The sequence below is a fragment of the Zeus faber genome (genome assembly GCF_960531495.2).
Source record: "Zeus faber genome assembly, chromosome: 2".
NCBI lineage: Eukaryota > Metazoa > Chordata > Actinopteri > Zeiformes > Zeidae > Zeus > Zeus faber.
The window spans coordinates 12780407-12924585 of NC_137189.1; the positions used below are offsets into that span (position 1 = coordinate 12780407).

Below are 144179 nucleotides of genomic sequence, written 5' to 3' on the forward strand. Positions count from 1 at the left end.
AGGCAAATGTTGACGATGCTTACACAGTGATTTTTTTTATTTTACATTTTTTTAGCTTGCAGATTGAGCGGCACCGTGTGTATTTCAGTATCCACATGGCGGCGAGGAAGGAGGGATGGATTCAGCGCGGTGGAGATCACCAAGAAAATGGAGGAGGAGTGAAGAAAAGCAGAGGAATGGGGAGAAGTGACTGAGTGTGATGTAGGGACAGAGGGAAGAGGGGGAGAGGGGGGAGACGAGACAAGACGAGGCGAGACGGAAGACACAAGGAAAGCGACGGAGGAGACGGCTGCGTTTGTCGGAGGGGGCAGATGAAGGTGGAGAGGTGGAGAGGTGGAGGCAGTGCAGAGCGAGAGAGAAGGGGGAGCAAGGGAGAATGAGACCCGGGAGGTAAACTAATCACCGAGCAGGCAATGCAATTTTCTGGCTTCGTGCCTTGCTCCAGTGTACCCCCCCCCCCCAACACACACACACACACACACACACACACACACACACACACACACACACACACACACACACACCCTCTCAGGGGCTCTCTTTTTACTATTCCACTCACACACCCCGTCTCTTCCTCCTCTATCTATTGGGCTGTACCACTTCACTTCGGCGTCTCTTGCATCCACCTCCTCCTCCTCCTCCTCCTCCTCCCTGGCCCAGTAAGCCCACCCCCACAACCAACCCCCCCCCCCCCCGCCCCTCTCAAAGTGGACCGAAGAAGAAGAAGGGAGAAAAAAAAAACACAATTAAGAGAGTTTTTTGCAAAAGGCGATGTTTTGAGGGATTTTCTGTGAGTACTGTAAAGGCCGGGACTTTGATCCTTCACGGTGTTCGCACGTTCTATGTTTTTGTGTTCTGTGTTTTGTGTTCTGTGTTTTGTGTTCTGAGTTTTGTGTTCTGTGTTTTTGTGTTCTGTGTTTTGTGTCAGCATGTGAAGGTGTAAGAGGAGCTGAGGACGGTGGAGACGGAATGAAATAGAACCGCGCTCAGCAAAACAGAGAGCAAGAAATAGACGGAAGGAAAGAGGAGCTATACGACGGCAGCTGTCTGTTTCGACGGCGCGTGTGTTTTTTTCCCGTCATGTGAGAGTTTCCCCCGAGGTGGAGGCGTTTAGGAAGCATTTGATAGCACCGCGCTAAAGGTTTGAGAGTGTGTTCAGTCTCTCTCTCTCTCTCTCCCAGGAGTGGCGGGGGCGGGGGTGGCGGCGGCGGCGGCAGCGGCTGGCTGCCTCGCTGCTTCCACGCTGCCTTCATGATGATGATAGATGTTCGCACCAGAAATGCAAATAAAGGAGGCTGCTCCCCTAAATCAGGACACACACACATGCTGCTGAGTACACGTTTGAGTACAATCAAGCCATCCATTGTTACATTTATCTGCCGCTTTGGGGAGTTTACCCTCGAGAGCTCACACACACGGTAGTTCAAAAGATGCCCTATTTTCTTATTCTTTTTTGTTTCAGACCAGAGGGGAGCATTATTCACACAACATGCTTATTTGGAGGAGGTTTGATATCCAAACGGCGGGAGCGTGTACATCAGAAAAGGGAGGCACGGGGGGTTGCTGGCACGCTATTGATGCGTAGCGTATGTTACTTCATCCATCATAATTGATACTGCTGTCACCACTGTGGACTGCCCCAGCCCCCCTATTCATTAGAGGATCCATACACACACCCATTATGTGACACAGTAAGGTTTTAACTAGATTTCTTGCACACACTGCGTAGAAATGTATATATAAAATCATACACAAACACACACACACACACACACACACACACACACACACACACACACACACACACACACACACACAGATGCATACGTACACTCACCGCCATGAATGGATTGTAGCGCAAGAAGGACTGATAAAGGAAATTGTAATACGCCTGAGAAGCGGGTTGTGACGTTTTATGAGAAAAATAGTGAAAGTACACCACAGATAAAAGCACTTGAACCCATGAACTCATGACTAACACACAATAGACGTTTCTGTCTCCTGAAGACACGTAGACACCAGGTATCGACGCTTACGTAGAGTACCTACGCCGTCAGACTATGAGCGACGGTGGGATCGCTAACCTGGGGGGGGGGGGGGTTCCACCGACACAAAGCATATGTGTGAGCTCCTGGTCGCCAGAACCGACAAGCCCGCTGAGCAAAACCTGTTGTGACAGATCAAAATATCAGCCTGACAGGGATGACGGAGTGTGGGAGAGACAGGCAGAGAGCAAAGAGGGAGCGAGAGAGAGAGAGAAAGAGTGAGTGTAGAGCGACTACCATAACGGTATAGTCAGAATGTAGGTACTTTAAGGTCACAGATGAAATTTGACTCATCATAATTTAACTGTACAACACGTAACACACACACACACACACACACACACACACACACACACACACACACACACACACACGCACACACACAAACACACACACACACACACACATATACTCACAGAAACACATTCATATTGCCATAATACACAGCCACAGTGAAATTTGGTATTCTGCTCATTCAAGCATTTTCAGGATGACCATTAACAGCTTCCGCCCATCACCCAAACACAAGGCGAGCCACACTAGCCTCTGTGACCAGTGACTCCTCTCCCCTCTGAGACCATATAGCTCCAAAGGGTCTGGGGGGATGGTTGGATGGTTGGACGGGGTGAGGAAGAGGGATGGAAGGATGGTTGGTGTGAGAGAGAATGGTTCAGATCGATAAATGAATCCTGGGAAGCCTTAAGGTCCTCTGTAAATCTGTGCCAGGAGGAACGAATGCTGACAGGGCGAGGCCTCTCCGGACATCGGATCCAGTCAGGAAACCAAGCCCCACCTTCCCTTCAGGGATTTCATAACGGGTGGGGGTGAACATTCGGCTGTTTTGAGAGACCAGTTATACCTGCCACAAGTGTCTGGCTATATCTCTCAGGATAATTTCAACCGTTTCAACGTGGATCCATGCAATGGATCAATGTTGATACTCACCATTATAGTGTAGCATACTCCCAGTAATACCATTGTAACATCATTGTGATAAAGATGATCAGGTGGTTGTCAAACAAATATCTCCTCAATGTCATAAAGCTTGTGTGTATGGTTACTGTGCGTATGCATGCCAAGTCAGACTCCAAACTCCAATCCTCCACCACTGCTGGTTGCCTGACGGGCTCCCTCGCTATACAGGGTCTCAGAAGTCACTAATCTTCTCATCCCTGGCACAGCAGTGGTGGAACAAGCTTCCACCTACTGTTGGGATGTCTGAATCGGTACCCATTTCTCGCCGCTAAATTAAAAACCTATCTCTACAGGACACACCTGGATCTGGACCCAACCCACACTGACCTCTCCACCTCCTCAGGATCCTCACCTCTTCATCAACACAAAGACGTTGACTTGACTAATGTTCCTTGTCCTTATTGAAGCCTTTGCTGGTAAAGCCAGCATGAATTTGCCAGCATGAATTTGTTGCACAAATGGATCTATCCCAGCGTTCTCTGTACAAGAAGACACACCATGTGACACGCTAAAACATAGAATGACCATTAAGGCTACCGAGTATCTGAGAGAGCAAGAGAGAGACTGTGAGTGTCTGTGTGGGTTTGTGTGGGTGTGTGTTTACTGAATATGTGTGTTCCTGTAAATGGTGAATAAGCAATTCACCAATGAGAAGAAGAAATAGGCAGAGAGGAAAGGGAGAGAGAGAGCGAGCAGACAACCCCTGGGAGTCGCTAAGTGATGGTAACTGGACACCAACGTGTTGCAGTCTGGGAGATCTCCTGATGAATAGGACAGGAGGGAAGGGGGGAATAGGAGGAGGGCTGGAAGAGGAAGAACATGGAGCGATGTAATGTCGGAGCAAGTTGCCAAGACGTCCATTTCATTCATGAAACCCCAGAGCATGTCCAACCTTGGGCTCCAACATCAATGCCTCCCTCCTTTTTTGTAAACTCATCTTGTCTTTTTCTTTTTTGCCTCTGTCTGGGTATTTGTCATGAGATAGACTTTAGCCCACATCTCTGGTAATGTAGCAATAATGTAGAAACAACCATACACACACACGACAGACACCCTACACACTACCACACGCAAGACAGAAGCCGAAAAAACACGGGAGCAGCCGGCGCTGGAGAGTGCACAGTGTAAAGGAAGTGTAGTGTCAAAGAATCCTGCATCAATATCCAATTTAATAAATTATTCTCCTTTGTTTAATCATAGACACCAAGGCACACACACACAAACACACACACACACACACACACACACACACACACACACACACAAACACACACACACACACACACACACACACACACACACACACACACACACACACACACACACATACACACACACACACACACACACACACATACATACAGTATAAACGCACACAGAGTGAACTAGAAGGCCTGACTCTGAAGGCCAGGGGCGGCGTTAGGGGCGGGTGTCCGTGGCTTCAGCCCAAATGTTTTATGAAAAGCTCCCGATCTAAAATAGCCCTGCAGGGTCAGCTCTGCGCCCTGATCGTGCTCGTCCCCCTGCCGACGGATGTTGGCCATTCCTTCTCTAACTGCAATTCTTAAGGCATTTTTAATTATACAGGTCTTTGCACCACTGAAAAAATAGAGTTAACATCAAGTGACGATGAACTTTTAGTCCTGCTTGAGATAAATAATAAGAGCGGGTAAAACGACCTGAAAAACTTGGGTACATCGGATTCTGAGAAGGAGGAGAGAACATGGAGCTGAAACTGGATCACGGCCACTTTAAGACAGACTTCAGGAAGGCCGTGGGACACTTTGTTGTCATTAAATTCAATGTCTTACTGGTTGTTGTTTTTTTTAATCCTTTTTGTCTTAAAGGTTGGTGTTGTGGGACGACCCATCTGCCATGTCACATATCAGAGGCAAAACTTTGGAAAAATCAACCTTTCCCCCAAGCAGCAGCGTGGATCCCGCTGGAGCCGCCGTGGGAAGTTGGACACTCAAGGTGGAAGAAGGAGGGGAATCAATGGGAAGGACACAGCATTGTGGAAGAGAGAAGGAGAGAGAGAGAGAGCGAGCGAGAGAGGGAGGCAGAGGTATCGGGAGGGAAAGTAGGACAGAGATGTGTGGGCTGTGCTCCGGAAAGACGCAGTGGCTCTAATCAGGACTGAGCAGCTGCTATTACTCGGGTGCTCTCTCGGGTAGGCCGGGAAAAACGCTACTCATGCTTTAAGATCAAGGGCAAAAATCTAAATCCCAGCCGCTCCTTGTGGTGAGAAGAGGCAGATAGCTGAGGGTTGGAGGGAGGGATGGAGCCCAGTTCTTCTACTAAGGTCTCGCAATGAGAGACGCTGATACTGAGTGCATCAAACCCAAATCTAGTCTCACAAAACACTGGTGTTACACTATACATACTGTAATAAGCCAGTTAACATAATAATAATTAATATTAATAATCGGTGACCATAGCAATGATTTATCCTGTGCATAGTATTGCTTTTTGTATATTCTGTATATTTTTTCTATATCTGACTATTTATGTTTTTTTATCAGTTTTTTAAATGTTTTATACTTATTCTTTCAGACTGACTGATTGTTTATTCTGCTTAATCTGTAGTGAACCGCACCAAACCTCACCAGAACCAATTCCAAGTATATGTAAATTTAAATGTATGTTAATCTAAAATATTAATTTCTATTTCTATAATTATGTATAAATATTTTTTTTGTAATATTTATTTATATTTGTATGTTTTATGTACATAGTATTGTGTAATTGTTTTCGTTTTTTATTTTATTTTACTTTACTTATTACATTGTTTACTGTTGTCCTGTAAGTATGAGGAGTCATTAAAAACTGGCGTCAAATTCCTTGTATGTGAAAGCGTACTTGGCCAATAAAGCCCGATTCTGATCCTGATATCGATATTATCGGCCAGCGCTGCCGTATCTATACTGACCGTGTTTTATTCTTCGCATATGACACATCCCTCACAGCTTTAGCCTCCCCATCTACGTCACACTCTTTGGGCCCTAAAATGTGCTGGAAACCAATTGATGGCTATGCATAGCGCCGAGGCAGAAAAGCCTTGTAAGAGACCCTGTAGCGATAGAAATCCCCCGGAACACCTCCAGCTGAAATATGAAAAAAGCAAATGGGAGGCGACAGTCCCTTTGAAACTCAGCACTTTGCGGGGGGAAAAAATCTGTCACCATCTGCACGTTGTCAGCACGGAGGAGGTGAAAGGGAGAGATACAGACAGACAGACAGACCGACAGGCAGACAGACAGACTGAGGCGCATACAAACACACACACACCTCCACACACACAGCAGCAGAAAGTTGGACCGCCAGCACTGGGATGTGTCTCCGTGTGTTTCTTTACGGTTTGAGAGTTTTATGTAGGTTTACATTAGACACCATCCGCACCATCACCATGACGACGCCAGTTTGGGAGTTTTTCCCTGCTTACATATCGTATCATATACGTATCATATGTATCTGCCCGTGTCAGTTTTATTTTAATGTCCTCAAAATAAAAGATTTCCAATGCTTTTTTTTTTTTTTTTTTTTTAACCAAAAGTTTTAAAGGCTTTACTATGATTGTAAATGCATGACGCCCACATGTGTGTACCGGGGACGGGGCTATTGGGAGATTCTCATACAGTCGCAGCTCTGTGGCTCTCTGAGCCTTCTTTAGTGTCCAGGTGATAAAAATTCAAAAAAGCTTATTAAATAATGTAGAAATAATGCCTAATGTGGCCAGGCTGCCTTCAAAGGAGGACTTGCTAAATGTTCTTTTGAAAGGAGCCAATGGACGTATTTTGTTTGTCCTAGAGGAAAACAAACACACACACACACAGGAGGACCCAGATGTGAGCAAATACGGTGCTATGTGATGTGATGTGTTCTCTGCTAAGTTCTGTCATCACGTGGCTGGCACAGTCCTGCGTGTCATCATACTCTGTCTCAACGGAGAATTCCCAAAACTAAGCATCTGGGAGAGGATAATTGGGCTTGCGTGTGCACGCCCGCGCGTGTGTGCGTGTGTGTGTGTGTGTGTGGGTGTGTGTGTGTGTGTGCTCATGCAAGTGTCAGCTCCCAAATTTGGATCAGCCCACATCAAACACCGCAGCGCAGCCTGTGACATCCTTTCATCAAAGGCCGTGCAGAGTAGACAGGCATTTTACATTTCTTTTTTAGAAGGACTCAATATGCCATGGTCGGTTTGATTTTCGTAACACTGGCCTGGACGTGCAGCGAGGAAATTTGCAAATTTACAATGCACCACACTTAATCACCAACCAAGGTACGCGCAAAGTTCCAATTTAATAAAGAAGTGAATTAGTGAAACCAAGTCTACTTGCAAGCTGAATTCAACCCATATATATATAACGAACATACTCTAATTACAATACATGACATCACATCATTTAACAGCTGCTTTGCCAGATGCCGAAGCAATTACAATATTTGTAATCCACAGTCCAACTGACTGTAAATTACAGCCGTATTGTCAGCAGGGCCTTCACTAAGAGCCTAGGAGCAGAGGAACTGACCATTCATTGAAAAAACAATATAAAATCGGTTAAGGAAAAGTAAAAGAAAATGAAAGACATTAAAAATACCCAGACCCATTTTGTAAACATTACAGGACCAACCTGATGCACGTCTGACGGGAGAGATCTGGCCCTGAGTCTGGTTGGGTTATTTTCCGTACAAATCCGATAAGCAAAATTGTTTTTTCTACCCTGTCATTGACCCCACCGCATTTAGAGTTTGCTTGTTTTCCCCTGTAATCTGGTTGGCAATAGTATGTGGACCCGTGAAGACCTCTAGTTCATACGTCATCAGCGGCCTACGCTGACACAGCCCTACTAATAAACACAGAGCTTCAAACAGTCCCATGGAGGATCACGTCTACCTTTGAAGCCCGAGAAGACTCTCACCCACCTCCTTGTACGGAGCATGCTCAGTGGCTCTCGGTCAATAAGTCATTTGCGTAGGCTCGAGAGGCCTACGCTAATGACTTGCTCACCTCGCGACCCTCTGCGGCGACCCCCGAGCTCAACCGCCGCTGCTATTCACCTGCCAACATTTTTTAAGTAATGCATTTTTCCCCTCGTCAAAACACAGGTTTAAAATATCGTAAAACCCCAATGAACACGAAAGCAGTCGGAGGTGCCGGGAAGCCTCGCAAGGTTACGGGGACGTTTAGTATTCCAGTCAGGGAGCGAAGGCACATTTTCCCCCGAATAGGTCAGGCCAACGAAACCTTTGGAAAGATCAACATCGCGCCTATGGACACAAATTTGTCTTGCTTGGCTTCCAGGAGTCCACAGAAGAAGCACTCGTCTGGGGGCGTCCTGGTGGCTGAACCAGCTCAGCACGTAGCATGTAGGCAAAACACCAACAGTTAGTCCTTCTCTCCATTCCTGTCTCTGCAGTTTCTTCACGGACAGTTGGTATTAATTAATAATTCCTTAATTCCTCTTTCTTTTATTCCGGACATTCTCAACGCTGGGTTCACGACCTCCCACATGATATGCACACAGGGGCCACGGGACATTTTTGATGAATCGATATTGTATTGATATATTTTTGATCATCTTTAATCATTTTTGATAGTTGGAATATCCAGACTTTGACCAATAATGCATTGTCACATTTTGAAGGTACCGTAAGAAATATTGGTATGTAGCCTCAACCACTGTGAATTGTGGTGTTACATAGATGTATAGATATATACAGTGCTTGAAGGGGGAAAAAACTACTCCCCTTATTCACGTGTTGGCAGGGGGAGACTTGATGTCACGGCAACATGATAACCCCGAGCCAGAGCTCGCAGCTGGTGTGTAATTTAAAAAAAAAAGTTTGATAGATAGATAGATAGACAGACAGACAGACAGACAGACAGACAGACGACAGACAGACAGACAGACAGATAGATAGATAGATAGATAGATAGATAGATAGATAGATAGATAGATAGATAGATAGATAGATAGATAGATATGGAGGCATGTTACAGCAGCAGCGCACATCAAAACATTAGGCAACAATAATATAGTAATAGGAATAAAATATAGAAAATAGAAAAAAAACAGAAAGAAGGAAAAAAAAAAAAGAAACAAAAAAAAAAAGAATAAAAACAGGAGGTACATTTGTCATCTATTATCACTGTTGTTGTGAGAATTTGGAGACCTAAAATGGGCCAGGAAAGGTTGAGAACCCCTGGTTTAGCCTGTGATGTGACCAGATTGGACAAGGACTGGGCATGTTTTCAATATTTTCCCATATCCAGGCAAGATTTACCGACTGGCAGTCGAAAGGAGTGGATAGTGAGAGACAGGGAAGAACAGAAGCAGAGAGAGAAACAAAGAGAGAGAGAGAGAGGGAGAGAGTGAGATGACGGAAGGGACTCCCCGACTTCCCCATCGTCTCCAGGATTCCACCCACGAGCGAGAGAAAAGTAGAGAGGGAGGGGCAGAGGTAAAGGGGGGGGGGGGGGGGGGGGGGGTTGAGTCACCACTATATGTGTGGAGCCGTGGAGACAAACACCATCTGGAGCCGTGGAACGTGCCGGCTCCGGTCCTGGTGTTTTTCCTCAACCTGAGACCGACCGCCACGCAAACTGTAATCAACACGATGCCACTGGAAGCAGACATTCCAACCGTGAAGGGAATCAATTAGCGATGGCCACCCCCCAACACGCACGCACACACACAAAATACTACGAAATCCCGGCCACGGGAATCCAACGCAATCAACGTGCTGAGAGTCCTCTAGGTATTTAAGGTGCCTGTGAAGTGAATTTGTTTCAAAACACACAAAACATACTAACTGTTTTTCACCATTTTCATGTTCCGGATTTTTTGGGCGGGGCAATATCATAACTCGATGACGTATAGCGTTCATACTCAGCATGCCCAGGGTTCAGCAGAACATTTAAACATGGAAGTTACTCCAATGTACATTTTTCTAATACAATTAATGCGATTGGGCGTGGTTTCAGCGTCTTAAGCAGACATTCCCCCCGTGTCTCAGAGCAGAGGTAACTGCCTTTTTTTTCACGATTTTGAAACCTAATTGTATATACTTGGCGATTTTCTTAATCGTGTGTGTGTGAGCGGGTAGGAGGCGGAGCGTTTTTCATTTGTCATCTTTCCTGCGTTCTTGCGGCTACAAGCCACCATAGAAGCAGTCCATCGCAGCCTGTTTAGTTGCCATGGTGATTTGATGTCAATCAAGGGGGACGGTCCCTCTTCATTAGGCTTTGATAATGCCCACGCATGTGCACACACACACATAGGGTTGCACTTCCCACGTGCAAAAAATAGAGAAATAATTGTTTTTAAAAACAAAACAAACCAACAAACCCAAACACGTGTAGGAGGAGTTCACCGAGCGCTGTTTCAAATAGATCCAGAGCTAATTCTATGATTCAATAATAACCGGAATATGGGAGATGGTTTCCCTGTAATTTAACTTCAAAGATGACGTTTTCATCCCGCGTTTTATTCACCTTTTTGTTTAATAACTTAACCTTTCCATTCCCTATTCTTTCCTTCCTTGTCTTGCACCTCGCTCCTCCACTGTGTTTCTTAACGTTTCCTCCATCTTTCCTCCATTCGTCTTCCTCTCATCAACCCCCCCCCCATGCTCCACCTCTGTCTCCCCCCCCCCCCCCCTTTCTCTACCTCCATCCTCGGTCCTCTGGCAGTAGCAGTGATGTCTCTGTGGAGCTGAGCGAAAGTGACCTCGCAATCGACTGCTAATACAACTGTCATCGCCTGGCCGCCTGGGCTCGCAAGGGAGAGGGAGACAGAGAGAGAGAGAGCGAGAGAGAGAGAGAGAGAGAGAGAGAGGAGGGGGGTTGAGGGGAGGGGAGGGGGGCTGGGGCAGGGAGAGACAGAGAAGGAGGGAGGGAGGCAAAGATAGAGAGATAGTAGGGGTAGGGAGGGAGCAAGAGAGGGGAGGAGACCAGGAAGGCGGGAGGGAGGGTGGGTGTGAGAGAGATGAGAAAGAGAGGAGACGGGGAGAGAGAGAGAGAGAGAGAGAGTGAGCGAGAGCGGGAGGGGGCAGGGAAGGAGGGAGGGAGTGAGAGAGGGGGAGACAGAGTAAGAGAGAGAGCTGGGGGAAGAGAGGGAAGGAGAGAGGGAGAGAGAGGGAATAGGGAGGGGGAGGGAAAGAGAAGTGGAGAGAGGTAGTGAGAGACGGAAGGAGATAGGGCGTGTGAGAGAGAGAGTGAGGGTGAGAGAAGGGGAGGGAAAGAGAGAGTGGGGGGAAAGAGTGAGAGAGAGAGCTGGGGGAGGGAGAGACAGGAAAGGAGGGAGGGAGGCAGAGATAGAGATAGGAGGGGTAGGGAGGGAGCAAGAGAGGGGAGGAGAGAAGGAAGGAGGGAGGGAGGGTGGGTGTGAGAGAGATGAGAAAGAGAGGAGACAGAGAGAGAGAGAGTGAGTGAAAGCAGGAGGGGGCAGGGAAGGGGGGAGGGAGTGAGACAGGGGGAGAGAGAGTAAGAGAGAGAGCTGGGGGAGAGAGGGAAGGAGGGAGGGAGAGAGTGAGAATAGGGAGGGGGAGGGAAAGAGAGGGGGAAAGAGAGAGGGAATGAGAGACAGGAAAGGAGGTAGGGACTGAGAGAGAGAGAGAGAGAGAGAGAGAGAGAGAGAGTGAGGGCGAGAGAGGGGGAGGGAGAGACAAGGAGGGAGGCAGAAATGGAGATAGGAGGGGTAGGGAAGGAGCAAGAGAGGGGAGGAGACAAGGAAGGAGGGAGGGAGGGTGGGTGTGAGAGAGATGAGAAAGAGAGGAGCAGGGAGAGAGAGAGAGAGAGAGTGAGCAAGAGCGGGAGGGGGCAGGGAAGGAGGGAGGGAGTGAGAGAGGGGGAGACAGAGTAAGAGAGAGCTGGGGGAAGAGAGGGAAGGGAGGGGGAGGGAAAGAGAAGTGGAATGAGAGAGGTAGTGAGAGACGGAAGGAGGTAGGGCGTGTGAGAGAGAGAGAGAGTGAGGGTGAGAGAGGGGGAGGGAGAGAGAGAGTGGGGAGAAAGAGAGAGAGAGAGAGAGAGCTGGGGGAGGGAGAGACAGGAAAGGAGGGAGGGAGGCAGAGATAGAGAGATATGAGGTGTAGAGAGGGAGCAAGAGAGAGGAGGAGACAAGGAAGGAGGGAGGGTGTTAGAGATATGAGAAAGAGAGAAGACAGAGAGTGACCGAGAGTGAGGGGGGACAGGGAAGGAGGGAGGGCGTGAGAGAGGGGGAAAGAGAGAGTAAAAGAGGGAGCTGGGGAGAGAGAGGAAAGGAAGTGCAAGAGAGATAGAATAGGGAGGGGGGAGGGAAAGAGAGGGGGAGAGAGAGGGGGCGCGAGAGACAGGGAAGGAGGTAGGGAGAGTGAGAGAGAGAGTGAGGGTGAGAGAGAAAGAGGGAGAGAGAGAGAGAGTGGCGAGAGATAGTGAGAGAGAAAGAGCTGGGGGAGGGAGAGAGGAAAATAGGGGGAGAGAGGGAGGGAGGAAGACAGAGAAATAAGAGGAGGGAGCAAGATAAGGGAGGAGACAAGGAAGGAGTGATGGAGGGTGGGTGTGAGAGAGATGAGAAAGAGAGTGGACGGAGAGAGAGAGAAAAGATAGAAAGAGGGAAAGAGAGGGGGGGAGAGAGGGAGCGAGGACAGGGAAGGAGGGAGGGAGTGTGAGAGAGAGAGAGTGGAGAGAGAGAGTGAGAGAGAGAGAGAGCTGTAGGAGGGAGAGAGGAAAATAGGTGGGAGAGAGGGAGGGAGGCATCAATAGAGAGAGGGGGGTTGGGTGACAGAGAAGGAGGTAGGGAGGGTGGGAGAGAGAGAAGGAGAGAGGGAAAATGATTAAATGGAAAAAGTGGGGGTCGAGGGAGGGAGCAAGAGACATGGAAGGAAGGGAAGGTGGGAAAGAGAGAGAGAGATAGGCGGAAAAAGAGATAGCAAGAGGGAGGGAGGGAGAGGGGGTGGGAGAAAGAGAGAGGGAAAGGGGGAGAGCGATAGAGAACGGGGAATGAGAAAGAGGGGGAGTGTGTGTTTGGGGAAAGATGTGTTGGAAAAACCACCTGGAAGCAGCAGCAACACGGAGAATGAGGGAGGAGGAGGAGGAGAAGAACCCCCGGGCCGAGGAAGAAGGAGGGAGGACAGATGGGCAGGCGAATGTCACGATGTGTATGTGTGTGTGTGTGTGTGTGTGTGTGTGTGTGTGTGGGGAGGGGGTGCTCAGACCGACGGCTGGTTGCTGAGGTGAGGTCGTCACGGCGACATGACTGCCTGCTCCAACATCAGGATCACCGGGTCAGGTGGGTGGCGGGGTGGAGGGGTGGAACGAGTTGTGGGTATCAGACAATGTTTACCAGCCCTCGGGACAGCTGTGTGTGTGTGTGTGTGTGTGTGTGTGTGTGTGTGTGTGTGTGTGTGTGTGTATGTGTGTATTTGTGCGTGTGTGTGTGTGTGTGTGCAGCAATAATCCATCCAGCCATTCTCGCACTCCTGCTCCCGGGGTCATGAAGGGTGAGAGTTTCCACCCTGTCTGAGCTGCAGACATATGACGCAATTAGACTAAATCTATATCTAGACGCCCATTGAAATTAAATGATTTCAAATGATAGAAAATAAATAAGATCAAATAAAATAAAATAAATTTAAAATAGAATGAGATGAGAAATAATACAAATAAAATAAGGCAAGGCAAGGTAAGTTTCGACAAAGTGCAAAGAAACACATTATAAAAGGACATAGAATGCATAAAGTTGAAAAAAAAATACATAGAATGCATAAAAGTTATAGTGCTGTGCAAGAAATTAATCAAATAAACCTTGTTTTACTCTTTGTTTCCAATTATTTAGCGTATTCCCAGAATAGCGTTTTACCTTGTTAAGGCAATATCCTCGCCCCTGAAAACCGGTCTGGGGATCTTTTCTTTGTTGACAACAACAACTCTTTCTTAACAAGAGCTGTTGTTTCTTTGTTTGGTAAAATGAAAGAAACACAGATGAATACTTTATTTACCACTAAATCACAACCAAATTAAACTCAACGTAATTCAATTCAATTAAGAGATTCTTTGTTTTCCCCTAACATCTACAGATGCTGCTCGGAGGAACCGGGGGATTCCACATCAAATGGATGGTTCTTTCTGGTCTTTTAAGCCCTGGTCAGTGGAAGCAAGGAGGGTTTATTTTGGGCCGGAAAGTGGGGGAATGATTATTTTTGTTCTTTTGATGTGTTTGTATAATTGGGTTGAGAAGGCCTTTTGAGACCCTTTGAGACACCAACTACAGAAATCTCTCTGGTGTAGAAGACAGTAGCTTATCCATCATTTTTTTTTTCTTCATTACATTTTTTCTAAACTTATTTCTAGGGAAGGGTTAGTTTGAGTTGTTCTGAAAAAATAGTACATTTTGATGCCAAATATAGCAACGGCACTTTGACACAGAGAGGCAAAAAGTGGGAGAAAATTTTGAAAAAAAAAAAAAAAAAAAAAAGTAGAAAAGCGTAAAGAGAAAATCAACGAATGAGAATGACAGTAAAAAAGAGAGAGAGAGTGAGAGAGCGGGGGAGAGAGAGGAGGGATTGTGCTTTGGGCTCTTTTTGGCTCCACGCATGGCTGGAGCTGAGTGTGTGCTTGGGAGCCGTGCAGCGCTGGTTGGGTGGGTCAGCGCCGTGGCTCCAGCACAAAACTAGGTCACAGTTGGCACCAGGGCATTCGCTCATTAACAATCTCCACACACACACACACACACACAAACACACATACACAGACATACTTTGATTTTACTGTACAAGAGGGCGTAGCGGGACGAGTACTACAGAGAACATATGTGAAGTTTTGTGACAGTTCTCTGATTCTACCAAGGAATCCAAGTCCAGGAATCCTGGATATGTGCAGTACAAAGCTTAAAAAATGGTTCCGATCATGGTTGTAGTTCTTACACGGCATTGTTTTAGTGTGAAGCCGTTTAAATGACAGCGGGGGAAAGTACTTGTGTTGTAAACGTTGTTGGGCGATTCCACCATTAGGGTGCCATTTGTGACCCACTGATATTAAATGTACAAAAATGCATGTAAAGTGAGTAAGAGTTTTTACACTAAGATAAGTTTTTACACTATATAAACTATATACACTATATACACTATATAACTATATATATTATATATACTTTATACACTATATATACACCATATATACTATATATACTATATATACTATTTAAATCTCATTTCCTCACTACAATAACGTTTGCAATGGCCACGCCCCCTTACCGTGAAATATCATGGTCCTCACTTATCGACCAGTTTGCTTCATGACCTGGTCCTAGGAACTGAACTTGGTTGTTAAGTGAGGAGTACCTGTATCAATGATTCTCAAATGGGGGTACTTGTACCCTTAGGGGTACTGCAGGAGTGCCGCAGGGGGTACTCCGAAAATTACAAACAATGTGTTAAAAAAGATTTTAAAAATTAATAAAAAAAAACCCACATATGACGCACATACAGTACATGATTTATGTTAAAAAAAAATTCTCCCAATGCCAGTGACGGGGAGGATAACGATCTTAGAAGGGTACGCCACTAAAAAAAAGTACGAGAACCACAGCTCTATATAACAACCTACATACAAGTTTCAGCGTTTCACAGCTTAAAAACATTAATAAAAACAATCAACACACTCGCCTGTCACAACCCACTAAAACTCAACCTTGAGATATAATCATTAAAATCCTTCAGCAATGTTATTATTTTGGCATTGCTGTGTGAATCCATTTCATGTCACATACTCTAATTTTTTTGTGTTCACTCAACCTTGTTACTGGAACACATTCACCCCTATGAAATATTTGGAATCTTCCACGAATCTTCACATGTTCAACAATAATATGCATCATCTGAATTCCTTGAAGGCCACGAGAAGAAGCAAAGTAAGTTTCCTCATTCTTTTTTTTCAGTATTTTCACTGATATTGTGATATTGACTGAGAAGCCCCCCACACCAAAATTATAGCTTGAAAGTAATTTATTTATAATGTTAAAATACATTTTAAGTAAATCATTAGAGTGTCCTTATTGTCCTCACATCATTGGATGGATAACATGGATGTTAGTTTTCCACATCTTCTATATAAACTAATTCTATGTTAAAAACTCAACCCTGCTACTCATTTAAGATTCCACCAGAGTTTCTTGCGAGGTCTTTACAGTCCCGATCGCGAGAGACGTGCTATATGGAGGGGCTCTGTCAGGGATTTTGGGCCCCATGAAACAATATCATCATAATCATTAAAAAATAAAGTAACATTTTTAAGAGTTACAAGGGTTAAATGGCACCCTAGCCCTGTTATTGTGGTTTTCCATATGAAGAGCAGAAGAACTGAGAAAATGTTCAGGGGGGACGTGATTTTGGGTCAGACGGGAGCCCAAACGTGTCCCCTGGACGACCCACGTGTATGTACACCAAGGCAATATGAGGTTTTTATTTCAAAGAGCAGAGAGAAGTGCAGCACCCAGTCAGGGGTGAAGGAGAGACGCTCCTTTGAAGAGGAGGAGCCTGGTGCCCCTGTTTGGAAAGACAGATAAAACGCTTTTTCCCTTACGTCTTTTGGACGTAAATGTATTTATTTTTGGGGGGAAGGGGATCTCAAAGACAAAAAATGTCTCCATTAAATCAATAAGAGACTCCACTGTGCTGTTTGATTTTTTTATTATTACTCTGAGGGAGCTTTCCCCTCAGTGCTGACACAAAAAAGGATTCCTGCACTTTGCCAGGCGACCAGATAAATGCTGAGCTTATTTCAAAAGAGTCGTGATTAAACACCCCGCTTATCTTGGCATGTTCCACATAAAACTCCACAAGGCATAAATCAATTTATTGTAAAAATGGGAGAAAGGGAGGGACCACATGTGGAGGGGCTGCCTTCATTCTTTCAGGTTAAAAAATGGAAAGAAACGATAGAATGGAAAGAAATGGAAAGAAACGATAAATGAGTCTCTTCTCGGCTGAGGGACAAGCAGGGAAGAGGAGTCCAAGAAAATAAACAAATTGGAGTGAAGCCCAATGGTAAAAAATTTAATAAAATAAAATAAAAAAATCGAATATAATTTAATAGACAGAGACCCATCGTAACTATGTTAAGTGAAAGAAATACCTCCATCTTTAGTTTTTAAATTGTATTTATTTCAAACTTGAGTCTCAGGGAGCCCAGGGAGCCCAGGGAGGCAAACTGTTATTCCCCTTAAAGGAATATTGGACTAATCCACTCAGATACGGTCGCCCAAAATATCCCACTGGCTCCACATCCTCCTGCAGCCGCTGCAGAGACCCACTGCAGAGAACAGAGAACTGAGGACGAGCTTGTCTCACATATACAAAGATATATGAACCCAACGTTGAAATTCATAATATTTTTTATTATTTTGTGTGTGTGTGTGTGTGTGGGGGGGGGGGGGGGGGGGGGGTTAATGACACAATGCTCTTTGTGTGTGTCCCCGAATCAATTATCATTAAAAATGAACTAGATATGAGCCGATATGTAAAATAGAAATAAATCTCGATGAAGTACCCTCAATTTAAACCACTTAAAGAAAAAAATTAAGTTCATTCATTTTGGAAGTATGCCACTGCTGAAAGAGAAAGACAATTTAATTTAATTCGATTATATTTCTGTGTATTTAATTTTATTTTAATTGTTTAACAAATTAACAAATTATGTAAAAAAACCCCGAATTGAGTCTTTCAAAAAGACATACATCAGTAAACAGAATACATGATTTCTTACAAAATAAAAAACTATAAATACGTGTATCACACACAGACACGACACACGCCAGAGAGATAGCTGGTATTATATTCAGTATGTGACACTTTTTGCTTGCGCAAGCGTGTATGTTAAGGTGTGTGTGTGTGTGTGTGTGTGTGTGTGTGTGTGTGTGTGTGTGTGTGTGTGTGCGTGTGTATGCGTGTGTGTGGGCTTGTGTGTGTGACAGAGTGGTCACAGGGCAGTGAATCAGTGAGCACTCTCTCTTAGTGCCTCTCCTCCCCGACACATTCTCTTCTCGTCCCTTCCTTCAGACACACACACACGCACACACACACACACACGCACACACACACACACACGCACGCGGACATAGGACAAACTGTCAGCATATTTTACTCCCTCTAAGCCCGAACCCCCCGGACTCTGCACAAAGCTGCAATCACCAGCCATTACTATGGCTTAAATTAGTCTCAAAACCCGTGAGCACACAGAACAGTAAAACCATCCTCCACGAGCGGAAAACCATCCTCCACGAGCGGAAAACTATCCTCCACGAGCGGAAAACCATCCTCCACGAGCGGAAAACTATCCTCCACGAGCGGAAAACCATCCTCCACGAGCGGAAAACTATCCTCCACGAGCGGAAAACCATCCTCCACGAGCGGAAAACCATCCTCCACGAGCGGAAAACTATCCTCCACGAGCGGAAAACCATCCTCCACGAGCGGAAAACCATCCTCCACGGGCGGAAAACTATCCTCCACGAGCGGAAAACTATCCTCCACGAGTGGAAAACCATCCTCCGCGATCGCATTTCGTATTCATTTCTGCGTGCACCAATGCAGTCCCATGAGCTTGGGGCTACGACGAGTGTGAGCTCGATGCTCCGTAAGCGCTCGCAAATGCTCAACACGCGCTCACTCGTAAAGCTGACTTTTGAGACTTTGGGGATGGAGACTGAATAGACAGTGTTTGATGTGTCCGCTCTTTGTTTGGTCACTTTGAATGCTGACCATGACATTTGATTGGTTGTTTGGTTTGATCACTGACACAGTCGAAGACTGAGAGAACAACTAAAGAACTTAACTACATGTCAACTACATGGATCAAATATGCCACTGCTGGCAACACGAATGGCCTATGTTACATTTTGGTTATATGCGTGATGTACTTGTGTTAAGAGCATTGTAGAGGTGGCTGATCCTCACTTTACCTCTTTTTTTCTCCAACATCTCCTTCTTGACGATTCTGCCGTGAAAAAGGGGTCAGAGACAGGCCGGAGACTGTGGGGGGTGAAAGTGACCAATCAAAGAGCGGAGACATCAGACACTGTCTATCCGTCCCGGCCTCTTAAGTCTCAAAAGTCAACTTGAGAGCGAGCGCGTGTTGAGCAGTTGCGAGAGCGTACGGGGGCTCAAGCCTGCGCTCGTCATAGCCCCATGCTCGCGAGACCGCATTTGTGCACGCGCAGCAGAAAAGCGCTCACAGTCCGGATACTGGTATGTGCGCTCACAAGTTTAGAGACTAATGCCATACATTACCATGCAATTCACACCAGAGCAGCCGATGCAGGGAGAGGGGGAACGTGGGAAAAGGAGGGGAAAAAAGATTTAAAAACAAAGATTAAAAGAGTGATACAAGAAAAGGATTCTGGGATTTAAAAATGGGCGGTCGCCAGGGCTTCATTTGTGCCAGATCATGTTCATGTTCTGGGACCTCCCAGATTGGGACCGGCACCTATTTGATTGGATCAAGTTGCGGAGATGAGGCTCCAGCTGTGAGCTCCGCATTCCCCGTTTCTCCATACAAAACAAATAGAGATAGCGTGTTTTTAGATTATTTTTTTTTAGGGCTGTAACCGACTCAGAATTTTGTCAGTCGAATTATGCGCAGAAAATAATCGTAACATGTCTCCCGGCCGTGCCGATTCACACGTATAAAATATATTTATGATTCCCCTTATTTGTAATTCCTCATTGAAATGTTATGCCTGTGCATTTTGTATCTGTTTTATCCTGTTATTGTAATGCACACCGACTGAAAAAAAAAAAAGAAAAAAAAAAAGACTACTCGACTTGAAGAATCTCAGTCGACTGACTGAATTCCGGCTGATTCCGTTTTATATATACGAAAACAGAAAAAGCCCTGCGTCCCATGCCGTGTCATGCATGGCAGCTTAAGCCGCCCCCCAGCATTGGTTATATTGTTCCGTGCATACATTCCGTGACTTTCTTTCTCCCCCCGACCCACCGGATCAGCAACCTCTCTGTGGTCCTTCACCTCCTGATTTACAAATTAAGCATTGGTGGTCGCAAATACAAACCAAAGCCAAAAAAGAGCCAAAAATGACTAAGTACAACTGACATTTTTACTTCATTAATAGTGTATTCATACTTGCTCTTAAATTGACTCATTTATTAAGTATTAAGTGTTGTTATATTTGCTCTCAGGCCCCTGAGTTTAGCTGCCACAGCCCTGCCTGTAATCATCAGACACAGTCAAAACCACATTTTTGTTTGGAAAATTGAGCAATAATAAAAAATGACTGCTGGTGTAGAGTGGAAAACGAAACAAGTCAGCAGATATTGGGTTTTAACTTTCTGAATGCCACACGCACACACACACACACTCACTCACTCACACACACACACACACACACACACACACACACACACACACACACACACACACACACACACACACACACACAAAGTGCAATGTAAGTTATTGTTTGACTGCATAAGCATTTTTCTCCTGAAATGGTGTTCCAGAGATTCATTGGGGACAACTGTGGGAAAAGGAAAAGTCATATTCATTTAATTATCATAAAACAATATTGAAATATTTCATAAGCTTAATATTGCAGCAGCTTTATGTCGGGAGGGACTCCACAGCATATTATGCTTTGTGTGGGTGTCTGTGTGTTCAAATAAATACAGTTTTGGCATTTTTGTTTAATATGTCAGGCTGCGCAGTGGGAAACAGGAAAAATCCTTAATCTCAGCCATCCTACCGTATCGTACCGTATCGTACCGTATCGTACCGTATCATGAGATTAGTTTAAAGACGAGGCTGAATTCCTGACACTGCCAGGACTTTGTCGGAACCTCGGACCTCGGACATCATTCAGGATGCAAGATTTCATCTTGGGCGACAAATTTTGGTCTGCGACTGCCTGAGTCTACTGCCAAAACTGTGTGACGTGTGTGGAGGCCTTAAAAGGGAATACCACGAATTTTGAGAATTAATTAAAATGGCACTATACCTCCCATGTTGTTATGTGGTCCATATAACCAATTCCTACACTTCTCTGTATCCAAGAACAGAGGGCAATCAGGCTGTTTGAGGGGTTTGGGCAGTGACGTACTGCCGATGTGCTATTTAGCCACGTCCCCTGAGAGAGCCTCATAGAGTTGAATGAATAATCTCAATTCCATTCGAAACAAGCGCAACTTGAATAGGAGATGAAATGTACGTTTGTTTGAGCTTTTCCAGGCAAATGTGCTTTATCAGACACTAGTGCTCGGCCTTTTAACAGCAAATATGATCGTAGGCTGTCGCAAACCACCTCGATTTAAAGCATGGGTCTCAAACTCGCGGCCCGCAGGCCAATTGAGGCCTGCGGGACGATAGTCGGTGGCCCCCTACTTGACATCAAATTTTAGTGTTAGTATGCGAACATTAGTCACTTGGTTGAAACGTGATTCCGGAGTGACACCAAGTGGAAGGAAAATATATCCTGTCACCCAGTGCAAGGTACAGAGGACTTAGGAAGTGGGCGGACTCAACAAGAGTAATCAGTGACCTAATTAAGACAGCAGGGCGTTGCAATAGGAAAGGGAAAATAATTACATGGATAGCAAATATCATGAGATGGGCGGCAAAAACAAAAGCCAAATGGTGGTTAGAACCTGAATATCATAAAGAAGAAGTTATAGATTATTATTACAAGAGAAATAAAGAGAAGGAAAAAGGACAAATATGTGTGATCGTAAAAGAAAACGAATTTCCCAAGAACAATTTCATCAAAAGGAGCAAGAAATTAAAAGATATAAAAAATGAGACAATGCACTTGATGTTAAGAATTAAGACAGGTGGAATAACATGGACATATCTGTGTGAAAAGCTCTTCTCCACCGTGAACTTTAATAAGTCAAAGTACAGGTCCAAACTTGCTGATGAGCATCTTCAAGACACACTGAGGGTCTCAATTGCTTCCTCCCTGAAGCCAAATGTGGCTCAGTTGTGTAAGAGGAAGCGCTGCCAGGTCTCTGGCAGCAAGGAGCAGGTAAGAGAAGCCTATGTTCTGAAGAACCGTTCATGTTCTGAACTGTTATTAATAAAGATTGAGAAGATTGGATCAGTTGTACTTTTTTTTGAATACTTGAAACCCTTTTTTTGTGGACTACTTGATACGGCCCAGCCTCACCCAGACTCTACCTCCAGCGGCCCCCGGGTAAGTTGAGTTTGAGACCCCCGATTTAAAGTGTCCTCAATCTAGGTGAGTAAAACACCAAACATCTCCCATTTTACGTGTCAGCTGTATTTGTAATTTAATTCTACATTCGCGAAAATGGGCTCTTCTCGAGACAGATCAGTTATTGTAGTGTGTGTCTGTGTAGTGTGGTGTGTGTGTGTGTGTGTGTGTGTGTGTGTGTGGGGAGGAGGATGGGCGGGGGGGCTGTCAAGAAACACACTGGAGACGTTTTCCCTCTTCTGGCATGCAGCGGCTCCCCGAGCAGGCTATCACCAAGCTAATACGGGAATAAGATGAAGCGACCGCACCTACTACACTGCCAGTGCGGCACGCCGTGAAAGAAAAAAAAATTAAAAAGGGGCCCTGTTTAATTATTTATGAGGTGAGATTGTCTGTTTATCAACTTGACGCCTGCAGCGTCAACTGTGATTAGGCTCAAACAATGGCGTCGCCTTTCTCTGGGCTCTGCTGATGCAGCTCCCAGGACCTATCTATGGATGGATACAACGCACAAATGCACTGGGAAGCATGTTTGTGTGTGTGTGTGTGTGTGTGTGTGTGTGTGTGTGTGTGTGTGTGTGTGTGTGTGTGTGTGTGTGTGTGCTGTTGTTTTTATTCTGATATCTCTAACAAATCACTAATGCAAATGAGTACATTTTTAGTTGGTTGATGACTCCCTGTGTGTCATTATTAGTAAAATATATCATAGATTTGAATATTGCCTCATAAAAGTCTGGATTGGAGTGAAATCACTGCAAATAATGCAACCTGGCAACCACCTCCTATATTGTACACACAGAACTTAATTCATAATACAATTGTGATTGTGTCATATTTGCCATCAAATATCATAACCCTTCCTCTTGCTTCGGATATTATACCCCTTTCTCTTCATGCAGCTGTTATGCTTCTGTGGATATTCATTTCCAAAGGCGGCAAAAAAGAAAACGAAAAGGCAGAGAGCCACTCAAAAAGGTACATGCCCAGGAGTTACTATTTCATAGTAAAAAGACAGAAAGTTGGAGAGAGAGAGTGAGAGAGAGAGAGAGAGAGAGAAAGAGAGAGAGAGAGAGAGAGACCATTAGTCTGACAGGTGGAAGGCGTAGGGTGAGATCAAGAACGAGAGATATTTGAACATAGGATAGGGTGGTTCAGGCATGGGAAGGACAGAAATGAAGGGCAGAGAGGCAGGCAGGAAGTGCGGGAGGGAAGGAAGGAGAGAGGGATTTGGGGATGGGGGAGAGAGGGCGAGCGTTGTAATGGGGCAGTAGTCAGATGCTCCAATTTCCTTGACAGAAATGGAGGTCAAGTGCAGCAGCTTTGTGTGAAGTTAGCCCTCGGAGAGAGAGGTGCAGAGAAAAGGGAAAGGGAAGAGAAGGGGAAGTAAAGGTACGGTGATGACTCCAACCAGCGTGAGGCGGTAATTCCACAGCGCAGCCTGCAAGGGGATGAGGCGGGATAGAGGGAACGTACGTACGGCTTGGCGTCCCCTTCCAGGAAGGAAGGGGGGATGGAGACGAATAAAACGGCTTAATGCCGAGCCTAAGAACATTAATAACTCTCACAGACAGGGAGGGTGAGGAGCAGGATAAAAGAACATATGGGTAACTTGTTAAAGAGGATGAATGTGAGCGCGGCGGCGGGGGTTGGAAGGGGGGATGGGGAGAGCAGGGTGGGGATGGAGGGAGAACACATGATGATCGTAAATATCACATCTGGGAAATTAGACCCCACCACCCAAACCATTAGTCCCCGGGATGACAGATGAAAAATAGCCTGTGAGCATCTTAACCACACCAACTGAATACGTCCAAATACTGAATTTCTTGGTGGGTTGTTTCCACTGTAATAAAATAAAACACACAAGATATTGAGAAGGCAAAGGTGGCATCAGGGGATATGAAGGATGGCTGGAGGATGGACGATGGAGGGAAAGGTTTGGTGGTGGGGGTGGGAGAGATGATGTGTGCTGGTCAAACAACGGGCCACAAAAATGATTTAAAAATAATGAAAATGAATCTTCAATATGAAAAGTCAAATACGCATTTCAAATGCGTCAGAGGACCATAAACTGCTTATATTGTTGTCCATTTTATATGATATTCCCAGGAATTGTATGGCTTTCTGGATGGTTTATTTGGTCTTTTTTGCATCAGATCATTATCACTCAATTATTAAATGATTACATATAGGCATTTAGTCAGTCTTGGCAACCAATGGCTGATGCATGTTTGCCAACTTGGCAACCACTTCTAAATTTGAAAAAATTACGTGATTAATCAGTTATTTACTTTTATCATTTATCAGACGACCATAACTTGAAAAGAAGATGACATTTGGCTCCAAAGTTATATGAGCAGAGCGGGGGGGCGGTCTAGAATAAGTGTGGGAGCAGGAGATGACCCTCATCATGACTCTCCCTACAGGAGAGCAGAGCCACGCGGCACAGGAGGAGTTCACAGTCCACTGGCTCCGATCTGAGCGCCTAAAGAAACAGGACAGGAGGAGAAGAGTGTAACAGAAAGCTACTCCGCCACTCCCCCGAGGTGTGTGTCTCTGTGTGTGTGTGTGTGTGTGTGTGTGCGTGCGTGCGTGTGTGGTAGTGTGACTGAGAGATAGAGAGAACGAGAGAGAGAGACACTGTGATGTGAGACTGAATATAAGGAGGTGTGTAACAAAGAGCTACTCTCGAGTCCCCCGGGGGGCTGTTTGTGTGTGTTTATGTATGTGTATGTGTGTGTGTCAGTGTGTGCACGTGTGATCAGCATACAAATTGACTAGACTGTCTGCCTGTTTGCTTAACATTACTGTACACCTGCCCGGCCGCCTGTCTGAGGAGCGGTGTTGTGTTTCCAGTTGTGTGAGACGGCAGCCTTGAGGCTGACTACACAGCGCTGTTTGCTCAGCGGGCGCGCCTGAGGCAGCTAAATCAAGCAGCATCATCGCGGGCGCTTTACGCTCCCCCATTCACCCTGCTCTGAACTTAAGATCCCCTGGCGGAAAATAAATAAATAAAAACAACAGTGCTTTTATTGCCAATTGTAAACATCAAGGGTTTCATTCATTCCTTTAATTCCTCTCTCATACACAAATAAACAGACAGATAGATAGATAGATAGATAGATAGATAGATAGATAGATAGATAGATAGATAGATAGATAGATAGATAGATAGACAGAGAGATAGACAGATAGATAGATAGATAGATAGATAGATAGATAGATAGATAGATAGATAGATAGATAGATAGATAGATAGATAGATAGATAGATAGATGGATAGATAGATAGATAGATAGATAGATAGATAGATAGATAGATAGATAGATAGATAGATAGATAGATAGATAGATAGATAGATAGATAGATAGATAGATAGATAGATAGATAGATAGATAGATAGATAGATAGATAGATAGATAGATAGATAGATCGATTCGAGTAATAGTTACAAACAATGGAATGAACATATAGTAATGAATTTAGGTAGTAAAACAGAATACTGACACCACGCAGTGAATAATCTGATTTCTCAGTTAAGAGAAATTAGAAAGCCGGCGAGAAACACAATAAACACTTAAGAGCATGTGTTTCCATAGGCAAGTGAGCCCTGGAACCTGGAGGAGTTCAACAGAGCACATCTTTAATCTTGAATTTGTGGCGATAATTATATAATTCTCACAAACAGTGTTTTTCTATCACTGTCAGATTTATGTCCTTAAAAAAAAAAACTAAAAAAAACACGCTGAATCAAAACATTGCCTTTTAGCTGCCAAATTGCTTCTAATTAAGTGTTCAAAGAAGACTTGGATCCCTGAATGCCAAACTGAATGTCATTTTTTTTTAGCTTCCTCGCTCCTTCTCCTCCCTTCATTTCCTTCATGAATGAATGAATAAATGAATGGATAGATGGATGAATTAATGAATTTACCTCCTGCCAGGATGTGTTCCCTGGAAACGCAGGCACTTCCAACATTTTGATAATGGCCTCTGTCTCATAATTGGGGGTTTCTTGCGATGCTAGCTGTGTTTAAGGGGGGTAGCTTGACTCATTATCCCTGCTAATAGAAGAATTACACCCGTGCCACGTGCATGTGTGTCTGTTTAGACCCTTCCCCAATCCACCTGCATAATCAAAAACACAACATCTACTGTATATAGTTTGGATGTACTCGTGTTAATTTGAAATGGAGATTGAAGTGTTTCCACAACATGTTTCTACAAATTAATTAACCCTGACCCTAACACCTAACCCCTAACCCTAACTTTTAGTTCCAAAAGTTGGATAAACCGTTCAATAGGAAAAGGAAACACATTAAGATGTTTCAAGATGCGTCCGGGGCTCATTTATTAGGTCAGTATTTGTATTCCATTTGGGGACGGGCCAACAGTACCCAGTAGACTCAATAGTCTAAACACTACTCTAATTATACTCCTGTAGAAAAGTGAAAGTAAAGTAACGTAAAGAGAAAAAAGTATTCATACAGAAACAGGTGTCGACCGTCACCAACTCAGCCAAGCCTCTTATATCTCTATCAGTCTGCCAGTCTGCCCGTCTGTCTGTCCGTTTCCTTCTCACTTTCTCTCTCCTCGTTTTTTTTTCTTTACAGGGCAGCCGCTTGCATTGCACAGCATTGATGTCTCGCTCCGTCGCGTATACAAACCTTTTTTGGCATCTCTCACCCAGCCAGCCAGCCAAGAGAGGCTTTCATCGACTTCTCTGCAGTCTGTATTAATATTTACCCGGCTGGGAAACACAGGCAGATGTCAACCGCAAACCGGTTTCCCCCCATGTTGCTCTGTGGTGAGCCCCGTGTTGTACGAGATTAGGTATAATCCAAACATTACATTTGCAGTGTTAAGTCATCAGGAACCGTCTTAAAGGGGAGCCCTAACGGCGCTGACTACGGCATCACTCAGCAACACCCAGGACTCTTCCTGGCTAAAACTTTAAGAACTTTGGGTGTAAATTTATATGGTTATCGTTTCATTTTTGTTTATTGATCAGGTATTATATTCATCTTTTATCCACTTAATAGATATGGGCACTCAAATCCAACAGGGTGATTCCAATTATAACAAAAGCACACATCTCAGGACTAGGGTGGATAACTTATCTTATGTTGGGCCATAGCAGCAGAAATTGTATTCCACACATTCCATTCCATTCCATTGGCTATCATGTGAGCAAAGAGGAGGTGGATGTGATCCCCATGGAGATGAGCAACGCTTCAAGGTTGCAGAAAGTCGAGCTACAAGGGCACACAAAACTGCCGTTAAAATCAAGAACACACACTGAACCCGATGCTGCACTTTCAGCACTGGACAGCTCCCGCCAAAGTGGCGATTCTTGAGTAACCACAGAACTTCAGAACTAGAAAAACTCTTGAGCTAAGTTGGCCTAATTTTTGAATGTTCCAGATAAATATTATCAGTCAATAGTCTCTGTAAAGCCAGGCTACAGGTCCTTTTCCCCATTCTGCACTGGAATGCTCCTAATTAGCATGGAGCCTGAAACCTTTCGAAAGTTCTGTTCTGTTCTGTAAGTGGCTGCCAGATGTAAAATGTTCTCACCCGACTTTAAGAAACAGCCCCGAACAAAGAGGCAAAGAAATGAGGAAGGAAGAGAACACCCCCCCACCCCCCCACCCCCCCACCCCTTCTACAGTCCTCTGGCGTTTTCCTTGAAATCAAAGGTCTTTCAAAACTTTCCAAAATGGATTTCCTCGGGGGTTGATGGATGCGGTTCCTGTTCACTCAGACACTGATTTGGGATTTTACTGATTAGGCTGTCTGTCGTAAGTCGGAGAGCCCCGCCGCGTTGGACCGTGCATGTGTCTTTGTGTGTGCAAGCACAGCAAGTGTGTGTGTATTTGCGTGTGTGTGTGTGTGTGTGTGTGTGTGTGTGTGTGTGTGTGTGTGTGTGTGTGTGTGTGTGTGTGCGCGTGTGTGTGCGCGTGTGTGTGTGTGTGAATTAAGTCTCTGAACCTCATGGAGACACCACCAGTCTTTCACAGATAGTAAACAAAGCAGAACGTGTTGTGGAGATTCGAAACAGAGAGGTTCAGGGACGTTCCGACAGGAGAGGAATCCCCCCCGCTACGATGACACGTGAAATGGAGCTGACGAAGAAACAGGCCTGAGCTCGTCGTCTCCTTCGTCTCTGCATACTGAGGTGCGCAGCCAGAAAAGCTGCTAATTGAATCTAGAACCGAAAATAGCATTGAGTTATGAGACAATGTTTGGACTGCTGCCAACATTATTATGTCTGTTTTATGAGTTTAATTAACACCAAACATTTTGCAGGGTGAAAGGGCTCTGTTTTGTACGATCTCAAAAATGAAAAAAATGAAAATGAAAGCTGCTTTTAAATTCTGTGGCTGAAATCAGCCACAAGATAAAAGTGAATTAAATAAATGTAATTGTGATATCACAAGTGGCAAAAGGAAATTGTGCAGTGCCTTTTTGAGCCTTGTAGGGCCTACCTAGTTTGCGAGATATTTGCCAAGCTGACAAATGTGTCTTATGACCCTGATGACCCCAAACAAGTCACCAGGTCCAAAGGGAGACAGTGTCCTAACAAAGATCTCTCCCCGTCCCCATCCAGTCCACCACCCGGTGTTTTCCCTCCAGGCGCACTGTAGCCTTCTTCAACAGCTTCTCTCAGTCCAGGTCTGACTTACATTGCATAAAGTGACATGATTATATGTCTACCATAATTGTGTCATCCTCCTATTATAGTCGTTGCGTGGTATCAACTCACTTCCGCTAAATTGGAAAAGGCAAATAAAAACAGATTCAGAGTATGAGCTTTAATCTTGCCCCATACCCTGATGCCCATCCTGGAGGTTTCCAATTTAAGTGTTAAGTGTAAAAACAGATCACTGAAGTGGTTGGCCATTTTGGAAATAAACAATGAAAATGATTTAATTTGTCCCTTCTTCATTGAAACATCACATTCCTCAACAGTATCTCTCATTTCATCCTAACAATCTAACTAAATCTTCTCGCAGGATTTTCCTTGTGTGTCAAAATCAGGAGTTTGAGCTATGGCTAGGTAGTTCAGTCATCCCCACAGACAGGGCCCTCAGTAGAGTCTCTACCTTTGCAGCCTTTTTTGAGCGGGTTTCGTTTCAAGTAACTACTATTGAGGCATTTATAGGTAACTAATCAATTTAGCCACACTGGAGTAAATAAACCTGGCCTAGACGGCAGCAGGGAGCAGTCAATATGACAGCCTTCAGGTGGGGCATAAACAACTCAATAAAGGTGGCGTGGACATGGATATTCTAGGAAAGGGAGGACGCACCAGTGAGCACTTACGGGTGCTCTTAACAAGTGTATTGAAAGGAATTATCAGGCCCCATGTATCCAACTGTACAGGGGGAGAAGACACCTGCAAACCTAACAGTCGCGTTAGATACGTACTACCGTTCTCCAAATTCTGTCCAACGTAGCACAAGTTACAATTTTTCAAGTTTTAAGAGCACTCAGAGATATTCATCTCTACCTGGACTTTCGTAACACTGGTTCATGATGTCACAAAGTGCCCTTCTTTTCAAAGTAATCAAGGTATGCCAACGTTCTTCAACTTACGGTAAATTTGCAACTGTTTATAACTATTTCCTGCTACAAATGTAGATTGGTGTGAATAAAAGATGGACCAAAACATGTCTGAAACGTCCCGGTTCCAATGAGATTATACTGGTCTATGCTAGTCTATGCTGGTCTATACTGGACTAAACTGGTCTATACTGGAACATATTCTCTCTTGCAATATAATCTCTTCCTGGAACATTATCTTGTATTCTACCAGACTTTTTCATATCCCGACAAAGATCCCAAAACATCGTCTAAGTAATTTTGTGTCCATGTGCAAAGGATTCTTGATCTTTTTTTTAAGAACTGCTGTTAAACTGATAGCTGCACACTGCTTGTTCCTGGAGTCTCCAAACTGTGAATCATCCTGATGAAGCCTCTTAACACTGAGACGTATGGGGAATCAACACCTATCTACTATCTGTCATCTACATACATTTTTTTCATAGATATAATTTCCATCTCTGTTTTTTTTTCTGATTTTCCTTTCAATTTCTGTTTCACAGGTTTTTTTTCCACCGTTTTTTCCTTTAGTATTTTCTTTTAGAACAGTAGGACTGACCTCTAAGGCTGGATGTTTGGACAATTGCTTCTTAATTGTCTTACACTTTCTGTTAGTTTTCAGCATCTGGAACAATAAGTAACACAAACTTTCCCATTATTTTACATGCCAGTAATAATAAATACATGTGATTTCACAACAATAATAAATAAATGTTAGTTTTTATTTGTACTTTATTGTTTTTTTTCTGTTTAGAATTTACAATTGTAAAATTCTGTTAAATAGATTACTTGTCTACGTAGATTGTAATGGAGACAACATTTATGGAACATTCACATTAATTTGGAATTTGACTTATAATGGAAGGATTTGTCACTACTTAACACCTTCTCCCTTTTCATTTCAGTCTGCCACGTTTAGCTTTAGGAAACTGCATGGACATAACGTTTGATGAAAGTTGACATTTGGTCTTGTGCGTGTCAATAATGACGTGTTTACGGAGGTTTACAAAGATAATCGAACCTAGGTAATTTTAGTGGTGACGTTATACAATGATGGTGACTTTCAGTGGATTACATTTCTGATAGGTTACGTTTCCATGAAATACGAAAAATGTTGGTGTATTTCTGATTGATTACAATTTCACGGGTTCTAGTTTTGTGACGCGTTCCCAGTACAAGAAAGCATCATTCATTCCCACAGTCGAGTGGACTCGACGTGATGACGGGTTTAATGGATTCATGTTTTTCGTGTTTTTTCATGGAATCCGGTAAAGTAATGGAGACCAAAGAAATAAAATATTAATGAACAGATCCACAGACGTCAACCAGGTAAGATAAATAGATAAAAGATACATAAACACACAGATACACAACTACTGTAGTTTGTCATCTCTAACCACTACATTAGCGATGGAATCTACACCGTGCGCCGCACCATGGTGAAAATTAACATTCAGAACCATAATCTGCACATTTATAGCAAATTAGATGATGACGTCACAAATGGCGTCTTACTCGAACACTCACCTCGTTCCATTTCGTTTTTGAACATTGGCGTGTCAGTGAAGGAGGAGCGTCTGGCTACTGTAAAGCAGATTTAGTCTGTTTTTTCCTAACTTTGGCTCCCTATGTGGATTGATTTGGATGAAACGTGAACCACAAGATGTTAGCAACACCTCAACCATGTTCGTAGCTTCTGCAGTTGTTCTGTTCCAGACAGTTTTAGCCCAAAATTACGAGTATAATAAAAATCCTAATGAGCCCTGCGGGCTGGACCCCTTATAATAATAATAATCATCATCATCATCACCATCATCATCATCATCATCATCATCACCATCAATCATTATTATTATTATTAGTAGTAATAGTAGTAGTAGTCGTCGTAGTAGTTTTATTATTATTCTCTTGTGCAATTTTGTGAAAGTCCCTTGAGTAAAGAGGCCCTTAAGAGTAAGAATACGTTGTGTAGATTAGAAAATCCATTTGACTGACTAGGAAAAGGCAGCCATCAATTGCAAATACTGGTTACAATGCCTGTTCCGAATCCCAACCAAGCCCCCCTCCTTCTCTCAGTCTCGCTCACACACAAACGCTCTCTCTCTCGCTCGCTCTGTCTCTCTGTCTCTCTCTCTCACACACACACACACACACACACAGACACAGACGCACACACACACACACACACACACACACACACACACACACACACACACACACGCACACACAAAATCACACATGAGTACACACATCTGTGTGGGAAAAGAAGAGATGCACTGAATGTAATGAGTTTCAACCACGTCTCATCACTACACACTATTTATTTTACACATTTTCTCCGAGCGGTGATGATGCTGAACAGGCCAAACATATTCCAATTCCTCGCCACAGTCACTGCGTCTGTCTGCACCAAAACAACTGAGAGGCTTTGGTTAAAAAAAAAAAAAAAAAAAATAGAACCTCCATGAACTGGATAGGGGATGTTGCTGCTGCAGGGGAACATTTGCGTGACGTGTCAGCCAACACACACATACACACACACATTACGCGCACGCAGACCTTGAGCAGGGCGTGCATACAGACACATACACATTTCTGTGGTAAAAAGCAGATTTTAAACATCAAACGTCGCAGAGGAATCGATGACATCATGTCTGTGTATGCGTGGGGGGGGGGGGTGGTCTGGCCTCTCTTTTTCACACACACACACACACACACACACACACACACACACACACACACACACACACACACACACACACAAACATAGACCTTTCCATCACTACCTGTCTGTCCCTTTTCAAACCCACACACACCTTCCCCCTCCACACGCTGCGCAATGGCGCACAGTGGGAAATAACAGCAGAGGTGCAGAAAACCCAATGCAACGCATTGGATGCAATGCAATGCGATGTTGCAAACCAAAAAGACAACTGGGAGAAAAAAATGGTGCATACTGCACCGTGCATGAGGGCATCAGTCCACGCTGCTTCTCACCCCGGTCATGCACACGGGCACAGGTTACACCAGGTGACGAGGAGGTGGAAAGCAGGGGCGAGTGGGTGGGGGGGGGGGGGGGGGGGCGGGCTGCAATGTCACTGTCTTGGATGTGGACCGTTGGAATTATCTTATAGACACTACATTAAGTCTTACCTCCACACCTGTCCCATCTGGAAGATGTGTATTATGGTCTGCCAGACCCACACGGACAGCAGGCAGCACCGGTCCCTCTGCAGGCTGGCCGCGGCGCGGCTGCTCAGCCCCTCCACGGAGCCCAGTCCGCCGCCCGTGTAATCCTGCACGAACCACCTGAAGCTCAGGATCTGGACCAACACCGAGGGCACCAGCACGAAGAACAGGGTCAGGCCAGACCACAGAAAGTTCCGCTTGTGGTAGTAGTCGACGGCGAGCCACAGGTCGGTGCCCACGTCCCAGAAGAAGACCAGGAGGGCCAGGACGATCCACAGGCAGTCCAGCCAGAGGCGCTCCTCCTCCCGGGGCGCTCTCCCCGGGTCTCTCCCCCCTTTCTCCCTGCCCTTCCCTCGCAGGTAGTGCAGGCAGGCGCTCCGGCAGCCCCAGTAGCAGGACGAGGTGTTGCAGCAGTGGCAGATGTGGAAGGAGCTGCTGCCCCGCGGGTCGTCCTCCTCCCCGGCGCCCACCACCTCGTCCAGGTTGCGCAGCTGGGCGAACCCGGTGACCACCCCCCCGCCGCGACCGTCGGACTTCGCTGCCATCTTCCCCTCCGATGTCCCCTGCACCTCCTCCTCCTCCTCCTCTGGCTTCTTCCGGGCTTCGTGACGACACTTCCCTGACACCTGTTTTCCGAGTGCACCCCGAACGTGGGAGCCATCTAAACCACGCGGGGTGTCGGTGCGGCGGCGTCCGTCCCCGCTCCGGCCCCGGATCGCGTCCCGGTGGCGTCAGGGACGCAGCGCATCTTGGTCTCCCCCTCTCTCTCTCCCCCCCCCCCCCCCCCCTCTCTCTCCCTCTCTCTCTCTCACCCCCCTCTCCCTCTCTTCACTGCAGAGCTATTCCCGACTGGCTGCCAGACGCTGTATCGTCTACAACTTCCCCAAATGTCATTCGCAAGTCATTGTCAAACGAGTTTTCTTCTCATAATTCCCTGGTACAACCATCATCACATGTCCCTCTTCTGTCTGTCTCTCTCAGCGCCCTGCTCCAGCGGCGGGATGGAGCGTCTGTCTCTCTCCGCTGTCCCGAGACGACGTAATTCACCCCCCCCCACCTCTGCTGTCTCACCCCCCCCCTCCTCCCTCCCTCCCTCCCTCCCCTATGTCTCTCTATAATAATAATTATTATTATAATAATTATAATAATAATAATAATGAAAAGTCTTTCCTTTATAGTGTTAATATATTTGTTTCTGTAAACATGCAAAACAAGACTGATGAGATCCTCTCTCCCTCTCCCCCACCCCCTCTTTCTCCCTCCCTTCTCTTTCTCGCACCCCTCTCTCTCTCTCTCTCTCTCTCTCTCTCTCTCTCCCCCCCTCTCGTGCCTACGTCAGCGGCGGTGAATTACAGTTTGTGGAATGACATAAAGACGTTGCACGTTTCAAGATCCCCTTTTAACAAGGCTTTTGGGACGTGGGAGCTACACCAACAACGTGGAAAGACGTTCATGACACGCGAGCAGTATCTGTCTCCTCGGCGTTTGACGGGAGGGGCACGACATTTACATAGGGGAGTGACATCCGTCAGACGCTCTTCTGCATTTGCTGCAGTGAGACGTATATTTCGCTGAAAACCGACGCTCCTCTCCAGCCTGGTAGTAGTAGTAGTAGTAATAGCAGTAGTAGTAGTAGCAGCAGTAAGGAGATTTTGATCAGACATAGACGCACATCTGGGCTCATTTGGTCTGACGTGAGATTAGATCCTATTGATATATTCCTGCTATTCGGTCACAATCCTGACACCGTATTTAACGGGAGCTGCCCGGGGCTGAAATGTGGCGAAAACAACGGGAACGACGTCATTCCCCTCCGTCTCTCACTCCCTCTGTCTCTCATTCCCTTTCTACACCCCCTTCTCTCTCTCTCTCTCTCTCTCTCTCTCTCTCTCACACGCACGCACGCACACACACGCACACACACAGCCACACACTGGGATCTATGTCATTTTACTGCAATAATAAAATCTTCTTCATTTAAGAGGCAATAGCTCTGGCTTACACGCTACTGAGGTGGATTTGACTTAACAACCCAAAAAGGGTCAAGTTGGTCTCCTCGAGAATAATAAAAAATATATCAATAATATTAAATATAGCTGCAGGCAGCAATACGCAGGGTCCAGTTTAGTCGTGTTAGATGCATATTACAGTTCTCTGGATTCTGAGTTTTTGTGTCCTACTGTTTTTCGTACTTTTCATTAATCAGGATGCGGACCAAAGAGATAAAATACATAGTTTGTAATGTTGATCCACTACAGAGCGACGGAGTCTATACTGCACACTGGACGCGGTCCGAATGAACATTTTGAATCAGAATGTGCACATTGATAGTAAATAGTATGATGACGTCATGAAGTGTTTTACTGTAAAGCTCATCTCGTTCATTTTGCTTACGAATAGTGGAAGGTCAGTCAAGCATGACCAGCTGAATATTTGGGGTCAAATTTGTTCGATTTTTCACTAATATCTGCTCCTTATGTGGATCGATTTATATGACATATCGGTTTAAACGACACCTTAACCCTGTTTGTAGCTTATTTCATTGTTGTGTTTCCGATACTTTCAGCCAGGTTTGGACATATTTTGGTGTTAAATGCATCGGACCGTGTTTGTGATATTGGTCAGATTTGATCGGTTTCTCACAAAATTCTTATTCGTATGTCCATCGATTTGGATGAAACTTCAAGCAAGAGATGTTTGTGACATATTTGTTCAAACAAGATGTAAAACCTGTTCGTAGCTTCTGCTGTTCTTCTGTTTCAAATAGTTTGGGATTACAAAATTCAGAGAATTTTCCCGGAACAAATAAGTGGTGGACCCCTAATAATAATAATAATAATAAGAAGAAGAAGAAGAAGAAGAAGAAGAAGAAGAAGAAGAAGAAGAAGAAGAATGAAAAGGCTTTCCTTTATGGTGTAATTATATTTGTTTCTCTGAACATACAAAACAAGACTGATAAAACACTTCATGGACCATCCTGTCATATTGCAAATACTAAAATACAACTAATCTTTTAAATACAAAATCAGCACCATTTCCCTTCACTTATCCTGGCAATACATGTGTGCACATCTGTCCCTGGTTGTGATAAAATTGATTTATAACATTCATCTGAAGTTGAGCAGCAAATCATCTTATGATCACAGCAAGACATAAGCTTATCAAATCAACAATGAAAAAAACCCAAAAACCTTGTTCAGACTACATTTTATGATACTTAAATGTTTTACTGTAATAGTTATCAAACAACTATATCACATGAATAATAGCTGCAAAAATGTTTTTTTCTCTCCATTGTATCAATAATTTTTGTGGCATAAAATGGGTGGGAGACTATTCTATTTACATAATCATTTTCATGCAATCTCTACTCTTTCAAGCATGAGCTCCAAATGATTAATGACTAGTCCAACAAGGGCAATGCACTGATATCATTGAGGACTCCATTTTATTTTAGGGGCGAGAACATTTCACAGAGATGTTTGATGAGAAGAATAAAATGCAGCATGCAGTCCTGCCTGCAGGCCACATTGTTGCAAAGCGATTCTTTAAATCAATTCTAATGCATGAAACAGCATGTGACTGTGTGCGAGGTTTCCAGCACATCGTAAAATCCATTTTGTCTGAGAGGCCCCAGTTTTCCTCTTCTTTCCAGGGATGTCGTGTCTCCACTTTGCCCTCTGAGCAAAGCATAATATCGCTATTCTTCTCAATTCTAACATTGACTGGAGATGGTTGGCAGCAGAGCTCCAAAAAGGGCCTGAACGCAACAACTGTAATCGAATCAAATCATTTCAATTCATGACAGATTTTTTTTTACAAGTTTGCCATATACTCATATACTAGAGAAAGAAAATAAACAACACAAAGATGTTCAATTCTCTGTGTAAACATTAGAGGGCCTTTGGGGGATAACACAAAACCAAGACAAAGACATAAAAGTAACTTCAAGTCAATAAAGAGCTTTCAATGATAATTTGCCAATGCACATTTATAACATTTTTCCGTAAGTGTAAGTGGTGTTTCAACCATCAACCCATGGTAGGAAAATAATTGCCGCCCTGCTTCCCGCAGAGGTTTCGGAGAGTACACAGGGTAGTATGTATGCACAAGAGTGCAATGCAACAGATTTTGCAATGTCATATTTTGTATTTAAAATGTTGAATTATCCAGTTGAAATTGATAGCATTTGACTCTGTGAGAATGTCCTGCAAATCAGACCAAAATAATTTTAAAATAATGTCCCCTTAACATATTTCCGGTTTCCTTCAAAACATCCTAGAAACAGTAATTCATTTGCTTATGCTCCTGTTATGCAAACGTTAGTTACACCAAACATTCAGTCTTGTATGTTAAAATCTCATCCATTAAAGGTCACCGATTATAAAAAAAACCCAACCTTTTTCAGTTTTTGTGCACATACATTTGGGTCTCTGAAGGGCCTTCTAACACACAAACTGTGAGATAAGACAGCCAGTCTGTTTTTTGTGAGCCGCCTATTTCAGAAAACACATGATTCAAAAAGCCGCTGAGATTAGCCTCCGCCTGCTACGTCAAGTTGGGGATCATTAGAATAATACCGCCCACCATCTGGTTGTCTCCACCCATGGCTGGAGAACTACCTTTGCAAGAGTACGCCATGCCAGCTTGCATTTTGTGGAAGCTAAGAGCTAAGCATGGGAAGTGCTCTGTTGTTGGCTGTACAGACCAGCACAAATTTTGACATGGCCCCCCAGCCTCAGAGGACAGAACAGCTGAGTGAATAAAGCTTATTTTTAAGGGCAACGTCTAAAACCGTGATAAAACTGCAGTCGAGGGAAATGTAATTATTTAAAAAAACATTGTGCTGTGTGTTTCTTTTGCCGTTTAGCACTAGCCAACGCTAATAGCTGAGGTAATATTTTGGATGTAATTTTTCTAAGAAGTTACTGCCGTTACTCGCTGCAGGATCCACTATCATATTTTTAGGGTATTAGTTTGTTAGTTGAATGTCTGTAAGATGAATTCCATCGTATCAACACTCTTAAATAATAGGAGAATGAGAGAATGGGTGGTGACGTCTCCAGAGAGTTTCTCGCCGCTGATTTTATATAGATTCACAAGAAGTTACTAACTTGCCGTGAATCACGGAGAACATTTCACCTCCGCCCCCATCCAGCAGGTAGGAGGAGTGGGGCGTGGGGAGCAGCAGCTCATTTGTGTTTAAAGCTACAGACACAGAAACAGCCCGTCTAGAAAAGGACTGGAACAGAGTGGTATAGAGGTTTGTTAGAATGGCTAGAATGCATAATCTGAGCGGTATTTTCAGCAAAATAAACTTCAAAGACATGTTTTTGGGACCTCAGAGACCTGTATTAACTTGTTATAAAGGAGTATTATATGTGACCTTTAATTCCAGGTATTTGCTTTGAAAGCTTTTTTTTCCACCCTTCAAACCATCATTTTTCACCAACTCCAAAAAGTAAAAACAAAGGTCAAAGTCTTTCCAGTAATTTGGTTTGTAAAGCGAGGCTCGGCTTCCACAGTGAGCAGAGCCCGGTCATCACCCGATACCATGTCGGCTGGAGAGGCTCCGCGCAAACCATCAATCCTGCAGGCCAGACAGTCTGCAACTGAAGCAAATACTGCGGCCATCTCTAATACATAAGACACACGTGCACACGCACACAAGCACACAAGCACACACGCACACACACACACATACACACACACACATACACGCGTAGAGGAAGAGGCCAGTTTGTTTGCAAACAAATGGGTGGAATCTTGGTTAAGCGGGAGACAACAGACACGAGTAGACCGTACACATCCGTGACAGTCCGTCCGTTCGTGTGATATCAATTCTCTCTGTTTGCTTAACCACATTTTCCGTAACCATGTGTCGGTGTCTATAACGATCCTTCAACTCCTTCCACAGGTCAAGCACACACCATCCATGTTTTTGAAATCTAGTTAGACCGTCTTATGGCTTTCGGATTTGCAATCGATTTTTTTTTTTTTTAATGACAGTAACATGCCAAGTGAGGTTAATGATTTTAATTTGTGCTTGGTGAGGCCAGTTCCAATACCAATGGCAATTGAAAGTTTACATTTCCCAACAAAATGCCAAACAAAAGTCTTTGCGCGTAGCTTTATGAGGCGATGAAGTGGTGATGAGCTTCCCTCAAATTTCGTTTAGTTTGAGAACTGCTTTAACGTGTCTAAGTGAAAGAGTAAAGGGCAGCTCTATCGAATATATTCTCCAATCTTACCACCAGTGGGGTTTTTTTTTCCTGTCTCAAAGAACAAAAAGGGTCCATCATTGGATTCACATTTTACCTCACACCTGGGACCAAATGCATTACTGTAAATACAATTGGAAATAATATTGTCAAATAAAGTTCAAATCAAGACATACAATATGCAGTGACAAAACATTTAAAATAAGATGCTTGCTTACACAATGTAATAATGAATAATGGCCTGCGCAGCTTTCCCTTTATCTTCTCTTCACTCTGCGGCTGATACAGATTTACAGACCCAGGGGGAATAGTCACCTTCATAAAAGTGACGCATTATCTCCACCTTGTGTTGGCTTTTGATATCGCTATTAGGATCTGACGCTATGAACTAAATAATAATAATAATAATAATAATAATAATAATAATAATAATAAATACAGCTGCAGGCAGCAATACACGGGTCCCAGCTTATTCGTTTTAGGTAACTATTACATTTGTTTTATGTGAAATGCATCACAATTTACCTAACGTATAAACATCAGACATTGTGGAGTTTCGTCCATAGAATATATATTTTTTTTAATTCTATGGCTGACCTTCAGACGGATCTGGACACGTCAACATAATGTAGTTACGTCCATGTAATTTCATGAATCTAATGTTTATGGCATTACGTATGAAGCATGTCCAGTTCAACCAGACGTTGATTCAACCAACATTGATGAAGTGTACGAAACAGGTCAGTTCTGTATAATTGTTCCAAATAGCTGAGTTTATAGTTTTGATGTTGTTTGTAAATTCAAAGTACATTAATCATTAAATTTGCACAATAAATGACAAAAAAAGTCAGTGGTTATTGAAAACAGCTGGACAAATATCACAGGATTTAATTAAACAAATATCACAGTATTTATAAATAATAAATACATGTCAAATAAACAATAAATGTTATTAAAATGGCAATTTTAATAAAATAAAATAAATGAAAAGTAGACAAATTGTATGAAATTGTCAAAGTAAACAGTGTTTATCAACATTGTGTTATATGTCTTTTTTAACTAATGAAACAATGTTTAGAAAGTGATTTTTTTTTTTTTATCAGGAGAGCTTGATATTTTGCATGTATCTGGTACATAAACTAATGCATCTTAAGAAATGTAAATAATGAAATTACTCACCTTTATTTTCTTTTTTTTTTTTTTTACTATTTTCTCTAACTTGGTTATGTCAGTCACCATATTGTTGTTGGTGTAGCTGACACAGAAGTAGCCACCTGTAGTAAACTGTCGTTGGATGGCCAAAATGTTTGTCGTCAAGTTGGTCATTTTGTATTTGACCGTTTTGATAATTGCACATGTATTACCGGAGATAGTTAATAAACATGCATTATCATTATTTAACAGTGATTTTTTTTAAGTGCTCTATGAATTGGCAAAGAGATATTATACAATGCAGAGTTATAGTGATGTACACCAATGCAGCCAGTATCAGATCTGCATATGTTATTTGGAATGTTGTATGAAACATCATTTGTCTTGTCGGCAATTCTGTTATTGTGATATAATCTCTTCCTGGAACATTATCATTTATTCTACCAGACTTTTTCATCTCCTGATAATGATGATTTGCTTTAGTCAAAACATCATCTAGGTCATTTTGTGTCCATGTGCACACATTCTGAATCTTGTTTTTCAGAATTGCTGTTAAACTCATAGCTGCACACTCTTTATTTCTGGAGTCTCCAAATTGTATATCATCCTGGTGAAATGAGCCTCTTAACACCGATACGTATGGGCAATTAACACTTACAAATACATTTAATTTTGAAAATATATAAATAAATGTTATTTGCAATTGCTACTTTATTGTGCTTTATAGCTTAGTAATGTACAACTGTAAAATTCAGTTGAATAGATGACTTGTCTATATTGTAATGCAGACAACATTTATGTAACTTTAACACTAGTTTGCAATTAGAATTTTTATGTAATAATTTGTCAAGATCACAAACATTTTCTGCCTTTTCATAACAGTTTAATAAGTTTAGGTGTAGGAAAATGTTTATACATGACGTCTATTACAAGAAAGTGCTTTAATTTTTTATTTTAGATTAAATTTATTTATATTATTTTTTGTTATAACTTACCTTGCTACATTGAAGTACATCCAGGGTCTCTGTGGCGGTAGATGGCATTGTGTCTCGTATATGTAAATGATGAAGTATTCATGTCGATTTACAATTGTGTTCTAATTTAGGTATTTTTTTTTCAAGGTTGAGTTGAGTTTCTTACTTGCTTTACATTTTCAGTAAGTTACATTTCCATGAAATACAAAAAATGTTGTGGTATTTCTCTGGGTCATTACCATTGCAAATCTTCTATTTTTCCGATGCCTCGCTGGATCTCGAATGCATTCATATTTAGATGAACACAGTCGCACATTTCGGTGTTTTCGAGGGACACACTGACAAATTTTTAAGGATTAGTTTTCTGTTTTTTTTTTCATTCATCCAGAGAAGTAATGTTGACCACAGATTTAAAATAGCAATCTAACAGATCTACTGATATCTACCAGGTAATAAGTTATGTAAATATACACGTAAATCGATAGTTTGGTAATTTCTTAAGACTACAGAGTGACCAAGTCCACAGCGCCCAATGGACACTATCCAACTGGATATTCTCAATCAAAATTTGTACATTGTAAATAATCTCATAACGTCATAAAGCTTATTACTGTAAATCTCATCTTGTTCAATTGAGAACAACGTGGCAGTTAATCAAGACCAACTGAATATTCTGGGTCAAAGTTGTTCGGTTTTTCATCAACATCTGCTCCGTATGTGGATCGATTTGGATGAAATTTTAACAATGAGATCCTTGTGACATAGCGATTTGAACCATCCCTCAACCGTGTTCTGTAGCTTATGCGCGCCAGATAGTTTTAGCCGGGTTGGACATATTTCGGCGTCAAATGTACTGGCTCGTCTGTGTAATATCGATCTAAATTTGGTCTGTTTTTCGCTAATAACTGCTCCGTATTTGGATCGATTTGGATTAATTCTGAGAAATGTTCCCCGAATCATAACAATAAGGGGCTGCTGCCTACGGGCTGGACCCCTAATAATAATAATAATAATAATAATAATTATTATTATTATTATTATTATTATTATTATTATTATTATTAGACATTTCACTGCATATATGTATGAAAGTATGTATATGTACGTGACGTATAAACCTATTGAATAATAATAATAATAATAATAATAATAATAATAATAATAATAATAATAATAATAATAATAATAATAATAATAATAATAATAGTTTTCATTGTACAGTGATGATCTGCTCTTGAGAGCAAGCTCTATGGGTGTCAGGAGGACACAAAAAAACTAGTTAAGCTGTTTTAGTTTTCTTTTAATTGTTAAACCGAGAGCAATTTCTTACACTGATCTGATTTAATTCCTAAGAACACATTCAATTCTCCACTCGCGGAACCTAAGCGGGACGTCGTTTTACAATGTGTTCCAGCCGGAACGTTTTTGCTGCCGTACCGGGGAGGCACTAAGCAACAACACGGAAGAAGCGGCCAGGTAGATGTCACTGCACAGCGTTTACCTTTAAACGAGCAGTTCAAACATTTTTAAGACGCCTTAATGCTATTTTCGAGAGAGACGTCCCCGGGCTTGTTTTCGTCGCGATAGGCCAGGGTCCGTTATATTTGAATGTGTTGGAAGCGTACACAGCCGACGTGAACTATAAAATAGCCTTAACGGTTCATTTGGCCTTGAAAACCACTTATTGGCAAACGAATGGAGGGGACAACATTCACACACGCTGTGTAAACCTGGAAAAAAAATACAAACAAAGAGATGCTACATTTTCCATAAATTCGTTTTCGCCTGTAAAAGCCCAGTGAATCACAATCAAAATATTTTTTGGAAAAACGGGAAGCTCTCATTAGACAGAATAACATATTGTTCACCTTAACGAAGGTTAGGCCTATAATTTATCATGACTACTTAAATGTAATCCATTTGACTGTAGCCATTCAGATTTGTTGAAAAGGCAACAGTGCAATTGTGACTCTCTTAATAATGCAACAAAAAAAAGAAAGCTGCGGTGACACTGTGGCAGTGCAGCACAGAGGAGCTTATGAAGAGGGGAAACACTGAAACCATCAACTGTTTTTTCACCTTCTCTTTACTCTAAGTCATGGAGTTTGCTGAGCTGATAAAGACCCCTCGGGTAGACGGGGTAGTCCTTCATCGGCCCTTCATGCCCACGGTGGAGGGAACCCTGTGTCTGACCGGCCATCACCTCATCCTCTCCTCTCGACAGGACAACACAGAGGAGCTCTGGCTGCTCCACTCCAACATTGACTCCATCGAGAAGAGGTGAGCCTCATTGATGGCTTTAGCTTACATCAAATGTCTATTTTAGAATGCTGTTCTGTGACCGCCTGTTTTGTGAGCATTTTCTCAATTTTGCTTGGTGATTGAATAGTTCCCCATTGTAACTCTCATTAACTGTCATTGTGACATTGAGTTATTCACTCTGCTATCAGCCTGAGACTTTTCTGCTTTGTCAATATGTGCACGAGTCTTTTGATTCTTCTGATGTGCTGATGACGCTCCCTGAACACCACTTCCCCTTTTGGAAAAAAATGCGCCACTATGACTTATTCAACATAGGCGGCCATATTGAACTGATCTGCTCTGAGAGCACAAGGTTTGATCTGACTCTTTGAATTTGAGTGGTTCGGTAGGATTAGCCATACAAAACCTATTAGGGTCATCTATTATTTCAAATTGGTTAATTCCCTCATTAAACACAGATCATTTATATGTGGAAAAACATTGTTTTAATACAATGGGCTATCCTGCAGGGGAAAAAAGTCAAATCTGGTTATTTTATCAGTGGTGAGATGTTTTGTCAACGTCATCATGCAGCTCTGAATGATTGTGACAATTTGCTCTAAGAATTACATTTGTGACATTTTATATATGGTAAAACCATAGTGAATGGTAAAGGAAGGAAATGGACAGAGGAAAATAAGAAAAACAAGTGTTGAAACATTATGTTCATTGTTCCAGCAGGGTGTATATGGTGCCAGTTTGCAGTTGGGATCATTGGACATTATCTTCATCATTCATCTGCTATAACAAAGTTATTGCTTAAACTTCTGCCAGCAAGCAGGTTTAAAAAGGCTGCTTGGATAACAAATAGTCCATTCCAAGATCACTTGATTCTCCAAAATGCTAACCTTATGTATCTGTGCTTTTTATCATGTAATCAGGTTTATCGGGTCTCTGGGAACCATCATAGTGAAATGTAAAGATCTAAGGATGATCCAGCTGGATATCCCCGGCATGGAGGAGTGTCTAAATATAGCAAGCTCTATCGAGGTAAGAGGTTGGCCATTTCGACTGCACTGCCATCAAGTTCTTAAATGTGACAAAAGGTTTGAGAAACTCTTGACTTGTGTTGGCTCTTTAGGCTCTGTCCACCCTGGATTCAGTTTCCCTGATGTACCCTTTCTTCTACCGGCCTATGTTTGAAGTCATAGAAGATGGCTGGAACTCTTTTCTTCCGGAAGACGGCTTCAAAGACTTGGAGTCCATGGTACGGACAAGGATAATATCGCCGCGCAGGCAATGTGTTGCGTTGGTTTGAAGCCTGTGCAAGACCTTCTCGTTACCCCAAATCATCCCTTCTTCCCCCAGACAGATGAGTGGAGACTGAGCGAGGTCAACAAGGACTTCAGCGTGTGCCCGTCGTACCCTCCTCTGGTGGCGGTGCCCAAGGACGTAGGCGATGACACGCTCAGGAAAGTAGCGAGCTTCCGTCACGGTGGCCGCTTCCCAGTTCTGAGCTACTACCACAAGAAGAACGGCATGGTGAGAGCATCATGGGAACTGTAATAGTTTATTAGTGCTGTCAAAAACACTAATTACGTCTTTATATGACATTAATCCCACAGGGGTCCTGAATTGCTGTGCCCTTTTTTATTGCACTGCAACCACCAATGGAAACCTTTCTCAAAAGCTCGATTTTAGTAATGGGACTAGCAGCATGGACTGTGAGGGGCTACTATTCAATCACACCCTGTGACACTCTCCAAATTACCTTTACGTCATTCAAAGTTCACATGATGTTGTTAACCATCTTATTCTGTACCTTACCACTGCAGCCATCACCCATTAACACCATTTAACACAGTGACATTCAAACATGCAATTAGATGTAAGGTTAACTACAATCAAAAATAAATCAGCCCTACCTATAATGTTTTGTCAGCCTATATGCTTTTTTATGATTTTAAATCACGCTATTATTATTGTGTATGAGGATCATATTCCTTGTTGTATAATTATTTCCATAAATAAATACCTCCACCCACAGGTGATGATGCGAGCAGGGCAGCCTCTAACTGGCACCAACGGACGGCGCTGCAAGGAGGATGAAAAGCTCATCAACGCCACCCTGCGGCCAGGGAAGCGCGGCTACGTTATCGATACACGCACCGTCAATGTTGCCCAGCAGGCCAAGGCACGCGGAGGAGGATTTGAGTCTGAGGCCAACTACCCACAGTGGAGGAGGATCCACAAGGCGATTGAAAGGTGAACATTTTATAAAGTTTGATTGCCCCCGACAATTTATCATAGCCACGGTATAAAGGATTGCTGTCTGGCATAAAAATTACCTAATATTGTGCACATCTGTTTTACTAACACAGTTGGAACCTTTTCAGCACAAAACCAACCTAGGGCAAGTTAAATTAGACATTCATGTTGACAGAATTGCAAATCCAACTCATCTCTACCATTTATTTACGTATGCAATTACATACAGTATAATAACTCCGCTCAGGGATAAGTATGATTAAATCATTCCACGTGAATATATATTAAATAACATGTCATATGTATATCAATTTAATCAAGCCTGTACTTTTTGCGATCACAATAGTGCACCAGGGTTTAATCTAAATTGTACCCTCCTCCTTTTTCTCCTGGGTTCAAAGAATAACCTAAAACCTCTGCATTTTAATCCAGATTAATTTAAAACGTAAAACCTCTGCATTCTGTCCTTTCTAGGTCCAACGTCCTGCAGGAGAGCCTGATTAAGCTGGTTGAGGCGTGCAATGACCAGTCTCACAACATGGACCGCTGGCTGAGCAAACTGGAGGCGTCCAACTGGCAGACGCACGTGAAGGAGATCCTTACCACCGCCTGCTTGGCCGCACAGTGCATTGACAGGTCGGCCGTGCACAGCTTCATTCAATTACACAAGGTCCAAACTTGGCAACCACTTGAAAGAAGCATGTGACCAATCCAACAGGTAGAATGTTTCAAATGATGTCGTTCCTTCCAAGTGTGCCTGTTCAGGTTTGGGATTACATTTTTACAGTGGTGTTGCTTTTCTCCGCAACGTTCACACCAGTGTTACCGGCTTTCTCCACTAAAGGGCGTCATAGGCGTCCTTTGAGTTGCATGTGCCCTGTTATACAAGGCAAGGGAGATTGCTTTTAAGAATGATGGTTCCCTGCTGCATTGTTTCTCATTTCTTCTCACAAACACATTGTTATACACTGTCATTAATCGGTGGTCAGCACAACATGACTTTGTATAATTTATTTTATTAATTTAACTCTACTTTGCTTGAAAATAATGGTATTGTAGATGTGCGGAAAATTAGCATAGGTGTTGACACTAGAACTGTATGCCACTGGTAACTGGCCTACTTAGTTAGCCGTTACAGTACAAAAAAAAAAGTCCAAAAAGAACTTGAGAGGTGTTTTACACACCCTGATAATCCAAGCAGGAGAGAATAAAAAAAGCGTGATTAGAAAGCATATGATTATGGCTTTATCAATAAAAAACCCAACATTTTTTTACCAAAACTAGAAAAATAAATACATATATTATTTGGAAAATGATAGAAAACGAATTAAAGGCAAATCCACACCCTAATAAAAATAAATATATTATATGCTCTCTGTTGGCGGTTACACTGTCTAGATGGTAGAACAGAATTTCTGTATTTATAAACACCGTAGCTTCTAATGTTGCGGCTGCTAACTGGTGCCTCTGTTGCAAAATGGCTAATCAAATCCATGAATATATTCCCGTAGCTTTATTAAAACAGACCAAATAACTTTTTAAGTGTCCTGCTCATACTCTGTGTGCCTGTGTTTTGGTCTTAGAGAGGGAGCGTCCGTGCTGGTCCACGGCACTGAGGGGTCAGACTCCACCCTGCAGGTTACCTCTCTGGCCCAGATCATCCTGGACCCAGCCTGCAGGACCATCAGGGGCTTCCAGGGGCTGGTGGAACGAGAGTGGCTCCAGGTTAGTCTCTGTAGTCCACAGTTCCATGTTTCATACCATGTTCTGATAAGGCAGGGTTGCAGACACAAGCCACCCCTTACCAAAAATAAACTGAGGCACATGACGTTTTTGCACTGAAGTTTACAGGAGCCTGTGGTCATGTGCAAAGACCATATCAGCCTCACTATATAGTTAAACATTTTTGGAAGATGCAGCTACCTTTATTCACATACCTGTCGACAGGTGACAATTTCAAAACATGAGGTGTGAGGCACATCTGACCTTTTTGAGCAGAACTCGTAAAGAAAACATTTTTAGGAAAGACCATACTATCGTATCACCACTGTAGTTTGACACGGCAGAACCATAAATGAAGCTTAACTAAGATTAGTTCAGATCCTAACTTCGCTCTGAGGGACACGGCTTTCCAAAACGTGCTGCGGCTCATAGAGTGAGACCGGTCCTGGTCTCTCACTTTCATGACCCCCTCCACCTCTGTGACCCCCGCCCACGCAGGCAGGCCACCCGTTCCAGCAGCGCTGTGCCCTGTCGGCCTACTCCAACAGCAAGCCTCGCCACGAGGCCCCCGTCTTCCTGCTCTTCCTGGACTGTGTGTGGCAAATCATGCGCCAGTTCCCCTGCTCCTTCCAATTCACCGAGAACTACCTGGTGCAGCTCTTCGAGCACGCCTACGCCTCCCAGTTTGGCACCTTTCTGGGCAACAGTGCGGCCGAGAGGTCAGCTTGAGTCTGTTCTGTCTATATGTTCATGTCCAGTTTCTGTCTCTATCTCCATCTATTTTTTATGATGTATTCTGGAGCATTGGCTCTGTTACCTCACAGCAAGAAGGTCTTGAGTTTGAACCCGACTGACCTTTCTATGTGGAGGTTGCATGCGTGTTCACGTGGGTATCCCCCCTGGTGCTCCGGTTTCACCTCCCCCACACCACACCGTGGCTTGTGGAAGTCCCTGGATGTGGCACTGCAGCTGGCTGCTAAATCGTTTGGATGAATTGTGCACGCTTTAAGATTTATTGTATTGTCGCAGGCCTACAATTATCCCAATGTCAGTATTTAATTAAAGCTCCATTGTGCCACATTCTTTCTCTAACGATAACAAAGGACAGTAACAACAACCTGTGCTTCATGTTCAGAGTCAAAGCGCCTCCACAGCATGATGTCACTGTTTCACTGAAGAGTTAATGTTATTGTACGTCAGCAAAGAGCCCATCAATATGTCACTGATGGCATTGAGAAAAATAAACTCCTACTCAAAATGATCCGGTAGTTATGATTGGTGATGTGCTGCAAAAAACAATAAGAGACTCAATTCATCAAGGCTTTATTGGCAGGACCATATATCTGGAGCCCAAGTTGTCGCTTTCACAAAAACGTGTTTGCGCCAAGATGCATCTGTTTTATAATATGTAAAAGAGAAGGTGAGCGTTGAGGTGAAGGGGAGGTGAGCTGTCTTCAGTTACTATCGAACGATATGACATCACAAACAATCCTGTTTGCTACAAGCTAACCACTCCCCCCGCCCCCTTTTTTTTTTAATTTTAGGGCCAAGCTGTCTTTGCCTGAGAAAACTGTATCTCTCTGGTCGTGGGTGAACCGCCCCCAAGAGCTGGATCGTCTGTCCAACCCACTGTACGAGGCCAACAGTCTGGTCATCTGGCCATCTGTCGCCCCACAAAGCCTGCTGCTGTGGGAAGGTGAGAAGCACCATCCAAAGAAGTACATACACCCACTGTTCAGACATCTTCGTGCAAGGATTCTGTCCAAAAATTAACTATTAACTTTAGGTGTTAAACTTTACATAAATACATACAGTAGATTCTTAGGCTATTGACAGAATTTGTCAGGGGGAGGTATCCAGGCCTCCATATTGTCCTCTTATTAGTCTGATAATGTAGTTCCTGAGGGGTTTTCTTACACTGGAAACAGCTGACGTGAAGAGGTCACATTCTGTATTTGATGACGCAGCTTGTATTACCACACCTACTACTACTCCTGTTTTTTCAGCCTGTACAGCATTTCTGTCATGGTTCAGATGGTTTCCCACAAACCTAGATGAGGCTGGGGCCTGCGTGGTTGTCTTAGGTCACACCGTTGATGTTCCAACTGTTACTTGAGCGCCCCGTGATCATGGTGGGCGATCGAATCAGTTTACTGGTAGTAATTGGTGCGCAATCTTATATGTGATGTATGTGCCCTTGGCACACTTCTCCTCAATTTTGTCATAGAGCGGCAGTATATGGGAGAGATGCAGTATGTTAATCTCAGATAATTTGTTCATTTTATTGTATTTTCTTAATAATTGTTATGATAATTGGCTTCACAAATGTTATGTTTATTTACCGGTCAAATTAGTTGGTAACCCTGAAATTAAGATTCCCAAATATTTGTTTTAATTATTTAAGCTAGAGTTGCTCAGAGCCTACTATAACAATGGGGACTTGGTGACTGGCAATCCTCTCTGTGTAACCAATTGTGCACACTTTCACTGAATAGTGGATGACCTGGGATGACCTCAGACCTTTTTAGGATGTTCTGAGGGAATTAAGGGAATGAATACACTCTGCGGTTCTCTGCAAATCACCTGGAATGAACCTCAAAAATAAAATGCGTTATACTGCACAAATGTCCACAATCCGCAATCACTTGTGCTCTTAAGTATGTTGAGCAGGGTGATTATCTTACTGCTAAATAAATCATTTTTATTTAATTATTTTTATTGCTATTATTCACTATAGTCATTCAATTATAATACTGCAAAATGCACAGGAAGGCAATATCTACAGACGTATTGCTCTGACAAATGTCAAAGCGTTTTGTGATGCCTGTTTGTAATGGCCTTACACATCATAGTGCTTTTCAAACATGGATTTTTTTTTCCCTCATTCCCAATATATTATATATATATATTATATCTCTTTTAACTATTTTCTAGTGAACCTGCCAAACAAAACAGTTTCGGTTAAGCGGTAAAGATGTGTAGAGAATGTATATGTGAATCGCAAGTGTCCACCTTGTCGTCCGTACGCTTAATGAAGGCTGTTTTTAGGAAATGATCTGTGAATAACAAGGTTTAATAATATTGGCAAGAGCATTGAACCTTAGGCTGAACCAGGAGCCATGGCTTTGAGGCCTTGAGGCCATGGACCCACCCTTTCAGTAAGAAATGACAAGCGTACTGAAAATGCACTGAAAGAAATCATCAGATATAATCAAATACATCAAATACTGCTTCCTGGTGAGAATGAAAACGGTCACCATCATCCACTGTAGTCTGTGCTATTGGGTTAATATATTTAGGCAGACGGGATTTGATAGTCGACGCTCATAGGGTGGGCAACAATACATCACTCTTGTCCTTGGATAATGGTAGTCTCTGATCAGTAGCGTCATCCTGTTCTGCTCTGGAGGCATATTTGTCGAATCTCATGAGAGGTGTTGAGAGAGGCTGTGTTCCCCGAATGCTGATTGGGCTTCATGAAATACCAGACGGTCTCCGGCCGTGCCAAGCGTCTTTCATCTCTCCTCCACGAACCAGTCCTTCAACTTTTTGTTTGTACGTATTTTTTTGCATCTTTCATTTGTTTGAGTTTTTCTTAACTCTTAGGAGTTGCACTTTTCCCCCCGGCAATGAAACGAAACATTGTGTTTTGTTTCATTTTTGTTCAGAGCTTCTTGCTCGTAGCACATGAAACAAGTGGAGAAATCCTGGCGAAAGTGTGGATTCTAAACTTGCCTGCAATTCATTTGAAGACATTGCTGTGCGGAAGCTCTTGTATTTTTTTTACGTTTTCCCACAACTCTGTCATTTATTGACATAACAACAGAAATGTTGACAGAAATCAGAAATAAAGCTGTCGAAAGTTGAGACTTACTGGATTATCTTTTGCAGCTGTACTACTTCTTGAATTCGCTAAATTATACATCAGACTTGTCGCTCATTTCTTTTCTGAAAAAAGGGTTCCATGCATCAGCAGTGAGAGACACTTACCTTTGCTCGACAAAGGCAAAAGTGAATGTACAGCAAATTGGTGAAAAAAGACCCACAGCCCCTCAGGGTTAAATCATTTTAATAGCCTATTGAATTCAATATATTGAGATACTGTATATTGAATTGGGGCATCTATATTGTGATGCCTACTGAATCTCCGCGTTCTTTCCGATCCACAGCCTTGATGTAGCTTTTCTTTACAAGTGAACGCCGCTCCTCCGACGCGATCATTTCTGCTGAGCTAATGAATCTGCTTTGATGGTGTAGTGTATCATTAGGATAGAATGGCCATGCTCTCTGGCCGAGCATTGGTGACTAATGGTTGTGAACTGCCGCTTGTTGAAGCCAGTTTGGTAAAAGCCCTGTTGTCCTTTTGTGCTTGAAAGGCATATTTTGTCGATTCTTGCATCAGCCAGGAGAAATGGCCGTGTGCAGAGACGGGGTTCCGGACAAATTAGAGGTTGCTGGGTTCAAATGGGCGTGGGCTCCTCTTTAAGCCCGTTGGCTAAGAGCACACATTCCACATCCTATGGAACATGTGAGATGCATTTGACAGGAATAGAAGCTCGACTTTGCAGCCTGTGTCCTGTCTTGCAGGAAATACCATACATTTTATACCAGGTTGCTTAACAGAGTCCCAATACGTAGAGTAGATGAGACTTCCATTCCTTTATGAGCAGTATTATATTATCTCCTGTTCCATGTTGGGACCACAAAGACATTATCTATAGGAAGGCTGAACTGTACACATGATGCTATTTTATCAATTACCATTGAACTAGGGAGAAAGAAAGACCTCGTTGCATGGCTCTGTGGCTTTGACTTTGATCACAATAATAGTGTTTCTGCCCAAGCAGTCCGACGGCCGTTTGAAAGACTCTGTGCTCTCCATTTTGTATTTTCTAAAACTGTGTGTTGTGTAATCCTGATGCGTATACTTAAATCTATATTCAGTATGTCATCTTATGCCACGCCTGAATGTTTCGTCCCTGCTTAATTCAACTTTAGGACATTTTTCTCTGTGTACCTATAGAAGTAACACTACTTGATAGGCACGTTTATTTAACTTTTAACTTTAAAAGTAATATTTGCTAGATGGTAAATCCTCTTTAACAATGAAAGAAATTTAGAATATGTATTCATTCTGTATGTAAACCTTTCACTGATGTTAATCACTTGTATTTCTAAAATGTGGGATTCTGTAGCAATGAAAGGCTTTAAAATCTATTGCTTTGCATTACAATATGTGTGCAATCATTGTAAATGATGCATAATACACATACCATGGTTTGAATGAGTGCTAACATTTAACTTTTGCAGCTTTGAGTTTTCTATTCGTAACATTTTGACCAACGCAATTTCTCATTTCTGTTCCAAGTATCTTTTGAGCTGCGGTGTTTTGTCTCAAATCCAGTTTAGTTTAGCGTAGAATAGCAATGAGATGAACATTTCCATTACAACAGGCGTTTGGTCGTCACGTGGCCACAGAATTGAGGAAGTTGACTCAAGTATTTGCCTCCCCTTTTATGTTCCAGGAGTGTTCCTTCGCTGGAACCGTTCCTCCAAGTGCCTGGACGAGGCCTACGAGGAAATGGTTCACATCATTGAGTACAACAAAGAACTCCAGAACAAAGTCAACAGCCTGCGCAGGCAACTGGCCCAGCTCGAGACCCAGGATCCTTTACTGTAGTCGCTGTAGCACCAGAGCCCAAACAAAATGGACGAGAGGGAGGCGCAGAGTTGAGTGTTTTCGTGTCAGCCCCAATTATACGCCTGGGAGCTGGGATCCAATTCAGATATTTCTTACAGTCCCGCTCCCGTCATAATCATATACATTTCAGATGCCGTAAAAGGAATTGGCTCGAATCGAAGTCTAGCGACTTGAAAAAAAAACGCCTCTCTTCGATGAGCAATCCATGTGCTCAATGCTTTTACGACTGAATTGTTTGAGATTGTACCCTAACATGTTATTTAATTTAAACAAGTGTACTTGCAGGTTTCAGTCAATCTCTTCAAAGTGTGCCACACACAGACAGAAAGAAGGAAGCGATAAGGGTTTCCTCTGAACGTGCATGCAGACACACCCTGCAACACAGACACCCTGCAACCGCCAGTTTGTCTCATTTCCATCTGCTAGGCCTTGGTCAACATGTTGCAGAAACTGCAAATGTGTAGCATATGTGGTAGTAGTTTGTCGCATGTTTTTTTTTTTTTTTATCCAGCTTAATTGGAATATATATATTCCAATTAATATATATATATATATATATATATATACACACACACATAGTATATATAACATATTTTTGCAGTAGGGTCATGCAGGGTAACCACACTACAATCACAAGACTAATTCAGTGTGGCTGTGATATCTCTGATCATTCATTTCATTCCAAAAGCTCTCGTTTCCATATTATTTTGCATATGTATCTCATTCAATTGTTTTGTTTTCGTGTTTTTTGTTTTTTTTTCCAAAATCTTGTTAATGTTCCTTCACAGGAAAATAATTTTGCCAATGTCACAATGTGGAGATATACTTGCTTATACTGGAAATATTGTTTGATTGCACATTTTTTTATTCATTCTTTTGCGTCTTTGATTTTATTTTTGTAGAGTATATTGCTGAAAAAAATATATCTGCTGTCCCGTTTATCAGTGTTTTCCTGATAGACAGTTTGGTGTCGAAGGAATGTCATCGACTGTTAACGTTTAAAGAAAACTGCACTCTGTTTAAGAATTTCCAATTAAAAAAAATGCGTCAAACATCTGTAGTACAGGATTCCCTAGAAATCCTGGTTGGAATTTCAATGTTCTAATACCTGAAACAACAATGTATGTGTGTGACTAACAAGTTTTATCAAGACTTTTGATTCTTATTTGTGTATCAAGACGTTTAAAGCTTTTACATCCATGTAATGTTTTACCATATATCTATTGGGGTTGCTATATACAAGTCTGTAAGGAACTGTTTATTTAAAGGTTGATTAAATGTTCATTCCAACATCTGTATTGTTCCTTCTTTTTGCATGAAATAAAAAAAGTTTAGTAGGTCATAACTGGAGACAGTTCAGGGCACCTGTAATCCCAAATGATAAATATATATTGATTATACAATTTTTAAATATTGCACTCGGGAGCAGTTTAGTGATGTATGCATAAACAAAAGGACTGCCCGTATAATGAACGGGGTTAGCATTCAATACATTTTCGAGAAGGACAGAGCCTTGCGCCTATACAGGTTGACGTTTAAGAGGCGGCTAAAAAATCCCCGCCGCCATTCTCCAACCTGCAACCTCATCTGATGAAGCGGTCATGGAATAAATAGCTGAGAGTCAGCTGCCCACGCGGACCATGTGACGGCTGTGTTTACAGTCCATCAATCATCCGTGACCCCATTTGTCTTTTATTTCATTTTGGTTCAGGTGCACTCGTTTATTTTAAGATTATATTATTGACCATCTCTGTGTCATATTGAACATGTTGCCTTGGCAGCCTTTTGAACTAGTTAAGGGGTGTGTGTACTGTAGACCTCAACTTCACCTTTACTGTGTACAGTACGTGACAGCTTTGGTCAGAAGCTGCGGTGCTGCTACTCGGCACCATAACAGTACACCAAGTTCTACATCTCCATCAAGGGCACATTGGTGAAGCATGGAGCTCAAATGATTAAGGGTGTGCAATGTTTTCCCTGATAACTTTCGCCCATGTTATCAGCCATGGCTTAGAAACGTGTTTACCGCATAGCAAGCTCTCCACTCATGTTGTCTCAGAATAGAGACATTAAACAAGTCGTTTGTTATAAAATTGTTTGAGTAAGTTCTGAGCAAGGGCTGAGAGTGTTATTTGTTTTTATTGTGTTTGTTTAACAGTATGTCAGCTGCCGACACTGATTAACTTGTTTTGTTTCGAGGGAAATGACTGGTTTCCTCTGGGTGGTGACGAGAATGGGGGTGTTCACGCATCCACCACTCACGTCTTGCATAACTCCCAGGTTCAGCCCTTGCCAAATTCCACTCACAGATATCCTTGGTGTGTTGGACCAGTTTCATTTCATGTAAACAGAGCTCAAAGTCAAACTGAGGCACAGCTACTATCCCCTTGGTAAACACGAATGGATTCTCTTAAATGACTGAAATGTGAGCAATTTAAAAAGGATACTGGTGTTTTTATTGCTGAGAAACATCCCAAGAGTCATTGACGTTCCTACTAAAACATTGATGTCTTTGATTACCCATTGCTAAACCACATTAAGAATATATATAAGAAGCTTATATTTTTTATATTTATTATATTATATTATATTATATTATATTATATTATATGTGGAGCATTATTGATATGAAAATAATAAATATAGCTACAGGCAGCAATCAACAGGGTCCAGCTTATTCGTGGTAGGTACGTATACCAGTTTCCCGGGTTCTCGGAAACACGGCACGATTTTCCAAGTTTACGTTGAACGCCGCATCAGCTCCCTTGACGTTTCGTCTCCTGTTTTCTCGTCTCGCGGAGCAACCACTATGCGCTCTACACAGCGCGACCCCCTGAATGGGGATGCGCACCCAGAGACGGAAACCGGAGTTACATGACATTGGTTCATGAAGTCACAAAGCTCCTACTAATCAAGGTACGCCAAAATTCTTCAACTTCCGGTTCATTTTTCGTCTTTTTTCGTCTTCTTTCGTCTTCCTGCTCCAAATGTAGATCGATATGGATCAAACTTGAACCACGAGATGTCTGAAACATCCCGGTTCTAATGAGCCCTCAACCACCTCGTGTGTTCCGCGATTGTCACGTTCCAGACACTTTTAGCCCGAAAAATGCCAAAGAGAATAATAATTAAAATCCCAGCAGTAACAATAGGGTTTCAGCCCTGCGGACTGGACCATAATAATAATAATAATAATAATAATAATAATAATAATAATAATAATAATCCACCTCCTTAAACGCTGATTCCCACATAACACTTTGAAAGTCATCCATAACTACAACAGGACTGTCTGGCGGTCTATTAGGGGACAGCGTGTAGATTTTTCTTTTGCACAATCGCCTACAGACGATGACGCAGGAGCTGGTGACGTGTTAAGGGCGTGGACAGTGGCGGGGATCACACCTCCGAGGGTCCTCCAATCCGAGGCTCCCCGTCAGCCTAGACGGCCGCTGGCAGATATAACTAGGGGCCGCAGCTGATGCAATAGTGAAGAACACACGTGTAGCGGTTGGGACGTCCAGGGAAGCAGGCGCCGTCAGACTTTATTTGTGACTATACACCGGTGAGTTCAATGTGCATCGTTTTGTCGATTAATTCAGACGGACCGTCATTTCAATAATTCATATTTGGAATTATTAAAGATATTGAAGAGTATTCTATGGCAGGATCAGGCGTTATTGGCCAAGTATGGCTACACAGACAGGGAATTCGACTGTGGTTGTCAGCACAGAACACACAGTAAAATCTGAAGCGAAATTTAAGAGAAATATTTACACACACTAGGCAGAAACTGTAATAAACACTATTTACAATGTGTGGGAGTACACATTGAAATACTAACAAAATAATCATACATACATACATACATACGTGTGTGTGTGTGTGTGTGTGTGTGAAGGGACATTTTGTGCACAACAATGCAAAGCCGACTTTTCTTTTTGGATGCAATTTTATTATTGTATTTACACCTGATTCACGTTTAATTTCGGGCTGATTCAATAAGCCTATTAAGCTTTGGTCGCCCCTGAGTACGTGACGTAATGCGTAATTCTTTCTGGTGTGTTTCCAACACTTCCATCCTCGCGGCCCATTGGTCCAGGTTCTGTCAGACAACGTGGCATCACTGGCGCCAATATAAAGACATTTCTATCATTGTGTTAACGATTATTTAAAGTAAGATGGAACAATGCGGTTGGCAAACACCCTCCTCCACTGTACTGAATACGGGCGGAGTATTATTGCAGCGTTTTAACTGTAAAGTGTAGACACTGTCTGTTATCGCCCAGTTAAATCAGCCAGCTTAAAACAATGCTGAAAACAAAACCAATTAAAAAAAAAAAAGATCATCTGAACACCCTCATGTTTTTATTCCCTGTTAAACAATCGCTCTCCGTCACCTGAAGGTGAAATAGAAAAGGGGGGGGGGGGGGGGAAACGAGCTTTTTCAAATTTCTGCTCAAATTAAATCCCGTCACTGTGCATATCGAGGAGTTGCGGGTGTGTGTTCATAGTGGCAGAACACTCAAAAGACAGAACCGCCGCGGGAAGCCTCTGTTCCCGGCGGCTCCCGAGGACCAGGCTCCGCCAGGCGGCCCGCCGCTACTGACGCATGACTCGCGAACGATTCGTTCGTAGCGTACTCAATCTTTTTAAGTGAGTCGGCGGTCCCTCCGGTAAAATGGCGAGTCCTCGTCTCACAAACGGAAAAGAATAATAACGATGACAAAGGTCAGAGGCAAGATAAGGCCACGGTGTTTGGCGTAATCCACATCGAATTTGACTGATTTACACTTTCCGTAATCCACCAAAGGATGTACTTTTGGCGGAATCCGCACAACATCCTTCCACCTAAAATATTGAATGTTGACAGAATTAAATAGTTATTGTGAGAATTCCACTCACAACTCCCCAGCCGACCGACTCTTGTGACCGGTTAACTTACTTTTTTTTAAATGTGTTTCACGTTTTATTTTTTGGGGTTGTACTGTTGACTCGTCAAGAACGAATCAAAAAAAAGGGGTCGAACCTTTCATCGCGAGTACGAGTGTGTATGTTCATCCGTCGTCTCAGACGCCGTGACGTCACGCACCCTCTTACTCTGATTGGCTTTCGCCGAAGGCAGGGCAGTATAAATAGTCCAAGTTACGCTCTTTCCTTCCTCTTTTTGTTTTTAATCGGGCGCTTCTTCCCCTGTCCTCGGTGAGTATCACGGGAGCTCGTTTTGATGGTAGTCTTTAATATGTTTGATTGTTTTTTATTTCTAATCGATACTTGTCGGAAGGATGCTCGCACGGGTCGCGCCCATGTTCATAGTCTTCCATGCAGAGAAAGCAGTTTAATCGTAGTCTGTTTTTTGTTTGTTTTTTGTTGTTTGTTTTTTCCCCTTTAATTTTTCTTGGTCAAACAAATCCACACGCTCCATTTTCTTGTCTTGTTCACTTGTATTATGTAGTGTCAAAACGAGTTTCATATCTTTAAGTTACCCTTGTGGGACTTGCTGGGACAATTATTATTATTTTTTTTTTTAACGTTCAATTGTCTCTCTTCGGTAAACGGGATTTTCAGTGGTATCGGAGTGAGCTGCGTTCCGTCGTCGCTCTTTGTTTTCGCTCCGTGTCGCTCCTGGCATTTTGGAGAGACGCCCTGACCCCCGGGTGCTGCAGCAGCCCGCTCTGGGGGTTTCGCGTTGAAACTCTGAACACACCACCGGAAGATGGCAGTGAAATATTGCAGTATTAAAACATGTCAAGTGTTTAAATGGCGTAATTAGAACTGTCTCCATGTATTTGGAAGCGTTTGAAAGTGGTGCAATGCACAGACCCGCAACGAAAGAATGGAAACAAGACATAACGACCAGAAAATACACAATGTATGCATACACGGTATAAGTTCAAGTGGACAAGCGGTATGCAAGCAAAATGTTAAAATGTGAGTTGTAATAACTTTTTCATAGTCTTTGTTTCTCTTACATACGTTACTCTTAACCATTCCTCTGTCAGATATGACCGATCCTTGCAAAGTGGCCCTCCCTTAAAAAAAAACTGCCCTTGAGCATTACATTAAAGTCTAGATATGTTCTAAATTGGACCCGTCCCCTCGCAGACACCATGCCAGTCATCAGAACCCTCAGCAAGGTGGCCAAGCAGGCCCTGCTCTCCACGCCGGGGTGCGGGTGCCAGCCGCTGGCGGTGGCCGTACGCAGCATCAGCTTCTCCCCGCGTCAGGTGACGTCCGACGCCAGCTTCCACTCCGTGTCCTTCTCGGAGACAGACCACCCCAAGGTTCTCATCACAGGTAGACACCTGGACACCAATATGTGATACACTTGTCATCTAGGAATGTTGTTATTTATGTGCCTTGGCCGTAATGCCGTCTTGGCTACAGCATTATGAATAACTGGAGCTGCATTAATAATGAGGCTTATGATATAAGATGAACGTTTAAAAAAAATAAAATAAAAATAAAATGGTAGGCGGTGAGTGTCTTGACCTCTTCCATATGGCCCACTTTACATTGCCTCAGTTTCCACGGAAACCAGCGCTGATTACATTTCATGTTGGATGATATTTTGAATGTCTGTCTATATGTCTATGATATTTAATGTCATGCTTCCACTCTGCTACAGGGGGCCTTGGTCAGCTGGGAGTGGGGCTTGCCAATTTGTTAAGGTTAGTTTCTCACTTGAAAGACTGGCAATCTAACTTTGACTTTACATGCGTTGTAATTGTCAGAAGAAATGACTAGCCTAAACATGACTTATAATTATGGCAGAACATTCCTCTGTAATATGCCTTAAGTATTTTTAAACTTTTACGTTATGTCCCCGCCTTGCAGGAAGAGGTTTGGAAACAACAATGTAATTCTGTCGGACATCAGGAAACCTCCCAGCCATGTCTTTCATAGCGGTGAGTAGATCTGATAGAGCGCTAATCTTTTAGTTTTAAATCATTTTTTGTTTGTTTTGTCAACAAGATAACTACACTTACCACATTTCATTTTGCAATATTTCATGGGGCAGGGTGGATCATTTGTTAATGTGTTACAAATGTACCCCAGTGATTTGGTGCAATGCTGCCAAATAACACAAATGCAGTGCAGGAAATAAAAGGTGACTGAACCATGGATCCATGGATTTTTTTTTTTTTTAACTGTGCTTTCAGTCGGTCATTTGTGAATTGGTTCACCTTCTGCAATCGATGATGAATGGGGTGATGTATGGTGATTAGTCAGCCAAGTCAAAGACCAGTAATGAGCTGTAAAAAGAGCTGATGAATGTGGCCATTAACCGCCTCCAGATCCTTATTTAATGATTATTTTTGAATAAAAAAAAAAAAATTCCCAGTGTCTGGCAACAAATACTCAAGTAACCTGAAGAAAATATTTATGAAAACTGAAGGGCTAAGATGAATTGATGCTTGCTTTTGTCGGAAAACACAATTTGGGGGAATTTCCTTGAAGAGGAGAAAATTGATGGATAGAAACTATTCAACGTGGTTGCCCTTAACCCAGAGAATCCAACCATGTTGGTCTGGGGGGGTGGGGGGGGGGTAAAGAATGGAATGTATTGAAATAAAAAAAACTATCAGATATGTAAATATAACTTTTTTGTAAATGGTGGTGTGGATGCTCATTTCTTTCACCTTCAGGCCCGTTCATTTACTCGGACATCCTGGACTACAAAAACCTTCGTGAAATAGTGGTGAACAACCGTATCACGTGGTTGGTTCACTACAGCGCTCTGCTCAGCGCTGTTGGCGAGGCCAATGTGTCCCTAGCAAGGGCTGTCAACATCACCGGTAAGCAACATGTAACTAAAGCCCCTTTCACCTCATGCAGTCTTTCCCAGCAATGTTCCAGAACCGTTCCTCAATAGGAGCAAGGAAGTTTGTTCCGGCAATTTCCCACCTCAAACCTTTGTAACATTTCCGGGAAAATGAAGAGACAGTTGTATTGTGAATGGAAGCAGTAAAATTGCCAGAACAAGTGCTGAATTAGGGGTGGCACAGAGTACAGTATTGGCAAAGCACATAGTGGTATTTCTTTTGTACAAATATTATATATATTTGTTTTACTGAAACACGTCCAGTCTCTACGGAGACAGCTCTTTTATATTCTTAATTTTTTCTTTTTCTTCTTAAAAATGCCACTCAGACATTAGACAATGTCTTTTCGAGTTAGGGGTGCAGTGCGACAGGTACATCGTGCACAAGCGCTTTCCTTGGCCTCTGGCTGCACCGGAGGGTACGAGCGGACAGGGAGCGGTAAAATGGACGGCGAATGTTCCTTCTCCGGAGGCAGCCAGTGTAGGACAGGTGGAAAATGATCACACTGATATTTGCTTAGAATTATTGTGCCAGGTGCGCCTCGGTTATCCCAATATTCTGCGGGGAACTGTGTGAAAGGGGCTTTACTGTCTCAGAGTTTTTAGACCCCATCATTTCAGTATGATTTCACTTTAGAAACGGCAAATTCTTTGTCTAGTGCAATGTCCCAACGACTTGTGCTTTTGTCTCTTCAGGTCTTCACAACATCCTGGACATTGCTGCCGAACACGGCCTGCGTCTCTTTGTCCCCAGCACCATTGGTGCCTTTGGGCCCACCTCCCCTCGCAGCCCCACCCCGGATCTGTGTGTGCAGAGGCCTCGCACCATCTACGGTGTCTCAAAAGTCCATGCTGAGCTGATGGGAGAGGTGAGATATGGCACCCCTCTCCGCACAAAATCTTATCTCTACATGACCATGTAATGACCTCACAATCTATTCCCCTCTGCGACAGTACTACCACCATCGCTATGGCCTGGACTTCCGCTGTCTCCGCTACCCAGGGATCATCTCTGCTGACTCTCAGCCCGGTGGGGGCACAACAGGTGAGGGAAATAAAATCCCCCCACATGATGCTATGGAACGCAGCCACGTGGGAGTTCACCGTTTTTAATAACCTGTCTATTCCTGTACATCTCAGGTCGTATCGCAAGTTGGTTATGCCAGCAACTTATAACGGAGAGCTGCTCAGACATGTTTATAACATAGTTTCAGCACAAACCCCATACCAAAGCCCCTCTGCCAATTGCTCAACACCTAGCCCAGCTTACCTGACATTTTATATGCGCAGCACTATCCCCCTTTTTTATGCTGTAGTCTATCCTAATTTAGAGGTCTGGAGGATTTAACATCACATTTTTGTTCTTCTCCTGCCAGACTATGCCGTTCAGATTTTCCATGATGCAGTCAAGACGGGCAAGTTCGAATGCAACCTGAGACCAGACACACGGCTCCCCATGATGTACATTGACGACTGCCTTCGTGCCACCTTGGACGTAATGGAGGCTCCAGCTGACACTCTTTCCATGAGGACCTACAACATCAATGCCATGAGTTTCACACCAGAGGAACTGGCACAGGAGGTCCAGAAGCAGCTGCCAGATCTGGAGGTCGCATATGATATCGACCCTGTGCGACAGGCCATCGGTAAAAAAACATTACATTTTAGCTTAATTGCAGGACATGCCCTGAAAACAAATGTGGGTTTTGACTCTTATTTCTGTATTACAGCTGATAGCTGGCCAATGAACTTTGACGACAGAAACGCACGGAACGACTGGGGGTGGAAGCACGACTACGACCTTCCCGAGCTTGTCCAGACAATGCTCAACTTCATCGGCTCAGAAACGCGCATCGCCCGAGCTAATTGAGCTCACAATCCATCAGCAGGCGTATTGTTTGTAAATGCGGTAGTGACTGATCGAGGAGAATGGAGAGGCGAAGCCTTTCCATCCTCATTCTGTGTTACTGGGATGAGGGCTGCTTGCCTCAAACGAGGCCACAATGTCTGCAGAAGGTGAGGGTTATACCATAGAGTTGGTTAGACTAACCCAATCACCTTCTATTTACCGCTCCACTCCCTTGTTCTTTACCACGGTCTTACTCTTACTGCATGGAGATTTGGATAAAGAGTAGAGTCCTAAAAGTCCATAAAGAGTCCTCATAGCTCAAGATTGGCAGGGGTATTCCGGGGGGGGATTATCGCAGGGCCTTTGAAAACCAATGAAATAAAAGGAAAATAAGTTGCTTGACACATTGCAATGTTTTCGAGGCAAAAAATAATAACCAGTGAATGTGGTTGCTAAGTGCTTGAACCCCATTTGTTTAAAAATATAATGGGAGGATTTATTTTCTATTTAATTTATTTACTCAGACCTTCTGAGTATTCAGGTATTTGTGGCACACATCAGGCTGGAATTAAGTCAGTACTCTGAAATGAGAGGTTCAGCAAACAATATTTAAGTGGTATTTGATGCACTATATATATATTTGAATCAGTTGACAAAAACAAATGACAGGATTTGCATGAGGTGAATTATTCCGATGGTGCATCTATAATAATGAGAAGGGGATTATCTTATTTTTAAAAAAAATTGAATACTTTTATACACCGTTCTTTTTATTCCACTTTTTCATACTCTATTTATTCTTTCTGCAGCTGGTGAATGCATGGGGATAATGTTAAGTGAAGGTGTTTATCTGTACTTGTGTTTGAAATAAGTTAGCCCAGACTGTTTGTTTTGTCTTCTGTAATGATTCCTTTGTGGGTTTCTTCTAAAAGGAAAGGTGTCTTTCCTTCAAAACTCAGTAAAATGAATGCATTGCTTTCCATGTGAAAGTCATAATGAGTTCTGTTCTCTCAATTATAAAATCCTTTTTTCCAATTACCTCAGTTTTTCTTGTGTGTTGCACGCAGCATTTACCAACTCATCTTGAGCAAGTTCCTCTGGTGTGCAGGGTAAATTGTCATTTGCTTAAGTAAGATATTAAACACTGACGCAACTCAGAACAATGTACCCTTTTTGTCAGGCTTGTGGTAATGCACTGTATGTGGAAACTTAAAGCCACATGGTCCCACCGTTAAATTAGCATAAAGATTTGAGTAATGTCTTTTCTTAAAGTGTGTGTTTAGGCTCAGTCATAAGAGCTTTGCTGCTGCACATGCAACAAAAAGAATGGACTGTCTTTTCTCCTGAGTAGTGACAACTGAAGAACCATCTGATATCATATGTTAGCAGTTTGACAAATAAAACCCATGTACTTAGTGAGTTTTCGATTTAAACATAAAAATCCAATTCACACCTGTGCTGACTTCACCGGTGGAATCGGCAGCAAACCAATACAATGGGTGATTGGGCGGTAACCTTAGAGGGCACATGAGGAAAGAGGAGTGGCTGTCACCTGGCACATCATGCAAGGAAGTGTGTGTGTGTGTGTGTGGGAGAGTCAGGATGTCTCCCCATTAATATGGGGCTTCATTCAGTAAAAGACAGGATGTTAAATGTCTAAATACTTAAGTTGTATCCTGCTGCATCAGCATGAATCAATGCCCAAAGCAAGGCAGTATTTTAAGGCAACCATGCCTATACGTACACGTACAAGCGTACAAGCCTATATGTACATGTGCAAATGTGATGGCTGCAGCTGCACACAAAAGGAAGTGCACGTACTGGAAAGCTGTGCTGTGGTTCAGCATGTAACAGTGGCAGCTTGAGCATTAGGTAAACTAACCTTTTCAGTTCTTAAAATATCAAATGATGAAGAACATAGGTCTAAAAATAAGTTGTAAAAAATAGTTATCAGAATTGTATATGAGGCCTGTGTGAAAATCAATCTTGTCTGGCATGAACTAGCAGTAAGTATGGGTCTGAAATGTAAATTTCTACTCTCAATATCTCAAAATATTACTCCATAACAAGTAAGGAATATGAACACATTCCGTAGTCTGTAATTATCACATTAAAACTTAAGGCAATAATTGCACATTTTCAATATTGACATCATTGTGTGCTGTATTGTTAGATGACATTACATGACGTCATTTAGCGCTTTTGTCCAAAGTGACTCACATTGAGGACAACACAATAAGTACTGTTAAGCTATTTGGCAGAAAATCATTCATTCTTATACAAAATACAATACTGTATAAACAAAGGTGACACATAGAATGACCCTGTTTGATACATACACAATACACAACAGATCTAGAGAAAAGAATTACATCTATTGTACAAAAATATCCACTTCAAGAACCAGAACCAAGGAAAGTTACAGTGTAGCTCCAGTGAGTGCAGTCGATGGGAATGTGTTCAATGCTGAATGACACACTGAGGACAACAATATATCTGGAGCTGCAGACTTGTCAGCCTTTCTTGAATTTCTGTGTGTCAGTAATTACTGCATCCCCGCACGACCTTGGCTTGTTCTGTTCCGCAAAGTGCGGAGGGGACACATGATAAATGCCAACGACCTTCAGCTTCCAGCTAACAAATGTGGTATTATTTCTGCACGGTTACAAAAAGCTGTGGGATGCTGAAACACCACCTCAGTATAGGTATGGGCCATCATGTCAACTTAAAATTTTTAAACCTGAAATTGTGCATGGATGAAAAAAAAAAAAAAAAGTGCTTCAAACCTCACTTTCAACTACAACAAAGCTCGTTGACTTCAATTTAGGGGTAGTGGTTGACAATGGTAGACATAGTCGTAGTGAACCTAACACATTTTGGTGAATCCGGATCTGCCTGTTTTATGATGAATGGATTGTCTCTCTGTGTACATTCCCTTGAAGCAGGGCTATGGTATCATGGAAGCCAGACACCGTTTACTCCCCCAACCCCCAAACTCTGAAATAAAACTACTTGGTGCATTATTCACGACTGAATTGCCACATATCATTCAACAACTTTAGGCCTCATGCATGCATAACCCCCACATATGCACCACATACAGCGATTACGTCTTAAGCTGCCCCGCTCGATTCAGCGAGCAGCATCACTCTTTTTCAGCATGCCTGCGAACTCAAACCACTTTCACGTTCTCCAAATGTGCGTACGTGCTTGTCGGCATGGTTGCATGTGTTGATGTGGAGGTGTGTCTTTTTGTGTGTGCCGGGTTGCTGGTCCTCCAGACAAGAACACTGAGAGAGGACACAAACACTTGTTGAGGTGGTGGGGAGCACTCTTGGAACCAAAGCAAAGCAAGTCTGACAGGGTAATTTTCTTTTGCTCCATTTTCTCCTTATGGTTTCAAGGGACCTTAGCTGTTATGTAACCGGCCTCCTTGTGTGTGCACACACTTTGGTGTGCCTGTCTGCCCTCAGCCAATCAGAGCCCTTGCTGGGCCACAGGGGCCGCAGTGTTTTGTCCTTTGTCATGTAATAAGATCCACAGGAGGAGCGTGGGGGCTGTGGCGGGCATCAGATGTTTAGAACAGGGGTTATACATCGAGTGAAAGAATAGAAGCTGAGACGGGTCTGGGCAAAAAAACAAAGCTGGGGACCGAGGTGGCATGGTGCTGGCGGTGAGGGGTAGGGGGATGGTCCATGGAGAGAAATGACAAAACACTCTGTGCTACAGCTGCTATTCACATGGAAAAACCTATTGCTATGGTAATGGCAAAAAAAAACCTACTCTACTTCCCTCTTGTCCTTACAGCCGTTCCACTCCACTCCCATAGAAATAAAAACAGCCCTATACTGTATGTTACCTTCCCACCTTGCTGTGAGGTCTTAATAAACAAAGTTCCCTGTTTCTGCTTTTGTTTTTTCCTTGTCGTGGTTACTAATGACAACTATAATTCCTACTTCAACCTATCATGTTGGAAATATTGATGATTTCGATATTTCTTTGATGACTAACATTTCCACTGTATCACTAAACCTTTTGCTGTCAATATACCTTCCCGCAAAACCGCACCCAACAGCTGGTCGCTGGTCTTTTTTTATTGCTGAGGGTGACAACCTTTTCTCCAGGGATCTGGAATGAAATACATATCGTGACGATCAGCAAATCAATTTGGGTCCTGGGAGTATACGTTTACCGCTCGGTGACCCTTGCAGTAAGCAGTAAATGCTTTGACCTGACTTTACCGTTACACAAAGCAGCATGAACACAGTGTCGTGTATGAGAGGCTCATATTTCTTATCAAACCAACGGATACAAGAATCGTTTCAAGACAGGACAGGCAATTTATAGAACTTCAAAATTCCACAACGAATACAATAAATTTGAAAAAAGCTTCAATGGTGTTGCTGTTTATCGCCTCCATTCAAGAACTTCTCATCTTCTCACTAAAAATATACAATTAAGATGAGATGATCCCCGGCAAAAATGTTTATCTAGCATTAAGTAAATACAAAAAAGAATACTAATATTTGTATCCCTGGAGGTAAAGCGGTTAAAAAAAATGGAAAACAAAACGAAAGAAAGTGGAAACAAAAGTATGTCTACATTTGTGGCAAATGAGTGTTGCACCACAGTGTGTAGGGGGAACGGTGACCACCACCTGACTGTAGTCTGTCCTCTCAGGCCTCCTACACTCTTATGTAACCACAGAACATGCGTTCAGATTAGACGTACGCCAAGCTGTATGTGAGTCGAACCAGAGAACAAACGACTCGTATCTGTCTCCAGCGCGGCAAACCTAAGCTTGTTTGGTTTCCTTGAATTTCCTCGAAAAAAGCCACATAAACGGCCCCGGCTTTAAGGTACCATCGTGGAGGACGCGATAGTATTCAGTGTCTTTTATCTTTAATCTTTCACGAGGATGTCTGTAAAGGGTTCGACTGGCCTGCTTAAGAGCTTATAAGGTTGGCTGAGCTGATTATCCGAGCATTTACTTTGCCCGCCACAACTTTGGCATGGATTGGAAATTAGCACAGTGAGGGATTGAGCGAGCGCCACTTCAGCACGCAGCACAGGCGAGAAGCAGCGAGCATCCCATCAATGGAGTGTCTTTATTCACAATCTGGCAGCTGTAAACCCCCAAGAGACTGTGTGGGTAGTGGATTTTGGATTTTCCCCATTAGCATAAACATTATAAAAGATAGAGGTAGTCATGAACTAGACCATGTGCACATGATTTTCCCAATACACTGAGCCTGGTCCTTTCAACAGTCAGTTGCCAACTGGAGTTACAGAAAACAATCATTGATGGCAGACAGCGTGATATTCAGTTGGAATTGAAAATATATTTCAATTCAATGTAGGGACGTCCAACACACATTTCTTTAGTTCTGGTCTTGCTTTATAAAAATGAAAGAAAAAATGAAAAATTCCTTTTCTTGCAAGAACAACTTTTAAACGAGGTGAAAAGGGACCCTTCCAGCGCCACCGACTTAAGGCCTATGTATGATTACGCACATTAGTGTCAGGGACAGAGATCCGGGAGCAAGGTTTCACACTGTTGCAGGCTCAGAAATACAACATTTATCGTCGAAGCCCCCTTCACAGGACGGTACAGACTTCCCGCAGTAATAAAACCTTCATAACAAGCGTGAGCCTGCCACAGTGTTTGTTGGGGAATAGACCATTCTCCGGTGAAGGATTTTTATTTTGACTTTTTATGGTTTTCTTGTGGGTAAGTATTCCTAAAAAGATGAGCTAGTCTTGTTAACCGTGAGACCCGTATATTCCACTTGTTACGTAACGGCGCAATTTCTTTGGATTGGTGCCATAGGGTGTTGAGTTACAAAATAAAGCCATTAACGAATTGTTAGTACACATTATTCGGAAAAGAGTTAAATTGTTTATATTCAAAATATACATATATCTAAAAAAACCCTCTTATTATATCCTACCTGGGAAAGAATATACCGAACAGCTCACACTTCTTCCTAAGTATTAGTATTAGTGTCTATCTAAGTACTTGGATTGGGCGCCATCTTTCGTCAAGTTATAGTTACTACAATGTACTCGGGGCCACCTTGAAATCATGGTTACCGCCGTTCGCAAAATATAAAAATATTATACTTATTCAACTACTGTCGTATATTTCTAGGAACTGAAAACATCTACAATACGAATTTAAATAAATATTTCGATTTATGTATTATTTTAACAAACGCAACACAAACGACTTGTTGTTTTTTTTTGTTTTCTCCGCAGGCATTTCGAGGAACACCTACCGGTATTCCACGCCATCTTTTTTTTTTTCTCTTTAAAGACCCAAGGATGTCCATGCTTGCTGAGCGTGAGTTTTTCCTTCGTGGTTTTTCCCTCAACATTTTTTTTTCTGTTTCATTGAACCGTTTATCGTCATTGCGATTATTGTGCATATCTTAAAACAGTCACCTCTGTTTGTTGTAAAAAATAATCGTCTTTAGAAGGAGTATAATCAGCTAAAAATGACCTGCAATCTCCTGTCAACACGTGTGGGGCGCCGCTGGTTGGACGTAGTTCAGTCAGCGGGTTGTCATTAAAGTTGTATTTAAAGCATAGCATGCGGCTGAATAAGAAGACAACAATTTGTAACTTCCACCGTAAACCCCGACGGCGATTAAACGGTGGATATAGTGCTCCTTCCGATCGGGAAGACGAGTGTTGAGTCGATGCGTTGAGCTGTCGCGATGATTACGTAACAGCCAGACCCGGTGACGATTATTCGAGCAACCCGGAGCAGATCATTTTGTAAAAATCGCTGAATTGATATCACGGTCCAACATTCGCGTGCCATAAAATTAATATTAAACAATTCCATTTTGTATCGCTGTTTCTTTGTATGACAATTCGTCGCCATGTAAGATGTCGTGATCCTGATAGCCTTACTAATGCCCAGAGCCCAGCCTAACTCTCTATGTGTTGTGTTTAGTTATCTGCCCCGCGTCCTGGAAAACCTTCTTCCACTCATGGGGAAAGTCATTGAATATGACACAATTTCCCCAAAGGTCCTGGAGAGAAAAAAAAAAAAAAAGAGTTGCACACAGTTTCTCCCAAGAAGAGATGTAATCAGCACAAATAAGATAAGACACTGATTTAACAGGGTCTTTAATGTGAATGCATGTCTCGTTTCTTGGTGGGAATGGGAACCCCCGATTCGATCAGTCATTGACAGCTCGCAGTTGCGGGCGATAACGTCGGTTGGTGGAAGTCAGAGTGTTGGAGCGTTGAAATGTTTGCCTAATTAACTGCATGCAAATGTAAATTGCCTGATCTCATTCACAGTGACACAAACTAAAATTCCTTGTTCTGTGTACAATCTGTAGCTCGCAGGAAACAGAAGTGGTCCGTAGACCCCAGAAATAGCAGCTGGAGTAAGGATGAATCCAAGTTCGGACAGAAAATGCTGGAGCGAATGGGCTGGTCAAAGGGCAAGGTATATGTATTTAAAGTTGATTTATGTAAGCTTGGTCAAAAACAAATACGCTGGAAGTTCATAGTCATGCAATCAATGGAACACCCACAGGAACAATGCTCCGGTGTTACACTAAAGATGCTTAAAGGCTTTGCAATACAGTGACAATATTTTGTCTATTTATTGGACTATTTTCGCCCTCATGTATGCTAATGTTGATTTTTAAATGAATAAATATTTCTTGACAATATTACACACCCAGAGTTTAGGTTACATATTGTATGAACACACCCTCCGGGTTATTGTCACATGGTCAAGGTCATTATCAAGGTTTTTGGTCCAAAATATTGCACTACTGTCTGCTTATTTTTTGTCAGTACTGTCATTTTGTTAATGGGGATTACAGTGTTTCTCTTATAATTATATAGGCCTGGTGGGCCGCCAGGCCAACATGAATCCACGGCAGGCCAACATTTTTTTTTTTTTCGCCAAAAATAATGCCAAATAACCATTTATCATCCAGTACCAGCTGCGTTTGGCTCTCTCTCTACTCTCACACACACACACACACACACACACACACACACACACACACACACACACACACACACACACACACACACATACCATGCTGTGGCACCCACGTAGCCCCACCTCCTCTCACTCACTCACGGTGCATTCACCTCGTCAGTTGCTCCGGCTGTTTATGGTGTGGCTAGCGGCTCAGGCTAACGCTGCTAAAGGGGAACGGGACATGCGGTCCCTGCTTCTCCGTGTCAGGGGGGCTATGCGCAGTGCTTTGGTCACAAAGTGCGAGATTGTGGCGCAGCAAAGTTGTTTTCCTGCTCCGTAACTTGTTCTCTGGCTCCAGCGCTAGCTGTACACAAGCAACAAAGTTTAAATTATTGTTAATGTTTGCAACAGTCATTTTTCTGTTCTCTGCTACTAGCCAAGAAAAAAAAGTTGTACTTTGTTTATAGCCTTGTTCTATTTATCTTTTAATAAAAATCTTCTTTTTCTTTGAATGGAGCAAGTTAAATGCTTATTTATTCCCTTAACATTTTAATGGTGTTTTGATAATGCCACTAACAACTATAAAGTAAATTACATTTTAAATTTTGAGTTTACATTCACTGGTTTTGGTTCTGGTTTTACATTCACTTTTGGCCAGTTAAAGTTGTTTTTCGGGAAGTTCCGGGACGGTGGCGAAAAAAGTTAGTCTGGAGGCCTTAACCTCTGTGTCATTTCCTGGGAAACTCTGGTCGTGATGCGAGTTGCACTGCTATCACTCACTTTAAATTACTACAATCCTCTTTGGCATTTACTAAATAAAGACAAGTCTTCACTTTTGGGAGGTGAAAACAGACATCAGGAACTGGTTGCAAGGAAAGCACTTGGGGGCCTGCATGAAGATTTCAATAAATGGGCCTCCTGATGCAAATTTCCATATCATGATGCCGTGGTGAAGTTTTCTCCAAGCCAAGAAACAAAGTGCAGCAATGACTTGCACACTGTGTTCATCATGTGCTAATGTTTTGCAGAGGTCATTAGTTACACAGCTTTTTTTTTATGCAATGAATGCAGCTTAAGTCATCCTCTCCTTGTGATGACTTTATTTTAAGTCTCGAATATACTGAGCGAACAAGAATTTGAACCAAATATAAATTACAAACCTCCTGCTACGCCATCCGACCGAAGCCAACCGTGCCGATATGCCATCCCGCACGTCTCGTTTGATTAGGTTTTATTCCGTGTGTACCATCAGGCCTGAAAAAAAATCTAGGAGAAATGCTGGATTATTTATGTAAATGTCACACAGAAAAAAACGTTAATGTCACATAGGAATTCATTCGATTTCACTGGATTCTTGTTTCAATTGTTCACTTGTTGACATCACGTGTCTATCTTTGTCCCGTCAGGGCTTGGGGAAGAGTGAGCAAGGCTCCACCGATCACATCAAAGTTAAGGTGAAAAACAACAACCTGGGTCTCGGCACTACTGCCAGCTATGAGGTTAGTGTATAGAAAATAATGCACATGTTTGTTCTATGTTTGGTGTTTTCGGTCAATATATTTCATATTTTTTTGTTTTTCAATTGAAAACACTGGAAATAGTCGCCTTGTGACGACACAAGTCTGTTTTTGTTTTATTTCTTCATGGACATAACTTTACATATTTATCGATTTAGAATCAGAATGACTATTTCGGCAGGTGCATTTACATGTACTGAATTTATTATGGTGATTATTTCCGCATGTCAGACGATTAGCATTAAGTGAAGCGCTGGTCTCTGAGAGCCAGCAAAAAACAAAACCGATTCACATCATGGGTAAAATGTAGCAAGGATCGATATTCCGGGTAGGGGTGTGCATTTCTCCCTTATAAGACGATGCAATACGTATCAAAATAAATGGGCTATGATACAAATCAGGGACGATAGATTTGAATATGGAACGATTTGATGAGATGCGATGCAATCTAATAGTTATTCACATTTGTTTAATGTCGACATTAATTTTCCATCATAAATTAAAATAAGCCAATTCAATAAAAGTTTATCTTAAATATCTAATTTCTGTTTTGTATTTTTGGAAATTCGTATACATACAAATTAGATATATTATATAGATATTATAGATTATATACTGTATATCTGACGTTTTAATAGTATTTTATTTTTATGTTTTTATCCTATTTTATTTTATTTTTTCCGGACTGTTAAACTTTTTATTTTTAATGCTTATAGTCTGTACTGAAGTGCACCAAACCTCACCATAAGAAATTCCTAGTATATGTAGATGTACCTGCTGAAAATAAAACAATTCTGATTCTAAAAGTGACATTGCCAACCTCCAAATAGATATTTTTCAAGACCAGGGAATCTCAAGTATTTTTCTTACTTTATGGCATTTAGATATAATAATATCCAATATATTGTGATTCTGATATAGTAATATATATTACAGGTACTCTTCACTTAACGACCTACCTGTTTAATGATCGTTTGGACTTACAACCAGCTCTCTGACCACTCTGTATTGTACGCTGCGTGCGCGCCGTCTCAGCGTCAAGCATCTCGTCGTGGATCACCCTTTATATACTATATACACTATATATACTTTATGTGACCCACCGCAGTCTTAAGGGTAATTTGGCCCTCCCTCACACCATTTGAAAGAGGAGAATCAGAGCTTCCAAATAAGGTATATATTATTATATATATTATATATTATATACACTGTATACATCTCATCTCAACACCAGTCTGTGTCGTTCCCGCAGTCTCTCAGTATTCGCTACACTAGCGTTCACAGTGGCCACGCCCCCTTACTGTGAAATAACACGGGTTCTCGCTTATTGACCAATTCACTTAACGACCATGTCCTAGGAACAGAACTCGGTCGTTCAGTGAGGGATACCTGTAAAATATAATATTGTAATGACCCTGGGTGCGTCCGTTACTGCTGGCGGTTCACAAGTCTCGTGAGTGTGCGTACACGATCTGGTGCGCTTGTTTGTGTGTGTGTGGGTGACGGGTCAGAGAGACCGAGAAAGTGCAAGGGAGAAGTGTTGGTTGTCAGTTCAATGGTGTGAAAGAAGAGTTAGCAGTGTGTTTTTTTCCACTTTAAACCCATCCCTGTTGCCACTCTGAAATGCCTCCTCGTTTTCCAAGCGAAGCTGTCTGATGAGGTGGGATCAGGTGGACCAAGATGCAATCGGAGTTTCCCAGCACTGCACGGGGAAGGGTGTGATACGCGTTGTGGATGGTGGTGTAGCAGTGATCCAGAATGTTCTCCTCTCTGGTCAAACGGTTAATAACCTGCTTGTATTTCTTGAGTTTGTCTTAAATTCCCTTTGTTAAAGTCCCCGAGTATGATAACTAGGGAGTCCGGGTGCTTTCTCTCCACATCCACTATCTGATGGGCGAGAAGCCACTGCATGTCGTGTGAGTGGGCTTGCTGTGGAAAATCAGCACTGACCAGAGTGAAGGACGTGAACTCACGGGGGGAATAAAAGCGTTCACAGTTTATGTTGAAAGATTCCAGATCAGGAGAACATGTCAGCAAAATCACTTTCACGTCACTATTATTTTTGATTTATTTCCCCAGAAGGATTTGTTTGAAACTCTCTCTTTATTTTAGCTACATATGGTTATTTGGATTCTGAGTTTAGTGGGAGTGTGTGTTAACATATTCTGCATTCACAGGATAACTGGATCGCCCACCAAGATGATTTCAATCAGCTTCTCACTGAACTCAACAATTGCCACGGTCAAAACAATGACAAAGGTATGTCAATTCTGCAGATTGGTTTAAGTTCTGTTTTTTTCTAAATACTTATTAAAGGTTTCCCTACAAGTTGGGAGACCTGTTATTTTCAGCCTGTGCTTATACAAGAGTTTGAGCACGCTCTATCAGAGTTTTCATTCACACAGTGAATTGAATTTATCATTTTACATTGATTAGAAAAAACACTCTACTGGTTTTGTTTCACATGGTCATCTCCATATATAATTTAAAAATCAGATGTGCTTGGGAAAATGGTGAGATCGGAAGTAATCAATGTTGGAAATGTCACAATATATAGAATGTGAATTTGGTGCATTTCCATCAGTTTGGATTGAAGCAAATTAACCATACTCAAATGTGGCTCTTCTGCAATACAAAGACGTACAATATTGTAGTCTTATACCATAATAGCTGCATACAATTAACAAAAATTGTTACTCAGTTATGTTTATTACAATGAATTGACATTCCATTGTCATCTAAAATTTGATGATTGTAATCGCTCCATGCCAAATAAAAGTTCAGCTAGAAATGTGTTATAACTAGATTACGCTTTCCAAGTATTACTTAAATTTGATAATGAGAAGGAGACCATGGTATTGAAATAGAAGTTTCTGTAATCAGTCCTAACCCTTTATAAATGGACCAGTACTTCAGTTGTTGCCCAGTAGAGGGCGCTGCGTTGCAACACTGAAGTATGAGAGCACTGACATCAATACCTCAAAAAATGGATAATGGCAACACTGATTTTCAGAAAAGGAACAGGAGTGTGAGACAATGTTTAGATCTACTGAAAATGTAGAGTTTGAACACAATGCTATTCACTATATATGTGATCATGAACAGAATATGACCTTTTTTTTTTGTAGAATCCCCCTCAGAGGAAAAGCCGCAGCAAGGCTTCAGCCTGGAAGAAAAGTCCAAGACCTCCAAGAAGAGGGTTCATTACATGAAGTTCACTAAAGGTGAGTTTTGTTTGAGTGGCTTAGAAACATTTGCTTGAGGTTAAGAAAATCCTTTCATAATCTCAAAAACCGTCAATTATTACATCATATACCTTATCGTACAGTAATAATTGGGAAATTTAAATAAGTCATTATTTGCATCAGCAGGGCTTTGCTGGAAACTGATACACGTTTTAGGGTTTCTGTGGATTGTGGATTTATGCCACAATCCATAGAACTTATTTTTGTTTTTGGTCCTCCCCTCCTTACCCACGTACAGTCTCTCTCTCACACACACACACACACACACACACACACACACACACACACACACACACACACACACCAACAAACAGTATTTCAGTCCAGTGCCCTGACTCAGACCACAGACATGGATCACAGCCGTGCTCTTATCAGCCAGTCCTGGGTCAGTTGACGCGGTCAATGCAAGAGGGAGAGAAAGTTATTAATACCGCATCCCTTCAACTTTCATTACTCCTTTACACGTCAGGAAGTCAAGATCTGCTGGTCACGTGCTGGTCAAGGCCAGGACGCTGATAGACAGGAGAAGGCTTGATTTACGATGCAATTTTTTTATTTTTTCTGAAAGCTAGAAATTTTCACAGTTTTTATTTTTCACTTGTATAGGGAGTAAGTAACAAGTTTGATTCATCACAGTTATTTCTGGATATGATTATTCAACATCATTCACAGAATAAAATGAATGGCAAATCAACACCTCATAGATAGAGGTTTGGAGACCACAAAGTGAAATTGCGGCCCATAAAACCAAGGCTGGGAGCACAAAATATCTCAAATCATTTAATATTTACCTGAAATGTATTGAAATAAATGTTGAATTTAGCAGTTTGCCTTACACTATGCAATGAGATCATTTCAATAATGCCTCAGACAATTTCAGCAATAAATACTGTGTAAGCTTCTCTTAACCATTCAAACTGCTGAGTACAATATGCATATAGATTTTGCAGGTACTGCCAAAAGCCTTTTCTCACCAATGGAAAAACCATATAATAGTCTACAAAACCTTTTTGGTAGATTTAAATCACAGACGTGCCAATCTTGTGAATTTGTAGTACAATCATTAATTTGTTATATTCCAATATTGCGGCGGCGAGCTGTCTCCTTATTCATATTCAAATTTAGATCGATGTGCTTGTGGGGGAAAAAATAATAGCTCAACTTTAACCTCACCTGGAAGAGATGTCTCTTGCGTCATTCAGTAGCGACTTCCTGTTTCCTGTTTGCAGCATCTGGGATGTCAATTTACACCCCCCGCCCGCTTGTGTTACTCATTAGATGAACCTGCCAGATGACATAAATCCTCCATCCCCAAGATTCAATCACCCTGTTTATGGGATTTTAATTGAACCCAGAGACCGTTATGCCAAGTAGTGATGGAGAGAAAATGGTTAAAACCCAGTGGATTGAAATCAATTCTGAAATCCGAAAGGTTCCGGTATAATAAAACTTTTTAAGCTTTTAGAACAAGAAACAAACAAAGAACAAAGTATTTTGAGATCGTATTTGACAGAGCAAAGTGTACCACTTTACACTTTGTCAGGAGTAAGAGTTCAGCGTTCTCGTCCAGATAATTTCCGCACCTTATTGTCATGAATACGCTTTGAATTGATTACACTGACAACCATGTGCTCAGAGATGGATTCCCGATGGTTCTCTTCGCAAAGTTCTTTCTTCTGCTGTAGTATAAGCCCATTTATCAGCCCTCCTTCTCCACTCCTGTCCCCCCCTCGCTCAAAAACGAACCCATTGATCCTGTTAAGAGGGAAACCTTCAAGTAGTAAAACTAATGCTCAATTTTCTCAGTCCATATTTCAGTGTCCTCAAGCGCTGTACATGTTTGATGAACTGGACACTGTTGCGAAAGCTTGTATCGTCAAAAAAGCCAACTTGACTCATAGTCGCTCTTATTGTGGCATTGAGTTCCCTTTCTAACAGCACCAGGAGTGTTTTGGGACAAACGGCTTAATCCAAAGAGCAGGCACCACTTAACCTGTCTGTTGTTACTCAGAAGCCTTGACTGTTGTCACGCAACAGCAAAGAAGCTTCAACACAAACGGCGGAATAACGGCAATTTGAAACATGAGCATTCAGAACCCCACGTCGGCATAAACCGACAAGCGAATTTATGGGCTTTAAACTGGATACCAGAACAGTGAAAGTCAACACAAACATGTCACAACGGTGGGGGACAGTTGCCAAACGACCATCGGGAGATTTAATTATACAACTCTTTTTGACCTTGTTAAACTAAAGAGTTACCGGGCAACCGACTCTTCTTTCCACGCCTCCAGCCTGTCCTTGCTGTGACTCTTTCCAGGTTAAAGCTTTGTAATGGTTTTAGAGTTGCTAAGCTCTTTACATGAGAGGTTGACGGTTGGGTGCTACCCGTCCAGTGCTCAAAGATATTTATAATGGCAAAGGTCATCTTCTACTAGCTGTAGTAAAGTTTGCATGAAAGTTAAGTGCAAAATGATTCACACACATTGGTAGGGAAGGGATATGACTCAAACGGGCAACGTTCAAACCGGGATCCATGTTGCTAATTGGCAATATAATTGGTGCATGACACAATTGTCAACACGTCATGATAGAAGCGTTGCTTCAATTAAGCTAGTTCCCATATCAACCAAAGGCTATTGTATTGAATCCTATTGTAGATGTCATATCACCATATATTAAATTGCTGCCTAAAGAATCTAAATTTCATCATGGTAAATCCTGATGTTTATACCCTGAAGCATTAGTATCATTACAAATTTGTACTTTACTCTAGATAATAGTGTTATCGGTTTTGATTATAATCATCTACCTCCATGCATCCCAACATTTTGGAGGGAATGGCATCAATGGAAATGTCATAAGAAATTGACACCGGTTGATATTCAATCAAAACAAAAGTCCCGTCGCTGTTAAATGGTGTGGGCGCAATAGCACAAAAGATACTCAGGGAGTGTAAGCCTCCAGGCGTCTGTACATTCTCACTCTGCAATTTATTAATATCTTGTTGACTGGAGCCGAGAGGATTGATGGCCTTCGTCTGTGGATCAAGGCACCAAAATATCTGCTGTTCAGGCCTGTGCCCACAGTGTAAACCAGTAACCCAGTTTTAATTGCCTCTCTATCTATCACCTGTCAGGCCAGCAAGGGCAGTTTATGCAGAATGAATTTTACCATTTCTATTTCTTGCTGGTCTTTGTGCCAGTTTTCTAACTTGCTTCAGCCCCTGAATTTAATATATTGAACTGGTGTTTACACTTGCAATTCGGCATAGACAAAGTGCTCTGGATCACAGTTGTTAAACGATACCATTTGACACCGTCGATCTCCTTTTAGTTCCCTGTTAGATTAAAACAAGACACTCATGTGTCCAGACAGCTTTCGTTTTTTTGTACGCTGTTCTCTTGTTGGCTTTCTATTTCTTTAAATGGCTAATTGGTTCTAGTTAAGTGATTAGCAGATTTGTCAGTCCGATCCAGTGGGAACCTCTTATTAGGTTTGACTGGTTGTCTGCATTGGCCATAGTTTCCATGTCAACTGTGACCTTGGAAACCAGCAGGTATTTAGTACACATCCCGTTGCACGTTAGCAATTCCCGTCCCTTATCCTGCCCTGTGGCATTCAGCCACCTTGGCATATTTAAACAGGAACAAAATAAGGCTTGCTTCGTTTTATCTCAACATTGCTGTCTGCACTTTCACCTGAAAGTAGAAGCCTGAGCATTTTGACAGGTACTTCCTCAACAAAACAGTAAAAAGGTCAGATTGGGCAGAATGTTAGCTTCACACTAAAATCTATAGGCGACATACATACATCAAGAACACCCGCCCCCAGCTTGTTTATTTTAGTGAACATAACTGCTTGGTTTTGGTCCTGAGACCTGCTTTTGCAGTGGCTTTGAAAGCCATGAGGAGGGGAGATAGAGGTTTAAAAGCAATAAATAACCAAATGTTATCAGGGCCCTGCTGGAGGAAAAGGATGCAGCTGTACGAACAGGGCCCGGGCCCGAGACAGATGACCACGTTCTCCAGGAGTCTTTGAGGCCTGACTTGAAAACTTGAGTCCGGAGGTGTGGCAATAGGACACCCTGTTGTTAGTTTATTTTTCTTTGCCTTTTTATCCCCAAAGCAAAAAAGTAAACCATGCAAAGCCGCCCTTTTCTCTGCTCCAGGAACCTCCATCCCACCCAACCAATCAGCTCGCTTGGCCGAACTTAAAAACACTGTCAGATGTTATTCATGTTTGTAAAATTAATGTTCTCGATTCTTTTTTTTTCCTTTGTGAGGTGGAAGAAATCTGACTTCAAAGAAAACTTTGTTTCAGACATTTCGTAAAGTTTATGGCAAAAATCCAATTCTTTGTGACCGGAGACTGAAACGTTTCAGATATTCAAAGTTTTTTGTTAAATCTCTTTGTGTTAAGTTTGCTACACCAAAAAAAAGTTTATATACAAAGCGTTATATATACAGAGTTTATATACATTTTCTGACTGTCATTTCTGCTTTTCAAGTTTAGAAGTTCCCTGACTTGATGTGTTTTCTGTCCCATTAGGAAAAGACCTGTCTAGTCGCAGTGAAACCGACCTAAACTGTATTTTTGGGAAAAGGACAAAACGTGCCAAAGATCAAGAGGAGGTAGGGAACTGCTAATATTCTTATCTATATCTCCATGTTTGCCTGATCAAAATCTCAACCAGTTCTGTGCTCTGTCTATTTCATGGCACTGACGTTACCACAATGATATATATTTAGCGTGATTCAGCGACTTTTATATTTCAATCTACTGTTTTCCAAGTTCTAGTATTTCCAGTGGCATCTTTTTATTTTATTTTTTTGCACTTAATCATGCGGTGAATGCTATGTAAGCGGGTAAACCTTCAACTGCATCGTCTATTATCTTTATCTGTTAGTAGATATTATACATAATCATAACACCTATAGCATTCTTACAAACGTTGCTTTGGCTAACGTAATCCAAAGCAAACAGAGCCATTGCGTACCCCATTTCGCCCCAGTCGGTGTCTGGTGGGCACCAGGGAGGACTGGCTTATCTTCTGCTCTCTTGATAATTAAGGTTGAGCAGCGCTGCTGATGCCTCCATCAGTTGCCCCGGTGTCTTATGATCCTTTGGCTTCTTCAAGGCCCAGGCCTCAGAACAGCCTGCGGCCGTAGATTAACCATGTCATAGCGTGCAGCTTTAACATCGCCAGCAGGCCACTGTTGGCGGCGAAAGCACCTAAATCCAGTTAAGGGATTTGGACTCTTGCCACCCGAACCCTTCTCCTCCACATTTCCTTCCACTCTGCTTCTTGTCTTGGAGCACTCACACCAGGTAGCGAAGCCCGCCACCGGGTCCCAATTACAGGAATGTCAAAATTGGGATGAGGTTTGCAGAAATCTGACATGATGACTCTTGCAAAAAAATAAAAGTTTAGCCTTTGCACTCTCTTCACCTTGGGTTCATGGTAATTTGTAAACTCCAACACAGGGTTTTGCCACTGTCGTTTGGTGCCCTGGTCCCCAGAAACAATGACATATCCATTCAAATAGCCTTTTTCACATTTTAATTCATTGGGGCCTACGCCTCCCTATGATTTATTCCATATTGTATATATTGTACAGACTTGCAGTGTTTCCTGCAGAATTTCTTTGATGTGGTCGGCCATTTTCCCTCTCAGACGCAGGCATTCTCCTCTGGCATTTTCATGATCATTTTCAATAGTTTTTGCTGTTTATAGAGGTCAGGGTTGGGTATCGTTTGGCTTTTTCCCCGAAACTGGTGCTAAACTGATACTTTTAAAAGGTGCCTGAACCCATACTTAAAAAAAGCACGCAACAAAGGTCCAAGACATTAAAGATGGCGATGACAATATGACTTGTGATAAATAAGCATATTGAAGTGTGCATATTAGCTATACAGTTCCTATGTCTTTCAGCATTAATAAGTGCACTGCTAACATAGACCCCAAACATTGTATAGCCTATGCCGACTGAATAAAGAAATGAAATAAATTATTTCGAACATGCTTTTATTGAACAAATTACACATGAATACCCAACCAATTAACCAATTATTGATTTAAATAATACATTATAACTATAATAAATTAAAATTTAATTTCCCCTGCGACCTTTAAAGTATTTTCTTCTAAACTCAACAAAATCGGGGAAAACAACTTAAATATAAATTAAACATGACAATTAAAAATAACTTACGTCTGTTATATTTTTGTCTGGACAGGACAGATCTGATAGTGACAGGGCCTGTCTCCATAACAGATCGCATTGTGGGTAATGTAGGAGCCCTGTCTGCACATGACTGGAGGAGGATGCTTATGACGGAGAGATCTCTATAAGAGCCGACACACTTGTTGCATGTTGTTACTTTATCCTAAAAATTTGAACGTGGCTGTCTACTACCTGTCGTCAAATAAATCCAAGTCCACAGACTCCTGCCTCACAGTGTCTCTGTGGAAGGAAATCACTCCCTGTGGAAGTTCCCTACAACACGGTTCCGTTCAAATGGACTAAACACTGCATGTCCCTCAGTGGCATTTCATCAATCTTCGGGACTAAAATTAAACAGACAATTCAGATCCGTTGCTCTGATACTGCAAGCGAACTCCATGTGTGAAGCCGGGCACGAACATGGAATATATGACTGACTTGGGATGTAAGGAATGTCAACATTTAACTTCCACCAGCTTGCTATACATGTCGTGTGTAAATGAAATAGGCTTTTGCCATGTGTCTATCAGGCATGTTTATATCGTGATGCTGATGAAAATACGATTTCTGGTGCTCCAGATGGCGAATATTTCAATTAGGGGTGTCATGATTCTCCACATCCATGATTTGATTTGACTTCTGATTTGAAGGTCACGACTCCATTTTCGATTGAACCATTTTTTTTTCAGCACTGAAGGCCCTGCCATCGTTATACTGTCGAGTCTTGATTTGTTAAGAAAAACCCGTTTCTCAATTAGTCACTTTCATTTGAATATTAAAAATGATAAATAATAACAAAAATATGAGAACATTTAAACAACACACCTAAACAGTTAAGAGCTTTAGCAAAACTAGACTTTAGAATAATAAACAATGAGTTACTTATTACACTACTTTTAAGTTACTCACCAAAATAAGGACAGAAAAACGGAAAAACAGATATTGAAATTTTTTATAAATGTTCAAATTATATTCAAATTTTGTTACTTCAGCCCTGGTGCTAGGTGGGTGAGTGCAGTGTGCGTTGAGGGATGCGTTGCAGAAAAATTGTCCCCTTCGCGGAGCCGACCACAGCTCTCCCAACTCCAAACCAAATTTCTCATGGAAGTCGGTTCGGAGTCGAGCAAGCTGCATTAGACACCCCGCAGCGCACACTGCTTCTGTTAACCGGTGGATCTTGACCGTCTAAATATGGCGACCATATCGGACAATGTTACCCACAAAAATACTGGGAGAAGCGCAATCCTGCTTGTGATTTTGAAGTTCGGAATTGAACACTATTTTGATCGATTTTTGAATCGGAATCGTGTCGCCCCTAATTGGAATCAACAGCTCAGGCATTTAAGTGGCATCGACATGAAAATTCAATCAAAATTTGCGTTGCGATTCGGTCCGGTAGATACCGATCGTATAGGAACTGGCGCCATATTGGCACTGGGTTTCGCTACCAAACCCTAATAGAGTTTCTTGATTTCCATTGCAAATCTACAGCTTTTATATGTAGTGTATAAGTTAAGCAATGAAGCTAAACGTTCAATTACAGTTCCAAAAACGTCCTTTCTGCATGAGTATGGTAATTTTGGGCGTCAAAATGTATATGTAGTAATAGCAATTTGTCATTTTAAAGTAATTTCTTTGGAGGCCTCTGGTTTCCATGTGTTGCGAGACATGAAAGCCGTCTCATTGGAATTTTCTTTTCAAGTTTTTTGAAGTATTCTCCATGCGACGGACCCGAGGGGCCTTTGTATGATCGATAAGCTGTGACACTAACCAAGAGCAGTATGCAGGATTTTCCTTTTAAAGGTGCCTTTCCGGCACACCTGTCTCGACCCGGACAAGTTGGATATGATGGAAATGTCTCTTTAAAATAATGTTGTTAAGTAAAGTGGTTTGTTTCTAGCAACACATAGGTGATGTCGATTATTGGTTGTTTGAAAGTGTTGCTTAGTTCCCATGTTTGTTCAGAGAAGAGAAATAGTGAAATATTGTAACTTGAAACCTGCCTGCCTTAAACCCTGTGCCTCTTAGTAATATTAGGTTGTCATATATTGTATGTCATATATTGTATATGGCATTATGAGGAACTGAAGACTGGGCATTTTCATTCCATTCCAGATGAAGGCTGACATGTAAATTTTAAAATAAAATCAATCTAAGGGCTAGCAAATGATTCTTCTAAATCTAAGCATTTGCCTCAAGTCATTTCCACCCTCTTAACGCACGATAATAACAAAATGGATCTAGCACAAGGAGCCATTCCATAATTTGTAGTAGGCATATTTTATCTCAAGGTTTGTTTTTTTTAAATGGCATATTAAAATCCATAAATTGCAAAAAGAAAACCCTGGCCTGTCCCCTGGTGAGGCTAAGCTTTAGCATCACAATGGCCGCTTCTCCCTCGTTGATAGATATTGGAAGTGCAAGCAGCACATGCTCCTTTTTTTCCCCATAATCGTTTGGTTATGGGCTGCTATTTTTCAGCCAGAAGGGACACAATTGACCATATCGAAAACACTGAAGACAATTACAGTGGCATCCCACGAGGCCCCATGGTGAGTCTCAGCTACATCTGAGAACGCCGGCTAGAGGCACAGGGGGTTACTGACCAATCAAGGCCCAGACACTGTACACGATCTTGTGTAAATGTTCTTTGATGCCACCAGTGACCCACTGACTCTTTGATTTTCTACCTCAAATGATGGTATTGTAGTGAAAAGTATAACCGCACATGTACAATATGTGAGCGGTATGAATATGATCTGTACGCAAAAGGTTGGAGCACATGCCTGCTGTGGGCTTTATCTTAAAAGGCAGGTTCGCTGTCTCAGCCACCTCAGGTTGGGGAGACCGGGAGAATAGCCGGCTGGTAGAGCAGTCGCATATCTGCACCCTGACAAGGTGTTGAATTGGCAAACCCCAAAATTGTTCTTCCATCGAATGAACCTTTTCCCCACATCCATCTGTCCCACCCACCACCCACTGCTCACTGCTGCCCCTCCTGCCGCCCTTTTACCAGCAAACCCCCCCCCCATGCTGAGGTTTTCCTTCCTCCGTAGAGATGGACTTCCTGCTGGTCCCCTTATCGCTGAACACAACACTCTCTGGAGCAGACAGGCACACATACCCTCCCCTGCTCACCACGGACAGTCCAGCCTCCGTGGAGAGGGGAGGAGGAGGAGGACAACAACGTGGCCAGATTGCTTTTATTCACTCCCTCATTCTCAATATTGCAGCAGCCCTATCAGTTTTATTTTTGGTTTCTGTTGCTTTTTGGCTCAGGTACAGGCTTTAGATTATCGTGTGGACAAAAGCAATACAAGCCACCTTGCTCTGAGGGAGTGTCTGTCTTTCACTATACAGTTTTTTTTTCTCAATTGCTTACACACTGAAACTGGTTCTAGTAGCAAAACATCAGCTCCCAAAAGACAAATTTCTGAACACTAAACATGTTAACTTCTTTCACTCATGTTGCAAATTTGTTTAAACTCTTCTGCAAAACTCTAAATAAAAGGTCAAGCTCATTCAGATTGCACTGCTGTTCAATCACAGCCTGAAATCAGTCAGCACACAGATCTCCCAGTATCAGAACTGCTAAAGAAAATGCGCCAGTCACAACCACTGGATGAATATAAGAGAGCGACTGAGGGAGTGTCCCTCTATATATCTTTATATCTGTAGGTATTTATTGCACATTCGCATAATTTATGTAATTCATAGAAATGTGATGGTGCACTCACCAGTGTGTAATGGCTATCATTAGTGTCTGTGTATTCGATTGCATTTTTGGCTCTTCTGAAGAAAAAGTTAGATTTTGTGGAAGAGAATAGGATTTTGTTTGTCAAAGTTAGTGGTATGAGTCGATTATTGTGTGGTTTTGGGTGAAAAACTGTAAATAGCATTCAAAGAAGATGATAATATTTGGTGTGATACATTTGATACACACTACATTTTTGAGTTTTACAACATAAAATACCTCCAGTTGCCTTTTAGGGCATATGATATACAATCTAAAATCTTGACCACCATTAATATTTTTCCTCTACCCTTTTATGTTGTCACCTGAGAATCTATGCTCAGGACCATTATTTACCCTGCCTGACCAGTTTGGGGTATGGAGTCGTGGTGGAGCACCTGTCCATCTGCAGTCCTCTCTGTTATCCATCACCCATCCCACGCCTGCGCCCCCTCTCCCTCTCCTGCCTCCTCTAGTGCCCCTCCACACAATTACTCACACCATGACAAATGACGGGCTTTCACTGCCGCCGTATCAAAAAGCCCCGGCCACTTCTAAATGAAGGCACTTTGGCAGCCCCGTGCTCCCTGTGCTTATTGGCGGGCGAGCAGTGCCCCTGGCCGTCCTGTGTCCCCCTCTCGTCTCTCCTCCTTCCTCAGCACCCCGGCTCTGCTGGCCCTCCTCAGGGGGTTTAGTTAGGGGAGCCACAGGGAGGGCCAGCCCAGCTTGATTTATCTCTCTTGCCCCTCCGCCCGGCCACTCAGGCAGGCCGAAAGAGCCGACGAGGCTCCAGCGGGCCGCGGCCAGAAAGCCCGGCATTAGCTGAAATAAACCATCCTGCCGCCCAGTGAAAAATGTCCTCTGATTGGCTAATTAATCAGTCAAAGGGGAGCGACACGGCTTGTGACTTGAGGGACCCGAGCGGGCGACCGCAGAGGGCCCGCTGATAAATAGACTCCCCGCCGATTCATACATCAACAAAAGTTAGTCATTTTTTAAAGCCGCCAGCTCACATGAAAGGTGGAAACACAGCCGTGTGTGTGTGTGTGTGTGTGTGTGTGTGTGTGTGTGTGTGTGTGTGTGTGTGTGTGTGTGTGTGTGTGTGTGTGTGTGTGTGTGTGTGTGTGTGTGTGTGTGTGTGTGTGTGTGTGTGTGTGTGTGTGTGATAGGAGGGTCCATTACGGAAAGACAGTTTAGAGATTGTAGCTCATTCCTTTTAATTGATATATTCTGACATTTACTAAGATTTGAAATGTTTGTAGTTCTCACAAAGACTACTGGGTGTTTTACTGAAAGGTCCACATTCATTACATCTAATATATTATCAACTGTAAATGACTAATACATTCAGGCAAATTAATTTTTGTAATAGTTCTCCTATTTAAAAAAAAAAGATTTTATCCATTACAAAATGACGAAAATAGTTTCTGCTTGGTTCCTGATGCACTTAAACTCTTGGTGTCTTAGTGTGATAATCCTTTTCCCCCTTTCAAATATTGAAACTCATTTTGCAGCCTGAATATTAATTCTTAATTAAGATAATACTTGATTAATCCTGCTCAGTGGGGAACATGGTGTTCACAGTAAGAGGTAAATATACACTAAGTTTGCAAAATATATATACATTCAGAATAAAATTAAATAATAAACAGCTCAACAAAGGGCTTACAGCCCTATGTTTTAATGTTATTTCTAGTCTAGTTTTGAATATACTTTCCGCCAATGTCAACATTGTCTCAAAATACTTTTACATTCCTCAAAAGTTCCGCGCTTCAGAAAATCAGATGACGAGCCTGGCAGCCGTGGAGCGTCTCGCTGCAGCGGTCAGTCTGACCCCCGCGGCCTCTCCCACTCCCACTCGTGCTCCGGCACAAAGGGCCGGCACCGAGGCTCCGCGGCTGGCACCTGTTGCTTCTTTTTTCCCCACCCACGCCTCGTCCGCATGAAGGATCGCACGTCAGCGGGGCCTCCCCCGACGCTGCTGCCGCCGTCTCAAGGAATATAGGCCAGGTGCCTGGCAGGTTAGGGGGCTTCAGCGTTTGGCAGATGTGTCAGCGAGGCGCTAGGGGGTTTGGTGGGCGGAGACAAATACAAAAATTTTGCTGATGCTGCAGGAGATTTTTTATTATTTTTTTTTAATTTACTTATTTTTTACATAATAAAACGTGCAGAAAAAGAGAGTAACAATACAGGGTTCAGATTAGAGGTCTGGTCTAATTTTCTAAAGGATATTCTCTTTTTTTTTTTTTTTTTTTTTTTATATCAATGCATGAGAAAGTTGACTTATCTGTTATCTTTTGGCAGTCCGTGCCTTTTTAGATATTTCAAAGCAAATTTGTAAAGAATTGTTTCAAATGGGTTCCTGTTTTAGCCAATCGTTCTTCAGTTCTTGCTACAATTAGCAGATTATTCCTTCCTTAATATTGTGGTTTTAATCATCTGAGTTTGATATAATTTACATAACCAGAAACACCATTCATCATACCTTTCAGTTTAATTTTTGGTACAATGCGCCGTAAGCGGAGTCGAGGCGGCGGGCGTGCATTGTGTCAGTGTGTCTCCACGTTTAGCGTGCGCTAATGCACCGTTGTTGGACGCTTCGCTTGTTAAACAGTGGAGCTCTAATTCACTCACAGATAACATCTAATTGCTTCAAACAAAAGCTGTCAAAATCCATCTGTTGACAGGGCCCTATTGCCTCCACCGCCAAAAATAAAAAAGGGCCCGCCAACTGACTCCACCCCCCCCTCCTACACACCCACACACAAACAAACAGTCGCACACCACCTACCTCCCTGGCAGAGGTGGGGCTGGCTCCCTCTAGGCGTGCCAGCCTGCTGACATGCGCACAGATTAGTGTAGAAAAACGCTGTCTGTCTCTTCGTTAGAGGCATAAGCTCCAGCGCATGGAGCCGGGGTAATTACTGCCTTGTGCAGCTAACCGCCCTAAGATTTCCAGCCCCCATGGCTGTTTACAGCCACAGTGTCCCCTTTAATCACTGACTTTTTAAACTTATAAATCACCACAAGGGTAAATAATCACTGTATCTTCCTCCTTTGGAGTTTGGGCGGGCAGGCAATGTGCTCTAAAGGAGGGTATTGTCGGCGCGCGCGCGCGATGTTAAACAAGCACAGGGCAGTCTTGCTGCATGCATAATGCCTTCATTTGTTAGTTATGATAAATGTTCTTGCACCTGAATACAAAGTACAATTTTTCAAAATCTTTTTTTCCTCTACATATAGAAGCAGAGAGGCAAAGCTATTGCAGTACAGAATATATGTGAAAAATGTGTCATTTTAGCATTTTACTTATTAATTTTATCATCAAAAATGTACTATGTTTTTTTTTTTAAGATTTATGAATCCATTTTTGTCTATTGTTAACATTTCATTTCACTTCAAGTATTTCTACCAATGACTTTGAGTAAAAAGTCTCAAACCCATATCAATTTTTCAAATAATATATTATTTATCCTCCTGAAATAATTGATAGCAAAGTGTAAGCCTATTTACCAGCACTAAGCAAGGGGTATGCACCGGTTATCCTGTCCGCCCACATCAGCCTCATGAACGATGGGGCGGTGGACTTTAGTGTTCATCAGGGAGAGACAGCTGGGTAATCCGGGCCTGATCCATAGACCTTTTCCTATCGCCAAATTTATTATTATGGCAGGACAATGAGGACGCGTTCGCACAATTAGAGAACCGACCAATACCTGGTCGCTATTATTGGGGAAAAAAAAGGCGAATAATGCAAATAGGCAATTTTTTCCCCCTAGAAAAATAATGGCTAGCTGTGGTTTTTCTGGGCCGCAATGGGATCATTATTTTCTCTAAAACATTTTACGTTCACATTTGAAGAAGCATTCATTGGAACTGTACGATGATCCGTATACAGTTTTTGAGGGGGACATTATCTTTTCAATAATAGCCTTGAATAGTCTTATGTATAATTATCCCCTCCCCTTCAGTGCAATTTACCAGTATATTTTTACATGAGACGGCATCGCTGGACCTCATCTGAAGCACTCCTCGATTTTCTGCTTCACTGATGTCAGGTACCTAGGGTGAGGCCAGCTCGGGTTTATAATTTTGGAATGGCAAAGAAATCAAGGTCAAATTACAGAAGTGAAATCACGGAAGCAAGAACACTAATAAAGTAGCTGTTTTAGCTGTAATTGAGATTATTGTAGAATGATTCATTCCTCGTTTAAATGGAGATGGCCAACACCGTGTTAAGTCTTAAATGTTCACTTTCTACAACCTTCTTTGTGAATGCATAACACTCCTAAGGTACATGTAGAACGAACACTCAGTTGACATTCCGTGTGCATATTGTCCCTGGTGTTGCAGATTACAAAGTTATAAATGCACTCGAATGAACCTCCTCCGCCAGCCCTGCTCTGTGGGGCTGCGCTGAGTTTTTCCTCCTCAATGCCTTGGCCCCCGTGCGTCTTGGCACCCGGGCACACGGCTCTCCGTTGGCCACATTAGCGGGCGGGAGAGATACATCTGGAGTGTCTTGAAGGAGGCGGCCTGTTGAATGTCTTCCCAGCCTCCCTCTTTTCTCTCGGACCCTCTGCGGGCCCTCCCCCGTGTTCCCTGCCCCCACCAGGAGGGAGAGAGCCGAGCAGGAAGGGCCCGATAGCCAGACCGCTCCTATGCTGAAGGAGCCTTATCTCAGCGCTGCACACAGCGCACTGAACGCATCCCCTTCCTGGGGTTCTGGGGCTGGGTGGAGGTGGAGGTGGTGGTGGAGGAGGAGGAGGAGGAGGAATGGTGGACTCTAGGTGTGTTTTCCAGCCTTCCTCCACTCCCCAAACCACAGCTGGGCTCTTGCCTGTTCCAAGCCTGTCTTCTGTTCTTTTCTAGTCCTGGCAACCATGCACCCTGTCCCTTAAGATTCACCTTTACTCACTTTTTACGCTATCGGTAGTTACACCAATGTCCTTTTTCATTTGTTGGTAGAATTTGATTAAGGGAGGCAATTATGCATATTTGCATTTCTCAACATCACAAGAAAACTTTAAACTTTTTCAACTTCTTTGAAACTTGAATTTTTCCAATGTCTAATTCCTGAGGTAACATTTATATTTGTATAGCTCCATCATAACACAGTGCTTCAAATGTGTAAAGCTGCCCCAAATCTAGGTTTTGTTTTTATGATTTCATGATTTACCTCAATATAGTACAAATAAATTGACTATATTGAGGTAAATCATGAAAGGAAATGCATTTTCAGGAAGTCATATTAATCAACTGTAATAACCTCATATTTGCAGAATAGATATGAATGTTACAGACCTTTAGTAAAATCATCTTTATTTGAATAGTGCACAAACAATGAGCAACATTAGCAATAGGGGTGCACCAAATCTACGGACATTGTAAAAGACATCACAATTAAAATACACTTTTACAAAATGTGTCAAATTATGAAACCACAAAACTAAAAATCTCAATTTTCTTGGGACTCAATGTTTTGCTCACGTCATTTGGCACACATGGCATCACTTTTATTTTATTAGTATTTTATGTGCAATGAAAGCAACATTACTAACAGGACAGGACCAACATTGTTAGAAAATCTGACTGATGCAGTCAGTGGCTGTTAACAAGGCTGAAAACATCCCTTAATCAAATGCAATAGTTTTCTATGACATGAGAAATGCATTATTGTGATTGCATTGCTGATTGCATTGAAAATGTATATTTCTACATTTTTATTGCAAATAAACATTCCTGGATTTTATTATCTTGATGAAAATTATGAAAAATCGCATTCTTGAAATCCGGACCGTTTCCCTTTCTTGGGCTCATTAAAGCATCCTCGAAATGGTTTCCCACCTTGGTAAAATATTTGTAAATGTTATTTGGATATTGCTGTTCTTGAATTACAAAAGAAATAATACTTTGACAATAAACTATATGACTTCCCCTATTGAGTTCCTTACAGTTTTCGACTGAGCTGCACTGATAACTTCTAGAGACACAATCATCTAAACCTAAAGCAACAAAAAAAAAAACACAGTGAAACTAATCTGCTTGTGTTGGTGCAGACTTAAATAACCAAGAAATCCTGACCTTCCAGAGGCTAGATGTAATTTTTGAACAATCCAAATGAAATACATGAATTAAAAACCTCATGTCAAAAATTGTTTCTATTAAGAATCAGAGTTCAGTTACAAAGTGGTGTAAAAAAAAATAAAAAAGTCATTTCCAAAAACTACGGAGCCCCTTAACAAAACCCTTTTATTAAAGTCTACAGTGGTTTCATGATGTTGTGGCTGTACGTACAGCTCTGTGTCCGGCCTTTGCTCAGCACAGCACTTTTCCCCTGTTGTATCAGAGAGCGACCTAATGGGGGACTCCAGGCAGTATCTCACACACACACACACATACACACACACACACACACACACACACACACACACACACACACACACACACACACACACACACACACACACACACACACACACACACATTAGTCCCAACTCCTTCCCTGGTGAAGATGTTTCTCTATCTCACCATCTCTACCACCATCTTCTCATTTTCATTTGTTTCTTTGCTTCTCTCCTCTTTGCCGCTCTCTCATCCTCCATCTCCCTCTCTTGAGAGTAATTTCGCCGGCGGTGGGCAAAGTGGCCTCCAGCCATCGTCCCAAAATCCCACTTACATGTTGTTCGATGCCTCAGTCTCCCGAGCAGAGAGGATGCCATTGTGCAATAACAGGGAATATAGATTTTTCTCTCGGAAGTTAGAAAGTTTTGTTTAATGGCACCTTACCTAAAGGGCCGTGTCCCTCTTGTTATAAGTTGAAGCTAATTCCAGCTCTGGTCTGAAGCGTCAAAAAAAACTTCAGGGCTATTTGAACCATCTATTGAGCCATGATTCGTGTAGCTGTTTTGGTGCTTTAATTACATTTTTTATTTGTATTTTTTTATACTACAATGTCCAAATGTCCAACAATGTCAAATTCAGTAATCTGACTCACACACATACCTACATACATACATACATACATACATACATAGTAGGCTTGGGCCAATATTTCGTAATGGCGAATATTGCGATATTTGCCACCATATGCGACATTTTCACAGTATCCAAATAACCCCACCCCCACCCCCCACCACGGGGAGCGACGGACGGAGCAGCAGAGCGCACAGGCAAGGCTCATTCACTTACACGCACAAAGGGGATGTTTGGGGACGTATTTGCGCAACAGCAGGAAGCAGATGGAGGATTTGGACGTGGTGGCATGGATGGTCCAGCGATTAAGTTGCGCCTCCAGGTTATTACATGCATTAGTAAAATTATATTATAAAAAAAGTTTTTTAATAATTGTTATACACAGCTGCCAAGTCTCACGCTTTGAACATGAGACTCACATTATCAACCAGTTCACACACCACACCTCATATTTCTCTGAGAATCCCAAAATAAGTAAAATTCCTTTTTTTAAATCTAATTCTACACATATATTTCCGCACGTGTGCTTGCTTGGTACCTGTCACTGTTTGTGTGGTGAATGGGAGATCCTTTCCGCATGTACGTTACGTGAACGGCCACGCGTGCAACCATATGACCAATGCATGATGGGAAGACTTTCTCCGTCGCCCCCCCGGTCAAGGACAACGATAATATTGTGTGTCGCAATATTTGGCGGGACTGCCTCGCACTATATCGCCCAGGCCTAATACATACATACAGTATTTAATTCCCTAGGCTGCCTCTTCTTCTGGTTTAACCAAGTGCATGGAAATAATAATTTTGATAATTTGACTGATGCAGCATTTTTGTTGCACAACTTTCATCTGGCATATTAAGATTCAGAAACTGAAACCATGCATCATATAACCTGACAAAACCAGAGAAAGAAAGCTCCTTTTATTACTGGTAAATTCAGTGATCTGTTTTGCTGATTAAATCAATGTATTAGTCCTTAAAACAATGACAGCGCTTTTCCATATGGAAAATAATTGATTATAAGGGGTCTTTATGCTGGTCAAGGACGGAGACTAATAGCTGGTGGTGTTCTCACTGGGTTAACTGGAGCCTGAACCTGAGGGATAATAAATATATATTCCATATTTTAAACAACATAATGCAGATAAAAAATAATTCACACACTTAATTGATATATTCAGTAAAAACCCAAACTACACCCCAGAGTTTCTGTTAGAAAAGATCGGTGCCGATCCACGTGTCGTGAAAATTTTCAATTTCCCGTACAAATGGGAGAGTTTCCGTTCAAATATTCTCTGTTTATTGACATTAAAAACAATTGATAGGCAGAGAATGATATCATGAAGGCATGTAGATCTCTAATATTTTTTTATTGAATATTTAAAATAAAATAAGTCCCGTCAGTTAACGCTATTTCAAAAATTTGTATCATGAATGTTACTACTGGATGTGTATGTGCGCAACATGTCCTGTCAGGGGGTTAGTTCTATATCGACAAGCGTGATTGGTCGGAGGTTAAGCTTTCAGATCAGCTTTAGATTGTCCTAACTGATTGGCTTCCTGTTGCAACTTGCCGAGGGATGAAAGCACAACAGATCTGCAGATTTTTTTTCTTATCTGAATGATCCACCCAGCACTTATTCATATTGTGCTCAGAGGGAATTGTTTTCACCGGACATTATGACCGGAGAGATTTAAATATGTTGGACTTCACCAAATTTTCCCAGTCAAAAAAACGGCAATTATTGGATAACGGAAACGCTGCTACACCCTACCCCTAGTCTCTCCAAATCCCTGAAAATATTCCCACACCTGCACGCCTGTTGTTCGGTAACCTCAATTTGCTTGGCTTCCTCGCTCAGTAATCAGGGCAAAAACGGTGTAATCTAGAGGTAAAAGTAAAAGGCCAAACCGTGGGATAACTCACCCTCACAGTGTCTTCACATTTATCTTTTCTTTTGTAGGGTCTCTCTGCATCGCTATCTCTGAGGTAATGCAGAGCGGTGGTATTGTTTAGCGTGACTCTCGGGAGGCACCTCCATATTCTTCAACACAAATCATTATGCATTGAGTAGGCCATTAGGAAAATGAAGACAAATGTTCCACTGGGTGGCTTGACAAAGTGTTCAGACCGTACAGTTAAAATCTAGATTGAATTTTACCTCGCAGTCGAACAAAGTGCTGGCAGTTGTGGCCCAGCGAAACAGGTGGAGTTGGCCTGCAGGTTGAAGAGATGAGTTTGACCACCCTGGCGGCGGCAATATCAAAACAGTAATGCTGTTCTGCTCTTAGCAACCTGTCGAAAATAATAATTAAAGGAGAAAATTTGTTGCACTCTCTAATTGCTATCGTGAGAATTTTGTGACCTAAAAACGGGGTCACGGGCCAGAAACCATGCAAAACCTGTGCTTTCGTTCAATAAAATCCCAACTTTTGTTAATATTTTGCCATTTGATCATTTAAGCCTATCACACCACAACTAAACCAAATAACCAGAGGTGTTGTCATTTCACAACCTGGGGGAAAGAACATGACTCAACTAGTCTCTAGTCTCAACTAGATCTTGCAGTTAATGGACACGTGGGTGTTTCAGGTGATGGTTGAAGGGATGATGCAAGGGCGCATACCAAGAAAGATTGGCTCATTAGGCTCACATCTAGTCCGAATTGAAATGAAAGAACAATTTAAACATGCTTATATTTGGACTTCTTTGCTTTGGCACGTGTCTCAAAACATTTGCAGGGGATCCTTCAACATATATTGTTACGCTAAGAGCCTATTTTGGGCTGTTTAAAACAATCAATTTGCTGTGTTAACACCTATGTGATGATTGACAATTGCCACTGGTTCTTCCAACAATGTCTGTGGTTTATTTTTGTCCAGCGCTCTCCCGACACTTATCTTCTCATTTCTGTCTTCTCTGTCCGTAGGAGAACAATAGCAGCGATTCCCAAAGGGCGGAGGAGGAGAATGTGCCTTCTGCCACTTCTCCGCCCGACGTGGAGGCCATCACCAAGACGGTGACCAGCGCCCTGTCCATGCAGGAGTACTTTGCCCAGCGCATGGCCAAGCTGAAGAAGGCCCGTGGCCAGGCCCAGGCTCCAGCCTCATTACCCAGGAACAAGACCTCGGGTCTGGAAGACCCTGATGCCATCCGCAGCGCTAATGATGCAGAAGAGCCCACGAAGAAGAAGAAGAAAAAGAAGAAGTCCAGAGAGGCGGCAGGTGATGCAGAGGCCATGGAACAAGAAGGGACAGTAATAGAAGAGAAGAGTGAAGTCCAAGAACCGGTCCATCCAGAGAAAAAGAAGAGAAAGAGGAAAGCGGATGTGGAGGACATCGAGGGAGCTATCCACGATCTCTCCGGTTTAGGGGAGAACGCTGAGGAGAATGGCCTCAAGAAGAAGAAAAAAAAGAAATGTTCTGCTGAAACCGATCTACTCAATGGACACGGTTCAGAGAATCAAACGATCCAATCTGGCACGACGCACAAAAAGAAAAAGAAATCTAAAACGCAGGTGGACAGTGAAATGACCGAGGAGGTGGTGGTAGTGCCGGAGAAGAAATCCAAAAAGGAGAAGAAAAGAAAATAGGACTTGTTATTTCTGTTCCTCCTGATTGCTCATAAGCAAATCCATCACCTTTTTAGCTGTATTTTCACTCGTACTCGACCAAGAACGCTATTACGTTGTGTATTTAAAAAGCTTTTCCACTTGAGAGCAGCCCGCCACTACATCACAGGATGGTGTTGTTTGCTCCATTGCAACGCTTGGCGGTCCAGTGCCTTACTCAAGGGAACCTGTATACTTGATATTACTGCAGCATTGGAATCCGAAATTCACCCCGACAAATGGCTGTGTATTTTATAATCAGGAAATTGTATTCATCAAATTTCAAATGTGCTGGATTGTCAGTTATTTATGAAACCATTTCTAAAACCTGCTTACCTGACTTAACATTTCAGAAGTAATCTTTTATTGCAACTCTATGTTGGTACTAAATCAAATAAAAAAATCACATTTTGGAAAGAAGCTCATTTGATGACAATATTGGTTGTTATTTTCTAATAAAACATTAATTGTATGATTCCATCAAGATCTCAAAGCATTAAACAAATATAAATATATAAAAGTCAAGACCCGTTGGCTGAAGGACCTTTTTTGTAACCAGGCCTAACGTCAACAATAGCTTTTGTGAGGCAAATTGTGCCCCTTTAATTATACATTAATCTAAAATTTACTCAAAGTTCTACCTTCTTTTTAACCCTGTCAGCTTTCAGGATAATGTGATGTCATTTTAATTTTTACCCGTGACACTGATGTCCATGTTTGTTGAGGCATTAACCCTAACAAGAGAACACACAATCCCAACCTAGTGGCACAAGATTTCTGGGGAGCCCTGAAGTACCTTGCCGTCGTAAGCCGCTCCTGTGCCCCAACCAGTTTGATGTATCGTGTGAGTTCCTGCTGCCCAGACACGACAGGCACAACTCCCAACAAGCTGGTCCTGTTTAAAGATAAGAGTGTGTGTCATGAGGAAAAGGAAACCAGTGCTGTCGAACACGAGCCGTCACAACAATTTTCCCAATCAGTATTTTTAAGATTCAACCCCACCCCCCATGAGTAATACTTGAGCAGCTTTGAAACTTCTGAGGGATATAAAATGCAATAACACTTGATATTATATTTGGATACTGGTGGCAATACCATTTCAGCCATCATGCTAGTCAGCCAGATAGGCTTCCCTAGACCATATAAGGAAATTATTCCATGTAAATGAGGTGTGAAAATGAAACATAGTTTAAGAAATATTTACGTTTCATAGGCAATTGTACGGTGTCATTCAATGGGTGTAGGTGTTTGTCTTTCACATTAAAAGGAAGATTTCATAGGTTTACTATTTAATCCTCAATATTTTCTGACTTTAGGGTCTCTAGCAACAATCGCTTGCTTTTCCATGTTTGCTTTTTTTTTTTTTTTTAATAATTCTATGTCTGATCACATGAATAAAATCGAATGGGTGATTTCAATTGTTATTCGGTTATTTACTGTTGTAGTTAAAGGAAACATAAAAAACGACCATCTTACCTGACGCACCTAGAGTGGTTTGCTGTACCTCAATTTAATATTGAAATAAGATCTAACTCAAAGAGAGCCAAGCTCCAGCATGTGACTTTGGGGAAGAATTATAGGGGTTTTTTTGTTTTTCAAAATGACTTTTTCATTATTTCTCTTGCATTTTAACGGAAAATAAATACGAAAACAACATGAAAAATCTATTATATTCATAAGGGGTTGTATATATCCCCCCTCCAACCCCCAGAATCTACAGCTCTTATAAAAAAAAAAAAAATACATTGAGGTGAAATCCCCTAATCATTTAGTCCTCACCATGTCTGTTGACTGAATGTTGAAATGATGCTGAGGTCATTATAAATCCCCAAATTAACTAATTCCAGGTTCCAGACCCCCGCCCCATTTCTATGTCTCATCACACAACGCAGTGGGAGGAAGTGCTCTGACCTATACATCAATGGTGTGTCTGCTCGCTGTGTAATCTGCGGCTTCAGGTGCCGCATCCTCTTCCTGCAGGGTGAGTATGAGCTGACACCACCCCCCTCTGATGGGTGGCGGGGGTCTGTTTTGCCCGTGGAACAGCTTTGCTTTTTAGTATTCATCATACGATTACTTCCAGGGTGTTGAAGACCCAAACAGGTGAACAAAAAGCAGTGGTGGAACATCTCAGAGCTTATACTCCAGTGAAAGTACAAACACGCTGAGTCACAATAAGCCTAGTAAAAGTGAAAGTATCCGCTCTGACATTTCTACTTAAGTAAAGATATGTGATCACATGCTATTAAATATACTTAAATTCTTAAAAGTCTTTAATGCCCTGATATAGCAGAGCCTCTAATTCAGCTCAAATAACTACGCTGAACTGTTTTGTCTGCAGGTGATGGCCCATCCTACAAACAAAAATAGTGTCATAGTCCTTTCCCCATCATTTCATCCTAAATCTGCCGTTTGATAGACCATTCCTTCATTTTGGTTTATAAATATAAATTCTGATAATTTTTTCTAACTTAAGTAACCAGACTGTGATATAAATGTAAAAAGTCTAGGTATTGAAACGTAGTGAAGTAAAAGTCCAAAGTCTCCAAAACTCTTAAAAATATACCTGGAAAATCCATTGTGTGTTTACTTAACTGTCCACGACTGCCAGGAAGAAAACATGCGTTTCAGACAGTATTTGAGTTATTCTTTCCCCAATTCCTAAAACAAAAAGTAGAGATTTTTCCCCAAATTAGAAACAGTTGGTTGTGTGTGTGTGTGTGGGTGTGTGTGTGTGTGGGTGTGTGTGTGGGTGTGGGTGTGGGTGGTTGATTGTGTGTGCGCGAGCCACTTCATGGCTGTGGTCCAGGAGTATCCTGTCAACAGGAACCCCGGGGGTTGATATGCAACCCGCCTCTGACAGAAGAAAACTGATTTGTGGCATAGCGAAGGAGAAGTGTCCTCTAACGAGTATCTCTTCCTCTCACTCCAGGTTTTAGATGATCTGAAAGTTTATTTTCCTCATTTTAATTCCTGTATAACTTGCATGTTGGCGTTTGCCCCCGGATAAAGGTACTGAAAGGGGTGGTTTGTCCACATTTGGTATTTGATTTAACCATGGTACCAAGGTTATAGCATTCCATTGGTTGTATTTTTCCATCACCACGTAGTAAATGAAATAAATGAAGAAACCAAACTGTATATTTGGCGTGGCATTGTTTTTTTTAACCGCGTTAACTGGGCGAAACGGCCTCCGGGATTTGGAAATCACAGCGGCTCAGTGCGTCAGTTCAGCTGGATTTGATACGGTTGAGGATCCAGCAGAACAAGTTGGTTTGGTTTGGGAAGGCAGAAAGAAAAGTTCAGGTGAGCTCTCTGAGGCAGTTTTTCCGAGTCGCCAAAGTATTCCACGTGATGAAATAGTAGACGTTTCTAGAGGTTTCTTCATTTTCTTCTTTCGGTGTTTGCTCTTTAAAAGCGATTGTCTTTGAGGTCAAGCCTCAATGAGTTAAAGGCCGCGATATCGCGGCAAGCTTTTTTTTAATTAGAAATTTTTAAAGAAAACAGGTGACATGGTGGAAATTGTTGTGTAACAGGGATTATAGTCGAGTAGTCGTTGATGGTGTCAAAGTGTTGTCCCCTCGCCCTCCTCTTCCTTTTCACGGGGCTCAAGTTGCAATCAAGGAGGAGCTGAGAGTCCTCCGGGGCTTCTCCCAGAACCTGCGCCTCAAATATAAAGCTGCTCCCCCCATCCACGAGGAAGGACTGGACCATATCATAACCCATGAGGAGGAGTCACTCCACCAGAGCCTTACCCAGCTTGTGTCTAGAAACCACACCAAGCCACTCTCCATCTCCAGCAGCACCGTTTAGTGTTAGAGCTACAACCAGCCGCGCTCAGAGACAGAGAACTCTTTTTTTTTTTTTTTTTTTCTTTTTTTTAAACGGAGACTTGAACCCATCGCGCTGAGAGACAGAGAACTCTTTTCACCGGAGACTTGAACCTCACGCAGATGGCCGCCCTGATCAGCGCGTACTCGTCGTGGCCGGAGTCCTTCGAGTGCTCCGCGGGGGACGGGGACGCGCCCGACGGCTCGCACGGCGGCTCGCACCGGACTCCCGCGGAGAAGGCGTCGGAGCCGCGCATCAGGCGGCCCATGAACGCGTTCATGGTCTGGGCGAAGGATGAGCGCAAGCGGCTGGCGGTGCAGAACCCAGACCTGCACAACGCGGAGCTCAGCAAAATGCTAGGTGAGAAAAAAATACAATAAAAGATAAAGTCGTCGTCTTCTTTTTCGTTTGGCTGCTCCCGTTAGTAAAATAATAAGAAGAATAAGAAGAATAAAAATACAATAATAACAATCATATTATACGAATACAAATAATAATAATAATAATAATAATAATTATTATTATTATTATTATTATTATTCTAATAATAATACAATATTCAAAAAAGTTTATTTGGTTGTTGTTAAATGAAATAATCATCCTCATCGGCTTCATCCCAAACTTTTCCCAAAAAGTTTCAGCACTAGTTTTTTTTCTATATAATTGTGATTTTTGTTCCACACAACAATTGATAAAGAAATTAACCACATGTGTTACAGGAAAAAAAAACACAACTTTGGAACTCTTTAAAAATGGGGGGGGGGGGGGGGTGATTTATATCATGCTGTTAAATAATATAACAATAACCACATTATAGACAAAATATACTGAGAGTGTAGGCAAACTGTACGAATTAAAAAAAAAAACCTTTAACTTTGAATAATTGAAAAAAAGATTTAAATAAAAAAAACCTAGAAAATGATTCCCACGTCGTCCTATAATTTAACGGGAACAACAAATACAAATTCGTTTCAAAGGAATCGTTTGCGTTTGCGGGAGGGTTTAAATCCGCCGCTTGGCCTAGAAACAAAACTTGGATCGGTGCTCAAAAGTTAAGCTTTCAAATTGGCGTCGTCGCGCATTTTCTTTTGCCAATCCGAGATGAGAGATGAATGCAAAGTGATTATTGAACATAATGTGTGATATAATAACTCTCTTTCTACTGGATCTCGAGCGTAGAATCTCAAAGTCATCGAATAATTAAAAAAAAAGAAAAACATTTGAATGAAGAGGGTAATTAGAGATTTCGGAATTTCGAGCTTTGAACGCAATCTCCGCATCGCAATGAATTGCTTAATATGTGCACATTTGAATACTCTGTCTAATAAAGTCTTAAAACATGAATTATTTTTATTCTTGCAATTCACTCACACCGAACACATTTGGAACTTTCACATTATTTTCTATTACATTCATTTATTAAGTTATTATCAGATTTGTTTTAAGCATTCGATGAAGAGTGGAAATATTGACCAAAAAATATTAAAGATAAAAAAAAAAAAAGAAAACTGAGAAGTTTAAGGATTTGTGGTTCTAACACAATCATTTGTTTTGATTAAGTGCTTTAATCGATATTGGATTAAAATGTAGAATTGTAAAGGACAAATGCTCGGTGGCCTTTTGGTTGTTTTTGTAAATTTCTCCTAAAATGTGAACTCTGCTGTTGTTTCAGGCAAGTCGTGGAAGGCCCTGACTCCCCCGCAGAAGAGGCCCTACGTGGAGGAAGCGGAGAGGCTCCGGGTGCAGCACATGCAGGACTACCCCAACTACAAGTACAGGCCTCGCCGGAAGAAACAGCTGAAGAGGATCTGCAAGCGCGTGGACCCTGGGTTCCTGCTGAGCGGCCTGGCCCCCGACCAGAATGCCCTGCCTGACCACCGCGCCCTCTGCCACCCACTTGACAAGGACGAGGGCAGTCCTAACGGTGTCGGAGGTGGCTTTTCCGCCCCCAGCCCCGCTCTGCCTAGCGTCAGAACATTCAGAGACCCCGCCAGCTCCAACAGCAGCTTTGACACCTACCCCTACGGCCTGCCCACCCCTCCTGAGATGTCCCCCTTGGACGCCATGGACCACGACCACGTTCCCTCTCCCTACTATCCGGCGTCGGCCGGTTCTTCCGCCTCCTGCTCCTCCTCGGCCTCCTGTCCGGATGAGCGCTGTCAGAGTCAGCCGCACATGGGCAGCCCCCCACCCTACCACACTGACTACACCCAGGCCCAGTTCCACTGTGGCACCACACACTTTCCTCACATGTCCCAGACGAGTTGTGGCAACGGACTGATGCCGGGGCCTCCGCTGTCCTACTACAGCACTTCATCTTTCTCGCAGGTCCACCACGGGCTCCATCAAGGCCACCTGGGTCAGTTGTCCCCTCCGCCAGAGACGCAGGGCCACATGGAGACTCTGGACCAGCTGAGCCAGGCCGAGCTTCTGGGTGAAGTTGACCGCAACGAGTTTGACCAGTACCTGAACTCCAACGGGGCCGGGTTCCACCCTGAGCAGGGCGGCGGCATGACCGTCACTGGACACATCCAGGTAGCGTCGGCTGCTTCTGCCACAGTGACTGCGTGTCCCAGCATCTCCACGGAAACCAGCCTCATCTCCGTGCTGGCGGATGCCACGGCAGCTTACTACAACAATTATGGCATTTCATAAGGTCTTCATAAGGCCCTTAAGCCACAGCGCCCATTACACTTGTGACTGACTGAGCAGAGCCAAAACAAGAGTTTGAGATTGGTCGAGGCGTGTCGGGATGAAGTTGCTTTTTGGCGGTTTGCTTTGCAATTTAATTGGTATAGTTGGTATTTAATTAGTATAATGTTGTGATTGCCCCCCAGTTGGCATCTAATGGCAACGTCATCCCACCACACTGTTGACCAGATCCAAGGTAAACAAGATTGCTGTGATTCTCTGGAGGCAAGGAAAGACAAGAACAAGGAATTGGAGGAGCACAAAGCGAGGGATATGAACACCTCAGGGATGCATACACTGAACTCTACAGCATGTCACCTCCGATTGTCCTGAAACTTCCAAACCCGATAAAACAATCTGAAGGACCCTTTGGCCAACTGTAAACTTCTTTACTCACTGTTGCCACTGAAGCATGTACAGACGCTCTTTAAAGGCTAATTTAAGTACTTTGTTGTTCCGCATAACTGTAATGCTATAATCAATTTTTTCCATTTGATTGTTTGTAATTGTTATTGCTGTCATTAGTCAGGGGCCTTACCTCAGTAGCTTGTAATTGAACGAGGTTTAGCTGGAAACTTCTTATGCAATTCTTCCCAACAAAATTGTGTATAAAGAAGGAAAAGGCATTTATATGCCTGTCCAAGTACTTAATAATATATAATCACATTATTTGCAATGCAGAATAATAATAGCTATTTCCTGTATGCTGATTTAGGTTTGTAAAAGACAATTAATTTAAAATAAAGTCATAATTTTATTTTGATTGACTGCTGACTTGAAAGAACCGGCCCCACCGCACAGACATGCAGGCAGCAGACCAATCATTTCAACGTCGTGTCTCTTCACTCTCGTCAGCATTGAGCCGTAGCAGCTACAACACAAGTATCTCCACATATATATATAAACGTCTGCTAGTCCCTTGAAGCAAACCAATACAATCGTTATTAAATTCATCAATAAAGAGTTAAAAAAGAAAAGGCTCCTTGTTAATGCATTTTGAAAGTTTAGAATATCAGTGTTTGATAAAGTAACGTCATTCATGCATTTCGTTTTTTTGGGGGATGTTTTTTCAGAGTGCCATTTCATCTATGTATATGTGACACCATGAATTCTTTCTATTTTTGGGCTTTTTGTTGTCGTGCTACAGCCAGTGGCCTTCACCGACCGACACCACCCACTCCCCGCTTGTCGTTTTCACTCTCCATCATCCCTTCTCTCGCTTTTCATTTCATCCCGGCGACGAGGATTAGTGTTGAACAGGCAAAGCCGCCGCCTCCCGCCTCCGTCTTCAACCGTCCTTTGTTTTCCTAGCGTCTTATTCTGGGCGCCATTCTTCGGTGCTCCGGACCCCCCTCTCCCCCAACCCCCACCCGCACCAATCCCCTATTCCACCCCACCCCCTCACCCCACGGTCTATCTTGCTGATGCAGACCTTTCGTAATCTGTCTGAAATAAATAAATAAATCTGAGGCCCTTACTTTTTTTTTTTTTTTACCACGTTACCCCCCCACCTCCTCTCAACCTCTCTCCTTTCTCTTGATTTTTTTTTTTTTTTCAAAATTTTTTCTGTTTCGATAAAAGGAATTCGGGGGGAGCTGGAGTCTGGCTGGTCTTCCTGCATTTTTTGGGAACGGTTGAGTCGCGCTTCTGGTAAAGAGGATGTAGCGGAGGAGCGGTGTTTCCTGGCTGATAAGGGAAAAGCCTCTCATCGTCAGGATGTTTGGGCCTGGCCGGGGCCTCGCATTAAAGAGCCCGAGCGAGGGAAGGGGACCCACTGTTGGGCGAGCAGGAGGAAACACTGCCTCGCTGATTAGCATCTTACTCTTAGGCTGCTACCCCTTCACTGTGGTTTTTTCGGGGAGCTGACCCCATCTACCTTGACCACACACACACGCACACATGCAGGCACACCCACACACACGGCCACGGGTTTCTTACTGAAACAAACAAATTGAAAATGAAAACGGCACCCTTGCATCCGACTCCGAATAACATTCATCATGGCCTGCTACAGTGTTTCCAGGTTGACCGGTGTCATGCTCATTTCTTTAGGGTGAGATCATTACCCATTGTACCTGTAGGGGTTCACAGCTGAGCACGAGGGTCCACTTAAGGGCCGACCATATTTTTTGGTGGGAGGCTGGTGAGCCCCAGGCATGAAAGGTGAGGGAACGGGGGTTCAGTGTTTGAGCTCCACAGTTTGGGAGATCGGGGTCCTGCGGCTGGTTCCCTTCGGTAAAGATTCTGGGTAATGTCTCGGCAATCACTTCCACCGCTCCTGGGTAGGTCACCATGGGACACGGAGAAGGACAAAAGACTAAATTTATCACCCGCAGCATCCACGCTTAAGACTCTGAGGAGTGGTTCACGCAAAGATTGAAGGTGTTGAAATGATTACAAAATGGTTAGAGGTGGTGAAGCTCTGATGAAATTCTCTTGTGGTCATAATTATCCCATGCTGCCTTGGATTTTTTTGTTTGCAGATTTTTTTGTTTGGTAGACGGAGCAAGAGGAGGTAGGAAAATATTAATACATTTTTATGAATTAATTCCACATCTTTTCAGTCCAATCATTTTTAGAATTACATTTATATTTATTCATTTAGCAGACGCTTTGTCCAAAGCGACTTACAGGAGAGGCTAGAAACAATCAAAGCATACATCGACTGTTGGAGCAACATTGAACTTAAGTGCATGATCTCTTGTTTCTAAATTCGACCAGATACAAGTACAAGATGTTGGAAGGAATCAGAAGGAAACAGTGTCGTTAGCTTTTCATGTTGCATTGTTGCAGTGCATTTTCTTTTCTCATGTTAGTGTTAGTTAGTAAGTAAGTTAAATGGCATAAAGCTAGTCAGCCTCAACAGAAACAAGTTCCAGGTTTGGAGTAAAAAGGTGAAAATGAGCTGGAAGAGGAAGGGATTGGAACCCGCAAGCGGAGCTTTTTGCCCCCACCACCACCGCCCAAGTGTCAGGGTCAATGGATGCATACAATATCTTACAATGTGTGTTTTTTTCCTGTCATTGCAGGTTTGAGGTGATGTTTCTCCGACTTGGCTTGTTATGATCTCCAAGCGGTGTGATTAAAAAAAAACAAAAAAAAACACTCCATGCCATCCACAACTGGACGAAATATTTTTCTGCAGGGCGACTGAGAGAGCATTACGCAAGCTCTCGGTGAGTTCTGTCGATCCTGACACTTTTGTAAGTTAGGGGGAAGAGGCAGTGGCGGTGGGGGGCAGAAGGCTCAGCTTGCGAGTTCCAATCCCTTCCTCTTTCCAGCTTGCTGTCACCTTTACACTCCAAACCTGGAACAAGCTCGCTGCTGCATCAGCAGGAGATGCGACAAATCAATTTGAGCGGAAAAGAGCACGACACTGGTATGTATGCTTAATTAACACAGGAACCTAGAAGGAATTTCAAGGTTTTCTGATTTAAATTCCACCACATGTGCAGGTGGGGTGAGATTAATAGGATTTTTCAGGGTTATGGGGATATAGGCTGAACAAACACTCTTGTTATTTTTCTCTGATTGCCGCCTGGCGTGGCTCCAGTTCCAGGTCAGGCCTATGGAATGAGGCTGTCAGGTAGTCTGTTATGCTTCCTGTTTCCCCTCTTACCATCATGTCACATCCCTGGCCAAACAAACAATCTGGTCCTCATGTCCTCCAAGCCCGACCGGCGGACCAATAACGCCAGTATCGGCGCTTCTGGACGCTGCGTGCACAGCTGTGTAAGGTATTAGAGGTGTGCGGAGGGGAGCAGCAGATATCACTTCAGATATCATGTCCTCCGGAGGCGCGGAGGAGGCTGACTGTCTGCTCGCTCCGGTATTAATAGCGTAGACACAATGAGCAAGCGGCCAATCGTCACAGAGAACTGATGCGATGGATGACGCTCTCTGCCTATTAGCTGCGGGTCGAGAGGAAGTGGCTTAGTTGGACTACGTGACTAAGGAAAATGTTAGTGTGCATGGAGAGCGAGCCGCCCATGAAAAGAATGGAAATAGCCTGCTCACGCAATTTCATGCCTATTCAAATATTTTGGACCATATTTCTCTATTATACCTTACACTGTGAGGCAGTGCCACAAAAACCAAAAGTAATGATTTGGATTACAATATATAGAGCAAATTGATTATTTCTAGCGATTCCTCAGTGTACCTTTTCATTTTTGCATTACCATTATGTCCAGCGCACCTGAAAACCCTAAATCACGCAGAACGAAAACAAACTTTACACCTCTCAAACTATCCGTCACGAGGGGATAGAAACAGACTTACATTCGTAAATACATAAATGTTGCTGGAATGCATTTCCAGTTGGAGTGCGTTACAGCAGCATAATAACCTGTTTACAAATTGTACTTGGCCCGATATCTGGCAAAAGGAAAGGAAAGAAAAACAGAGTCTCACAGCGAGGGATTATGGGTGCAGCTATTCTCCGTCTCATTGTGGCTCGAAAAACAGGCGGCGGCGTGCGGTGGCAGGCGAGGCGCACGGCGTCGCCGGCCGAAAAAGAATGGACCAGACTCGGCGAGGGATCCGTGCCATGTGGCAGAGGAGGTGCGGAGACGCAGATGGGGACCCCTGGAATACTTGGGGGACCGTTGGAGCGGCCAAAGGCCTCCCACCTGTACCTGCGCCGTGAATGCTGCAGCTGAGCGGTGCCCGGCACCTGTTCTAAGCAGATACAGACGGAGACGGAGTCCAACGCACACGGCTGCCAAGGCAGGGAAGTAGAAGGGCTAGATTTCTGTTTACCCACAAGACGGCCTGATTACAAAATCAACACTTGCAGTACAGCCGGTGCTCCGGAGGCGGCTGTGAAAGAAGGAATGGGGGATCGGAGGGGGAGACGTTTTTTTTTTGCCAATATTACATTGTAAGGATTAAATGTTGTTTATTTCAAGAGAGACCTGCATTTTATAGAGAAAGTATAACAATAAAGTGAAACAAATTGATTGATAAATGAACTGCGGTGCACGTTTCAGCGGATGGCCTGCCTCGGATCTCTTTTCAGTAGCCTTGTGCTGCAGAGCTGCATATCTGGCTTGTTTTTGACCGCTGCAGCTTCTCCCAGGGGTGGTGTAACTATTCACCTCATCATGCAGGAGGATGTTCTTATTGTGCTTCCTAATTGAAATGTGGTTGTTCCATTTAGAGATAGAACATCCTTATCTGCTCCTCGTCTGACCTTTTTTACGGTGGGAATAGCTTTAGCTAATGCAACGGATTTGGCCGCACGTTGTAGTGGTATATGACGAGTGGACGCTGCATTGTTGCAAGGTGCAGTGTAGTTGAATAACACATGCTACAAGACAAAATGCAAAAAGAAAATGGCATCACCAAATTCAACCACAAATATTCTTCTTCTTCATCTTCATCTTACACTGTGTCAAAGCATTTAAGAGTTGAATCATGGTTGTTGAACTTCTTTAAGTGATGCTGATCGTGTGCTTGTGGCTTTGATCTTGAGATTCGTTTTTTTTCCATTTTAGCGGCTTTTCTATACTCACGGCGCGGCTCGGGGGCCCCGTCATCCTGTGCCAGTGGAGTTTACTCAGCGTGCATCCTGAAAAGCAGACGCACTAATGGTTTTGATGAGTGACGTTATACGTTCAGCTGTCTCAGAGAGCCGCTTTTAACAGCTACTGTGGAATATAGACACAGCAAGCTACTCCACTGCCTGCTGACGAGTTGCAAGATGCCTTAAGAGCAAAGTGGAATATGAGAACCCACCACGGGTTCTATATTGCAGATCATAGTATTTGTACGGTAGGCCGACTGAGATTGAAAAACAGAAGTGATTAGGGTTTCACCAACAAACTTGTTGCCCACCACCCTCAAGTGGTGGGCAACATAACAGAGCCAATTATCAGTATGTTTACAGGATAGTGTAGATAAACTCCACCAAAGTAGAGCCTCTATATTCTATCAGAATTTAATCAGCATCCCTGTGACCAAGTCTCAGCAAAGACTAAAAGATGTGAGGTTCACAAAGTTGGAATTCATGGCAGGAGCTTATAGCGAAGGCCAAAGCATAAAGACGCTTTGCCTGGTTTAAAGAGCACAAAACCTGGATCCCTGAGCTATGGAGAAAGAAATATGGCCTGATGAGCCATCTTTCATCCTATTTCCTTCATCTGGACAGGTTTAGGTTTGGAGAAGGACAAAAATACATCTGTTGCCAACAGATAAACGGTGGGGGGTCTGCAATGGTATGGTCAGCCGTCTCATGGGGGCCATTCTGGTCCAATAATTGTTCTGCATGGTCTAATAATGGCCAAGGACTATGAGGCTATTTTAGACCAGATGCAAAAGGTGTTCAAGGAGACCAATTATGCTTTTCCATATTTTCTGTCATATATATGTATATACAAAGTCGGATGTTCATATTGGATGTGGCCAAAGTGTAAAATAATGAGATAAACTAATAACAAAGTCGCTGTGGGCACAACGCTCAGGCCTGCGACCGCTCTGAACGCTTTGTTTTCAGAGGTTTTTTCTACTCTCAGCACGAGGTAATGTCAACTTATGCCGGATTTCTTTTTATGGTCACCTGCTCCATCCAATCTGTGCGTTTCTCCAAACAAAATCAATAAAAATTGTGTTTTTTATCGTAGATGTATTTATTTCATTTTATTCTATTTTATTCATATAAAATAAAAATGTTAAATACCTGCGTCCGAGAGTCGCAGTGCGTCAGTGTGGTGTCCTTGTCCCCCACACGCTTGGAGCACGGCAACGAAGGTGGTACTAACTTTCAAATGAGGCCTAGATCTAATATGAGTGAAGATTCAGCAACTGGATTGCTTATTTCTCGCCTCAAATTGGTTCAGAAACTGATTTTGGTGGACTCATGAGGTGAATTCAGTGAAAGCTACGGCATGAATACAACGAAAGCCAGAAGCCAGGTTCAAACGCCATTGGCTCCTAGAACTCGAGGCCTCGGGAGGGTGGCTCCTCTCACTTAAACAGCCCATTTTGGAACAAGAGGATTATAGTGACAGATTAGAATGGCTAGAATGCATAATCTGAGCGGTATTTTCAGCAACAAACTTCAAAGACATGTTTTGGGGACCTCAGAGACCTATATTAACTTGTTAAAAAAGGAGCTTTAAAAATGTAATTTATAAAGGTCAGTCTCATAAGACCATTCTGATTTCCAGACCTGGGACAACTCATATTTGATGTCGTTATTGTGTTTAGTCTCATCTCATCCTCGTCCCAAAGGAGCAATTAAACTGGAAGTGTAAAATTCACAATGACTAAAGAATGATGCAAGATTCTACATCCTACATCAACAAACCTCCTTCACAAGCGCTCATTTTTGAAACGAAGCACGTCAGACGTGACACACAGTATTTCCGTTGCCTTGATGTCCATGTGTTTACGCTCACTGTCCAGGGGTAAGGACGCTTGCTGCTGACCTTGACAACGGGTCAACCTGGCATCATTTCCACACTTGCACCAAGCTGACATTATGGGATGTAATGCATTGGATGTTGTTGATGTCAGAGCTCGAAGGAATCCCTTCCTGCTTGATGCGCCGTCTCACTTCCTTAAAGACTTCAGATCAAAACTGACATGCACGGAAATGACTCACATCATTGTCCCCAGAGTTCGGAGACTTTGACTGAAGTACCGTGTTGACAGGTACAAAACAGGATGTGAGCTACACGGCTCCATGTTTATGACAGATGGCAGACGATTTCAAAGCTGGGCTTCTGATAAGCAAACAAAATGGCTTCAATCAGATATTTAAACATTTAAGTAGCGCTAAATCAGTGGGACTAAATCCCCAAATATTAAACCAACAGTTATAGATGGATAAGCTTCTTCGCTATTGCCCAGAACCAGTAAAATAGAAATATTTCATGATTTGTAATTATTATTATTATTATTATTATTATTATTATTATGATATTATTATTATTAGGGGGGGGCTATTGTTAATATAAAACTGATAAAACTGATGTTTACGGATGTCATGGATCCGCTGCAATCACAGACAAGATGAATAAAATATGTATTTGGGGCAGTCATCGTCCAAGTTTGATCCAGATTGGTCCATTATTATGGAATAATTTAGTAAAAAACTTTTTTTTTTAATCATCGCCGTAAAGCGTGCACATGCACAAATGACGGCTCGCACAGGTCACAAGATAGCATTGCATTCTAGTGACTGGTCAACAACCGGGCCCTCACCAAGATGGCGGCCTGTGCAGATGTAACTGATGTCAGAACTTTATGGATGTCATGGATCCGACGAAGAGTTTGAGCTGAGAGTTTGGAGTTTGTGATCAACAATCGCATCCTCACCAAGATGGCGCCATGCACAGCGCGCATGCGCAAGTTGACGGAGTACACAGATCATGTGACGGATACAGTCGCGATTGGACTTTAACTAAAGCAATATAAGATACGAACTCTTAACCATATGAAGTCACAAAGTGACGGGTATTATTTTATCACTATTAGACTTTATAATGTTATTAAAAAAATATAAAACTAAGTTAAAGTATTGCCAGAAGTCAATTGGATTAACAAAGCGCAGCGTTTTTAAAATCATACATATATACGATTCTGAGGACAACTGACATGCACCAGAGTAAGTGCTACAAAATAAAAACCCACTAACACACTGTCGGAATTTATAGACATTCCAGAGATATCAATTATCAATAATTTCTGGTAACAACAACCATAAGCGATCACATAATAGAAGGAACATGTATTTATTGTGTATGTGTTTTGAAATAATTTCAGTCTTTCTGTGTTTTTGGGTTCCCTTCCAGATGCCTCAAAGGTTTGTTACAATTGCACCAAAAATGTGTAATCCACTATACACCATATATTTCATTATATATCCTCTACAATTGAAGTTAAACCACTTACCTAAGTTTATTTATTTATAGGTTTATAAAATACATTGTTGTTGTGAAGGCAGTTTTCTTCTAATTTACAAAGTGCCATATGGATAAATGGATAAATAATTATAATAAACAGTCACAATATAAACTAAAATAATCCTGATGATCATTTTAGCCATAATCATGCAGCCCTACCTCAGAATGATAACCGCCTTTAGTTGGGAAACCCACCCACAGTCGCAAACACCACCCGATCATAGAATGACACTGTAACTTCTGCGGTCACAAAATACACCGCAACACAGAGGCAAAGCACACTCGTCCATCTTTAACAATTACAACTATTATTATTATTATTATTATTATTATTATTATTATTATGTCTTATGATTAATTCACAGGTTTTTTTTTAAATCTTACTCTTACCCCATGATCTATTTTGAAGACATATTCGCAGGGCGATTCTTTCGTCAAAACTCCCTAAATTGATTTCAATTCATTCTCTGTGGTAACACTGAGGATGTGATATATATATATATTTGCCCACAAAGTGGGAGTGGCGCGGTTCTGCGTTTCCTATTAACAAATGTGGGTGTAAAGTGTATTTACACATATGTGTACATTTTAAAATCCTGGGAAATTGTTCCATTTTGTAATAGTATCTATACATCTTTGTCAATTTATCGTGTGCGTTTTATTGTGCACAACACAACAACTGTAAATTGCCACGCTGCTTATATGTCAGGATGGCCGAGCGGTCTAAGGCGCTGCGTTCAGGTCGCAGTCTCCCCTGGAGGCGTGGGTTCGAATCCCACTTCTGACAATAAGTTTTTTTTTTTTTTTTTTTGTGTGTGTTAAATTCCAACGCGCAGCGTGGACCCCACATTCAGTTGAGTGCGTGTACGGAACAATGTCACCTTTACGCATTAAGATGTCTAACGACTACACTTAAGTTGTATATCCTGCTGAGTTGTGTACTTACCTTTTCTCAGTGTTTCGAACAAAAGGTGAACCCAGAGAAATGACGTATTTGTTGTACTGTGGGTAACGGACCGTTTCTATGGCGTCTATGCACTTCACCCCCTCTACTGCCATAACTTCCGGGGCAACACGGGGAACACCGGATATGACGTCGGAGACGGCGGCGTAACTTTTCTGCCCGAAACTTTATTTCTACTCCATGATTGTTTTTATTGCGTCACTATAACTATACTAACCATCGTTTCGGGAGCACGAGTCATTTTTTTGTTTTTTTTTGCCGTTTTCTGCGCGTTCTTCGCGGAAACGGTCCCCGTAAAGGGCACGCGCGAAAAAATGGAGAATACAACTCCCATGATCCCCCCGCTACGTCTGACGTCAGCAGATTCCATCTCGTTTGTTGTTTCGATCGAGAGACCCCTAGCGGCCGAAGGCATAACAACCGCATAAAGGGATCTACGTTGACATGTTGTAAAACGTTAGAATGCACAGTGCAACACAAGGCCATTCGGTACAATGAAATTCTTGGGGCATGACAGGCAACCACTGCGTAGTGGGCATAAAAAGATAAAATAACAAGGCACACAAAAGGAGGGAATCAATTTTCTTTTAAATAAAATAAGAGTCGAATATCAAAAAAAGTAAGAGTCGATGTTACGAATACAGGCAAGCGGATGGTAGTAGTTAGAAATACTTAATTCAAATGTTTTCGTTATGCCATCATTTTTTTTCTCTTATTTTTATTTTTATTTTAACATATTAATGATAATGCCAAGCCCGATTTGATTCCTTCATTGTTTTGAATCTCATGCACGCTCTTCTTTAAATATGGAAAAATCAAGGACAATCGCTCCGAATTCGATGCGTTTTACTCCACATTACAGCCACATTGTGTCAGATGATTATTATATTATTATATTGTTATATTATTATATAATTATACCATCATACATAAAGCGCACGACTCCACAGCGACTCCATCAATGACAATAGAATTAGCAAGGATTTGCCTGTGCACTCAAATAGAATTGTGATGTGAAGTGCTTTGCTGGGCAATATCTTCCGTTTTCTTACATGTCGATCAAAACAAAGCGAGGAAGAAACAGCGTTCGCATGGGCTACTCCAGCTTGGCTCAGATCTCTATATTGTTACCTTGAAAAGGGCCTTAATATAGAAAATGCCCCCCCCATGCTGTTCAACAAATTTCTAAATGCAGCAGGATTTGAGGCCGTTAATCCTGCATTTTCTGGTGGCTTCCCAAATTCATGGCATCGGTAATGGGATGGAGATTTGTTTGGTTTTGTTGGACCGGTTAAATAACATTAGTGGTTTAAGCAGTCACAGGTCACTCCACTGTCTTGTTACACTCCTGCTTCAAATCTTCCTCTTTTATGGATGACATAGTGCACATTCTCTATTTGGGTGCTTGTGCTATTTATCTCTGAATGTGTTTGGTAAACATGTTTGAGGTTTGAATTATTTGGAGATACTTATATACTGTGTGTGTATGTATATATATATATATATATATATATATATATATATATATACAGCATATATACATATATACAGTATATATGCTTCCACATGTCCCTAGTTTATTGTATATTGCCAAAATCGCCTAAAATTCAAATTCTATTTTTTTTAAAATTTTCATTCTCATTAATTATCATAGCCTATTATTTTGTGTGTTTAATCTGTTTAATCTGTTTTTAATCTATCTATCTATGTACAGTATCTATCTATCTATCTATCCATCTATCTATCTATCTATCTATCTATCTATCTATCTATCTATCTATCTATCTATCTATCTATCTATCTATCTATCTATCTATCTATCTATCTATCTATCTATCTATCTATCTATCTATCTATCTATCTATCTATCTAGATAAATTGAAGTTGATGTATTTATGATCTCTTGAAGTTCCTGAGCGACAGCAGCTTTGGTAGCTTCTCTGCATCCATCCATTACGTTCAGTTTATTTTCTATTTGTTTTTGGTAAACCATCAAAAAAAGTCAAAGTTTGTCAATGTAAAAATCTTTATTAACGTGTGCACCTTGCATAACGCTCTAATCATGTGACCAGAAAAGCATGGCTTATCCATAGCAACTCGACATCTCTCTCTGCAGGGGAGCGATGATAGCGGCTTATTTGTGCTTATGGGTGTAAAGCTGCGGCAGGACGGTGACTAATATAGCCGGAGGATCAGCCGCACCACAGCCTGTTCACCAATTAGCCCCGGCGTTTGAACCTCCAGCGGTCGGGGCGGGGAAGGAGTGCTTAACCTCGGCATCAGCGTGCACGTGCGGGCTTGAGGGTTTAAGAGCTTTAGGGCCTTCTCTGACCCAACCCACACGGGGCAGGTGCATGGGAGATGGTTCCACCGGTGGGGTGTGATTTGAGGTTTTCCATTGAATTGTATGGTTTGGATTGTTATATTTTATGCTACACATTTCAACAGGGTTAAGAATTTGGCTGGTTTTGCCTTGCTGGGTTCTCCAGATCTGACGGCGTGGAGAGGGTTGGTGACAATTGTCACTAATCCTGGCAGGGCAATAATTGAAGATCTATTATTTTGCATAGGAAGTAGACACTAAATAAACACCTGGAGGATATCAGATGAGATAGAATAAGAGAAGATAAGATTTTGATTTTTGGGGAACTTTGGGGAACTGTCTTTTTTTCTCTGGGGGGCGGGGGGGTTGGGGAACATGAAGTTATATAGAAGTAACAGTATATACACTAAATTAACAAAATATATACATACAATGAAGAAATAAGTAACAAGTATCTCAATAAATATACAGAATAAGAGAATATGCCTCTGCAGTGTTGCATTGTTCACTTGCACAGTGAACTATGTTACTTAATATTGTTTTATGCCATTTGCAATATTATTTTATTTATTTAATTTTTTTGTATTTTATGAAATTGTGTGATTCAAACCAAACTCCACTTTCTCCCATGCCCCCCCCCCCCCCCCCCCCCCTCAGTCGAACACAAGGTGTTCCGGGTCGGCAGCAGCAGGAGCAGCAGCAGAGAGGGGCGGAGGAGTCCTACAGACAGTCGTAGAGTAAAGCCCCTTCATCAACACCACTTCCCCCCCAGTTCCCCTAAGTGACTCCCATTGACTCACCAGTGACTCACCAGCGTGGGTCAGCAGTGTGGCTCAGCAGTGTGGCTCAGCAAGGGGGTCTCCCTTTTCAATGAGTCAGGAGACAATAAACCTGTCCACTCTGAGTAAACTCCACCCCATCATGACCCGTCAAGCTCCTTAATGACTCAAGACGAACGGCAAGGCTGGCGCGCGTCCGTGTGTGTGTGTGCCTGTGTGCGTGTGTGCGCGTGTGTGTGTGTGCGTGTGTGCGTGTGTGTCAGAGTGGGAGTGGGAGTGGGCCGCTTTGGTGATGAACCACTTCTGCTCATTCTGGGAACTTCCAGCATCACAGGGGTGGGGTGGGCGTCCTATCTGCACCCTCCGATAAAAAGATCCCTCTCACGTCATATTCCTTTGCCTTGACAAGAGTGGCTTCATGTCAAATGTAAAGAACACACACTTATTACACACTCTGGTGGGAACCTCTTTTTAGGAACTGCCAACCAGGGAACCCAGTTATTAGGCTGTTTAATGAATGAATTAATGAATGAATGAATTTGATTTTTACTTCGTTGTTGTTTGGGCTGCAATTGAGGGACTCTCCCATGCAATTTTATAAAACCTTCCCCCTGCTTTAGGGCTCTACAATTATACATTTTCATAGATTCTGTGAGAACTCAGATTCAGGTTGTTCGGGTTCACTTTGAAAGATGGAAAGCTGTCACGGTCCCTCTCCCCATCTGAAAGACAAGGTAGACTTAGTGCTGCGAATGTAATCCAAATGGCTCCAGGCCCCACCCGATGTGCTGTCAGCCACGTACAATATATATATAAGTCTGCATTCCAACTCTACATATCACCAATTGAAGAGGCCATTCTTGAGATGTCAAGTTAAGGGGGTCGGGGTTTAGCCCTATGCATGCCTACATAGGGCTGCTGAGTTTGGCCTGAGTGTATAAGTCAAAGGATGAAGCAACAGCAAGACTTTGGTATTCTGACTCCGGGGGGGGGGGGGACGATATTTCCAGCCACAAGGCACACATGGCTCTGGAGACATTCCTTGTTTTGTCCCGCGTCATACGGTTTGATGACAGAGAAACAAGACTCGGTCGATGGGGGCGTGACAAACTTGCAGCTATAAGGGATATATGGGATAAATAGGTCCAGCCATTGCCCCATCTTTGCAACCCAGGCCCCATGTGACTGTGGATGAATGCCTAGTTTAATTTTGTGAGCGGTGTTCATTCAGACAATACATACCAAGCAAACCAGCAAAATATGGGACAAAAATACGGACAGCATGTGATGCCCAGTCCAGCTATGTCTTTTTTTGTCGGCTATTAAGATGTTCAGAGGACCAACACACAGTAGCTGGGTCATAAACCTGTGCAAGAGTTTAAATTATGACCAAATTCAGTGGTTTTAAACTGCTGTGGTCAATTTGACCCCAAACATAAAAGTCGTCAGTCAATTTGAACATAACACGAGTATTAAATTGAAGGGAAATGCAATATCTGATGGATCATAGTCGGCCAACCCTAAAATTAAGCAGCAAATGAGAACTCTGGAAACCTTGAGGTGATCGAACCCCTTTCAGGTGATCATTTGTTTGACACTTGTCACACCCGTAATGTATTTATTATTTTCTTAATTTATCTAAACCTTTTGTGATTGACCATAAACTTGATTGTAATTGTCGAATCAGATTCAGAAGCTTAATTTTATCACGATGGGACGGAAATGTGCCTTTAATGTTGGCATGGCTCAGAGACATACGGCGTTGCAGGAAGGTATGGTATTATTACTGACATTGAATTAAACTGGACCTATGAGCTGACTCTTATGTGTCAAGAAAATGTAAGAAAAAAGTCTTATATAAAGAAATACACAATCTGGGACATTCTGAGACCTTCCGTAGATATTCTTGTAAAATGGACACTTAAACCATTACGACCATATATTAAATCCGAATGTCCAAGTTCACACAACACACACCGAGTGGGTCACATGTGAACTAGAGATGTGCAACTGAGAAACTTGGCCTCCTAAAGGGAGGGAACATGCAGATTTACTGCTTGTCAATGGTCTGTCTAAGTGCTGTCTGACCTAAAAAAAAAAATAATAATAATGTGATCTTCTGCTTCACCCTTTTATGCAATGGTGAAGTGCCAGTCATGTGTCTGAAAGCCTCAGCAGATTCCAGTGCAACCTGGTGATTAGAAAGGCTTTTCGTTCTATCCTTAGCTGCCCAGCTCCCTGATTAGTGGCAAGGCCCGTTGCAGGAAGAGTCCGAGCTTCTCGAATGGTTCCCTGCTCACAGACTCACTGGGATGGAAAGGTGTCTTTGACATTGACACACTCATGTCCCGTACTCACCTTCCTCCTCCTCCTCCTCTTCTTCGTGTGCTTCTTCCTGGGTCGGACATCTTTTTCCCTTACACTTTGGATCACCCGAAAAAAGAACTGTGTGAGTATTGCGTTGGGTTTTTTGGAAGAAGGTCGTACCTGTTGCGATGCTTGGATGAAACTCAGCCCAGCAGGTAAATGGAGGGAAACTGGGATGAGGGACTGGAAGGTTATTGGGTGTAGTTCATAGTTGAGCCAAGTTTTCTAAAAGATCTAATAGATACGATGGATGTCATAATTTTTAAAGGGTGATTTAATGTTGACAGGTAAAAAAAAATAAAAATACTGTTTGGCCATTTGGTGTTGCCTAGCTTCTGCAATGACTTGGTGTTTACACTTTCAGGCTCATTTCTCTCTGTAGAGAGAACTATTACATATAATTCAAGTTCAAGTTCAAGTTTCAGAGAATATTTGTCACATACATATACATATGGTCATACATATACACCGGGTATTAACAATATATAATGCAAATAATACATCTTTGGCGCTTAGTAGATGATAGCCTTGACTTGGGTTTGTTTGTTGTGACCCTGATCCTTTTGTCAAACTGGATGTTAAACTCTGACTATTGCCTTAAAAACCAGATTATTCTGCCTCATTACTGCAGAATAATGTGGTACACTGGTGTTAAAAGCAATTTTTTTTCCACTCACTCACACTTTCACCCATAACTGGTAATAATAACTAAAAATAATATAAGAAGAAGAAACAGGTTGAATAGTATGCCCATAATTTACTTTGAATAATCAGCATTTTACAATGAAATTTATATCACATACACTTATTCAAGGGATAAAGGGTATTTGATGAGTTAACACACACCACACCCAGGGACATCAGCAGAGCCAACGATATCAAAACTATATTAAAATGACACATTAAGCTTCTAATTCATGCACTTTGAATTGACTTAGAACATCTCAAGTGAACTCAAATACAGTTAATATTCAGTTCAAAGTGCGGAATCAAAAAGATGCACAGGCTAGCTATAATATAACTAATATTGTGAAAAATTTGGCTTAAGAGAAATGTGGATAAGCTGGTGCAGGGGGCTACACGAATATCAGAACAACATCTAAAGCTGCGTTTGTACAGTTTGTTGCCCATTTAATTTAATTTCCATTTCAACAAAAACAGTTTTCGTGCCAAAATGTTCAAACAGAGGAAGTCAAAACCGTGTTTTTTTGTTTGACAATGTCGCTCAAGCTTAGCCTGTTTCAAGAAATGTCCGAATTTCAGGTGTTTTGGTCGGATGCTTTTCAACCGCCCAACAATGATCTATCTTTAAACTCGCTCCTTTGTCTCTGCAAGAATGCGACGTGCACATTGTCTGATTATCGCTTAATCCTTGATCACTTCTGACAAAAAGCCTTTTTTTGGGTGGCGGGTACAATCACTGAGGTAATGTCCACTTTTGCTGCTCGCGGAGTCTTAAGCTCGATATTTTTAGTGACTCGATGGTTTTATTTGTGGCTTCATCCTCATTATCCGCGTCTTAATTTACTCTTTCAGTTTCTCATGCTGCACACTCTGCACATTTGCAGCTTTTCACTCTACGACAACATCACATTTATCCCTATTTTAATTAAAAAACACGATTAGAAATAATCTTGTTTGACACTTGTTTAGCCTGTCTATATATTATTTCTATGTGGTGTTAAATACAGAAATGCACAAGAGATTAGCTGTATTTAAGTTAAAAAGCTAAAAAAAAAAAACGCTTATCTAAGTATTTAAATTATACAAGAACTTTCAGAAGACAAAGCTTAACGTCTTGTTAAACATGCATAAGTGCCGCTTTAAACTGATCTACTTAACACAAGTACATTGAATGAGTTCGAGAGAAAAACTAATATGATGTACACTTGATGACAAGTCAAAGTGCAAGTGCTTGGCCTTCATGTGTGCCATGATAAAGAAACAAAGGAGCCCTTAATATTTTTTTTATATATTTTCATTTCACACAACAGCTTACTCAATGTGCAAGTACGTCATGTAACACAAGAATTGAAGAACAATAGCGATAGACCCAATAGCAACAAAGGAGACAAATAATATAAGCAGCGGTGGAAGAAGTACTGAGAACTTTTACAGAAAGTACAAATAATCTGACAAAATGACTTAAGTAAAAGTGAAAGTCCCACTCTGACATGTCTACTTAAGTAAAAATATAGTAGGTATTTGCTCTAAAATGTACTTATGTCTTGAGCCTAAAAGAACTTAATAGAGCCCATTATACAGCATACACCTGTACATACATACAGAATACATACAATTCTTACTGTACCTTTATTTCTGCAGATGATCATGCATATCCTGATTACAATTTACAAAACAAACGTATAGGTGGTTCATACTATAGTATTTTACAAATAGATACAAATATAAATACAAATCCAGATAAAATAAAAATGAACCCTTAATGTATGTTAGGCGACTGTAGCATAAGTAAAAAGTAGAGATATTTGCTTTGAAATGTAGTGGAGTGAAAGTCAAAATTCTCTGAAACTGAAAATACAGTAAGTACAGATACTTCAAATGTAATTAACGTTGGACTTGCAATTTCCTTGCAGGTATGCAGGTATCCAGAGCTCCAGCTGGTCACTGTCGGTCCTCATGAGCAGCTCTCTGCCTCTGCTCAGCTGAGACGACCGCTTCTCAAACATCAACACCTTCCGTCGCAAACTCCAAAATGTCCTTCCAGAAGCGAGCCTTCCAGTGCTTTGATGCCGTTAGAGGCGAAGGTGCCCACGGATCGCCACGCTCCTTCAAGCAGCACGGCGTCAGGCTGCCCCGGATCCCTCAACATGGCATGGTGTCCCACCAGGAGCCTGTCGAGGACTGCTGCCTTTGTACCCAGCGCTGGCGGGCAGAGGCACAGGAACCCAGGGAGGTCCAGGTCTCTCCGTGGTACCACCCCCCGCTGTACCACCACCTCCAGCACCACCCCTACCCCCACCACCACCACACCTTCCTCAGGAGGCCGACCAGGCCCGAGGAGCCTCCGCCCGACGACCGAGGCGGCACACACCACCATCACAGAAACAACAAGATGGTGGTGCTGGTGAAGAACAGCGACCCGTCGTTCCGCAGGACGGTGGTGCTGCACCTCAGGACCCTGCGCAGCCTCGGCCTCTTCCTTGATGAGGTCTCCGAGCTCATGCAATACCACGTCACAAAGATGTGCACGCTGGAGGGCCACAAGGTGAGGCCAAATACAACCACTGCTAGATGGCAGTGGTAGTTTACGTCTATTTGCTAGAGCGTATTTCCCTTATGTCTCACTAGATGTAGAAAATGTAGGGACCTGTATCTTCACAATACACTGAAACCTTAAAGATTTTAGTTGTTTTTTTTAATGATTTTTATACTGTTCAAGACGAAAGATAGATAGATATATGAATAGATAGATAGATAGATAGATAGATAGATAGATAGATAGATAGATAGATAGATAGATAGATAGACAGATAGACAGATAGATAGATAGATAGATAGATAGATAGATAGATAGATAGATAGATAGATAGATAGATAGATAGATAGATAGATAGATAGACAAACAGATATAGTCAATAATGAAAATAGAAATTGGCAATATGCAATAAAACCAAAAAATGTACTAAAAGTACAATAATTGGCAATATACAAGAAACCTACAAATTACAAAAAAAAAAAAAAAAAAAAAAAAAAAATTGGCAATATACAAAATCCTAAATAGAAAACAATAAATACAATAAATAAACCAATATATCTACAATTTCATATTGTATTAAAACTATGAGAAATATCCCTCTTTAACCTCATGTTGCATAAACAAATGTAAGATGCATCTTTATATTTACATACATATGACTATGCAAAATCTTCTTTTTCTTTTGTTAATTTCACATTTATATCATGAAAGCTGGTGTTGGGGTTTTCAGCTAGTACTGTGTTTAGGTTTAGTTTTGTTTTTCATGATGCCTGAGATTGAAAATCAGAGTGAAGTGAGGCCTCTAGTGACAAAAACATGTACTGGTTTTACTGGTCCCAGTTCAGACTGGAGTCATAAATCCAGTCAACTATGCTAAAATCACATCATCAAAACACATAGGCACATCAATAATCTATTTTTAATTTGTTTACCTTTAGTCCAACCATTTAGGGGTCATACATTATTGGCATATATCCATGCAAGCTTTAAAATGTTTAAACTTAATGTATTTGGAAGAGTGTCACAACAATACATTTAGCTTTTGTTGACTTTGAAATTAGTGAATAGACAATGTTATATAGGAAAACCACCACAAAACCATTATTCCTATGTTTTTTATCGTTTTTCTTTTTTAAATGTAATTTTGTAATGACTTCATTCTGAGCGAGATGGGGGGGGGGGGGGGGGGGTAGATTATAACAATAATTTACAGGTTAATCTAAAATTTACACAAGCACGCATACACACACACAACAAATCCAGCCTGTGCATAGGAATGATCTGGGATGTTTCCTTCAGATCATGTGCATCATCTTGAAAAGAAACTCATAAATCTTGGTCAAATCAGAGCTATTTTTGAGAGAAGCAGGTCAATGTGGAGGATCCACTTCCCCACTTTGAAGGCAGAGGAGTCTCCAAAACGCATCCTCCACACGGGGCAATTAATTACACACAACCCGGCTTTCTGCGAGCGAGGGTGAAGGCCTTCATCTGTCTTTAGTGACAGGATATGCTGCAGGTTGAAACCGCATCGTCATCCAAACGTCTGTTTTGAATAAAAACTCCAACTAAAAACAGGCTTTTAGAGCAATGTTAGAGTCTTCTCTTTATCTCCTTAGGCTGCCAGCTTTTGATTCCCAAATATTGTTGTTGTTGGTTTTTTTAACCTATTCAGATATGGTTATTGTGTAGATGGGATTTGAATGTGTACATTTGAAAATATTTGGCCTTTTATTTCAAAGGCAGACTACAAATTGTCATAAGACTTCCAAAACCTTGGTACTCCTTTAACTCACAAACATTATTTTTTCTGAATTCTGAAAATAAAATAGTCAACTTGAATTGGACTAAAAAATAAAAATAAATATGAATTGGACTTATTTAATAGTAAATCAGTTTATACAATGAAAGAACTACTGTCTATTATTTAAAAAATCTAATTTCCAAACCAAATTTTACAGCACTGGTATTAGAAGTAGAGATAATTATCCCTTATGACTCCTCCCATTTTGAAATTAACACAGTTATGGGATGGAAACAAAGTCAGCAAATCATGCCCTTCAACCGGCTCTCAAATAACGAATCTCTGATCATAGAATTTAATAATGGAATTTCCTACAATTTGTCATTATTACCCTCTGAACGGGTTTTAAGAGTACATTCTTGTCCTGAGGAAGTAACACTGAGGATGTAAGATCTTAAATTAGTGCCTTATTTACTCACAGGCATTTAGATGGGGAATTGTTTATTGGGGGGGGGGGTTACCCATTGTCTCATTACTCTTTCACTTTCCCCACCTAGAAGCGTTTGACATATCCTACACATCTTGCATCTTTTGTATTGCGTTGGGGTGCGATGCAGGAGATATTCCACAGCGAATAAATCACGGTGTAATTATGCAGCGCGTTATGGATTACAATGATCAGGCCGTGCTGCTAGTTTGTCTGCAGCATTTAGTCTAGTCATTTTTCCGGAGTCAGCAGACCTTGCGAAATTGCTGCTGAGTAATACCTCCTCCACTCCCTATTAGTGACCATGGATGTCAGTTTAGGAATGCACCGTCATCGCTGCTGACGTTTACTGCAGGTCATCCTGGATTAGGATTCTAATCCTGTTAACCAGTTTGTGTGATGTCCTGCCCTGCTCCCTCGAGACTTCATTTGCTGTCCTTGTGTGTTTCCCCCCTGCGTGATTGTCTACCCCATCCTGTTTAGCTTCCCTTGTTCCCTCGTCAGTGGCAATTTTAGGGGGTGACCTGGGGTGGCCATGCACCCCCCCCGACGTCACCACGGGGGGCGCGCTCTCCCCTTGTTTCTCAGCTACTGTCTGTTCCATCTCGTCTCAAAAGTCAACTTGACGAGCGAGTGTCGAGCAGTTGCGAGTGCGTAGGGAGGGTTGTGCGAGTATGGGGGCAGGACCGTGCATCTTGCATGCACACGCTCCGGCTAATCTCCCACTCCTGTATTGGTTCTCTGTAGTTCAAAACCACACTATAAGTGTTAAAATTAATGCTGTTTGTTCACCTTTAATGGTATGCGCCACTGTCCCTTGTAACCGTGTACCGAACCTGTTGCAAGTAAAGACGAAAAAAAGAAGTGAGGACGTTTTTTTAATCAAGATTACTGTCTCTGAGTCGTACTTGCCTGTCATTCCACCGGTCATCACAGTTTGACTGAGTCAAGGCCTCTTGCTGTGGTCCCACAGATAATAGTCTAAATACATTTATATCTTGATAATGGACTATGTTTACATTGTTAACAGTTAAAAGGGACTCATTTATTGGTATGCATTTATTTAGCAATATTTTTTGGAAAGTAATATTTTTATGTATATATTCAATGTACTGTATCTACCAGTATATGCTTTTATTGTGATTCTCTACTGCCTTATATTCTATTTTATTTATTTATGTATGAAACTGAAATTTTTAGAGCATAGAACAAAGTCAAAGAATCTCAAGAATTTCATTCCCGCGAGACTAATGTTAAAAATAATGCTAAAAATATATACACTCAGGTGAAAATTAGGTCCCTTGGAGTAGATGTCTCTTCATTAAATAACATATAGATAATGTGGTTAGGTGTGATTGAAAATTGTATACTCATATATATGTTTTCTGAAAAACAATTAAATATATATTTCACACAACACATTTGACAAATACACGTTTCTCTGCCATAGATGTTTTCATTCTCAGGACAACAATTCCCTGGTTTTATCTTTCAGATCGATAGTGTCCAGCGCCTTCTGCAGTGCCCCGGCATGCTCATCTGTGTCGGACGTGAGCCTTCTCACCCCACCATCTTGAAAAACTTGTGGAAAACCTCTGACGAAAAACTTTCACAACTCAATGTTAAGTCACGCTCCCCTAGCTGCTCTTCTGAAGGACACGAGCGTAAGTAAAACCACAAGAAGACCCAAACCCATAGTCAAAATGTTTCCTCATTTCAGTAATCTACCAGGTTATTGTACACAATTGTTAAGGTGTAAGATATAGAATCTACAGTAGTTCAATTGAATTCAACATGATGGACACACCAAAGTCATACAAACTGTAAATGTGGGAATTTTATACGTAGTATTTCAAGATAATCGTAATTAAGCATCCAATATTATATTACATTATACATTTGTCCACCATCGAAAATAGGGAACTAATCTGGAATGTCTTACTTCCTGTCCCTTTCAACTACATATAAAACCCAAGGACTGGAGACAAGGAAAATCGACGACCATCCAAAATCTGAATCTAGCCACCGATCTGCGAGGCACTCTGTGTCTTCCGAAAAGTCATTTCAAGATGGGCCAAACCCAGCCGAGCGCCTTGTGTCCAACCCCAACACAGACAACGCCGTGATGGAAGACGACATAGAGAAACGTGTCCTTCTCAATGAAGATGGTAGTTTGTCCATGGAAATGAAAGTGCGTTTCCGGCTGCTGAACGACGAAACATTGCATTGGACCACAGAGGTGAAAAAGAGTTCAGGGAATACCCGCAAATACGCCCAAGGGCATGGGCCTTACCTTGAGCAGAGCAGCGTCGAGAGCTGCTCCGAATCAGAATTAATCTCTGGTGGTGAGGCGCATGATGATTACATCACCAAATGTTACCGGAAACACATGGAGGAGCCTCATTGCACCAACTGCTGTAACCACTGTCAGGAGTATCACAGCTGGAAAAACCTGATCACAGGTCCCCAGGGAGCGGGTGGCCCCCTCATGTCTTCAAGCTCAAGCACTTCCTCACACACTGTGGTGTGTAGAAAACACAGGTTTAAAAGTGTGCAAACCGCATCTGGGTCCAGTGAGGAATATAGCGGAAAAGTGGTGGAAACTGTTGAGGAGGTTGACACTCTCGAGTATTGCACCATCAGGAGTGAGATTCACTCTGAAAATGCTGAGGATAGGCCCGACAGCACATCTGTAGTTCCTTCCCCAAATGAACGGATCAATGTCAAAATCGCTCAGGTCTCAGAGAATGGAGAAAGAGAGGTTTCTGTCATCAGTGCGTCCTCTCAGGTTGTAGCATCTCTCAGGGATGACCAAGACAACAAGTACAACGATCTTCCTCCAAGTGCTTCGAGTGCATCATGTGTTAGAAATAGTAACTTTGAAGAAGAAACCACCAAAAGTGCAGTTTTGAGTGCAGCCTCACCTACGCAGCATTTATCCCTGAGTCCTCTGAGCAGGACATCTAGTGCTTCTGCTAATTCTGGCATGTCAAAGAAGTCTTTTCCATCTGCATCTGTGTCTTCGAAATCAAAACATTATTGTAGGTGTGGAATTCCGGACAAACCAACTCCAAAGGGGACCAAGGCAACTGATGGTTCCAGTAGCCCCATGTCTGCCAAATCAACTTTCTCTACAAAATCGACATCAGAAACAAAAGAGCCAGAGGAGATAAAAAGACAGCAATCATCTAGTGCCATGTCTGTGAAGTCAAATGCTTCTGCGACATTTGATAAGTCTGTCATGATAGAAATGGAAGGGAGCAGATCTAAAAGTGCAATGTCTGATAAATCAAATGCCTCATCACACTCCAAAGCAGATGCATCAGAGCTGGAAAGTGAAGAAAATATAGATTGCATTGAGGGGAGACCATCCAGTGCAATGTCAACTGCATCATGTGAAGTTGATGAAAACACAGAGGAAGAACTGAAAGCTGAAAAGCTGGGTGAAGGGAGTCCTGAAGAGACTGGTGAAGAGAGAGTGCCAAGTTCCATGTCAATCAAGTCAAATACCTCTGCGAAATCTGAATATTCAACAGCTTCTGCCAGTGAGCACATTACCGAGGAGGAGGTGGAAACCACAGAGAGGGCTCCGAGTGCCATGTCAAAATCATCAAAGACAAATGCTGAGACAGCAGCTGAAGATAACGCCACACTGGCAACTGAGGAGAGAGCACCAAGTCCGACTTCATCTAAGTCGAGTGCAGAAGATCTGAGTCCATCGGAAACTGAGGACATGACCATCTCCGCTGAGCCGGAGGTAATTTCAGAGAGAGCAGCTAGCGCGATTTCCAGAGGTGCTTTGCAAGATAGTGGTGACGTTTGTGATGAGGAAACCTCTGAAAAGGGAGTTGAAGAGAGAGCACCCAGTTGTGCTTCAGCAAAATCAGCCAAATCTAATATTTCTGTGAAATCTGTGAAGTCCAAAGCTTCTGATGTACCAGTTGAGGAAAGAGCTCCAAGTAGCATGTCAATGAGATCCACCAAATCAGGAATGTCAAATTTCTCCGCCACGTCAAAGAAATCAAATGTCTCTGAAAGTCTTACTGCAGATAATGGAGACACTCGTGAAGAAGGAACTGTTGAAGAGGAAACTTCAGGCCGAGCCCCGAGTGCGATGTCAGCGATATCTGCAAGGTCCTATCTATCAGCTACATCTAGAAAATCCAACAACTCAGAGATTCCCTCTGAGCGAAACGACGACATATCTAACAAAGTGAATTCAGAAGAAATAAATAAAGACAGAGCGACAAGTGCAATGTCAGCAAGGTCAGATATCTCCACAAGATCTAGGAGCTCAAATGCATCTGGTGCTTTCATAGCAAATGATGGGGAACCTGCAGAGTCAAAGCGTTCTGAGGCTACAGGTGACATGCTCGAAGAAGACAATGACATTGCAGAGCGATCCTCTAGTGCCATTTCAGGAAGATCCCAAAAATCGAACACCTCTGCAAAATCAAGGAATTTAAAGGTATCTGTAATTCTGTCTGGAAGCCATGCTGCTGATGTTCCAGCTGCTGAAACCTCGGCTGACCATGAGGAACCTGAGCTGAGATATCCAAGTTCCATGTCAGTCAGATCCACAAAGTCAGCAAAGTCAAATGTTTCTGCTGTATCAAAGAAATTGGAAGTTTCTGAAAGTCTTGCTGGTGATGGTAGTGAAATTATTTCTGACAGAGCAGCAAGTGCCATGTCCACAAAGTCTACAAGATCCAATGCCTCTGCAAGATCTGGAAAATCGAAAGTATCTGAAATTCCCTCTGAAGGAAGTGATGAGATGCAAGATGAAGGAGATGCTGTGAATAATGAGGAAGATCTAGAGAGACCAGCAAGCACAATATCAGCGAAATCAGATACATCAAATAAATCTAATGTTTCTGAAAGTCCTGCTGCAGGCAGCCGTGGAACTTTTGATGGAGATATGGCTGAAGAGGAAGCTGTAGACAGAGTATCAAGTGCCATGTCTGCAAAGTCTAGAAGATCAAATGTTTCAGCAACATCTACAAAATCTAAAGTATCTAAACATCCCTCTGAAAGAAGTGATGAGATACGTGATGAAGGAAATGCAGAAGAATATGGTGAGAGAGCCCTTAGTGCAATATCAAACAAATCAGATTTATCCACAAAATCTAGGACCTCAAACACATCTGAAGCTCCGGGTGATAAAAATACAGAAGATGATGATGACACTGTAGAAAGACCAGAAAGCAGCATATCAGAAAGATCAGTTGATTCAAATGCTTCTGCAATATCCAGCATATCAAAATCTACTGACATCCCTTGTGGAAAAAGTGACATTTCCGAAATAGGAAATGAAGAGGACGAGCCTGAAGATAGAGCATCAAGTTGTATATCAGTAAAATCTGCCCAATCAAACGTCTCTGCAAGATCAAAGACATTCAATGCATCTGGAGTCACATCCGAAGGAAATACTGAAAACGAAGAAGACATAGATGACAGAATATCAAGTGTTGCTTCCTCAAAATCAACCAACTCGCATGTTTCTGTGAGATCTACAAAGTCTAAAGCCTCTGATGTTCCAGCTCAAGGATTCAGCACTAATCATGAGGAACCTGAGGAGAGAGCTGCAAGTATCATGTCAGTCAAATCTGTAAAGTCAGCAAAATCAAATGCTTCTGCTATATCTACCAAATCAAAAGTCTCTGAAAATCCTCCCAAAAATGCAAGTGGGACGACTGAAGATCGAACTACTGAACAGGAAGTCGAAGACAGAACTGACATTCCTGGTAAAGAAACTGCTGAAGAGGAAACTAAAGACAGAGCACCAAGCTCCATGTCAGCAAAATCAGCTAAATCAAACATTTCTGTGAGATCCAGAAAGTCAAAAGCTTCCGATGTTCCAAATGAACCTGAGGAGAGAGCTCCAAGTAACTTGTCAGTCAAATCAACCAAATCAGCAAAGTCAAAGGCTTCTGCTGTATCTACCAAATCAAAAGTCTCTGATAAACCTTCTGAAGATGGAGGTCGGATGACTGAAGATGAAACTACTGAACAGGATCCAGAAAACCGAGCACCAAGCAGCATGTCAGCAAAATCATCAAAGTCAAACATCTCAACAAATGCTGAGGAAACTGTAGAAAGACCAGCAAGTGCAAAATCTGCAAAATCAGGAAAGTCAAATACTTCAGCTGTATCTAAGGTTTCTGAAGCCTTTGCCTCAGATAGTGGTGACATTCCAGATGATGAAACTGTGGAAGAGGGAACGGAGGAGAGAGCACCAAGTGTCTTATCAGCAAAATCAGTGAAATCGAATGTTTCTGTGAGATCTATAAAGTCTAAAGCCTCTGATGTTCCTCCTGATGAAACCTTGGCTGACCATCAGGAAGCTGAGGAGAGAGCTGCAAGTATCATGTCAGTCAGATCCACCAAATCAGCAAAATCAAATGCTTCTGCTGTATCTACCAAATCAAAAGTCTCTGAAAATCCTCCCAATGATGCCGGTGAGACGACTGAAGATGGAACTGCTGAACAGGAAGCTGAAAACAGAGCAACAAGCAGCATGTCAGTAAAATCATCACAGTCCAACATCTCTGCAAAATCTAGGAATTCAAGGGCATCTGGCATTGCATCTGGAGGAAATACTGTAAATGATGAGTATGCTGTGGAGAGGCCACCAAGTGCAAGATCAACAAAATCAGCAACATCAGCAAAGTCAAAGGCTTCAGCAATATCTAACACATCAGAAATTGCTGATGGTCCTCCTGAAGATGGAGCTGACATTCCTGATGAAGAAACTGCCGAAGAGGAAACTGAAGACAGAGCACCAAGCGCCATGTCAGCAAAATCATTAAAGTCAAACATCTCAACAAAGGCTGAGGAAACTGTAGAAAGACCAGCAAGTGCAAAATCTGCAAAATCAGCTAAATCTAACATTTCTGTGAGATCGAGAAAGTCAACAGCTTTGAAAGTTCCAACTGAAACAATGCCTGCTGACCATGAGGAACCTGAGGAGAGAGCTCCAAGTAACTTGTCAGTAAAATCAACCAAATCAGCAAAGTCAAATGCTTCTGCTGTATCTACCAAATCAAAAGTCTCTGAAAATCCTTCTGAAGATAAGGGTAGGGCAACTGAAGATGGAACTACTGAACAAGATCCAGAAAACCGAGCAGCAAGCAGCATGTCAGCAAAATCATCAAAGTCAAACATCTCAACAAATGCTGAGGAAACTGTAGAAAGACCAGCAAGTGCAAAATCTGCAAAATCAGGAAAATCTAAAACTTCAGCTGTATCTAAGGTTTCTGAATCCTCTGCCTCAGATAGTGGTGACATTCCAGATGATGAAACTGTGGAAGAGGGAACGGAGGAGAGAGCACCAAGTGTCTTATCAGCAAAATCAGTGAAATCGAATGTTTCTGTGAGATCTATAAAGTCTAAAGCCTCTGATGTTCCTCCTGATGAAACCTTGGCTGACCATTGGGAAGCTGAGGAGAGAGCTGCAAGTATCATGTCAGTCAGATCCACCAAGTCAGCAAAGTCAAATGCTTCTGCTGTATCTACCAAATCAAAAGCCTCTGAAAATCCTACCATTGATGCAGGTGAAACGACTACTGCTGAACAGGAAGCCAAAAACAGAGCAACAAGCAGCATGTCAGTAAAATCATCACAGTCCAACATCTCTGCAAAATCTAGGAATTCAAAGGCATCTGGCATTGCATCTGGAGGAAATACTGTAAATGATGAGGATGCTGTGGAGAGGCCACCAAGTGCAAGATCAACAAAATCAGCAACATCAGCAAAGTCAAAGGCTTCAGCAACATCTAACACATCAGAAATTGCTGATGGTCCTCCTGTAGATAGAGCTGACATTCCTGATGAAGAAACTGCTGAAGAGGAAACTGAAGACAGAGCACCAAGCGCCATGTCAGCAAAATCATTAAAGTCAAACATCTCAACAAAGGCTGAGGAAACTGTAGAAAGACCAGCAAGTGCAAAATCTGCAAAATCAGCTAAATCTAACATTTCTGTGAGATCGAGAAAGTCAACAGCTTTGAAAGTTCCAACTGAAACAATGCCTGCTGACCATGAGGAACCTGAGGAGAGAGCTCCAAGTAACTTGTCAGTAAAATCAACCAAATCAGCAAAGTCAAAGGCTTCTGCTGTATCTACCAAATCAAAAGTCTCTGATAAACCTTCTGAAGATAAGGGTGGGGCAACTGAAGATGGAACTACTGAACAGGATACAGAAAACCGAGCACCAAGCAGCATGTCAGCAAAATCATCAAAGTCAAACTTCTCAACAAATGCTGAGGAAACTGTAGAAAGACCAGCAAGTGCAAAATCTGCAAAATCAGGAAAATCTAAAACTTCAGCTGTATCTAAGGTTTCTGAATCCTCTGCCTCAGATAGTGGTGACATTCCAGATGATGAAACTGTGGAAGAGGGAACGGAGGAGAGAGCACCAAGTGTCTTATCAGCAAAATCAGTGAAATCGAATGTTTCTGTGGGATCTATAAAGTCTAAAGCCTCTGATGTTCCTCCTGATGAAACCTTGGCTGACCATCAGGAAGCTGAGGAGAGAGCTGCAAGCATCATGTCAGTCAGATCCACCAAGTCAGCAAAATCAAATGCTTCTGCTGTATCTACCAAATCAAAAGTCTCTGAAAATCCTTCCATCGATGCAGGTGAAACGACTACTGCTGAACAGGAAGCCAAAAACAGAGCAACAAGCAGCATGTCAGTAAAATCATCACAGTCCAACATCTCTGCAAAATCTAGGAATTCAAGGGCATCTGGCATTGCATCTGGAGGAAATACTGTAAATGATGAGGATGCTGTGGAGAGGCCACCAAGTGCAAGATCAACAAAATCAGCAACATCAGCAAAGTCAAAGACTTCAGCAATATCTAAGGCATCAGAAATTGCTGATGGTCCTCCTGTAGACAGAACTGACATTCCTGATGAAGAAACTGCCGAAGAGGAAACTGAAGACAGAGCACCAAGCTCCATGTCAGCAAAATCAGCTAAATCAAACATTTCTGTGAGATCCAGAATGTCAAAGACTTCAGATGTTCCAACAGAAACAATGTCTGCTGACCATGAGGAACCTGAGGAGAGAGCTCCAAGTAACTTGTCAGTCAAATCAACCAAATCAGCAAAGTCAAATGTTTCTGCTGTATCTACCAAATCAAAAGTCTCTGAAAATCCTCCTGAAGATGAAGGTGGGGCTCCTGAAGATGAAACTACTGAACAGGATCCAGAAAACCGAGCAGCAAGCAGCATGTCAGCAAAATTATTAAAGTCAAACATCTCAACAAATGCTGAGGAAACTGTAGAAAGACCAGCAAGTGCAAAATCTGCAAAATCAGGAAAATCAAAAACTTCAGCTGTATCTAAGGTTTCTGAAACCTCTGACTCAGATAGTGATGACATTTCAGATGATGAAACTGTGGAAGAGGGAACTGAAGAGAGAGTGACAAGTGTATTATCAGCAAAATCAGTGAAATCAAATGTTTCTGTGAGATCTATAAAGTCTAAAGCCTCTGATGTTCCTCCTGATGAAACCTTGGCTGACCATGAGGAAGCTGAGGAGAGAGCTGCAAGTATCATGTCAGTCAGATCCACCAAGTCAGCAAAGTCAAATATTTCTGCTGTATCAAAGAAATCCAATGTTACTGAAAGTCTTACTGCAGATGTAAATGAAATTATTGATGATCCAGACAGAGCAGTAAGTGCCATGTCAGCAAGGTCTGCAAGATCCAATGCTTCAGCAAGATCTAGGAAATCAAAAGTGTCTGAAATTCCCTCTGAAAGAGGTGAGATAGATGACGAAGGAAATGCTGTGAATGATGAGGAAGTTGGAGAGAGACCAGAAAGTGCAAAAACAGTCAAATCAGCTAAGTCACATGCTTCAGCACAATTTAAGATATCAAAGGCCTCTGGAGGTCCTCCTGCAGACAGATTTGAAGAGAGAGCACCAAGCGCCACATCAGCAAGATCAGCCAAATCATCCATTTCAAATGTTTCTGTGAGATCTATAAAATGTAAAGCCTCTGATGTTCCAACTAGTGAAATATCTGCTGATCATGAGGAGGCTGGGGAGAGAGCTTCAGGTAGTATGTCAGGAAGTCTTGCTGTAGATAGTGAAATGAAAAATGAAGAGACCGCAGAAGAAGAAACTACAGACAGGATACCCAGTGCCATGTCAGGGATATCGGCAAGGTCTAGTGTCTCAGCAAGATCTAGGATATCAAACGTATCTGAAATTCCTTCTGATAGAGGTGTTGACTTGCATGCTGAAGAAAACATGGATGAGAGAGTCCCAAGAGCTATGTCAGCCAGCTCGCAGGTCTCTAGAAGATCTAGGACCTCAGAGACATCGAGAGCAAAATCATCAAAATCAATTATTTTAGCAAACGATGAGATAGATATAGAAAGACCAGCAAGTGCAAAATCAGCAAAATCAAGCACTTCAGCTGCATCTAAGGTATCACAGGTTCCTGAAACTCCTGCATCAGACAGTGTTGAAATTCCTATGGAAGAAACTGCAGAAGGGGAAGCAGCCAGACCCACATCAGCAAAGTCAAATTCTTCAGACATATCTAGAAAATCTATAGTCTCTGAAGCTGAGGAACGTGCACCAAGTGGCATGTCAGCAAAATCAACAAAGTCAAAAATCTCGACAAAATCAAAAACTTCAAAGGCATCTGGGCTTCCGCCAGAAGGTAATGATGATGAAGACACTGTAGAGAGACCAGCAAGTACTCTTTCAAAAAAGTCAAATGCTTCAGCAATGTCTGAGAAATCAAATACTATGGAAGTCCCTTCCGAAGAAGCTGTTGATGACCCTGTAGAGTGCAATCCAGAAGCCAAGAGTGAAGAGAGAGATAACTCCAAAAGAGCATACGGTGCTTTGTCTGCCAAGTCAAATACATCTGCCAGATCGAGTAAGTCCAAAGTGTCTGAAGTTGTTCCAGATGGAAATAATGGATTTGATGATGAAACTGACAAAAGGTCATCTAGTGTTATTTCCGTTAAGTTAGGAAAATCAAAAAAATTGAATGCCTCCACATTTTCCCCTCAGCAAATGGGTGAGGACTCCCTGGAGCCAGTAGGAAGGACATCCAGTGCTATGTCAGCTATGTCAAACATTTCCATAAAATCGAAGCAATCAAAAACCTCTGATGTTTACACCAATGAAAGCCTTGAGGAAACAGAAGAGCAACCACCTAGCAGTTGTTCTGCAATGTCAAGGAAATCTAAATTATCCGAAGTCCCTACTTTGATGATAGAGGAAACCGAAGACACAACAGCTAGTGTCAACTCAGCAGAGTCAAATATTTCAACATGTTCTACAAAATCAACATCCAAAGTTTCCCCGAAAGCTGTGCAGGACCAAGAAAGGCCCAAAAGTTCTTTATCTGTTAAGTCAAATCTGTCAGTGAAAGCTAAAAAGTCTAAATCCTCCAAGATTCATTCAGATGGAAATGTTGACTGTTCATCTACATCTAATAAATCAGTGGCATCCAAGTCTGCAGCTTCTGATGCTCTTGACAATGAGGAGAACATTTCAAAAGAAGAATGTGATAACAGGGTACCTAGTGCATTGTCACAAAAATCCAGTTTTTCTTCTCAGTCAAATGGCTCAAAAGTTGCCAAAGTTCCTGGAAATGAAAGCTCAACTGCTGCTTTGTCTACAAAGTCAAATACATATAAAGATCATCCCCCTTGCTCAGTAAATACAGGAGAATCAGACGATCAAAACAATGAGAAACTTTGCGTTATGTCTGTAAAATCAAACGAGTCACCCGACAAAGAGAACTGTACAGATGAAAGTGAAGCTAAGTCAAAATCATTTAAATCATCCAAAGCTTCGAAAACAAAATCTCCAGAAGTAACCCCAAGTTCGGCGACAGAGTCGGCAAAAGGAACTCAGCAAAAGGGAACTAAGCATCTGTTGATTGGAAGAGATCATTCAAAAGAGAGTGACTTGTCACAGTCAGTGTCCTCCTCAGATATTGGTGATGCCAAATCCGAGCACACGATTCCAGCAGACGGCCAGCCAAAGTCAAACATCCGTATAGAGCCAAATAACGGTCCTTTGGACGCCACAGACGGTGTCAGAAACATTACAGATAGCAAAAGTGACAAAAGCAGCAAGTGCCGGCATAGGAAAGGTAGTAGTTCATCACAACAGAAGAGAGATGATGCGTTGGAGCTTGTCCCATCTAACCTACCCAATGCATCCTCCACTGAGGTAGTGAGTGAATGGCTGAAAAATATCCCAGCTGAAAGTGCAATGTATGAATTGGATGAATACAATGAAAATTGTGATGAGCAAAAACATAATCAGCCAACAGAAGAGGCTGAGGCCGATGAGAACGCTGATCCTAATGCAGTAGATGGAACTGTGGTCAACAATATCCCTGGTGATGATGGTCAAACAAATACAGAGGGACTAAATGCCGATTTTGGTCCATGCAACTGTGATCAGACAGATGACACATCAAAGTCTTTTCATTCATCTGTGCAGGTGATGAAAGTACTTTTAAGTCCTAAGCTTGATCGATGTAACAGTTTGCCTGAAGTTTCTCCGGTGTATGGGCGTAAACTAAGCACTTCAGCTAGAGGTCTTTTGGATTGTCTTGCTAAATTACAACTACTAGATGTTGATCCCAATAATTCAGCTGCCAAAAATGAAAAATACCAAGAGCTTATGAATATCCTTCAATCTCTTTGGCTTTGTGAGCCATCAGAGAGTGAAAAAATATTAAAGCATAATGAAACGCTCAATGATTTGCATTCTATGGATGACAAATTCAACCGTAGGTCATCATCTGGTGTAGATGTCAACAGTGGCTCAACAGGGTCTGGGAATAGTAGTGTAAGTGGAGGGGTAGTTAAAACACATGGCACTGCAGAGGTAGACATGTTGATGAAGGTGCAAGAAGTAAATGAATGTGAAGAGGAGGCGAGTGTGTCCTCAGATCCGACGTCGCATCTGGCATCTCAAAACACATCCAGTCACACCAAATTAACACCAGACACAGAAGTACAAAGAACACATGAGGAAGAAGAAAAAGAAGATCCAGAGTCAGATGAAACGATCAGAAGTAATGACAGCCCAAGAGAACTTCCTGAAACGCCACAGAGCTCAGGGAATGACAGCAGTGGTCGTAAATTACCGGAAGAAGTTGAAACAGACCCCCAGGAGAACACATATTCTGCAAATTTTCCCTCTCTTCAGAGGGCGCAGTTAACCAAAAGGATTTCTCTGGACCCCGATCCAGCTTGGGTCTTACATTTGCTCAGCAAATTAGAAAAGCAGTTCATGACACATTACATCAACGCAATGGCAGAGTTTAAAGTCCGCTGGAACTTGGATGACAACGAGCAGCTTGACGGCATGATAAAAGAACTGAAACACGAGGTCCACAGAAGGATACGAACAAGTATAGATAGAGAACTAAGGAAAGTACAAGGTCGAGCTGGACAACCAAGACCTCCTAAAGAGGCGATGTCACGTGAGTCAACGGTCCAAACTGAGGGGAGGAGAAGGAGATTGAAGGTTATGAAAAACCAATCTATTGACGCTCGAGTCGAAAAAAGTGACGATGAATATACAGCAACGGGCACATCTTACAGTGACCAGCGCAGTGAAAATAATGATGTGTACTGTCCATGTGAATCATGTAGCAAGAATACAATTACCTCTAAACCTCCACTCTCTTCTGGTGTTATGAATACAGCCCCTGTAATGAAAGACTTTGACTTGAGGAGAATTCTACAGGTCAGGAAAAGCAACGGAAATAGGCAAGCAATTCAGACTGAAAAATTTGGAGAAATGTTTGAAAAAACAAAAATGGTGAAAATGTTAGTAGAAAATGTTATTAGTAAGGCCGTGAGTGAAGTGAGGGGGGAAGCCCAAAATGAAAACAGTGAAAATTCACCACAGGAGTCCAGTTTGTGTCAAGCTTGTGGAGAGGAAAAATCTGTAGAAGGCATCACAGAGAATGAAGTACAAAGCAGTACTACTGGAGTAAATGAACATCAAGAGGAAGAAGAAAAGGCTACAGATGAAGGAACTGAAGACGAACACAGGGAAGATGAATATGTAGAAGAGGAAGAAACTCTATGTGTTGAAGAAGATGAGACAGAAGATACAATTTTTAAAGAGGAATCTATTACTGACGCAGCATCTAATAATGATTCCGAAGTAAAGATAGATCAAATATTAAAAAAAGAGGCTGCTACTGACGTTGAAACAGCAGACGCATCCTCCGTTGAATGTGAAACTACTGAGGACGCAATGAACGAAGAAGCTGATGCAAATTTTGTTGAAGACAAGTCAGATGGGTACGGCGCTCACAAGGCTGTGGTTGATGAGGAATCGCTGGAAGAAACCGGAGACGACATGACAAGTGCAGGGGAAGACGAAACTGCTCAAACAGCTGAAGAAGGACCAGATGCTGAAACAGCCACAGCAGAAGCTCCAACAGAAAATGAACGGGAATCAGAGGCGGAAACAGAGGCTGATGTTGTCACAGCTGAGGCCACCTCATCGAAAAATGAATCTAACGCAGAGGACGCACTCTTAACGGAAGACGAAGCCGCAGAAGAAACTTCAGAGTTATCAAAAGGCAGAGCCAATACTGCAACGCCTGATGATGAGACTGCTGCAGAACAAGAGACCGCTGCCACAGCCGAAGAAGATCCAGAAGAACATGATGTCGAGGAAGAGACAGAGAACACTGATAACAACTCTACGGCTGACGCTTCTGCCTCAGCAGGGTTTGAAACTGCAGAACAGGAAGAGGTGAGCGACACCGACAATCAATCCGTACATAATCCGTACGCAGGAGAAGAGGTGGATGAAAGCTCAGACCTTCGTACAGCTCAAGACGAAACTGCTGCGGATGAATCTTCCAAAGCCATAGTTGAAACTGAATCAGCAGAAGAAAGTGAGGAAATGAATACAGTTGATAATGATTCTGTGGCAGAAGAGGAGAATGCTGAAGCAAGCAGAGTTGAAGATGAGACTGCAGACGAGGAGGCTTCTCAAATGGCCACAACTGAAAATGAAATCATGGTAGAGGGAACATCAGAGATGGATAATGCCAAAGAAACCACCGCTGAAGATGAACCCACAGAAGAGGAAACTTCCAAAGCCGTGGCTGAGACGGAATCGGGAGAGGGAAGCGATGAAGGAACCATGGGGGAAAATGAATCCATGGCAGAAGAAAGCGGAGATGGAGATGAAACGGCAGAGGAAAATTCAGAAATGGCTACAACTGAAAATGAAACTATGGGAGAGGAAACTTCAGAGATGGGTGATGCGCAGGAAACCACTGCTGAAGATGAAACTATGGGAGAGGAAACATCGGAGCTGGGTGGTTCTAAGGAAACCAGGGCTGAAGATGAAATTGAAGAAGAGGAAACTTCAGAGCTGGATAATATTGAAGATGTAGAAGATGAAACTGCGGGAGAGGAAGTGTCAGAGACGGATAAGGCCAAGGGAATTGTGGAAGAGGAAACTTCTGAACAGGATAACGCCAAAGAAACCACGGTAGAAGATGAAACTTCAGGAGAGGAGATTTCAGAGCTGGATGATGCCAAAGAAATTGTAGAAGAGGAAACATCCGAAAAGGATAATGCTGAGGAAACTACAGCTGAAGATGAAACTGCAGGAGAGGAAGCTTCAGAGCTGGATGATGCCAAAGAAACGGCAGTAGATGACGTTTCAGAGATGGATGATGCCAAAGAAATTGTAGAAGAGGAACCTCCCGAACAGGACAGTGCTAATACAACCGCAGCAGAAGTTGAAATTGCAGAAGAGGAAACCTCGGAAGATGATAATGCCAAAGAAACACTAGCTGAAGAAGAAACTGTGGGAGAGGATGTTTCAGGGCTGGATGATGCCAGAGAGACCACGGCTGAAGATGATAACGCCGAAGACGAAAGTTCAGAACTGGATGAAGCTCAGGAAACCACAGCCGAAGATGAAGTTGCTGGAGAGGAAACTTCAGAACAGGACAACGTTGAAGAAACCACAGTAGAAGAGGAAGCGGCAGTAGAGGAAACTTCAGCAGCCATAGCTGACACTGCGCCGGGTGAAGAGAGTGACGGCACTGAAAAGGAATTGTCAGGAGAGGAGGAGAAAGTTGAAGCAGACAGAAGTCGGGAGGAGACTGCAGGGGAGGAGGGGCATTCTCCTAAGGCCACAACTGAAGACAAGACTTCTGGAGCAGAGGAATGCGCTGGAAATGGAGAAAACTGTGTTAATGAAGATAATGAGCGAGAAATGGCGACCGAGACCACAATCGAGGAATCTTCAAGAGTGTCTCAAGAAGAGGACAACGCGACAGAGGATGAGAGCTCCATAGCACAGAAGTCTATAAAAACTGGGGAAACTGTTGAGGAAACCGATGGAGGGGAACTGACAGAGGGTGAAACAGCGGGTAGTGAATTGGAAAAATGTGAAACGCAAGCAGAAGACTCTGCTGAGAATGAAAGTATTGAGGAGAATGATACCCCTGATGAGCATTCATCTGTCAACAACGAGGAGACTAAGGAAGTTGTGCCAGAGGAGATGGAAGAGGACGGAACGGCAGGAGAGAAGCCAGAGGAAAATGAAATTTCAGGGAATGAGAGCGATCAAAGTCCAAGTGAAGATGAATCTGAAACACTGAGGGGGAACTCAGATGACCACACAGGAGTAGGGTCTTCAGAGGGTGTGTCTGCCAGCGAGGAGATCACAGAAGAGGCTGCAGGGGAAGACAATCCCCTGGAGGACGAAACCAAAGAGTCCGTTAAAGCAGAAAGTGATAAACAGCAATCTACTGATGCCGAAACCTCATCAGTAGAATCGTTTCAATCCCAGGACGAGGGTGCCGATGTGGAGAGCGACGGCCACGAACCTGAGACTGAGAAAGACCTTGAAGAAGAAGAGCAAGCGGGGGAAGAAAGTAAAGATTTGGACGAAGCAAATGGTCGGGATCGGGTAGAATCAATAGCAGCAGCAGACGGTGAGGATGCTGTTCAAGAAATATCAGAAAACATGGAATGTGAAGGAAAGAAAGAAAGCATTCAAGTGGAAGATTTAGAGGAAGGCAACAACGGTGAAGGAAAGCAGACAGCTTTCACTCACTCGGGGAGCGATAGCACTGCAAATGGATGCCCCGGTGACGGTGAAAATAATATGGAAACATCTAAAAAAGAGCAGGAGGAAACCGAGACGACCAACGATGACGATCAGGTTGGAAACCAAGGAGAATCAGCTGATGGAGAAGATGAGGCAGACGATGACTCAGTGTGTCCAGAGGAGGAAACAGATGACGGAGCTGAGGATCTGGCTCCTGCAAAGACTACCAAATCGGAAGATGACACCAAAGTCGCTCAAGGGGCGACGCTGGGATTATTTGAGGCCTTGGTCAAAGTCAATGGCGATTCCGAGGACGGCGCTTACGCCGACATCGAAGACTCAGAAACCGACGCCAACAACCAAGAAGAAAGTGTCGCTGCCGACTCAGAGAGTGCCAAAGAATGTGGTCAAAACTCGGCTCCCAGACCATAACGTCTGAGGAAGACCGACTTATAAAGGAAGACGTGCCCGGGAGCAGAGAGGAGGATACACTTGAAAACGACACTGGACAGGCGATATGGACGCTACACAGAACACGGAACAGTCTGAGGAGGATGGGGAGTATGAGGAGGATGGTGAGATGCCACCTGAGAAGATCCTGAGCATCCAGACCATCAAGACCTCGACTAAAGAGGTCCCTTACAGGGAACATCGTAAACAGTTAACAGGTGAATCAAACCACCTGTGAGTCAAAGTGAACTAGATATCCTGAATATACGTGGTGTACTGAAAATAGAGTATATACAAGTTGTTACATGATACATGTTCCGGTTCAGGGAGTAAGTGCTGCTCAAGAACTGATCAAAGTCCGTCAAAACCTCGCTGTTCCACCAAAGAACTGTCAAACGAAAGCAAAATGCGAGCGAATTTGGTCGCGTCGATCTCGACCGTTTACCTGATATTCAGCGTTATTGATAAACGTTAAAACTTCCGCACTTTATTACAGCTTTGCTGTTTATGTGAATGTTAGCCACAACACGTCACGCAAAAACTTGAAACTTGAAACTTGAAACTATGAGAACCTGGATGGACTTGATGATTTTCTTTTTTGGAACAGATATCTCTTAACTTAAATAAAGTATATTATCCACAGCTAGGAGCCTGAGACCAAAGAGGTTTAAATGCAATGAATTTCAGATTATATGTGCACTAGGATACTAGAAACTGTATTCAGTAACTTGGAGGAAATGTTATATACAGTATGTCCAAATGGTCAAAATTGCACCTTTTGGAAATGCATAAACTATTCTTCTGATATAAACTATTGAATGTAATTTAATATTGTGCAATGGCTTGAGAATTAGTTGCCAACCACAGAAATATTTGATTTTATCCATTTCTGTCCTAGCTATGAAACTATTTCTCCACACTCATGTAGTGAATAAACACGCACAAAGTAGACTTCACTGATTCTGTAGTGTCTCTAGAATTTAAAACTATATATATGTATATTCTCAAAAAGTTAAACTCATGGGATCTGCAATGTACTGCTATATTTGGGTTATTTAATGTATCCTTCCAACACAGAAGAATGTCCTTTCCTCTTAATTTCACAAAATGTTGTGTTATTAAGGATAATTCTGTCTTCACTACACATACTGTAATTGTTTTGTTTCAATGATAACATTTATCAAAGGAAAGCTGCTTGGTTGGTTATGTGTGCCACCTATCACTGCGGAGTGGGAGCACACATAAGTGACTGTAATTGACTGTAATTTCATGTTTAAGACATCTATTAATTAAAGGTGGGCAGAAAAAAGACGTGATGGCGGTGTTCTTTGTTTAGAACAAAACATGCATATGTGTATGTGTGTGTGTGTGTGTGGGGGGGGGGGTAACTATGTTTCTTCATAACCATGAACCATACATAATTTTAGTGAGCAGTGAACTTAATTATACTAACTGCCGTATTAGGGTCATCTTGTCAACAGAGAAATTCAGCATATTACCGTTATTATTATTATTACTATTATTATTATTATTATTATTATTATTATTATTATACTCGCCACAAAAAAGTAGGCTGTCTGCCATCTCAACTAGGGGGTATTCCTTAATAGTTAGGATGGGTCAAATGCAGAGGACAACCTTTCCCATTGGGATCCATAAAGTGATTAGTTGAGGTGATCCCTGCCCACCCATGGCCAACATTACACCTCTGCCTATTTGACGACACTTAAGCACAGATCTTACTTATGTGTGATAATAATTCAGTTAAAATTCGTTTTTAACCATTTTAAGAAATTCCTTTCAACGTTATGAACTTTTTATTACCAGCATAAAAATCAGGGTGACTCAGTGTATGAAGCTGTCTGGTGACACTTCATTCATTTATTCGTTCATTCTCTGCTAGTGAAGAGAACCTCGGGCCTGTGTTCCTCCCCAGGACGAGGCTGATGAATGTTCTTCTCTCACGACTCCTACTCGCTGCCTCCTGTGGGGACGTGACATAAATAATTGGTGTCACTCTTATCGACCATTGTGACTGTTCGCCGGGGCGCTATACTCATGCACTATGCTGATTGAAAGTACACCTTCTCTTCCTTCAGGTCCACAGGAACTCTTCTAAAAAGACAGTTGTTTGTGAGACACCCAGCTGTGTATCTTTTGCTCCAGAAAGAAAACATTTATTCATGCTCTGACCTTCATCAAAATCGCCTTTTATTTCCAAGTCTTCAATGAGTCTCAATTCACCGTGTACAAGGCAGATTTCTAAACGTTCAACATTCAAAACTGCTTACTGCTTGACCATCTTTTAGTATAAATATCTGCTATCAGCCAGAAAACACAACAACCCCCCCAAAGAACATAAACCTCAAAACGAGGGACAGACCATTTTTTTAGCAAATGCAGTTCAGTTCATAAACCGAGTTCATAGTGTAGCAGCATTTAAAACAACTGATATCTAATTTATGTGTTTTAATCTTTACTCGTTATAAAGAGTCAAGATCAGTTCATAAACCGAGTTCATAGTGTAGCAGCATTTAAAACAACTGATACCTCATTTATGTGTTTTAATCTTTACTCGTAATAAAGAGTCAAGACGTATCCCTTAAATAACTCAGCCCCAAATGATCTGCATTATTGTCTGACAAACAGCGTTCACTATCGTTTCTGCCCTACAGGTCACCAACATCAACGTCAGCTTAATGAAAAGCACATCTGAATCAACACAGACTTCCGATTACAACACATGTACGACAGGGTTCCTCCATAAATCGAAATTAATCATCTGAGATTAATTTTTAAGAGCACGATCCAAGGTGACTTTCCAGAGCATAATAACTCCCCGGTCTTTGGGAAAAAGCTAAGTGATACGGAGGAAGCACCTGCTCGCTGGCACGGAGCTATTTCCATGGCAAACAGTGGAAGAGCGGGGGAAGTCGTCCAGAGGACAATAATATGGGGTTTTCCCAGTCGCACTGTTTACCGCGGTCGGCGGCGGGGGTGGGGGTGGGGGGGATTTGCCGTCGAAACAGCTGCACAGATCCATGAAGGTGAAGCCGACTCCAGATGTCTCTGCTCGACAAAAGGCAGCGCCAGG

At 42.3% G+C, this 144179-nt stretch overlaps 6 protein-coding genes across 7 annotated transcripts in view; 5 read left to right on the forward strand and 1 right to left on the reverse strand.

Moving 5' to 3' along the window:
• xkr6b (XK, Kell blood group complex subunit-related family, member 6b) overlaps nt 1-33555 on the reverse strand; it is a gene marked incomplete at both ends in the record, with an annotated part of 46700 nt that extends 13145 nt beyond the window's left edge. The window contains one exon of the mRNA XM_080020559.1: nt 32975-33555. Coding sequence (XP_079876685.1) covers nt 32975-33555 — 581 coding nt within the window. The remainder of the gene's footprint in view (nt 1-32974) is intronic.
• A 9239-nt stretch (nt 33556-42794) lies between these two features.
• mtmr9 (myotubularin related protein 9) lies at nt 42795-54567 on the forward strand. Its single transcript, XM_079996939.1, has 11 exons — nt 42795-42833; nt 43454-43637; nt 44540-44648; nt 44740-44865; nt 44967-45140; nt 45646-45863; nt 46341-46502; nt 47450-47591; nt 48087-48307; nt 49133-49284; nt 53114-54567. The coding sequence occupies exons 2-11, from the start codon at nt 43456-43458 to the stop codon at nt 53266-53268; spliced, it is 1641 nt and encodes a 546-aa protein (XP_079853065.1). The 5' UTR covers nt 42795-42833; nt 43454-43455; the 3' UTR covers nt 53269-54567.
• A 2153-nt stretch (nt 54568-56720) lies between these two features.
• tdh (L-threonine dehydrogenase) lies at nt 56721-64001 on the forward strand. Of its 2 annotated transcripts, none has more exons than XM_080024347.1 (9): nt 56721-56854; nt 59395-59586; nt 59918-59960; nt 60127-60197; nt 60939-61088; nt 61811-61983; nt 62069-62159; nt 62491-62760; nt 62845-64001. In XM_080024347.1, the coding sequence occupies exons 2-9, from the start codon at nt 59400-59402 to the stop codon at nt 62982-62984; spliced, it is 1125 nt and encodes a 374-aa protein (XP_079880473.1). In that variant the 5' UTR covers nt 56721-56854; nt 59395-59399; the 3' UTR covers nt 62985-64001. The 2 variants fall into 2 exon arrangements, with proteins under 2 accessions (XP_079880473.1, XP_079880474.1); XM_080024348.1 differs by lacking the exon at nt 56721-56854 and adding an exon at nt 58361-58491.
• Nucleotides 64002-69202: 5201 nt separating this feature from the next.
• On the forward strand, nt 69203-97625 carry pinx1 (PIN2 (TERF1) interacting telomerase inhibitor 1). The gene is made up of 7 exons (XM_079996908.1): nt 69203-69306; nt 70319-70428; nt 72327-72419; nt 74615-74696; nt 75566-75661; nt 80234-80316; nt 95545-97625. Exons 1-7 carry the CDS (start codon nt 69288-69290, stop codon nt 96205-96207), a joined length of 1146 nt encoding a protein of 381 aa, XP_079853034.1. The 5' UTR covers nt 69203-69287; the 3' UTR covers nt 96208-97625.
• A 2318-nt stretch (nt 97626-99943) lies between these two features.
• On the forward strand, nt 99944-103705 carry sox7 (SRY-box transcription factor 7). Its single transcript, XM_079996898.1, has 2 exons — nt 99944-100416; nt 101729-103705. Exons 1-2 carry the CDS (start codon nt 100179-100181, stop codon nt 102709-102711), a joined length of 1221 nt encoding a protein of 406 aa, XP_079853024.1. The 5' UTR covers nt 99944-100178; the 3' UTR covers nt 102712-103705.
• A 37447-nt stretch (nt 103706-141152) lies between these two features.
• blk (BLK proto-oncogene, Src family tyrosine kinase) overlaps nt 141153-144179 on the forward strand; it is a gene marked incomplete at both ends in the record, with an annotated part of 16213 nt that continues 13186 nt past the window's right edge. The window contains one exon of the mRNA XM_080022782.1: nt 141153-141303. Coding sequence (XP_079878908.1) covers nt 141153-141303 — 151 coding nt within the window. The remainder of the gene's footprint in view (nt 141304-144179) is intronic.

Excerpts from the sequence above, each read along its gene's own strand:
- mtmr9 (XM_079996939.1), top strand. The coding sequence starts at position 43,456 with ATGGAGTTTGCTGAGCTGATAAAGACCCCTCGGGTAGACGGGGTAGTC. Across the intron at positions 44,866-44,966 it reads TCAAAGACTTGGAGTCCATG|ACAGATGAGTGGAGACTGAG; the intron begins GTACGGACAAGG and ends TTCTTCCCCCAG. Across the intron at positions 45,141-45,645 it reads ACCACAAGAAGAACGGCATG|GTGATGATGCGAGCAGGGCA; the intron begins GTGAGAGCATCA and ends CTCCACCCACAG.
- tdh (XM_080024347.1), top strand. The coding sequence starts at position 59,400 with ATGCCAGTCATCAGAACCCTCAGCAAGGTGGCCAAGCAGGCCCTGCTC. Across the intron at positions 61,089-61,810 it reads AAGGGCTGTCAACATCACCG|GTCTTCACAACATCCTGGAC; the intron begins GTAAGCAACATG and ends TTGTCTCTTCAG. Across the intron at positions 62,160-62,490 it reads GCCCGGTGGGGGCACAACAG|ACTATGCCGTTCAGATTTTC; the intron begins GTGAGGGAAATA and ends TTCTCCTGCCAG.
- pinx1 (XM_079996908.1), top strand. Across the intron at positions 75,662-80,233 it reads TTACATGAAGTTCACTAAAG|GAAAAGACCTGTCTAGTCGC; the intron begins GTGAGTTTTGTT and ends CTGTCCCATTAG. Across the intron at positions 80,317-95,544 it reads GTGCCAAAGATCAAGAGGAG|GAGAACAATAGCAGCGATTC; the intron begins GTAGGGAACTGC and ends CTCTGTCCGTAG.
- sox7 (XM_079996898.1), top strand. The coding sequence starts at position 100,179 with ATGGCCGCCCTGATCAGCGCGTACTCGTCGTGGCCGGAGTCCTTCGAG. Across the intron at positions 100,417-101,728 it reads GGAGCTCAGCAAAATGCTAG|GCAAGTCGTGGAAGGCCCTG; the intron begins GTGAGAAAAAAA and ends CTGTTGTTTCAG.